This window comes from Lynx canadensis, chromosome D2, assembly GCF_007474595.2.
Source record: "Lynx canadensis isolate LIC74 chromosome D2, mLynCan4.pri.v2, whole genome shotgun sequence".
Taxonomy (NCBI): domain Eukaryota; kingdom Metazoa; phylum Chordata; class Mammalia; order Carnivora; family Felidae; genus Lynx; species Lynx canadensis.
Window position 1 is genome coordinate 70,030,766 of NC_044313.2, and position 121,858 is coordinate 70,152,623.

Genomic DNA, 121,858 nt, shown 5'->3' on the forward strand with positions numbered 1-121,858 from the left:
CTAAACAATTGTGCCTAGGTTTGGGATCCAGTTATATTAGCATGGCTGGTGAGAAACTACCATGTAGGCCAGAGCCCATCCTTCAATTTCACCATCTCCCAGGCCAGTCTGTTTTGCTGTAAGGATCAGATTAGATAACATACAGGAAAGGGTGCCATGAAAATGTAAAGTACTATTACAATTTTCGTGGCTGAAATTTGTAACCATAGAGAAATATTTGAAGCCAAATTGCTTTTATGGTAACAGGTATTAGTTTCCATGCACTATAAAGATACTCTGGGTATATAAAGAGCCCTGTAAATTGGAGTCAATTTGTTTCATCTGATATTTTATTCTAGACCTTCTGCTCGCAAAGGATGCAGTGAGAGAAGAACAGGCTTTCCAAGACCGTGTTTCCTGATCTTCAGAGAAGAGTCTCAGCCTTAGAGGGTGAGGCAGTCATTATTTGGTACTCAGAAAGTTAAAATAGAAGGTCGTTAGGCATCGATCAAGGATGTCTGAAGGAGAAAGTGGCTGGGTTTTAAGATTCCTCTATAGAATCTGTCTTCTGGAAAAGAAACCAATTTTGTACCCTGGAGAGGATGTTTTATGTTGCTAGTGGTAATTGTTCCTCATCAACTTTGCCACAAAAAAGCTTTGGTGCACTGTGCATAGAGGGGGGGCGTGGCAGCTTTTTTCTAGTTAAATGCAAACTACTTTAGACCATATGGTTCCTGGGCTGTAGATTTTGATTAAATTTCCTGAATCCTCCTATACCGTAAAAAATAAGCCAACGAAAACGTAAAAGAAAAATATCATAAGCTTTCATTTAAAAATTTCAGAGATTCTTATGCCTGAGAATACGACATCTATTTTTAGTTGGTAAAGCCTTAAATACCATTCCAATTCATACTTGTAATTTGAAGGACAAAGCAGATTGATTGTTTTACTTGTAACTTGCTGTGTTCATTGGAGTGAATTATTTAACTTATTTGTACTTTTTTGGGAGGAGAGGCAACATTATCCTGCCTCTTGAGTGTTTCTGGGACGCTTTAGCATAAAAAGTATCTGAAGCACAAATAAAAACTCATGGCAGAGTGTTTTTCTCTGCCTTGATGACAGTGCATTGTGGAGTTTAAATTACTAATGTGCTGTTCCAATGTGTCCAAATGCTTCCCTTTTAAAAGAAACAGGGCCATAGAAAACGGAGTGCTTAGTATGACAGTAGAGGGATTTATGTTCATAACCAGGAATTAAATATGGGGCCATCTTTCTGAGATTCATAAGCAGTTTAAAATAGAGATGGAGATGACCAAAGGAAAGAGAAGCAAGTAGAAATAATTAAACACTGAAGACCAAAGTAAGTAAAGGATGTTAAGAGAACATTCACACTGCCAAAAAACAACAAGAATACATTTTAAAGGTCTTCTTAGTTTTATTCAGTGATTCATGAATTGGGCAGCACCTATCTAGCAGATAGAAAGGAGCTCTTTGGAGCTATACAAAAATGAAAGCCTTTTATAGGCAGAAAAGAGCAGGAACAAGGAAGTCATACTAGACAAAAAAATGGGTTGGTTATTACCTGAAAGTGACTTTCCTCAGGGGATGACAAGGGTCTTACTAGGCAGACTACCTAACAAGTGTTGATCAGGCAATTCCAGATTCACTGGTTTCAGATTCCATTTCTAGGAGAGCTGAAACTGTAATTAAATCTCAGTTTGTTGATGTGGGGCTTAGCATAAATGACTCTATTTTGAGCCTGTTGTCTTTAACAGTACATGTACACACACTCTCTCTCTCTCTCTCTCTCTCTCTCTCTCTCATGCTAAAGAACAAAAAGAACATAACCTATTTGAACCCAAGACTTAAAAGGAGAACATTTCCATGTGGATTTGTTGATACCTTCTGCAGAAAAAAATGGTTTCCCCCAGAACTATGCTTTTCAGGGAAGGTTATAGGGATGGATAATATTTTTTTTTATATAATTTGCTATCAAGTGAGCTAACCTACAGCATATACAGTGTGCTGTTGGTTCCAGGAGTACATTCCCATGATTCATCGCTTACATACAACCCCCAGTGCTCATCCCAACAAGTGCCCTCCTCAATGCCCATCACCCATTTTCTCTTCTCCCCCACCCCCCAATCAACCCTCAGTTTGTTCTCTGTATTTAAGAGTCTCTTATGGTTTGCTTCCCTCTCCATTTGAAACTATTTTTTCCTCTTCCCTTCCCCCATGGTCTTCTGTTAAGTTTCTCAAATTCCACGTATGAGTGAAAACATATGACATCTGTCTTTCTCTGACTGACTTATTTCACTCAGCATAATATAGGGATGGATAATCTTGAACACACAGCCAGTTGGTTGGTCCTCAAAGGTGGATACTTAGTAGGATCCAGGCAATGGTGGAAAAAACACAACATAGGGAACAAGACAGACATGATCCCATCCTTGAGGAGCTTCTTGTCTAGAGGAGACAGATACATAAACAAAATGGCAGATGATGATAGTGCTACAGAGGAATAATATAGGGTACTTCCAGGAACATATGAGAGGCACACCTAACCTGGAGGGTAGGGGTAGCCTAGACAGGCAGAGAGAATTGCATATCTAATGCATGTTCAACAGTGCTGAGTGAGAACAGATAACTTGGCTTGTCTGCATGTTCCTAAGCTCCCCTCTACGAACCACCAGTTCAGAGGGAAGTTGACAGCTGTGGCTTAAAGGAAGATGCTTGAACTTGAAGTCAGACCAGTTCTAGGTCCATCATCACAAGTTGCAAGACCTTGAGTTTCCTCACTTCAGTTTCCTTGCTTGTAATTGGAAATAATAAAATATTTCCATGATTCTAAGTGATTATAAGATGCACATTAATTTAATAAGAAATTTTGAAGGTAAAGGTAATGAGAGAGAGAAATATCTGTCAATTGTAGGATACTTCCTGATTTTAGCAGCATCAAAATGTAAAAATATGTACATCATAGGGGCACCTGAGGGGCTCAGTCAGTTAAGCATCCAACTTTGGCTCAGGTTATGATCTCATGGTTCATGACTTTGAGCCTGCATTGGGCTCTCTGCTGTCAGTACAGAGCCTGCTTCAGATCCTCTGTCTCCCTCTCTCTCTGCCTCTCCCACCCACTCTCAAAAATAAATCAACATTGAAAAAAAATTTTTTAAGTTGACACTAAAAAAAAGATATGTACATCATAAAGTTTAGGAAATGTGGTGACCTATACTTCCCAAGGTTGTTTGTGAAGACTAAATGAGATTATATGTGAGAATATACTTTCACATTGTGCTATGGACTGAGTGTGTATCCCCTCAAAATTCATATATTGAAATCCTAACCCCCAATGTGATGGTATCAGAAGGCAGGACCTTTGGGAGGTAGTTTGGTGGTGAGGGTGGAGCCCTCATGAGTGGGATTAGTACCCCTATAAGAGATGTGAGGGGTGCCTGGGTGGCTTAGTCGGTTAAGCATCTGACTTCGGCTCTGGTCATGATATCACAATCTGTGAGTTCGAGCCCATGTCAGGCGCTGTGCCGATAGCTCGGAGCCTGGAGCCTGCTTCGGATTCTGTGTCTCCCTCTCTCTCTCGGCCCCTCCCCCACTCGCACTCTGTCTCTCTGAAAAATAAAAACATAAAAACAAGAAGTGATAGCTTGCTCTCCCCACTTACATGTAAGGACGCAAAGAGAGAAGGTCGCAGTCTACACATGAGCATGGGAGCTATCACCAGATACCAAATCTGCCCGTGTCTTGATCTTGGACCTCCCAGCCCTACTTGCCTCACCCTCTACATGGCCCGAACTTTTTTTTAAGTTTATTAATTTATTTAGAGAGAGACAGAGATAGCACAAATAGCTAAGAGACAGAGAGAGAGAGGGAGAGAGAGAGAATCCCAAGCAGGCTCCAAGCTGCCAGCTATGGAGCCCGACGTGGGGCTTGAACTCGTGAACCATGAGATCATGACTTGAGCTGAAAACAAGAGTTGGTTGTCCAACCAATAGAGCCACCCAGGTGCTCCAGTGGCCCAGCCTTTGATAATATACTAGTGACTTGAAAAACTGGATAGGGCATTCAATCCTGGGATCAAATTTCTTCATGAGTCATTTTTATGAAATGGGGCATATTGTTATTAATAACTAATATACAGAGCCTTTTAGAACCAAAAGGAAATTTAAAGTTCAATGAATCCTATCCTTAAATTTTATAATCGAAGTAGACCGAGGATCAGAGATACTAAAGACTTTTCTACACACCTATGCACATGGCACCGTTGGGACTGAAAGAGGCCTTTTGATAGATAATTGTTGACAATTATTAGTAATTATGGTTCTATAGAGTGAAGTATTGGAACTGGTTGTATCACACGAGCTCATCTGAAGCAGCTATAGAATACCAATCTCCCAAGTGAGCAATGCCTTAGCAACACGCAGTAGAAGGCTAGGCTGATTTAGGTCATGGAATTGAGACGGTGGGGCCTGTGGTGTACACTCACAGGCGTATATTCCTGATGTATTACATGAGCTTCCTTCCCAAGAGAAACAAATTCATGCTCAACCTGAGTGACAGAGTTATTGAAATGGTGGGTCCTCTGTAGGGTAAGATTTGCATGCCCCTCCAGCAGTCATCCTCACACCACCCCCAACCAGTTTACCTGGGTCTGAAAATAACAAAGTAGATTAGGTCTCAGGGTTATGACTGCTTGGTGGGGGAGGAGGGGCTGCTCACAAAAGAACCGTAAGAGGTTATTACTCTCTTTGTAGTCACCAGGAAGCAGGGCTGGGCTGGGCTGGACTGGACTGAGCAATGACAATGCTAAAATCACCAGAAATGCATCTTCAAGTGCGTTCAGTCACCGATCTACCTATGCTCATGCCAACCATCCACGACCTGATACTGTAGCAACTTCCTTGAAGGCTTATCAAAGCGTTGCAGGCAGGATCCAGCTCATTGTGGCTTTATCTACAGAAGGCAGATGAGGACAGACTTGTCACCATCTGCCGCCTGGGGAGACTGATACCTGGTTAAATAATCGTTCTAAGCTCCCTGTCGCTGAAGGGAAGTCAAGTCCGGTCTCTTACTTCTGGGGTGCTCTATCTGGCACTAGGTTGGACTGCTCTTCAACCTTAAGACAACCTGGAAGCAGGCTGCTCAATAGGGGACAGAACAGAACTCAAAAGGCCTAGGATTTCAAAGCAGAAGGAGGCTATGCACTTTGCATTTAGGATTACTTCATTTAGCTCGAATACATAATTTGACCCATCTGACAGAGGTGGGATCCGAGACTAGGGAAGCTTAAGCAAGCTGCTCAAGATAGGACGACTGATCAGTTAGTTAAAGGGCCAACAATCCCAAAGTTCCGGGCGGGGCCACAAGGAGTACTGCGGAGAGTGTATCGCCACCCCGCTGCCCCAGCGGTGTACCCGCGAGTAATCCCTGTCCCTAAGGCAGCAAGCCGCAGGGCTGCAGCCTTTTCCTGCTGTGACCCGTCAGCCAGCTCAGCCCCCTCACCCGGTGACCCGCAGGCGCTGAGCCTCCACGCCTTGCTCTGTGGCGCCTATCTTGTCTTTGTTTGGAGTCCCGGAAAATCTGAGACCGGGGGCGGCGTGACTTCACTATTCATATCGCTTTTAAACAAACGATTTCCCAATGTGTGTCTGTTTCAAGGCTGCTGACACTTCCGTAGGCAGAGCCTGCCGCGCGGCGAGCCCTACCTTCTGCCTATCCCCACCCACCAAGCCCTCGGCCTCCCCCCACCGCGCTTCCCTCGGCAGCTGAGAGAGAACAGCGGAGCAGTCGAAACAGCCAGGGCCGCGGGTGGGAGGCTGTTCGCGTAGCTCGTGGCTGGCGTGGAGATCTCCCCATTCATAAAACTACCATCCCTGCTCGCTGAATTCCCGCCGGCCCCGCACCGCCCCACGCGCAGCAGGGTAGGGCTGGGCCCCGGGTGCTCGGTTCCGAGGGCCACGGGGCCTAACGCGGCTCGTTTTCGCGCTTCGCCATGAAGTCCCAATTTACAAATCCCATCTCGTGTCCTCGCTCAGTCTGTATGGACGACTGACATCGACCGCGGATGAGCGCTCTCGGTTGAAAGCAAGAGAGAAAATGGCTTGGGGTTCAATGCATAAATAGCACCTCACTCACCCTTTGACTTCAGGCTATCCGACATTTTGTGACTTGCATTTTTTGCTCTATCCTAGATTTAGGAAGCGCCTGTCAAACTATGCTACCTATTCATTTGTAAACAACTGGCTTTTTAGGTCCCTTTCTACCCTTTTACGGTGGTGGGTGGGAGCGCGGTAGTGGGCAAGAGAGATGATGGCAGGGGCGGGGCGGGGCGGGGCAGGGCGTTGTACTAATTTAAGATGCAATCTCCATCCAAATAATAGATTGTTATTAACAATGATCCTCTCCGCGAAACCCTTAAAATTGCCCCCTGACTCCCCTAGCAGCAAAAGGCGAGCCCTTATTCGCTGAGCTGACGCCTCCTCGGCTCCCCCCGCCCCCCACTACTCCTGCTCTGGAAATTACAACTCCTCAGCGCGCCGCGCGGGGAGGAGGAGGCGGCGGCGGCGGCGGCGGCGGCGGCAGGAAGGCGGGGAGGGGATTCCCGAGCCAGCCGGGCGCTCGCCCTCCGCCCGCCGGCTGCAGCGTCGCGCGGCCAAGGTCAGAGGCTCCGCCGCCGCAGCAGCAGCAGCAAACCAGATCAGCGGGTCAATCCTTGCCGCGGAGGGGAAAAGCCCCAGGGCGCATTTGGTTCGCACCAGCAGCCACCAGGGAGGGAGGCGAGAGAAGGTCTCCGAGCCTGCTGGGCCCCACCGAGACAGTCGCGGGCGCAGCGACCGGGCACGGCAGGTGGCCGCCTCTCAGTCTGCGCTCCTGGAGCTGGGGCGGCACTTTGAGCTCTGGGCGCTGTCCGTCGCCTCGTGGTGCTGAACCCAGCCCCACGGCCAAGGGGCCTGCTCACCCGCCTTCTCGCCTACTGATCGCTCCGATTGGGGCAGGACAGGGGCAAAAGGGAGCCCTTGGGCAGCTGCCCACTGGAGCCGAGGGGTTGAAACAGGAGAGCTAGGAAACGGCAGCCTGGCCGCTGCTCCTGATGTGCATAGGAGACGCGCGCTGCAGCCGGCGGCGGCGCTAGTGCTGATTCATCACCTAGAGCTCCTCACAGGCCATCGCGAGGGCAGCGGACTGACTCTGGACTCTGGCCGCAGGTTGAAGCCGCTGGCGCAGGAGCCCCGCGGGCAGGAGGTGAGGACCCTTTCCCTTCTCTTGCCCCCAGTCGTCCTAGGGCGGTGGCGCCAGGACACAGAGAGGGGCGTGCCCCCAGGCTGTGAAGTGGTCATGCCTGTGTAATGCCCTCGCCTGCAGTCTCTCCGGTGCTGACCACGCTTGGTCCCCTCCTCAGCCTGTCTCTGGAGCTTGGGCCGTTCCATCTCCCACCCTGAGCACCTCGGTCTGTTCGCGCCGCGATGGAGGAGGAGCTGAAGTGCCCCGTGTGCGGCTCCCTGTTTCGGGAGCCCATCATCTTGCCCTGTTCCCACAACGTCTGCCTTCCTTGCGCTCGTACCATTGCCGTGCAGACCCCGGACGGTGAGCCGCACCTGCCCCAGCCGCTCCTGCACTCCCGGGGCTCGGGGCTACCCGCCGGCGCCGCCGCGGCACCCCCTCTGGACCACGACGCGGCGGCTGGCCCGGCCTGCAGCGGCGGAGGCGGGAGCGCAGCTGGCGGCCTGGGCGGCGGTGCGGGCGGTGGCGGGGACCACGCGGACAAGCTGAGCTTGTACAGCGAGACAGACAGCGGTTATGGTTCCTACACGCCGAGCCTCAAGTCCCCCAACGGGGTTCGCGTGCTGCCCATGGTGCCCGCGCCGCCAGGCTCCTCGGCCGCCGCGGCCCGGGGTGCCGCCTGCTCTTCGCTGTCCTCGTCCTCTTCAAGCTCCATCACGTGCCCGCAGTGCCACCGCAGCGCTTCCCTGGACCACCGAGGCCTCCGCGGCTTCCAGCGTAACCGGCTGCTCGAGGCCATCGTGCAGCGGTACCAGCAGGGCCGCGGGGCCGCGCAGGGGGCGTCCGCAGCCTCTGCAGTGGCCATCTGCCAGTTGTGCGACCGCACCCCGCCGGAGCCGGCTGCCACGCTATGCGAGCAGTGCGACGTCCTCTACTGCGCTGCTTGCCAGCTCAAATGCCATCCATCCCGGGGACCCTTCGCTAAGCATCGCCTGGTGCAGCCGCCGCCGCCACCCGCGCCGGGGGAGGCAGCCTCAGCATCCCCGGGCGCGGCCCAGGGCGCCCCCAGCGGAGGTGGCGGCTGCAAGAGTCCGGGGGGTGCGGGGGCTGGAGCGGCGGGGGGCAGCGCCGCCCGCAAGTTCCCTACGTGCCCCGAACACGAAATGGAGAACTACAGCATGTACTGCGTGAGCTGCAGAACCCCGGTGTGCTATCTGTGCCTGGAGGAGGGCCGTCATGGCAAGCACGAGGTGAAGCCGCTGGGAGCCATGTGGAAACAGCACAAGGTGAGTGCAGGGCGCGCTAGCGTGGGATCACGGGTGCAAAGAGGGTGGGAGGAGAAAGGCTCCTGGTCTCTTCCCTGGAGAGTTGGCAGAGGCAGGGATTACTTTGTTCACTCCCTCATTCCCTCATCAGTCATTTGACAAACACTTAAATGAATCCAAGTACTCTGAATTGGGTGTCAGAATGGGAAAGTCAGGGAAAGAGGACTTATTCGGTGCCCTTCCCCTGAGACTGTATGATTCTACACAAAGGGCACCCATAATGCAGAAACAGGGCTTTTTTCATTCCCAAAGTTGACTAATAAATTACCCTGACGGCCCCTTCGGTTTTATGGCATCCAGGGCCCTCTTCCTCCATGGAAAAAGATTTTTTAAGTACAGATGTTCCCACCTGCTTGCAGGAAATTGCAAGGCAGGGAGGATTCTTTCCGAGCCCTCAGTGAAGGGACACGCTATTTCCTACAGAGCAGAACTCCCCTCTGCTACCAGAACAGAAATTTGCCTACTGTTTCAAGGAGTCTCTAGCACTTTCTACCCCCAGAGTGCCTCTCAGCCAAGAGGGAAGATATAATTGCTCATGGGCTTTATTTGAGAATTTGGCGGTGCGCCCTCTTAAGAAAGGAGCATCATTTCCCCCCAGAGACTTTCTCTTCCTGGGACTCTGTCACTCATGCTGGTGGGAGTGTGGTGGCCCTGCAGAGCAAGCCACCCTTCCCTCTGCAAGCTGCTGCAAACCTTCTTCCCCTGCGACTGGCCTGGGGGTGCCACCTCCCAAGTGAAAATGGAACAGCCTCTAAGTGCCAGTTCACGGTTGCCAGTGTGTCTTCCTGTCTGACACTGGGCAAGAGAATCCTCAAAATCAGGTCATGCCCTTGTTCAGGCCCCCAGGCAAGAGTGGGTTCAACTCTTCTAATGAACATTGACCTTAATTTCCTATCCAAAGGCCAAGCCAAGCAGCTGGACTCAGGGGCACCGAAGGTCAGTGATTCTGGTCTGGCAGAGTTAGAGTCCCTGCTGGATGACCCCAACTACACCTGCACATTTGGACACTTGTCATTCAATATCCTCTTTCCAGTAAATTCTCACTCCACAAAGAGGCAGGAGGTCTTAAGTTCCCAACAGAATTATGTATTCTGCTTGAGGAGGAAAGACACAGGAAATTAATCAATTTGCCATGGTTACCTTGTATCATCCAACTGGAAATGGACAGAAAAGGTAGCATACATGAGAGAAGGGACTAACTATTCCTATTATAGATTTATTATAGTCACAATAAGTAACTATTAACTATATAATTTCATCTGCTGCAATGAGTGTGCTATTATTGTTATTTAACATTTTCAAATCAGAAAATTAGAAAAGGAATGGGGAAAACTTTAGAAATCCCCCTTGGAGATGGAAATTTGCAGAAGAGGCATCATGTCACAAATAAAACTTTTGCAAAGAGGGTGTGATCAGTTACCAAGACAAGAAGTATAGGTTCACATTTCAGATGTCACAAGCTGTTAAATTTTCACAGTCTTGAAGGCTAGAAATAATTCTAGGTATTGCCACCCAAATCTTTAGACTTAGTGAAGAGTGGAAACCAACATGAATTGAGATTTTTTTTAAATTAATCTTTTAAAAATTTTTTTAAATTTATTTATTTTAAAAATCTTTTTTAAAAATTTATTTATTTTGACAGGGAGAAAGAGGGTGTGAGTGGGGGAGGGGCAGAGAGAGAGAGAGAGAGAGAGAGAGAGAGAGAGAGAATCCCAAGCAGGCTCTACACTATCCGTGTAGAGCCTGGCATGGGCTCAAACCCACAGACCGTGAGATCATGACCTGAATTGAAATCAAGAGTCAGATGCTTAACCGATCGAGCCACCCAGGCTCCCCCAGATGAATGTGCAGTCTTAAAAGAGATTAAGACTCTTGCCAGGAAAAGTGAGTTAGATAATGAGCTATGGTTTCCAGAACCTCTTAGTTCTTGCAGAAAAAATCATTAGTCATCCTTCCCTTGATGTCCACAGCACTTTTATAACATTTCTAACCTCAACCAACAATGCACAGTTATGAGAAAATACGGAAAGCACACGTGAAATTGGCTCAACGGACTGGGAAAGTTATCTATGGAAAACACAACTATGCAGAATCTGGTGTGTCAGATTCACAGCTTCACAAATCTAGAAGGAATGGTGGGAGATACTTTTGTGAAACCCCATTTCCAAGAATGAATAGAAGTTCTCCTGTTCTCTTTCAGCAGGTACTGGTTTTCTAAAGAAAGGAAAATTATTGAGTGCTTGTGATGAGCAGCTCACTGAAGGGCATGGGATCAAAGGAAAAGATAAATGAGGAAGCACAGGTGGAACCTTTGGTCTTGCTTTGTGGTCAGGCATGTAGACCTCCACTGTGAGAGTGGCTTTTTTTTTTAAGTTTATTTATTTATTTGGTGGGGGGGGGTGCAGAGAGAGAGGGAGAGAGAGAGAGACTCTCAGCAGGCTCCACACTGTCAACACAGAGCCCATCGCAGGGCTGGATCCCACATCCGTCCTCAAGATCACGAACTGAGCTGATATCAAGAGTTGGGCGCTCAACCGACTGAGCCCCCCCAGGTGCCCTGGTAGCTACCTTTGAAAGAGAAACTGGAACACTCAATTTCACAGTCCCACTGGGGCAGTTTAAGTTCTTCAGTAAAACTTAAAGTCTCTGTTGTTGTTATCATCCAAAAATCCCAGCCGCCATGACAAAGGCTTGCTGCCCTACCAGAACTAGACATGGGACGGAAACATTTCCCTAACACTCCTGTGACTGCAGAAGCCTTCATTTAAGCCCTGCTCTAATTCCTCCCAAGCATGACCAGAACTTGCCATCTAATTAGTGACTCTTTAGCAAAGAGAAATGTAAGTGACACTGAAATCTATTTTAAAACGAGATTGATTATCACCTTTTGAAAACAGTGTAAAAACTTTAGGTGTTGGCTCAACACATTTTTATGTATTGAAGTATACTTGACATACAATATTCTATTAGCTTCACACGTACAAGTTAGTGATTGGACATTTATATACATTGCGAAAACTGACCACCATAATAGGTCTAATCTCCACCTGTCCCCGTAGAAACTTAATACAATGTTATTGACTGTATTCCCCATGCTGTACATTGCATCCCCATGACTTGGTTTTTGTATAACTGAAAGTTTGTGTGTCTTGATCTTCTTCACCCATTCACACCACCCCCCTTTTGAACCCCTTTCCCTCTGGCCACCACCACTCTATTCTCTGTATCTATCAGTGTGGGTGTTGTTTTGTCTATTTGTTTGTCTTTTTTTTTTTTAGATTCCACTTATAAGTGAAATCATGTGGTATTTCTCTTTCTCTGACTTATTTCACTTAGCACAATAACCTCAAGGTCCATCCATGTTGTCACAGGTGGCAAGATATTGTTCTTTTTTATGGCTCAGTAATAAGAGAGAGAGAGAGAGAGAGAGAGAGAGACCGCCTCTTCTTTATCCATTTATCTATTGATGAATGTTTAGGTTGTTTCCATATCTTGGCTATTGTAGCACTTTTTAGATGATTCTTCCAGAAAAGTGTTCATCCTTTGGAAGACACGTTAATGTAAAGAAACAATGTGTGGGGAAAGATAGGACAAAGGAAGGGAAGCTTTCTAGGAGAGCTTTTGTCTTTCTGCGTATTGAATATGGAATTCTAATTTTCCTGAAGCCAGGGGAAAAGGATTGTTGAAAGCTGTGTCTCTTCCCTAGACAGACACGTCATGGACTATCAACAAGTCCATCTGTAACTCCTACTGGGTGCCAATGGTCAACGCTAAATTATCATCGGTAGAAGTTGATTCCTGAACTGAGGTATAAAATGCTAGATGAACCCTTCTTTAGAAGTCTTTGAAGATCCCGGGAAAATAAGAGAGTACTAAAACAAAATCTCGTTGAGACCCCAGGATTACTGTTCCTAATGAGTCAGCACTTCACAAGAGCAAAGGAAGGGATGACGAGGCCTAGAAATCTCAGGGAAAACAAGACTTCAGGCTACTCTCATGTCTTGAGGTTCTGCCAGAGGGCACTTGACTTCTCAGCACCCTGTTCCTACCTGATTTTATTTTTATAAAAGGGATAAGGAAAGGCTTTTAGCCTTTAAAGTCCGAGTGTAAAGGCTTCCTCCATTAAAAGAAATAACACATAAATAACAAAGGCAGAACATGTCATTGTAGCTGAACTATGATCATTAGTACACTTATTTGAATATTGGCAGAATTTTATAACACAAGTGACCAATGCTCATTGTTAAGACTTAGAATTACAAATCTAGAATTGTAAGAAAAGAAATAGCCCTAAATCCCAATTTGGAGAGAAAAAAAATTTCTAATGTTTTAGGTTTTCCTTGTAGAATTCTATCATATATTTATTTTGTGTCCTTTTTTCATTAATCATACAATATAAATATCTTTTCTGTCAATTAATGTACATCATTTTTGATACAGCACGCCATTGCTGCATAAAGATTTAGTATTTTACTTGAGCCACACCTTAGTGCTGGACTTTAGGTTGTTTTCAGTCTATGCCTATACTCTTAATTATTTAAATCTATGCCTATACTCTTAATTATTTCCTTACGTTACATTTCTAAACATGGAGTTACTATGTGAAAACATACCTGGCTTTAAGATATTTGATTAATGTGGGGCGCCTGGGTGGCTCAGTCCGTTGAGTGTCCGACTTCAGCTCAGGTCATGATTGCACAGCTTGTGAGTTCAAGCCCCACATCAGGCTCTGTGCTGACAGCTCAGAACCTGGAGCCTGCTTCGCATTCCGTCTCCCTCTCTCTCTGCCCCTCCCCCACTCATGCTCTGTCTCTCTCAAAAATAAACACTAAAAAAAATTTTTTTAAAGAAATCCTATATATAAAAAAAAGATATTTGGTTAATGTTACCAAATAAAAAATTTTTTTAAAGAAATCCTATATATAAAAAAAAGATATTTGGGGCGCCTGGGTGGCGCAGTCGGTTAAGCGTCCGACTTCAGCCAGGTCACGATCTCGCGGTCCGTGAGTTCGAGCCCCGCGTCAGGCTCTGGGCTGATGGCTCAGAGCCTGGAGCCTGTTTCCGATTCTGTGTCTCCCTCTCTCTCTGCCCCTCCCCCGTTCATGCTCTGTCTCTCTCTGTCCCAAAAATAAATAAACGTTAAAAAAAAAAAAAATTTAAAAAAAAATAAAAAAAAATAAAAAAAAATAAAAAAAAAAAGATATTTGATTAATGTTACCAAATAAAAAAAAAAATTTTAAAGAAATCCTATATATAAAAAAAAGATATTTGATTAATGTTACCAAATAAAAAAATTTTTTTAAAGACATCCTATATATAAAAAAAAGATATTTGATTAATGTTACCAAATTACCTTTCATAAAGGTTATACTCATTTTATCCCAAGAGAAAAAATTATGTAAATAATAAAAAAGTCATGTAGAGAGGGACCATGGTGGGGCAGGAAAAAGGTGGATTATTTTGTGTCTAGTAATTACTACTTGCTATTTTCATCACATTATTGATAGAATTATTTTTAAAAAGAAGATTACAAATACAGTAAAATCTTGGATTGCGAGTAACTTGTTCTGCGAGTGTTCCGCAAGATGAGCAAACATTTTTAATAAATTTTAACTTGATAAGAAAGCAACATCTTGCAATACGAGTTGTACGTGATGCTGAATGTCACATGATCACAACTGAGCCAACGGCTCTTGAAATTCACATTGATATATGAGTGATTTGGATTACAAGCAGATTTCCGGAACAAATTATGCTTGCAAACCAAGGTTTTACCATATGTAGAATTTTAAAATTTTTTTAAGGTTTATTCATTTTTCAGAGACAGACAGAGCGTGAGTGGGGGAGGGGCAGAGAGAGAGGGAGACACAGAATCCGAAACAGGCTCCAGGCTCTGAGCTGTCAGCACAGAGCCCGACATGGGGCCGAACTCACAGACTGCGAGATCATGACCTGAGCTGAAGTCGGACACTCAACTGACTGAGCCACCCAGGTGCCCCCATATGTAGAATTTTAGATCCCTAACTACTAGTTGGGGATCTGCCTTCTCTCAAAACTTGGTTTGATCTGCATGGCTGTTGTCCAAATAGCCCTCTTGATCTTGAAGGCCTATGAAAAGACCAGGCCTTGAGGGCCCACCTAGGGCACTTTAGGGTGGGGTTGGGTGGGGAGAAAGAGTTCAGTAGAGAGAAGTGCTTGGCAAAATCCTTTGGGGAGGTCTGAGTTCTATTACTCTATAGCTGATTGCTGCACAAGAGCTGAGCTGCCTGTTCTAAGCCAACTGCTACTGAGTGAAAATGCATCAGTGTCATCAGAGCATGTGGCATGGAAACATGTGCAATCTGAGAGAAAGTCTGGATTAAAAAAAAAAAAAAAGAAGCATGCGCAAGCAGGGGAGGGGCAGAGAGAGAGGGGAGACACAGAATCTGAAGCAAGCTCCCGGTTCCCAGCTGTCAGCACAGAGCCCCTCCTGGGGCTCGAACTCACGAACCATGAGCCAAAGTCAGACACTTAACCAACTGAGGCACCCAGGCACCCCAGAAAGTCTGGATTTTCGAGAAGCTGAATCTTTCACCAACTCTAAAGTTCTGAGAAATGTACTGTAGGCTGGCTTCTGTTCCATGTGCCCCAGGCCAGCTAAGAACCAATGGCTAATCTGTTTAGACTTCTGGAAACATGAGTTCACTCTGATAACTAGAGACCACCATGTCTTCTCAAACCACCCTCCATGTTCACATCACCACTGTCTTCAAAGACACCTGGGCTATAGTCCTGCTCTTTTCTTGGATTTAATCCCAAGCAGGTTGGTGATTTCAGAACAATTACTCGAAAGAACCCTTATGTTAACAACCTTTGAAATATATGCTTTCCTCATCACTCCACACATTTGGAAAACAGAAGTGGGTTTCAGAGAAGAAGGCAAAAATCCATAAGCTTGAACTGCTTTCTTTGAAGGCTGTTTATAGAGATAGGAGTACTTAGAATTTAGGAAGACCTTAAAGAATGTGAAAGGACATTGCTAGCGATAAATAGATTTCATACTGTGTGCTATGGTAGTCATTCCATGGCTGAGGTGTTGTATTTTTAGCCTGCACTGGGAGGTATGGATGGATATTTATGGTGGGTGGATATTCATGGTGATGGGACTTTAGCTGTGGATGTCAACAACGTGGAATATTCCAGAGGGGAGCTTATCGCTTCCTCTCTGAGGCAGACTAGGGAGAGGGTTGACAAACTGTAGCCCACCATCTGTTTTTGTGAATAAACTTTTACTGGAACTGAGCCATGCTTGTTGGTTTACATATTGCCCATGGCTGCATTTGGCTACAGTTACTGTTGGGGAGAGTTGAGTGGCTCCAACAGAGACCTGTGGCTTGCAGAGCCGAAACTATTTACCATCTGGTCCTTTGTGGAAAAAAGCGTGCTGACCTCTAGACAAGGACCTGCGACCACAGTGTGGTCTGCTGAGCAGCAAGCAGCAATGGCAATACCCAGGAGCTTGTTGGAAATGCCACAGTCTTAATGAGTCCAGATTTGAATGTTAACAACATCCCGTGTTGATTTGTGTGTACTTCAAAGTTTGAAAAACCCTGATGGGAATGCTTTCTGGGCTTCAGGGCACTGGGCCCATCATTCTAACTGTGCAAGTCGTTTGAGAAGTGGGGTGCCCCCTCAAGCCTGAAGCTGATAGTCAGTAAGTGGACTCTAGGGAGTCTAAGCAGATTGAACCAGAGAGCCTTACTTAATTACTCTGGCACCAGACAGAATCTTTACGTTCAGCAAATTCTGGGTGCTGGGAGACATTTCAGTGTTCGAAGAACACCTGGCCCGGAGGGGCAGGAATCTCTGAGGGGTGGAGGCGTGTGCAAAGCTGAGCCTTCCTGGGCTCAAGCGTAGGTATCACAGGACAAGGGAACGCTGGACAAATGCTCTTTGCTGCTTCCCTGGGATTGAACAGAAATGGATTTACTGTTTGTATCTCTGGATTTCCTTTGGGTTGGTGACTTAGTTGTTCTGTAAAGAAGCAAAGAGAGTCTTTCTCCACTCTTTAGCCAGGTTTGAAGGGCCTGCCCAGGGAATGGTGGAGTTTGGAAGTATCAAAACCATGGAACCTAAGGGACAAGGGAAAATCCAGGCAGAGATGGGGGGGGCGGGTATGAATTCACCCTTCCCTGCTTGCAATTTCCTCTTGCAAAGCAAGAGCTGTGCAGGATTTTAAGTGTTTCATTCCTAGAATAGACTGTTTCCGGCAGACGTGGTGAATTCCAGCCTCCTCATTTTGCAGATGAGGAACTTGAGGCCCAGGGGCTTGCTATTGTTGCACAGCAAGTTGTGAAATGATTTCGTAAAAAGATGATCCTTTCAATCTCTTCACTGTACCTTTTGATTAACTACAAAATGTAACAGAATGCTGTGTATGTATCTGAACAAAAACAGATGTGTATGGCATCACTGAGAGAGTAATTGTGAATGGAAGAAATATTCTAAAAAGTAGGGACAGAGATTGGGCATGGCCTCTCTTTCATTCAACTGCAATGGGGCAGCATATGTGGAGGAGACAAAGCATCCTGTTTAGAATAAATAGGATGAAAGAATTTGAGGGCTGGAGGGAATATAACAGATCACATAGCACCGCCTCTCTATTTTCCAGGTGGCTGTAGAGGGGTTAAGTGGTTTGGAGGCGAGAGTAGGGAACGGTCCAGAAGGGACAGGAACGGTGAGGTGGGGCTAGTGAGCTCAAGAGTGTGGAAGAGGTCTAAGTGACAGAGATAGCAGAATGGAACACTGGCACCTGCCAGAAGACGGGGCCTTGGTCACATGTCGTTTGAAAAATCTGTTCAGACAGGACATTGTTTTTGTTTGTTTGTTTTAAGATATATATATATATATATATATATATATATATATATTTTATTTTTTAGAGAGTGAGTGCAAGTGGGGGAGGGTCAGAGGGGGAGAGAGAGAGAGAGACAGAGAGAGTGAGAGAGAGAAAGAGAGAATTTTAAGCAGGCTTCATGCTCAGTGCAGAGCCCAACTTGGGGCTTGATCCCACAACGCTGGGATCATGACCTGAGCTGAAATCAAGAGTCCGATGTTCGACCAACTGAGCCACCCAGGCACCCCAGACAATACATAGTTGTTGGTTTTTTTTATGTTTGTTGTTTATTTATTTATTTAGAGAGAGAGAAAGAATGAGAGAGGCAGAGAATCCCAAGAAGGCTCTGTGCTGACAGCACAGAGCCCAACAGGGGGCTCCATCCCATGAACAGTAAAATCATGACCTGACCTGAAACCAAGAGTCAGATGCTTAACCTACTGAGCCACCCAGGCACCCACAGACAGTACATAGTTTTTAAAAATGAGGTCAAGGCTGTGTTAAGAAATGTAAGCAAATGTTGTCCAATCTCTTAATTCTTATTAATTGTTGGATTCTAGGTGGTAGTAATAAAGGCTGGAAACCAATAAAATATGAATAATCAGAAATGAGAAGCCTCTTAAAATGAAAACTGTGGCTTATCATCATTCAATGAATTATGTGTTGCCATATGGTTGGCTTTGCCTATCAGCTGAGCGGTATACCCACATAACTAAAAGTGATCTCTAGTACTTAACTATGGATAACTAAAAGCTGGTGGATGCCTCTTGACCATTAAGTCCTTTTTCTGAGCTTATGCCTCTAATAAGTATTTATTCTTCAATTCAACTAATTACTTCTTCAGTCAACAAGTAGATTGTGAATGTCTAAATCATACCAGGCACCATTCTAAACACCAAGGCTACAGAAGGGTGTGCTCTCTTCTCACAAAAAGCATAAATGTAGTCCCAAGAAAAGGAAGATCAACAAGTGTACAAATAAATAAATTTCTAATATTAGATGATTTCTTAGTGGATATCAGAAATTATCTGATATCAGAAATTATCTGATATCCACTAAGATGGAAGTAAAATAATGTGATTAAAAAAAAAAAAACTTGGTGGACTTCTTTGGGGGGGAAGATGGAAAAAGCAAGACTTGAAAACCGGATGAGATGTGGCCAGCCCTGCCCAGTTCTGAAAGTAGCATATTTCATAGGGAAAACAAGAACCAAGAACCAGAGGTGGAAGGTGCCCAGTGTGTTTGTAGGACAGAAATGGGCCCCTGTGTTTGGAGTATAAGAAAGATGAATAAGTGGCAGAAGCAGAAAGATAGGCAGGGTCTGGAGGACACAGGACCTGGCAGCCACAGGAAACAGGTTGGATTTTATGGTAAATGAATGCAGTGGGAGACTGCCAGAGACCTTCAAGCTTGGAAGTGATGTTTTTTTTTAAATATCATTTTTTGACTGCTGTTTGCAAAATGCATAGTAGGGGGACAAGAATAGAGGCAGGAAGACAAATTGGAGGTGATTGCAGTAGTCTGGGCTACTTTAATTGGGAGAGAGGCAGCAGTGATGGAGAGAAGTTTATATATTCATGTCCCGCTTGGAATTCTCTGAGCTTCTTGGATTTGTGGTCTGATGTCTTTTATTATTTTGGGAAAATTCTCTTCTGTTGTCTCTTTAGATAATTTTTTTGCTCTGCTCTCTCTCTCTTGTCCTTTTTTTAAAAATTCTTTTTACCATTTATTCATTTTTGAGAGACAAACAGAGTACAAGCAGGGGAGGGGCAGAGAGAGAAGGAGAACACAGAATCCAAAGCAGGTTCCAAGCTCCGAACTGTCAGCACAGAGCCTGACGTGGTGCTTGAACTCATGAGCTGTGAGATCATGACCTGAGCCAAAGTCGAATACCCATCCGACTGAGCCACCCAGGAGCCCCTCTCTTGTCCTTTTGGAGTTCCAATAACATATATGTTAGATTGTTTGATATCATCCTACAGTTCTTGGATGCTCTGTTCTTTTTTCTTTAATCATTTTTCTTGTCTCTTTGTGTTATAGTTTCAATAATTTCTATTGACTATTCTTCAAACTCACTGATTCTTTCCTAGACCGTGTCCTGTCAACTGATTAGCTTATTTCCAGATTTCCTCTGCATTTTCTTAGTTGTCTTGTCCCTTCTCCAGCAGTAGGAAGCTTCAAATAGTCTGGACCCATGACTGTTTTCTGCGTATCCCCCAGAAACATAGGGTTTTTCTCTTTCCCTTTCTCCAGCCATAAGAGGTCTTCACCTTATTCAGAGCAATGAGGTAGAAGGACAGGAGTTGCTGTCTGTCCTCAGTGGCTTAGGATTTTGTTCTGGATGGAAGAAGGATCCCAGTGGAGCTTTGTACTTCCCTGTAGTGATTGTCACATTCCTCCTTCAACGCAACTTCTGGGGTGCAGAAGTTTCCCTTTTTTAATCTAATGATCACTTTAGATTATGTAACTAATCAGGTTCCCTTTTCTCTTCAGCTGTCAAAATGTCTAGAGCCAAATATTTGATACATACATAATAGATTTAATTATGTTACGGATTCCAAGCTTTATTTCTGGCTCCATTTATGTCCTCACCCTTCTTTTTCTCTCGTTTAAGTGATGCACTATTGAATTCTATAGCCCCTTGCAAACTGCCTTAAATACCTTTTGAAATAGATTAATAAAGAATAGGCAAACAGTGGCCTACTTGAGTCAAACCAAAAAGAATAAGAAACCTCATTAAGATAGTATCCTACTTCTGAGCAGTGCTCAGTCACTGCTAAAGAAATGCTGCTTGAAAACATTCAGTTCAGGGAACAGGGATCTTCCCAGTCACTGGGACATGTGGCTTCTCCCTTTCAGTCCTATGTAATAAAGAGACTCCAAAACGACTGCCTGCTCTAGACAATAGATCATTCACCCTATTTCACATTCTTCATGGGAACAACACCATATACCATTTGTTTGGAGGGTGTGATTACTACCTCTCAAATTGGCTTCCTTTCCAAGTGTTTGCAGCTTATCACTGATGAATGTGTGTCCTCCTTACAGTCCAATCTAGCAGGGGCCACACCTGTAGCTTTTAGGGAATACGAAGATGCACAAAGGGGCAAGCCAGGGCACATTAAAGTCAAGAAGATCCTGCTGGGAGTAGTAGTGTCAGGAACTGTGAGACGTTTGAAATTTTAGCCTATGTACAAGCTCTCGAATCCAGTTACTACAATTTCATGCATGAAGGCAGAAGACATGAGACTCGAGGCAGAGATGAAGAACAATTTATCACTCCCAGCAATAGCAGTAGTCAGAGTATCGATCAGTATATCTGTGCCAATTCCCTGAGCCGCGATTCACCCTGGGTTGTATGCAGAGGGCCAGATCCACCTGCACACATAGTAGGTTGCATCACAAGACAGGAAGCGTGAACTTAGAGAGCCCAAATCTTTTATAAAGGGCAGTTATCATGGGGCACTTTGCTCCAGAGAGAAATAGCTCTCTAGTTTCCAAGATTGTTGTCTCTACAAACATTCTTGGAAAGACTGTCCAGAAAAAAAGAGTAATCAGTACTTCATGGTCAGACTTGCAGAAATGTGTGAGACCCACAGAAAAATGTATTCCAACAGGATTAAAAAAAAAATTTAATAGTTCCTCGAGTGATTCCACCTCATGGGCTTCATGGGAAGTTACACAGGCCCCTCTGGTGCCCAAAGCTTCTTTTCAGTTCAGGTACGCAGGCCTCAGAGCCACCTGGGTAAAGCAGGAAGGATTCATGCTGTTATCTGTCACGTTTCTTGCTCCTTTAGGGTTTGTCAGGTGTCATGATGGTGGTGGTGAGGGAATCTGTGTAATGGAGCCCAAATAATGTTATGAGTTAACATTGCACAGTTAAGGTAGCTTTCGTTCCTGAGTCTATTCATGTTTCCTCTAGCATATGAATGACAACAAACATCATTTCATGGCTCTGTATTATCTAATCAAAACATTCCATTGGATAAGCATTTGTTGGGCACCTACTGTAATTCACAGGCTGTGCTGGGGACTGGGGATACGCATAAAACAGGCCACAGGAGAGCTCAGCGCCAACTGGAGAAGAAGGATCATTTGATAATGTTGTTCTATGTACAACCTTATGTGCATAGAATTAATATTAAACAGTAGAACAGATGGGGTGCCTGGGTGGCTCAGTGGGTTAAGCATCCAGCTCTTGATTTCAGCTCAGGTCATGCATGACCCCACGGTTGGTGAGATCTAGCCCCACATCGGGCTCTGCACTGACAGGGAGGAGCCTCCTTGGGATTCTCGGTCTCCCTCTCTCTGCCCCTCCCTCACCTGTGCTCTCTCGTGCTCTAAGTAAATAAATAATTTTTTTAAGTGGAACAAGTGCCATATTTTAAATGTGAATAAGCCAGTGAGGGAACAGAGAGGAAAAGGCAGTTAATTCTGCCTAGAGTTTCAAATGGGGAGGGGGAAAAGAGTAGTAAGGGGGAGACTGAAGACAAGATCTTTGAGCTAATGTTATGAATGATGAGTGTGAGTTTTATCAGTCAAGAAAGAAAGAAGGAACTTACACGTACAGCAATGTGTGAGGTGTTAAGAAGAATGTTTTATGGTAGAGTAAGCCAGGGCTTAACATATATCCACTTGAAGCAAAGGGACATTGAGAAATATGATGCCATTCCTGATTTAAAACAAACAAACAAACAAGGGATCCTCAGTTACCCATTTTTTTAGCACCTGAGACTTACTGAAAACATATTGGATCTGGAGTGGTAAAAGAATAATGAGGGTAATTGGATTCCAGCAGCTGCATTTAAGGGGACATCTAGCTTGAGAGGCTAAGAAAGGTTAAACATTAGCTTTATTTCAATTTCAATGGAGAACAGGAATAGCTTGGGCATAATCCTTTGGAAGATTCTTGTAATGTTTCATCATTTCCCCAGGTGTTATATTTACCCTGTTTGCCAGTAAAACCTGGTAACAAAAATCTGTGAACATTTCAACTTGTTTTGCTCGGTTAATGGGTTAGGGGAGGGAAGAGAGGAAACAAAAGGAGAAGAAGAAGGAGAAAGAGAAGAAGGAGGAGGAGAAGGAAGAGAAGAAGGAGGAGAAGAAGAAGGAGAATAAGAAGGAGGAGAAGGAGAAAGAGAAGAAGAAGAACAAGAAGAAGAAAAGAAGGAGGAGGAGAAGAAGAAGGAGAAGGAAAAGAAGAAGGAAGTGGAGGAGGAGAAGAAGAAGTGAGAGAGCTGGATGAGAAAAGAGATTCACAGGACAAAGGAGGCGATAAAAGGGACTGGACCCAAGGGCTGATTAATAGGGTGATTTTGGATTGGTCATTAGATAGACTCATCTCTCCACTGAGGCACAAAAGATAAAGAACAACTCCAGAGCACGAGTAACTTGTGCTGAAAGTGCATGGAACCAACCTAAGAATGAACGGGCTCAGAGTAGAGAGTCATACCAGCAGAGACGTTAGGGAGGGCTGTGAGAATTGGGGAGGTGCAGTTGAGTTTCAGAGAACTGGAAGAATTTGGAGGGGTGAAAAGGAAGGAGGTGTCCCAACAAAAAGGCAAATGGTATTTTCCGTAATTTGACCATGGAAAGAAAACTCTCAATTCTCATCAAACGTGATTCTCACAAAAACAATTCTATTATGGTTACCAGCGACGACAGTTGGCCTGATCCTAACGAAGCAGTTTGGGTTACTGGGCCATAAAAAGGTCCCCTCGCCTTTGCTCAGCAAATGTTTTTTTGTGCATTGGCAAAGTCAGGATTCTGGTCCCGTGGGGTCTGTGGGCCCGACATCCTATCCCAGGCTTGTTTGGTACCACCCACACATGATCTGAATTACTGTCTGCTCTCTGGCCAGTCTTCATGGTCATGGCTGTGCCCAATTTTACTTTTCTGCCAATAGGGTCCTCTCAGAGTCTTTATTACTCCGAGAAGTAGTTTATTACAGAGACGAGACTTTATTATAACAGGTAATATTCATTGTAATACTCCAGACAGCTTTAAAAATAAAATCCCATCTTGATTAGACTTTCCTTATTTATACATATCGATGGGGTCTTGCAGCTAACAGAGACTTACCAGGTGTCTGTCCTTATTTAACCAACTTTATACATCACATGCATAAATAACACTGTACTTTGAACATCTTGACAGCAAGAACTGTCTTATTTATCTTTGTATTCACAGTACCCAGCAGAGCGGCTGGCACCCAGTAGGCTATGAGAAACATTTATTTAATAAAGGGATAGTGACAATACCAAAATGTGTTTTAAGAGCAATGCCACAAATGACTATTCCAGTGGAATCCTTATGAATCCGTGGTGAATCACGAAACAGAGTGTGATTCAGCCAACGGTACGGAAAATGAGGGGAGGAGGGATTTTGCATTTTTCTGGTCCCCCTATTGAAAAGAGCCATCCACACTTGCTGGCATGGCACTCCTTTCTCTCGTTATATATGGAAGTGGTATCAGAAACAGTGAGCTGATCTCATGGCATGACAGAAGCTAGCTGGAAATGTTGCTGGATTTTTCCTAGATGTTAGCATTGCTACATCGCTTTTGTCATTAAGTTTTAAAATTTTAATTCCAGTGTAATTAATATACAGTGTAATATTAGCTCCATCACTTGCCAGGGAATGACCTTGTACTAAATGAGATAATGCACTTTAAGAAACTAAGGCAGTGCACACGCCGTAGTAGGTGTTCAATAAGGAAAGCCACTATCATCATCATTGTCGTGGTATTATTTTCAGGGTCAAGTGTGGTGTGAAAGGGCACTGGGTCCATCTTCCAGCGTCGGTCCTCTGGCGGGACCACTTCACACCATCGCGTAAAATGGATGTCTAGAGAGATCTATCCCAGAATCATCGGGACCGACCTTCTGGTCCTTCGCTGGCTGAAGTCATGGGAAGGATTTGAATTGAAATCAAAAGATCTAGGATCACTTCGGAGCTGTGTCTTTGGGTTAGTGTTTAATGGCTCTCCTGCCTCAGTTTCCCTCCACTTGAAAGACTGGTGTGGGATGAAATGAGATGGAGTAAAGGTCCCTATCATACCTTTGAGGCAATCATTCCTTGCGGTCCTCGACTTCTTTCCTGAAGGTACGAGGAACTTGTCCTGCCTTCCCTTTAACTCAGTACTTGTATTTATGATGTGGAGACTGAGGACGTGTGATATGATCCCATGCAGTGAATACATATGAAAGAATACATGGTTAGATAGATAGGTAAAAGGAGTATACATCATGGCCCCTTGTTAGGGCTGCTGAAACAAATTGTCACAAAGGGTGACTTAAAACCACCACAATTTATTCTCTCCCAGTACTGGAGGTCAGAAGTCAGAGATCAAGGTGCCAGCAGGGCCACGCCCCCTCTGAAAGCTCTAGGGAAGGATGGAACCCAGGCCTCTTTCCTACTTCAGTGTGTTTCCTTGGCTTGTGGCCATGAACTCCCAGTTTCACATGGCATTTTCCATGTGTGTGTGTGTGTGTGTGTGTGTGTGTGTGTCAGTATCCAAACTCCCCTCCCTCGCTTTTTAAGTTTATTTACTTATTTTGAAGTGGGGGGGGGGGCGCTGCAGAGAGAGAGGAGAGAGAGAATCCCAAACAGGCTCCACACTGTCAGCAAAGAGCCCTATATGGTGCTCGAACTCATGAACCCTTAAGATCATGACCTGAGCCAAAATCACAAGTTGGAAGCTTAACCGACTGAGCCACCCAGACCTCCCCAAACTTCCCCTTTTTATAAAGACATCAGTCACATCCGATAAGGGGTCACCCTACTCCACTGTGACTTCATTTTTTTTTTTTTTTACTTAACTAATTACATCTGCAATGACCCTCAGCCCAAATAAGTCATATTCTGAGATACTGGAGATTAGGACTTCAATATAGGAAGTTTTGTGGGACACAATTCAACCCATGGCACACAATAACATTCATAAATCAACCTGGATGGAGAAATGAAACAAAAAAAGAGCTGGCGATCGAGAGACAGAAGTTACAAATCCAAGCAGGTCAAACCAACTGTTTCCTAAAACCCTGTGACAATATTCAGCCACATTGACTGGCTTTGCTCCTGACGTTGCAGAGACCAGACTCACTAAGGGCCGTGGGGGTTTAGACTCCAATTGTGGGTCAGGGGCAATGAAGGTCCTGTGGTAGGGGAGGGACCAAGGGTGTTAGGTGGCAGTGCTGGACACCTGCAGGTGTCTGAAGACTCCGGGCAAAGAGTAGGAGAAGGGATGGAGGGGAAGGTGGCTTCATGGGAGCCTTTTCAGCCTTACCATTTTCCCATGAGTCCTCACGATAATCACCAGAAGTAACTATATTGAAAATATTAACCATCCAGGATTACAGCAAAGAAATATCATCGCTTAACACTGTATGTTAGCTACTCTGGAATTACAATACAGAAATAAAAGCAGCAATAATACATATGTATTATTGCTGCATCAAGACGTTGTTCTCACATTTAAATCCTGCATTAGAAGGTATTTGGGGGAAAGAACATGGGGCTGTTAGTTTTCGTTCTAAAATTGCTTAGTGGTGGAGATTTCAAATGAGATCTTAGTCACGTTATTTTTTTTAAACAGAAATAGCTTTATTGTTTTTTCTGACTGAAAAAGAATAACACTCATTGTTTAAAAAATCCAGAAAATACAAAGATGCGAAGAAAAATGTGAAAAATCACCTGTACCTTTACAACTTACAATGTGTGACACACACACACACATATATAATTATCTTTATAGTGGCTAGATAGATAGATACACACACACACACACACACACACACACACACGGTATATACCATGTATACACACACACTACTTATTTATATATATATAATTTTTTAAATATTTTTTAATGTTTATTTATTTTTGAGATGGAGACAGAGCACGAGTGGGGGAGGGGCAGAGAGAGAGGGAGACACAGAATCTGAAACAGGCTCCGGGCTCTGAGCTGTCAGCACAGAGCCCATGCGGGGCTCGAACCGACGAACCGTGAGATCATGACCTGAGCCAAAGTCGGACACTTAACCGACTGAGCCACCCAGGCACCCCTATATATATAATTTTTTAATGAGATTTTTTATATGTGTTTTTTGGTGTTATGTTCTTCTTTCTACTGAACAATCTATCACGGAGATTGTTCTATGTCAAAATAGAAATATATTTGCCATTTTAATGGATGCTGAGTATTCAGTTACCTGAATAAAGCGCCATTTATCTAATCATTATTCCTGAAAATTTAGATTGTGTATAATTTTTTACCACAAATTTTACAAATGTAGTGGCCATTCATATATATCTTTGCATGTTATTTTTTAGCCTGTTACTTCCTTTAAAATAAAGTCATATACAAATAGTGAAACACATTAGGGATGTATTTCTTATTTCTCCCTGAATATATGAAGCCACAATCTTGTCTTTAAGAAGCAATTGTCAGCACTTGTATTTAAGAAGCAATTCTTCCCACCGTCTCTGTCTTCCTTTCCCGTCCCCCTCGCTCAAATACTTGCCTTGCCCTAAGCTATTCTGACTCCTGTCAGATCCATTGCATTGAAGTCAACAGCATGGAAGGTAGAGGATGGAGGAAGAAGGCAATCGTAGAAGGAGGGGTGGATGACCCAAGGGAAGGAAGAAAAAAAAAGGCACAGGGTGTGATATGTTTTTCAATTTTAATTGTCACAAGTCAGAAGTAGGTGCTGTAATCCACAACATATAGATTCTATAGAAGAGCGAAGACTTGCCCAGGAGGCCATGGCTAGTAAAGGGACTGACTCCAGACATCATGTTGCTACATTAAAAAGAAATTTTTAAATGTTATTTATTTTTGAGGGGGGTGGCGATGCACAGAGAGAGTGAGACACAGAATCTGAAGCAGGCTCCAGGCTCTGAGCTGTCAGCACAGAGCCTGATTCAGGGCTGGAACTCATGAACCACAAGATCATGACCTGAGTTGAAGTCAGACACTAACAGACTGAGCCACCCAGGTGCCCCATCTGTATATATATATATTTTTAAGAACATCCCTTTTTTTAAAGTTTATTTATTTTGAGAGAGAGAGAAAGAGAGAGGGAGAAAGAGAGAGAATTAGCAGGGGAGGGGCAGAGTGGATCCAAAGCCATCTCCATGGTGCCAGCGGAGAGCCTGATGTGCGACTCGAACTCCCAAACTAGGAGATCATGACCAGAGCCAAAGTCGGGATGCTTAACCAACCAAGTCATCCAGGCATCCCATGTTACTACATTTTATTATTTCTTCAAAGCACCTTCTGCCCTCCTTGTGGGATGGTTGTACTTCCTGCCCCATCCATACAAGGAATGAGAGCAAGAAGTAAATGTTTGCTGTTGGAAGCGTCTGAGTTGTGTGCGGGAGTGTTTGTTACGATGGCTTAACTAGCTTCACACTGTCTGATACAACCACACTCTTTCCACTTCACTATCTTGCCTCTCCCTTCTGAGCCTTGCTCTGTTTCTTGGTCAAAATGTTTCTATCTTTTCGCGGTGCCTGGTTGCTCAGTCAGTTGAGCGTCCGACTCTGGATTTCGGTTCAGGTCATGATCCCAGGGTCATGGGATTGAGCCCCGCATCGGGCTCCTAACTGAGCGTGGATTCTCTCTCTGTCTCACCCTCTGCCCCTCCCCCACTGTCACACACACACTCGCTCTCTCTCTCTTTCTAAAATAAAGAAAAAAATTCTATCTTTTCATTTGATTTCATAATAATGAGGAACCACTTTTTAAATCTAGCACTGTCCTCTACCAGAACCGTGTTTAGATTTGTTTTCAGACCTGATTTTTTTTTTAATTTGGGCTTTTTCTCATGAACCGCTGAACGATGAAGGGGTAGATATTCCCTGTCACACATACGACTCCTGGAAGAGGGCATCCTGTCCGGAGGTGACTTTTTTATCACTTTGGTTTTCCTTGAACTTCTTTTCTCTGTCCTGAACCTTTTTCTGGATGGTTTCATTTTGCTTAAAATCCATGTATTCTACTATGGTAGAAACATAAATCTAATACTTCCTGAGCAAGTTTAAAAGTGACAGTTTGTGGGGCGCCTGGGTGGCGCAGTCGGTTAAGCGTCTGACTTCAGCCAGGTCACGATCTCGCGGTCCGTGAGTTCGAGCCCCGCGTCAGGCTCTGGGCTGATGGCTCAGAGCCTGGAGCCTGTTTCCAATTCTGTGTCTCCCTCTCTCTCTGCCCCTCCCCCGTTCATGCTCTGTCTCTCTCTGTCCCAAAAAAGAAAGAAATCAAAAGAACTAAATGAAAAAAAAAAGAAAAAATAAAAAAAATAAAAGTGACAGTTTGAGGGGCGCCTGGGTGGCGCAGTCGGTTAAGCGTCCGACTTCAGCCAGGTCACGATCTCGCGGTCCCTGAGTTCGAGCCCCGCGTCAGGCTCTGGGCTGATGGCTCGGAGCCTGGAGCCTGTTTCCGATTCTGTGTCTCCCTCTCTCCCTGCCCCTCCCCCGTTCATGCTCTGTCTCTCTCTGTCCCAAAAATAAATAAAAACGTTGAGAAAAAAAAAAGTGACAGTTTGAGGGGCGCCTGAGAGGCTCAGTCAGTTAAGCGTCCAACTCTTGGTTTCAGCTCAGGTCATGATATCACGGTTTGTGAGTTTAATCCCAACATCGGGCTCTGTGCTTGTCAGCACAGAGCCTGCTTGGCATTCTCTCTCTCTCCTTTCTCTCTCTCTGTCTCTGTTCCTCCCCCACTGATGCTCTCTCTCTCAAAATAAATAAATAAATAAACTTAAGAAAAAAAATTCAAAGCTAAAATAGAGCTCTAATCCTTGCTTCCAATCCGTGGTTCACGTTACGAAATTCCATGTCTTGTTGTCTAATAAAAAACATAATTCATTTTTTCAACAAATACTTTGTACCCTGGTAGTTCATACAGAGGTGGAGCAAACAGAATTTCCATCCTCTAGGACCACGCAGCTTAGCCGAAGAGAAAATAAACGCATGACAACAGTATAATATAATAAGGTGTAAGGTGACACGGGGGCCCAGAAAAGGGGCATCTCCATAGACTCCGGGAGAGTGAAGGAGGGAGGGGACAGGACAACCTGGAGGAGGGACACTTGAGCCGATTTTTGAATGACAACTGCGTGCGTCGGCAAAGCGGAGGACACATCAGGCAGGTGAACAGCAAGGCAAGGGTGCAAAGGTGTGGCACAGCCCGACATGTTGTGCTAAGGTGGTTTGTGTCTGGAAGGTGGCCGCAGCCGCTGCCCTTGCCTGTTAACCGCGACAGGAACTGGCAAGCCCGAGTCCCAGGGGGGACAGGCAATTTCCAATTATTCTGAGTCTGGTTCCTGCACATGGGTACCCTTGAGTCACTTGGCTCTAATGGACCCCCTTCTCGGAATAAGAAGCAACCGCGTGCCCATGGGTATATTTAATGATTAGAAGCTACTTCCTGGTGATATCAGCCAGGAGGCCTGCCTCTTCTTACTTTTGACCTCAGCATGAAGTCCCAGCCAGGAAGTTTGGTTGGGGGCTCTGATCTATCAATATTGGCAGCTTTAAGATTCCAGCAGACAGGCCGGACTGCCCCCCAACCCTTGCATGCCTGGGGGCAAGAGCTCATGGAGAACTCCTGAGCTGTCAGCATTTGGAGAGTCGGGAGTCTGAAGCTGAGTCGTGGGTAGGAAGGAAAAGAGGTCTCCCCGTCTCCCCATCTCCATAAGGATCAGATTCATCGAATCATGAATGATAACACAGCTATCTGTGTTTGTTTGGCCTCCTTGCCACTAAATTAGTTAGAGTTCTGTGTTGCAAACAAAAGAATTCAATTCTGGGCAACTCAAATCGAAGAGGATTTATTGGAAATGTCATCCTTTTTTGCTGAGCGCTCGCTGAGTCAGGGGGAGCTTTGAGGGCCGGGATTGAAGGCATAGCAGTGGTGAGCACATGCACAGCATTGCATGGGAGACGCGCTCTGTTCTCAGCTCCTCACACGTCTGAACGCACTTCATCACGCTAGAAGGTACCTACCGCCATTATCCCCCTTTCTGTGGTTGAGAAAAAGGGGGGCAGGGAGAGATGAAATGATTCACCCGAGGACACGGGAGTATGTGAGCCGGGATTCGAACCCAGCATTCCAGTTCCAAAGGCTTTTCCAAATGCTGAGAAGCAAGCCCAACAGGAATGGTCTAATAGCAGGAATCTGGTCAGGGAGCAATGGAAAAAAAGCTTGTTTTTCCAGGTCTGTTTGTCCCTTTGCTGAGTTTTGAATTCTAAGGAGCTGGTATACTAAGGGCCTAGATCAGGGCATGCGTTTGCCCCTTGTAGGGGTGAAGGCGATGATGTCAGGGCTGATTCCAGTCCCACCAGACTGTCCCCCGTGGGGGAAAAGGCAGTTTCTCAAAGCAGCATAAAGTACTATTATGAAGAACTGGATGGCCAACAGCAGGGAAACTATGGTCCTGGGCGCCTCGGTGGCTCAGTTGGTTAAGCATCTGACTTGATCTCCACTCAGGTCATGATCTCACAGTTCGTGGGCTCGAGCCCCGCATCCAGCTCTGTGCTGACAGTGTGAAGCCTGCTTGGGATTCTCTCTCTCCCTCTCTCTTTCTGCCCCCTCCCACTCAAAATAAATAAATAAAGTTTAAAAAGAAAAGAAAAGTATGGCCCTGCAATTGCCTGGAGAAGCCCTCTCTGGGGTCTCATTATGCTCAGAACCACCATCCGTGGAATGCCCCTGAACCCAGGGCTTTCTGTGAACGCTCTCACTAATACCCTGCCACAGCCCTATGGGGGCATGTATCATTACCCCATTTCACAGTTAAGGACACAAAGGCTCAGAGAGGGTAAGAAACTTGGTCACATAAAATTAGGGTTTGCATTCAGACCCGGACTCCAAAGCCCATTTCTAGGAGTCACTGGGTGAACACGGGGCAGGGCATCTGAACTCGTGGCTGGCAGGTGGTAGAGGGTCAGCTTATCGTGCTCTCAGGGCCTGAGTTAGTGTGAAGCTGAACTGGGACCTTGGAAGCACTTCAGTCATCGTCTCCCATCTACCAAAGCCTGAGTGGCTGACTTAGGGAAAATATCCATCTGCAGGAAATTCTGAGTCAAGCCAGCCAACGTGTAGCTACACGGCATCCATTCCTGGCCACACTCCACCGTTGTCTGGATTGGCATAGCCTTTATCTGAAACCTCTCTGCAAGAAAGGAGCCTCCCCTCCCCCCCAGACCTCCCTCCATTCCACCCATCTGCTTTGGAGGGATCTAAGGAAAGCAAAGGAAGGAAGTCAGAAAAGCGTCTGGCTCTACGTTTCTCATCTTAAATGGGGAAGAATCTAAAATTGCCCAAAGGAGTGGAGCTCAGGCACCCCCACCAGGGTAGGACCCCTGGAAGGGGCCATAAAGCTGGGATGAGCCAGACGGGGCAGGCCAGGAGGTGAGGCTACCTCAGGAATGGGGCACCAGAGCCCCTAGAAATAGAACAAAGTACAGTCCACAGCTGCTCCCCTGGACCTCACCCAAGGGAACTAAGACTTATCCCTGCTTTCTGTTGCCCCCAGAGTCCCTGGCACGAGATTCAGTCAATTCACTATTCACTAGCAAGCAATTCACAGACACTACTGAGTGCCTGTTCTGTGCAGGCACAGAACTTCTCACTCTGAAAGTCCCAAGCCAGTGAGTGACACCGGCAGGTAGGCAAGGAACTAGATCTCAAGACACACAGTGATAAGGACTATCACTGGGGAAAGCAAAAGGCCAAGGTAGAACAGTGGAGAAGGGGTCCCACAAACTCATGGACTCTTGGAAGGCTTCATGGAAGAGGAGAACTGTGAGTGAGACTTGGGCAAGCAGAGTCCATTATTAGTGGAAGTGACAGCTGGGATAAGGGCTCACAGCTGTGGGGGAGAAGCCAGGGTTGTGGATCTGCTGGAACGTAGGTGCCTGGGTTTCAAGTTAGCCCAGGGAGGGAGAAGGTGCTAATCCTTCCAGCCATATAACATGGCTTCCTCATCTATGGGAGGCCAACAGATGGTTGTTGACTGAGTAAACCAATGAGTAGATGAAAGTCTTGACGGCCTGGTGGAGAAGTTATGACTTTGTTCTGCATGAGCTGCAGAAGAGAAAACCTTGAACCCCAAGGGTCAGAGGGAGAGATGTTGTGGCAGAGACAGGATTTTTTATAGAAGGAGGAATCCATTTCAAGGTAGGACAGAACAGATCAGGATCAACCCCTGGCTTTATGGTTTAAGCAGGACTTCTGTGAATGTCCTGCTAAGACCCTTTTGCACTTTGCCAAGGCTGCCATAACAGAGTAGCACAAACTGGGGCACCTGGGTGGCTCAGTCAGTTGAGTATCCGACTTTGGCTCAGGTCATGATCTCATGGTCCATGAGTTTGAGCCCCACATGGGGCTCTCCCCTGTCAGCACAGAGCCTGCTTCAGATCCTCTGTCTCCCTCTCTCCCTCTGCCCCTCCCCTGCTTGAGCTGTCTCTCTCTCTCACTCTCTCTCTTTCTCTCTCAAAAAGTAAATAAACAGGGCACCTGGGTGGCTTAGTTGGTTAAGCGTCTGACTTCAGCTCATGTCATGATCTCACAGTTTGTGGGTTCGAGCCCCGCGTCGGGCTCTGTGCTGACAGCTCAGAACCTAGAGCCTGCTTCGGATTCTGTGTCTCCCTCTCTCTCTGCCCCTCCCCTGCTCACACTCTGTCTTTCTCCATCTCTCAAAAATAAATAAATGTAAAAAAAAAATTTTTTTAAGTAAATAAACAACAACAACAAAAAACACCAAAGTACCACAAACTGAGTGACTTGGGATGCCATAAATTTATTCTCTTGCAATTCTGGAGGCCAGAAGTCTGAAATCAAGGCAACACAAGGCCACTTGGTTCAAAGGCTCTAGGGGAAGATTGGTTCCAGGCCTCTCTCCCAGCTTCTGATAGTTCCTTGGCCTGTGGCTGCATAACCCAAGTCTTCACATGGTGTGTTCCCTCCACGAGTGTCTATCTCTGTGCCTGTATATAAGGATCCCCGGGTTAGGGCCCACCCTAACGACATCATTTGATCTTGAACACCTCTGTAAAGACCGTATCTCCAGATAAGCTCACATTCTGAGGTACTAGGGTTAGGACTCCAACATATCTCTTTGGGAAGACACAGTTAAACCCATAACACATCCCCTTGAAGCTGATCAAGGGTGAGGGCTTGAATTGAGAAGTATCTTGACTGCGGGAAACCGGCAGTCAGCCTCTCCCTGCTCCCTTCCAGATGGAAGCTGGGATAATGGAAAGATATTGCTCTGGCCATCTGGATTGCTTCTATCCCCTGTCAGAGGCCTGCCCGTCTTACTAACATAGTCCCATGGCATCTACGTCTGCCTGATCAGCAAGGTCATGTGTCTTACCAGGCACATGAATCTCGAACAGAAGATAAATCTACGAACGGAAAGCTCAGAGGCCTCCCGGGGGAATGATGAAGCTGGAAGGTCACCACTGTGTTAGTCGTTGGGGTCCTAGTTGCTGGGTCCTCCGGCTCTTACACAGCAGAAGAGAACATTTCAGAAGATGCAAGGAAAAGACGTCAGTGGGCTTGGACTCCCCAAGTGGGGAGTAGGATTCTACCCTGGGAGACTGAGGAGGCCACCTGCTTGGGTGGGGGTGGGTATGTCTTAACACTGCTCATGCATTTCCAGCCACAAATTTTAAAAACCAACACATTACTACTAGCAGAGGATGAAAAGGTGGGAGAAATACCCTGGGGCCCATGCAACCCCATTTCATCACCTCCTCCTCTGTGTGAGCATGCCAGATGCTCTGTGAATATCCAACTCCTTTTTCAATGTATCCCTTCTCTAGGGTCTCCCGAGGGGGTGTCACGCTGCAGAGGAGGTGTAGGAAAGGCAGGTCCAGAGGAAGCCAAGTGCCCCAGAAGCACAGGAGGAGGAGGGACTGCAAACTGTCTCTGAGCCGGGCTGTGTGCAGAGGGCTCCTGGTGGTACTTCCCTGTGGAGACTTGCTGGATGTGGGCACTTGATTAGGCTGAGGGACAGGACATCTAGTTTTAGTGACAGCAGAGAGAGCCATTGGGAATGCCCTTTACAGATGAAAAGCAAGTCCTCTTTTCTGTTTGCTCTTCTAGAGTTTAGCTGCCCATGTGCCCCTCCCCCACTTCTCTAGTCTGTCTCTCACACCCTCCTAGTGCGATGATAGTGTGATATTGTGATTTAAAAATAAAATATATATGTGGTCTTCATCCCAGTTCCTGGCACAGAGCTCCTAAAACCCTAGAAATTTCCTAAGTGATGAGAGCAATAAAGGTTTCTTTTACATTAATGAGGTGACTTTTGGGAAGCCCCTAGGTAACCTACAGTTGGCCATGGGACCAGAGGGTTAAGCTGTTCAGCCCCTCCCCACTCTGGCACCCTCTCCTCCACCCCCAACCCAACTTCCAGGGAGGGGAGAGGGGCTGGAGCTTGAATCAATTGCCAGTGTCCAATGACTTAATCCATCATGCCTCTGTAATGAAGCCTCCATCAAAATCCAAAAGGATAGGGTTCAGAGAGCTTCCTGGCTGGTGAATTCATGGACATTTGGGGAGAGTGATGGCTCAGAGAGGACATGGTCACTCTGCACTCTTTCCCCAGGCCTTACCCTATGCATCTCTTCAATCTGACTGATCGTGAGTTATATCCCATTTTAATAAACTAATAATCTAGTAAGTAAAGTGTTTCTCTGAGTTCTGTGAGTTGCTCTAGCAAATTAATCAAACCCCGAGGAGGAGGTCATGGGAACCTCCCATCTATAACCAGTCTGTCAAAAGCCCCACGTCGGGCTCTGTGTTCACAACTCCGGGACTGGAGCCTGGTTCAGATTCTGTGTCTCCCTCTCTTTCTGCCCCACCCCACTCACGCTCGCTCTCTCTCAAAAATAAACATTAAAAAAAAAAGTGTTCATGGAAAAGATAAATTCAGCTGCTAGGTGTAGCAGGCTAAATAATGGCCCCAAGAACATCCCCTTCCCAATCCTGAGACCTGTGAATATGTTACCTGATATGGCAAAAAGTACTTTGTAAGGAGTTTGAGATAAGAAGACGGTCCTGGATTACTCAGCTGGGTCCAATGTCATCGTAAGTGTCCCTGTAAGAGGAGGCAGGAGGCCAGAGTTGGTAGTTGAAGACATGAGGACAACAGCAAGAGGCTGGATGATGAAGGAAGAGCCAGATGGGGGTAGTGCCTCTAGACAGTGGTAGAGACAGGGAAACAGATTCTCCTTTAGCCTCCAGAAGGAATGAGCCATGATTTTACCTTGATTTTAGCCCCATAAGACTCACTTTGGACTTCTGGCCTCCAGAACTGTAAGAGAATAAAACCAGTGTTGGCGTGGGTCACTAAGTTTATTGTAATGTGTCATAGCAGCAACAGGCAACTAATACAGCCTAAGAACTCACAACCAGGGGAACTGAATGAGTCTGAGAAGTCAAGACAAGGCAGATCCTCTCAGAACATTCTCTTATTTCGCATCAATGCTGTGTGGGGGCAGTAAGGGAGGGTGGGGTCTTCGTAGATAACAGTTCTTCAGTGTTGACAGGGCCATGGCAGTAGCCTCCATCTAGAGGTTCTGGGGTTGGCAGGCTCATAGGGCAGAGCATTGGATTAGCATCTAGAGCCCCATTCAAACACCATGTCTCTTCCTTACTGGCTTAGTGGCCAGAAACACAGGGAGCCAGTGGGGACAGAGCTGTGATCCTCTAAACTGTTTTGCTTCAGGGGACCCCCCACAAACCTGGCCCACATCCACTGGAAAGAAGCTGTCTGGGTAACCCCTGGTTGCTTAGTTCTTCCGGCAAAGATATTTTGTGCTACTGGGGGGGGGGTCCCCTTAGCCTGTGACCCACAGTAAACCCAGAAGAAGTCTGCCATTCAGCATTGCTCCCCTCAGAGCAAATACTGGTCTGATCTGTCTCAAAGCAGACTTCTACTTAAGGGCCCTGTCCATGTTGCCCCTTAGCATCAGTCCTTCACACCCCGTGGATCAAAGTCTCTATGACTTGGCCCCTTGGGGGTGGGGGCTGAGTCCTGGGAGCCGACTGGGAAGGAAGGGTCTTCTGGGTTAGAGGATTCTGGGAGGCCTGGCTGCCACTGCCTCATTGCGGGGAGGGTATTCTCATTCCCATCTCAGCACCCTGCGTGGGTCTATCCACTTCTCCCTCCTGGGAACTCCATGTACCCACCTGTCCCTGTGAGCTGTCTCCAAGGACTGGAGTGCTAGGCTTTCCAGTCTCCAGCTCTGTCACTGCATCTGCTTCAATAGTAACGGCAATCAAATCCCACCACTGGCTTTCCGAGCCTCACTTTAGGCTGACAACTAGGACAGTTTTATTCATTTAGTTACTGGGCTCTTGAAGCGTGTGGCTAGCAGGTTGGAGAAGACTGGAAAACAAAGCTGTTGTCTGCCAGCTAGAAAGGAGGGTGCTGCTATGAGACAGGGCTTTTCCAGCTGTTGGCAGTTTGCTCAGGTCTTCAAGCAGGAGCCAGGATTGGAAGGACATCAGAAGTCCCACCTAGTATGACTACATTTGGGTGGATCTGTGGTGGCAATTAACTAGAAAGAGTTAACACCCAGAAGTCATGAAAATCATCTCAATCACTAGGGTAGGGTCAGATTGCCAATGCCCAGTACCATATGGGGCTCTGTGCCCTGGAAATGGTGGGTTCAGAGTGGCCACATGGCCATTTTAATTATGCCCAGCAGGTGGGAGAATTGAGTCTTGAATAGCTCAAGGGAGCTAGTCAGACAAAATCCAGACAGAACAAAATCAATTCACTGACACAGATATTTATGCAGCACATTCTAGGTGTAAGGCATCGTGCTGCCCACACAACATGCACAGGGCAAGCTTGCCAGGCACCAGGGGCTGGGACTGGCCAACAGGACAGGAAAGTTAATGCACTTCTCCTGGGCCACCTGTCTCAAAGACAGTGAGATATGTCCTAGAAGCCAGCCCTATTTGAGGAATTCAAAGGGAACACTCCATTTGCTGAAGGTCACAAAACTTCAGGAGGAGGTAGCATTTGGGAAGGGTCTTTATGGATGGATGGATGGATGGAAGGATGGATGGATGGATGGAAAGATGGATGGGATGTTAACAGGCAACCACAGGCAAAGCAGAAGTGAGAGAGCTTGTGAGGCAGAGGGAACTGCAGGAGCCCAAGCAAGGAGGAGGGGAGCCCAGGGGTTGCTGAGTCCAGTCTGACCGAAGGGTGGAAACCACATGGGCAGCCCTGGGAGGTAACGCCAGAGAGGGTGACAATGTCCAGAGCCTTGGACATTGAGCTAAGGACTGGACCGTGACTCAGTGGGGAGTGGAGGCCATTGGTGAGAGGGGAAATGACATGGTCAGAGCTGTTTGAGAGACAACAGTCACAAGGTAATTTGGATATGCAGGATTCAGTTTCCTGGCATGACCTTTAAGTGGTGAGCTTCATCATGTAACCACACATTTCCCCCATCAGGGCATACGGGCAGCGTTGAACTCAAAGCCCTACCTCACTCCCCAGTTGATGGGGGCTAACAGTTCTACTGGGAGCCTTGCCTTTTCTCATTTGGTAGTGGGTCTCTAGTGCTAAAAGGAAGGATTCAGCAGCTCATGGGAAAAATGTTCTCCAAACATTAGTAGCTGGTGTTAAATGAACACAAATAGACACTGTAATAACATGGGTCTCATTCCTCCACCCCCTTCAAGCCTATGGACAATATTTTCCTTGAGAGGGGTGCCTAGGGGGTTCTAGACCTTTTACATTCAAACAGGAATGGCTTTTAGTAAGCTGTATGACCTTGGGCAACTTCACGAAAGAAACATTTCATGAGTGTTTACTGTGTGTAAGGCATACTACCCGTATAATTTGTGCCATCTACCATCAAGGTAATATGCTAATGCATTTGTGCACTCCTTGACAGTCACCTTTTACTAGGGGCTCAGTTTTCTCATGTATGAAATGAGAGGTTGGACTGAGCCATGTCTAGACCCCTGGTGTCTAGCCAAGGATGTTCGAGAACAAGGACCGAGTTTAAACAGAGGCAGCTTAGGACCTTCTTTCTGCACAGAGCCCATGACAAATGGATGAGAATGATCTCTGAGGCCATTTGCAATGAAAATATAATAGATTCCAGTCAGGTAACTTAGATAAATTCACGCCCTGGTCTCTTTCAGCCCCTCTAACAAAATACCACAGACCGAGGTAATCAACAACAGATTCATTTTTTTACTGTCCTGGAGACTGCAAGTCCAAGATCAAGGTGCTGACTGAGTCACTTCCTGTTAAGACCTCTCTTCCTGCCTTACCAATGGCCAGCCACCCCATCACTGTATCCTCACATGGTTTTTGCATAATGGTAAGACGTCTTTGGAGGGAGGGGTTATTACTATCATCCCCGTCTTGTAGAGGACACCACAGAACAAAGAGATGGCGTATGGAAGGAAGAAATAAAAATGATACACAGCCGGTGACACAGCCAGGATTTGAACCACACTAGCCCAGAGTTCTCATGCCCCATGCGTTATAATGCTCTGCACCGCCATCCAGAATATGGAAGACGAAGGCAGAGGACTGCCCTGTGTACCTAGAAGCTGCTCTTGGTGAAGACAGTTTGCTGGGCCAGGCAGGCAGCTGGTTTGACCCAGATGGTAAATACTTATATTTTCAACTGCCTGTCTCCATTCAGAGACTTTACAGGAACATAATTCCAACCTTAAAAGAATAGGGAGACATAATGGGTACCTGGGTGGCTCAGTTGGTTAAGCGTCTGACTTCGGCTCAGGTCATGATCTCATGGTTGGTGAGTTCCAGCCCCGCATTGGGCTCTCTGCTCTTGGTGCCAAGCCTGCTTTGGACCCTCTGTCTCCCTCTCTCTGCCCCTCCCCCGCTTGCTGTCTCTCATCCTCTCTGTCTCTCTCTCAAAAATAAATAAACATTAAAAAAAAAGAATAGGGAGCAAAAGAATAAAATGCAACTTTTTTGATTCAGGTTAAAATCCATTCAGTCATGAATCACTGTATTGTACACCTGAAACTAATATAACACTGTATGTTAACCATCCTGGAATCAAAGATTTTTTAAAAATCCATTCAGTCATGAAAAAAATTTCACCTTCTGCCTGGATATTCCCTTTCTTTCCAAGAGTTTGGTATAGTCACCATCCAAAGAGACAACACGATCCATTCTTATTTCTCAGACCAGAAAGAGACAATTCTCGGGGCACCTAGATGGCTCAGTCAGTTAAGCATCTGACTCTCCGTTTTGGCTCAGATCATGATCTCATGGTTATGTGAGTTCGAGCCCCCAAGTCGGGCTGACAGTGACAGTGTGGAGCCTCCTTGGGATTCTCTCTCTCCCTCTCTCTCTACCCCTCCCCTGCTCACACTGTCTCTGTCTCTCTCAAAATAAATAAGTAAAACTTTAAAAAATGTTCTTTATAAAATAAATAAATAAAAGAAAAGGACAATTGTCCGTGTCCTCTGCTAGCACTCCAAATAGTCCCTGTAGAAAAGAAAAAGCACGTGTCTTAAGGAAAACTGAAGCGGGGCGCCTGGGTGGCTCAGTCGGTTGGGCGTCCGGCTTCGGCTCGGGCCATGATCTCGCAGTTGATGGGTTCGAGCCCCGCGTCAGGCTCTGTGCTGACAGCTCAGAGCCTGGAGCCTGCTTTGGATTCTGTGTCTCCCTCTCTCTCTGCCCCTCCCCTGCTCATGTTCTGCCTCTCTCTGTCTCAAAAATAGAATCAAACATTTAAAAAATTTAAAAAAAAGAAAAACTGAAGCAAAACACAATATGCTGTAAACCCCTAACACATAGCCAACATATAAACCATTTGTCCCTCGAGAAGTGATTTCCACCTTTGCCCCCAGAACCTTTGCTCCTTTTCCACTAGAATGCCCAGGTCCAGCTTCTACAATGCTGTCCCCCCGGCAAGTAGAGGTGACTTGTGGCCATTTCACGCACAGAGCAACGGGGGTCAAGAAAAGTACAAGTTTGTGCTTGTGGGACTTCCATTAATGCCCCCCGGCATTCACACTGCCATCAGGGGCTCTTCCGTGGGGAAATAGCAGACCAGGGTACAGGAGCCCCCACGTGGATGAGCACGCTGCTGGGCCCTGGGATGGTCTGTGCTTGGACAGCCTCTCTGGGGGTGCATTGAGAGAAGGAGCTGGAAAGATCAGGCAGCTGGTGGGTCTGGAAGCAGTGTCTACCAAGCTGTGAGATTATTCCCCTTTGAGCTGGGTATTTGCCTAAGGTCACTTGTGTCCTTCAAAATCACTCTGTTCTTGGGCTCCTTGCCACGCTCCTTGGTCTACTTGCCAAGCAGGAAGCAGGTGGACAGGCCCTGCGGTGGGCTGGGCTGCTGGGAGGCCGGTGCTGGCCGGATGGAGTGGGGACAGAGCCATGTTGGCTCCCAGTACCAGGAAGAGGGTGAAGGACCCTCACTAATGCCGCCTCTCAGAACTTCTTGCTGGCAAAGGGTGTGCGCAGCAGTGATAGGTCTCCTGGAATCTGTCCCATGTTAGCATGTACCTCCAGTGAAGCGATCAATCTGTTTTTTTTTTTTTTTTTTTTTATCCAGCCAGTGAGGCTTTTCTGAGCCCCTGCTTTGTGCCGGCATCACTGGCTAGAAATGCAAAGACAAAAGACAAAGTCCCCAGCATCAAGGACTATATAGGTTCATGGGAGATGCCTCCCCCCCACTTGGGGAAGGAACTTTGCAGCCACTGTGGGCCCCATGCTTTGGGAGAGTGTAATAGGGAGGAAGGTGCCACACTTTTCTGGACACTGATAAACTTGCATTTAAAATCCCTATTGTATGGGAATACAAGCTGGTGCAGCCACTCTGGAAAACAGTATGGAGGTTCCTCAAAAAACTAAAAATAGAACTACCCTACGACCCAGCAATTGCACTACTAGGCATTTATCCACGGGATACAGATGTGCTGTTTCGAAGGGACACATGCACCCCCATGTTTCTAGCAGCACTATCAACAATAGCCAAAGTATGGAAAGAGCCCAAATGTCCATCGATGGATGAATGGATAAAGAAGATGTGGTATATATATACAATGGAGTATTACTCGGCAATCAAAAAGAATGAAATCTTGCCATTTGCAACTACATGGATGGAACTGGAGGGTATTGTGCTAGGTGAAATTAGGCAGTCAGAGAAAGACAAAAATCATACGATTTCACTGATAAGAGGACTTTAAGACACAGAACAGATGAACACAAGGGAAGGGACACAAAAATAATATAAAAACGGGGGGGGGACAAAACAGAAGAGACTCATAAATATGGAGAACAAACAGAGGGTTACTGGAGGGGTTGTGGGAGGGGGGATGGGCTAAACGGGTGAGGGGAATTAAGGATTCTACTCCTGAAATCATTATTGCCCTCTATGCTAACTAATTTGGATGTAAATTTTAAAAAATTAAATTAAAAAAAAATAAATATAGCTTGAAAAAATAAATAAATAAAATCCCGATTGTTGAAGATCCTCTTGGGGCCCATGAATGATCCTGACATCTCAGTCTCTTTGTGGGTGCAGCTTTCTGGGGATGGGCTGAGTTATCCTGGGACCTGTAACCTTCCAAGGCTGTCCACACCAGCAGCCACTGGCCACATGTGAAGCATTAACTAAATACAATTTAAAATGCACCTCCTCGGGGCGCCTGGGTGGCGCAGTCGGTTAAGCGTCCGACTTCAGCCAGGTCACGATCTCGCGGTCCGGGAGTTCGAGCCCCGCGTCGGGCTCTGGGCTGATGGCTCAGAGCCTGGAGCCTGTTTCCGATTCTGTGTCTCCCTCTCTCTCTGCCCCTCCCCGTTCATGCTCTGTCTCTCTCTGTCCCAAAAATAAATAAAAAACTCTGAAAAAAAATTTTTTTTTAAATAAATAAATAAAATGCACCTCCTCAGTTACATTGGCTACTTTTCAGTGCTCAGCAGCCACACGTGGCTGGTGGCTGCCGAATCAGAGCAGACACGGAACCCTTCTGTCATTCCCGTAAGTTCCATTGGCTAGTCTTCGTGCATGGATACTTATAATAGAAAGTGGTACCCCCTGTGTGAGCTGTGGGGGGCGGAGCCTAAACCACCTGGGGTGGGGGTAGGGATGGGGAGGCCAGTGGAGAAAGGGGCAGGACAGAGCCCAGACCTCACCCTGACCTCATCTTGAGTGTGGATGCTTCCTGGGTCTGAGGCTCCCTCCTTCTCTCTCCTCATTTTTCCCTGAGTGGTCTTTTCCACTCCATGGCTTCATTTACCATGTTCCCCAGAGATGTTCAACCAGGCTGTGTTGGTACAGTTCAGTGGATCTCAAACTACATCAGATCCCCTGAGAGGGCTTCATAAAAGCCAGACTCCTGGGCCTTCACTCCCAGTTTCTGATCAGTAGGGCCGAGGGTGGGGCCAGAGAAGTCGCGTTTCAAAGTCCCAGGTGACAGGTGACCCCGATGCTGCCGGTCTAGGAACCACACTTTGAGAATCATTGGTACGGTCTAAAGAATCACCTTCACTGGGGCACATGGGTGGCTCGGTTAAGTGTCCAACTCTGGGCGCAGGTCATGATCTCATGGGTCATGGGATCGAGCCCTGCATTGGGCTCTGTGCTGACAGTGTGGAGCCTGCTGGGGATTCCCTCTCTCCCTCTCTCTCTGCCCCTCCCCTGCTTGCATGCATGTGCGCTCTCTCTCTCTCAAAAGAAATAAACTTAAAAAAAAAAAAAAAAAGAATCTCATTCACGGATTCACCCATTCCACAAATATTCATGTAGTGCTACCACGTGCCCAGTGCTAGAGGTGAACAAACCAGGCAAGGTCCCTGCTCTAGGGAGCTTACGTGCGGGCGAGGGGAGACCGTCAGTAAACAAACCTGTGTCAGGTGGTGATGAATGTTATAAAGAACAGAGCAGAGCGAGGGGAGAGGGCTATTTCATAGGGTCACCAGGAAAGGCCTCGCTGACCAGGTGACATTGGAACAAAGACCTGAAGCTAGAGGGGGAGGGCGGGCCGGATATGACCCTGGCCTTTCTGGCCCCGTCTTCAGTTTTTTAATTAGCAAAATGTGACTCATGGTCAACATGGCCACAATCAAGGTCATCAGTCTCCAGCAGCTAGGTTCGAAGACCAGTTCGATTGCACGTGTATGCGTTTTGTTAAAAAGGCCATAGATTCCATCTGGGCTGGCGGTTCCACCTCTGGGTGCCAGCAACTGGTGTCCCCTCCGAGCCCCCTCTGTCCACACTGCCCTCTGCAAGGGGAGGACTCTGGAGGGCTAAGGGGACCGCCACAGGAGGCTGCGTCCCACTTCCAGAGGATGCCTTAGGGCTCCCAGTCCATACGGCTCCAGCACGCGGGGTCCGTTCTAGCCCCTCACATACCCCCAAGCCTTTCGGGTGCGGCGCAAACTCAGGGCCGTTCACGCCGGATTTGTCTTTTCACCGCTCGGTATCTTTTTAGGCCCAACTGTCACAGGCCTTAAATGGAGTTTCCGATAAGGCGAAAGAAGCAAAGGAGTTTCTGGTTCAGCTGAAGAACATCCTGCAGCAGGTCCAGGTGAGCAGAGCTGCAGCACGGGGAGGGCGGGCGTGTCGCAAGGGAGGGTCCTGTGGCGAGCGTCTTGCGGGGGACGAACACAGGAGGCTTAACTGTCCTGCTGCACAGCCTCGGACGTTGCAGACGTCACCCGCTCAAGCCGCTGACGGTCATGTGGCACCTGATACTGGAAAGGGATCCCACACGCACCCAGTTACGGAGAATCGTAGAACGAGAGCTGGAAAGGGGCCAGCACTCCGTGCGGCCACGGAGGCCTATGTAATATCTGTGCGCGGCGCTTCTGTACCCAGGGAATCGATACATCATTTACCGCATAAATGTGTTTACTGTGCCACATACTGAGCCCAACACAGATCAGTAAGTCTCTGGCTTCAGGAGCTGTCCGCAGGGGAGAGGACACACGCGCGTGTGCTCTATACGAATGTGCATGCGTGGAGGGCCCATTCATACAGACCGGACCAAAGGCGCCGACTTCTTAATCTTGGAGCAGCCCCCCCACGAATGACTCCATTGTAATGTCATCACCTCTCCAGAGGCCTTGTCTCCAAACACGGTCACATTCTGAGTTCCTGGGTGTGAGAGCTTCACCAGAGGCCGTAGCACAAGGTCTGGATCCCTGCTGATCTCTGAGACCTAGAAGGATTCTTTTTTAAGACTGACCGAGATCCTGCAGTCTTCCGTTGTTTTCCTGCTTTCCGATTATAAAAAGCAAAAGCATGTATTATAGAAATTTTGGAAAGTAGAGAGTGAGAGAGCCACGGAAAGGTTCACCAATATCTCCCCCCCTGGGGTGACCACCTCACCATTCTGCCATGTTCTTCTGCAATGTAGACACGCGTGTGCACGCACACACAGGACGGAATTATGCTGTGTGCAACTTGTAGCCCCCCTTTTGTTTTCTTCCCAGTCTCTCATGAGCATTTTCCAAGACGTTAAAAACTCTCAACGGACGAGGTTTGAACGACTACCGGATATTTCACCATACTGGTGTGCCAGGATTCATGGTACCCTCTCCTGATTCGTATTTACGTTGTTTCCAACGTAGTAATGTTACAGATGACTCTGGGGAAAGCTTCTCTGAAATACGTCTTCGCGGCTAGCACTGGCCGGGTTTCAGCATGTCTTCTGTCTAAAGCTCTCTGCTCCCCCCAGGAAAACGGACTGGACTACGAAGCCTGCCTGGTTGCTCAGTGTGATGCGCTGGTCGATGCTTTAACTCGGCAGAAAGCCAAGCTGCTCACCAAGGTCACCAAAGAGAGAGAGCACAAGCTGAAGGTACGTCCCCGGGTGACGACACCCTCGTTTCCCATCGTGGCCTCCACACCGCGAGTGGACTGGAGCACACAGTAGGTACTGGGTCAATATTAGGTGGGTGAGAGAATGAATGAATGAATGAATGAGGCAAGGAAGGGGTAAGCCAGCTGCCCCGGACGTGCTCACACTCACGTGACTTTCCCCAAAGCCAGCCATCACCCACACTGTCCCTGCAAAGCCACAGTCAGGTGCGCTGAATCCTGCTGTTCTCAGGTCAGGGGTACCCTTCTCCTATCTTCTCTGAAGTCCTGTTTTCCATCTAAGGGACTCCGCCTGTTCTCAGCTTGCAGAGCAGTAGTGACCAGTGACCGTAGTGAGGCCGCCCTCTGTTCGGGTCGCCAGCTCTGTCACCTTCTTCAGGCCCTCTCTAACATCTCACACATTCAATAAGCAGCAATAATAATGCAATGTTGTTATGGCATTATTAAATATTAAATATTTATTGCGTTGTTAAATATCCACCACGGGAAGGGGATGGTGTCCCCTCACGGGACGCTGGGCTCCTGCTCCGGGCAGGTGCCATGAACGCTCTGCGTTGACAGAGGACTGCTTCATTGCCTTGACGGCTCAACCGATTTCATAGACATTTCCCAACTGAAGCAGGAAATATTACTTTCAAGGAAAGGAGGAATGCGTGTTGGGGATAGCCCATGGTTTCCAAGCGAAGAGGCCAAGCCCATGGAGTTATCCACGACCACCAACGATGAAAAGTAAGACAGGAGGTGGTCACTGATCACGTGGACAGTTTCAGACCGTGCACTTTCTCTAGTGCCCAGGGTTCAGGCAGAGAGTTTGTTCTGTTGGGCGGTGGGTCCGTTTATTCCCCAAGGAAGAGGGTGCGTGGAGCTCAGGAGCAGAACAGCCAGAGTCTCGAGAGGGTGCAAGGTGCGCAGACCAGCGCTGCAGCGTCTAGGGCTTTCTCTGTGCTAATTCTCCAACTTCCACTGCAGCCTGGCTGCCCCTCCTCTGATGAGATGGTTACTAGGGGTTCTTTGCATCACAGATGGTTTGGGACCAGATCAATCACTGCACACTGAAGCTGCGTCAGTCAACCGGGCTGATGGAGTACTGCCTAGAGGTGATCAAGGAGAACGACCCCTCTGGCTTCCTACAGGTGAGCCTGCGCACTGGGAGGACCCAGGGAGGCTTGGCTTCCTGCCTCCAAATCCACCACCGCTTCCCAAGCTATCCGGAGTTTTAGGACGGTCCCTACCAGTGGCTTGGAATTGAATAGATTCTCCCTTGCTCAGAGATTCCCCAAGACCCAGGCTCTCGTCTCGTCTGACTCTCACTAGCTGTGACCCTGATTCTGTGCCCTCGTTAAAAGAGGAGGTCAAACGTCATAATACCTAGGGCCAACGTGTCGTGCATTTATGCTTTGACTTCCAGAGACCCCAACTCAACATTTTCTCCACAAATGGGAAAGGACAGTCTTTGCCAAACAAGCTGGAGGCTTGGAGGAAGTGAGTTAGCAGAATCCACACGGCCCATTACCTCAATGTGCGGAGTGCCACAGGCCTGGACAGATGGCCGCTGCCTGCAGAGCCCATGCAGGCTTGCCAGGGCATCCCTCCAACAGCCAGGCTGACTCAGGGCCACGAGCATCTCTAGAGGACAGGGCAGTGACAGGGGCTCAGCCCTCCATCTATGGGGAAATGATGGCCCCCTTCACTAGTCCCCACGAAGGGTTCACAGGATGGCTTGACAGGGACATGTAAGTGTCTGAATGAGCAGGACTTTCCAGCGGAAGACAGCAGAGCTGGGAGTGCAATGGAGGGACAGTTTGGAGCAACTTGGGGGGAGGGGGAGGGGGAGGACACACTGTGGGGAGCAAGCTTCAAAATTCCGGGGATACAGGAAGCGCTCTCTTCAGACCCTGGGAGGAACTGCTAGCATGTTTCACTTTGCAAAGTACTGGATCTCACAAAAGCAGTATAAGGAAGAATGCTTTTGCGTATTTGCTTCACAAAACGGTTTGGCCTGATATCTTCACATTTTTTAATGTGTATTTATTTTGAGAGAGAGAGAAAGAGAGAGAGGTCAGGGGAGGGGTAGGGAGACAGGAAGAGAGAGAGAATCCCAAGCGGGCTCTGCACTGTCACGCCAGCCTCGATCCTACCAACCATGAGATCATGACCTGAGCTGAAATCAAGGGTCACTCAATCGACTGAGCCACCCGAGCGCCCCACCTGATACCTTTAGATAGCAGGTTCTTCTTTATATTTAAATTACTGCCCTTTTAGAATACGATTTAAACAATACAGTTCACTTTTATTTGCACGGTGGCATGCCGGCAGGGATCATATACTCCCTGCCCTGGCTGGTCTGAGAGCATACGGCTGACACAGCCCCTTCCTGTCCCCAAGCCACAGACACCAAGCCCCTCCTCCTAACCCATCACTTGCTGCATGATTTTCCCTTTGCACATCGAAACCCTAAACTCTGTGCTCCCCTTTAAGATCTCGGATGCTCTGATCAAGCGCGTGCAGGTGTCTCAGGAGCAGTGGGTCAAAGGCGCCCTGGAGCCAAAAGTGTCTGCGGAGTTTGACCTGACCTTGGACAGCGAGCCGCTGCTGCAAGCCATCCACCAGCTGGACTTCATCCAGATGAAATGTAGGGGTGAGCCGTGGTTGGCCCAGTTCTGTCCGTGCCTCTTTTGGAAGGGGCATCCACTCTGAGGGGGGCAACTTAGTGTCACCAGAAGACGGGTGACACACAGAGTGAGGCAGAGCGGGAGGGGAAGGCCGCCCGAGTCACAGGCCGGGGCCCAAGTCCCAGTTCAGCCTGGGTCACCCTGGGTAGCTGGAGGACCTAGGGCGGGTGGCATCCCAGTCTGAGTCCAAGTTCTCTCCTTTGTAAAAGAGGGTTCTTTGTTTATTCAGACACTTAGTGAGTGTCCACCCTGTGCCAGGCACTGTTCTAGGTGCAGGACACCGCTTTGAACAAGTCAACACACTCGCTCACAAGACTCAGCTGATATTCCAGAAAAGGAAACAGACAGTACACAGATACATCGTCTCATGGCCAAAAGAGGCTTTTGGGGAAAGCGGGATGTTTTGAGGGGAGAGAGATGCAATATAGGGAAAGAACATTCCAGGTGGCAGAGGAGTGGCAAATGCAAAGGCCCTGAGGCAGGAATCCATTTTCTGGGTTCCAAGAAGAAGAGCAAGAAGGTCAGAGGTGAGAGCAGAATGAACAAGGTGGAGGAGGCTGGGAGGTGAGCTCAGAGAGCCACGAGGGACACAGGCTAAGGGTCAAATAAAGTTGCGTGGCTTGCACCAGGTTACAAAGTAGCAAACGATGGCCCGAACCAGTCCTGATCCAAAGGCCGCCTCTCCAGAGGCATCGAGGCCACATTCAGGAGAGGCAAGGAAGCTGTTTGGTTTTTTTAAACCAGAATATCGAAGGATGGAGTGCTACACCTGCAGAATCTGTGAGCGCAGGAAATCCTTACCCGCCAAACGTGTGGCCATTTTTACGCCAAAGATGAAACAGGAGTCTTGCACGTCTGCGTGCTCCCTCCCACACTCGGTTTGCACCTTGGGCCAGGTTTGGAAAGGCTGCCTGCCCTGGGTGTGAATGAGACGTGGTGCTGAGGAGCAGGAGGAGCCTGGCAGAGTGTGCAGGGGTGCGGCAGAAGACAGGGGGGCTCGGGAAAGCTGAGGTGCCAAAGGTAGAGGCCTGGAGCCGCTCTGGACGCTGCTCCGGGAGGGATTCACAGAGGGCGTGGGAGAGCCTAGGGCTAGAGGGGGACCCCTACCTGTTTGTAAACCGAGGCCCCGGGGGAGTCAGCTACGCTCAGCCAGCCCTGAGACCAAGTCTGTAAGTAAGACAGGGCTGCACCCAGCTAAACCATGGGGGGAAATCTGGGAGACACCCCTAATAACGGGAGCCAAATGGAAATCTGGAAGTTTTACAAATCTGATGTTGCAGTTTTCCCTTTAAAAACTGTCAGTGTGGACTGTATTTATTTCTAAAATCTCCGGAGCCGGAACAAGGCTAGAATATAAAAACTTTCTCCGGATCTTGCTGTGACAGAACTTACCATGATAACATTTGATTCAAATCCCTGATTCCGAGGGTTGACCACTGGATACTCTGATTGCCTCTCCTTCCCGGCTCTGGTTCCCTGGGCCTCTAACGTGCTTCCAGCCAAAGGTTTAAATGCGTCCTTGAATTCACCCCACCAGCACCTTCCCAGCCTAGTGTCAGCTGCACGCTGGCCCCACAGTGGCTCCGAGGCACTTGGAACCCGGCTCTGTTGGCAACCCTCACGGGCTCCTTGTGGGTCTGAGACTCAAAACTAGGGATTCTCAGTGGGTAGGTGGGGCTCCTCCTTGGGGCTCCAGATGCAGAGTCGTGGAGGCACGGGCCATGCCTCTCCCACCTCCCACCCCAGATTCCAGGACAGGCTGGAAGTGCACGGTCACCTGAGATCGCACTGCCCCCCTCTGCCAGCCTTGAGACTGAGATCCCGGGGCTGAGGTGTGCCTGCGAGAGGCTGGGAGGGACCGCAGGGTGGCGCCACCATTCCTCCTGGGGGCCGGGGGGGGGGGGCCCTGCGATGGGGGAGGAGAGTCCACACAGGTGTCTGGCATGCTGCCGGGGTCCGTGAGCTGAACCCGCCGTTCCTGTTCCTGTCACAGTGCCGCCCGGCCCCCTGCTGCAGCTGGAGAAGTGTTGCACCCACAACAATAGTGTCACACTGGCCTGGAGGATGCCGCCCTTCACCCACAGCCCCGTGGACGGCTACATCCTGGAGCTGGATGACGGCGACGGGGGCCAGTTCCGGGTGAGACCCTGATGCTGGACTGGGGGGTCCTAATGCGGAGGCCTCTGGACTGCCCTCGGCTCCATTGCTGCCCCTAGGGGGCGTTGGCCCAAACACAGAGGGCTGGTGGGTCTGGAACCTTGGGAAATGGGGCTTCTCTGTCGGGGGCTACGTCTGGACAGCTGGGGCAGGCAGAGGTGACAGCCACAGAGAAAGTTTAGGACAGCCTTTCTGCAGAGACTGACACAGGTCTGAGGCAGAGGAAGAGCTCGGAAAAGGTATCCCCTGCCCTGATCTACTTCCTGCTTCACCCCACCAGTGCAGTCCCGGCTATTCCTCAGCACCTTCCCAGATATCCCCGCTCACACAGGCTCCCCCCCCCCGCCCCCCTCCCCCGCCACTCCCTCAAGGCTCTATCCCTCCTTGTCCCGCCTGGGTCACTGACTGTTCTACCTGGCGAGATGCTCTGTGGGTGAGGACAGCCACTTGGTAAATGGCCGTTGGGTTGAGATGAACTTCTACCTTCGTGTTTCCAGGGATGAAATGTCATGGGGACAAGAGAGGCTCTTAGTGAGCCAGAAAATGGTGTTCTACTCCCCCATCCGATAGAGACCCCCCAAGCCAGGCCCCCTAAAGAACTCTTCCCGGGGCGCCTGGGTGGCGCAGTCGGTTAAGTATCCGACTTCAGCCAGGTCACGATCTCGCGGTCCGTGAGTTCGAGCCCCGCGTCAGGCTCTGGGCTGATGGCTCAGAGCCTGGAGCCTGTTTCCCATTCTGTGTCTCCCTCTCTCTCTGCCCCTCCCCCATTCATGCTCTGTTTCTCTCTGTCCCAAAAATAAATAAACGTTGAAAAAAAAAATTAAAAAAAAAAAAAGAACTCTTCCCTGAGTTTTCACACAGCAAAGTTCAGGTCACTGTCAAGTTGCTTTGTTGACCAGGGTCTTCTTAGAGCTCCTCCTTTTCCATTCCCGAGGAGACTGCATAAAGATGTTCTGGAACAAAGCACTGCAACCACGACAGTTCCGACATCCCTTCTCCTGGGGGGCTGCCCCATTGAACAAATCTTGCTGAAGATCAATATTCCTTTCGTTTCTCTCAAAGGGATTTATGCATAGGTCATTTCATTTTCTGTTTGAGACCTACCCTACAAGAACGTAAGCGTTGGGGAAATAATAGCAGCCTTCCCTTGGGAATTACTGGGCCCCGTGTGAATATATGGGCAATTTAGGGGACAGCAGAGTTGAGGAATGGCAGATCATTCACTGGGTGCAGAACCTCAGTCGTTGTGGCTGTGCAGAGAAGCTAAGGTTGGAAAGAACTCCTGGACTGGAAACCAGGAGAAGAGCCCCCGTTTCTGAAGCGGGAAGGGAAGACTGTTTCCGGATGTTAAAAGAAGCAGCCACAGGGCTCACATACTGATGGCCCCTTCCCTCCTAGACATAGCCACCAGCAAAAGCTGGATACAAGGGCTGGAATTTATGAGGAACCACCTGTTAAAGTGGGAAGAGTGTCGGCTTTCAGTGCAGGCAGGCCTGGATTTGAACCCTGGCTTCCAAATGGGTTCATCTGGATCTTGGGCAGGTTTCCAACCTTCTCCGAGTCTCCTTCTGTATGAAATACAACAACAACAACAACAAACCAATAACAACATCCAAGCGTTGTGTGAGGATTAAAATGCCCTACACAATGCCTCGCACCCAGCTGTTATTATTAATGACTTGGCATAACAAATGAAGAGTGAACCCCCTAGACAACGAGAGAGGAAAGATGTTTTAGACCAAGTAGAAATGGTGACACAGGACGGGGTGCAGGGCTGTGCATTTGAGGGAGTTAATAGGACAAAGGTAAGTTTGAAGTGAGTGGGGAACAAAGTCAATCCCTACTAACGGATCTTTGGGGTCCCCTGCAGAAATGTCTCACCTCTCAGGAGGCCATGAGAAAAGCCGTTCAGGGGGCAGGGGGGCCAACGAGGGGAAGATGGCAACCTCAGGGGTGGCGGAAGTTGGGGAGGGGGGCGGAATGCCCCTCTCGATCCAGAAGCGATCCCGGCCCAAACCCACCTGAACCCACCTGTGCTTGGTCACGCCCTTCCTCTGTCCACTTTTTCCCATCATGGGTGATGACCCTTCTTCTTCTTTTTTTTTATTTATTTTGAAAGAGAGAGAGAGAGAGAAAGCACAGGTCGGGGAGGGGCAGAGAGAGAGGGAGAGAGAATCCAAGCAGGCGCCTCACTGTCAGCGCAGGCTCCAACGTGGGGCTCGAACCCACAACCTGTGAAATCATGACCTGAGCCGAAGTCGGACGCTTAACCGATGGAGCCACGCGGGCGCCCCTGTGATGACCCTTCTTTTAAAAGTATTGCTTATTTTGTTTATTTAGCTGCTTTAGCTCATGTTCGCTAGCTTAAATTCCCACCGACAACCAAGAAGGAGGTGGGGGTTTCTGCACCTCCACCCCTCCTGGAGGAGTGGGTGTCCCTGGGATCCAGGGTCCTATCTGATCGGCTGGCCTCAGCAGAGGTAGGACATTCTCGGGCAGCTGCCTAGCTGGCTACACACCTGCCATCCCTCCCCGCCTCCCTAAGACCCCGTCACACCTCACATTCTCACGGGCAGAGGGCCTGGCCAGCCAGGAGTAGAGTTTGTGCCCAACTTGGACACGGTCTATGACCCTGCCTCCAGTCCTCCAAATGTCCCTTGTTCAAGAACTCTGCTGAGGCGCTAGCACTTTGAATGTCAACGTGTTGCCAAGAGAAACTTTCCAAATAACGGAGGCACCTCCTGAGCAGTCTTGGCTGTCTTTTAGGAAGTGTATGTGGGCAAGGAGACCCTGTGCACCATCGATGGTCTTCACTTCAACAGTACCTACAATGCCAGGGTCAAGGCTTTCAACTCCTCCGGCGTCGGGCCTTATAGTAAAACTGTAGTCCTGCAGACATCTGACGGTGAGCACTGGGGTGCTGGGGGAGGACCAGATTCAGGCACGGGCGGATGAGCTTCTAAAGGAGGATGGCAGGGGGTGAGGGGTGGGGGGAGACTATCAGCTGTGCAGGGCAGGGGAGTGAAGGGATGGAGGAAATTCGGCAGCAGCAAAATGTATGCGTCTCCTCCCAGCCCTGTCCCTGCCCTTCTCACCACGGCCCCTTGCCTACTTCTCCCTACTCATGAGCCACAAAAAAAAAAAAAAAAAAAAAAAAGGCCATTTCTTCACCCCATTTGCTGGCGTGGGAAAGGAGACAAGGATGTGAGAGGCTCAGGGAGACCCAGGGACTGAGACTGCATAGGACAGACCTGGAGAAAAGGCCACTTAGTCCCTGGGTTTGACCTTCCCCCCAGTGGGAAACTATCCCTCGAACACCTGGCACGAGAGCCCAGATCTGATGGCTCACATACCCAGCTGCGTCCTTTCAGGTTTCAGGCAAGAGGAGCACATCAGCATCAGTGGGATGTTGGTCATCTGTGTCCTTAGCAGGAAGAGATGATGTAAATAAAGAACATGTCCCAACAAGAGCCTGCCCTGCTAACCCGGGCATCCCAGGATGGTGTCAATCCTGTTTATCGTCATCATGCATCCCAGCACATCCTGCGGTCGCCCTGAGGAAGATGTGACACGCCTGGTTTGTCTCCCCAGGACCCAGGGGAGAGAGGGCAGGGGCAGATGCTGTTGTCAAGGGCACGGCTGGGGACGCTTTTCTGAAGATCACCAGCTTTCTGCCCTTAGGTGCCCTCCGCCCTGCAGAACAGTAGTTCTTGCCCTGAGCACTGTGGTCACGATTCTAGAGTCAGGACCTCACGTCCCGCAGCCTGAGGATATCGGAGAACAGAAGGAGGAATGCGAAACAGGAGGATGGAGCGTGGCGACTTTGGTTATATCACTTCACCGCTCCGGGTCTCGGATCCCACACCCACAAAGTGGGGCAGGGATTAACTCCTTCCTCTTTAACTTACAACGGTGTAGGAAGCGTAACAGAAGGGTGTCGGAAACCAAGACTCCATAGAATGCATTTAGATTTGGGGCTCCAGGGCTCGAATGTCTGCGTTCCTTGGCAAGGCTGGGTTCGTGGGACCGAGAGCTTGGATGAACAGAGATCGGGGAGTGTGTGTGTGTGTGTTCGCGTGTGTGCGCGTGTGTCCCTGTGTGTGCCTGGGAATCACACAGGGAAGAGCGTGTGTGATGCTGGATGCCAACTTGCTGATAGATGTGGGTGAGTGAGTCTGTCTCCGAGCCCAGGTCGGAGACTGCTAGCGAGTCCCATCCCTGACTCTTGCTTCCTTCCTTTCCAGTGGCCTGGTTCACCTTTGACCCCAACTCTGGGCACCGGGACATCATCTTATCCAATGACAACCAGACGGCCACCTGCAGCAGCTATGACGACCGGGTGGTGCTGGGCACAGCCGCGTTCTCCAAGGGCGTGCACTACTGGGAGCTGCACGTGGACCGGTACGACAACCACCCAGACCCCGCCTTCGGGGTGGCCAGGGCCAGCGTGGTCAAGGACATGATGCTGGGCAAGGACGACAAGGCCTGGGCCATGTACGTGGACAACAACCGCAGCTGGTTCATGCACTGCAACTCCCACACCAACAGGTGCGTTGCCAGTGGCGGGGGGCGGGGGGCAGTTGGGGAATGAGACTCCTGTGGGGGACAGCATCCCTTCTGCTAGGCATCAGGAATGTGGGGGAGGCCTTTCAGCCAGTTGGGTGTCCCATTTCCAGGGAGAAGTGAGTGTGTGCCCAAGGGTCAGCATGCAACAGAGACTAGAGTGGCCCCAGGGCATGTGACTTTACAGGTCACCCGGCCAGCCACACGACCAGGCTCTGCCAGGTTCCTCGGCTGCCACTCCCTTCCCACTTCTGCTCCGTTTCCCTTTAGACACTGTCAGCCAGGGGCACAGCCGGTGTCCTTGCGGCTGTGACCATGTCTCTACAGACGTAGCAGGTGCCATTGCCCTGGCAGTGACACTGCCCCCCCACCGCCCAGCCTTGTGTGGGCTTTGACCCAAGACAGTGCCCCCGAAAGGGCAGGCCTGGGCGTGGCAGGCACTGTTGGGGTGCTCACTGCCGGGGACTCTGCCATGGCTGCCTTACTCTGAGGCCGGCCCAGGGAGTGGTGTTACCAGGGCAGACACAGGAAGATGGGCCCTTTGGGGTCGCCCTGGGAAGATGTCCCTGATACCTGGGCTCCTTCAGGGACTTGTGGGCACCTTGATCTCTCTCCTCAGAGAAGGCAGTGGGCCCCCCCCCCCCCATCATAGCTCAGTGCTTACTCTCCTCACCCAGGGATTCCGTGTTCACACCCGGCCTGTGTGTCCAGGGTGGGGGTGGGGGATGGAAAACCTTTTAAGGCCAGCACTGGCCAAGGAGCCCAGAAATAAAGAATGGTAGTCACCTGGAGCTGCCCTCTCCCCACGCGATCTCCTTCCTGGCCTGCTCAGGGCCATCTCCCCAGGAGGAGCCAACCTCACGGGGCCCAGCTCTAGGCCATGTCAGTGAGCCTGGAGGCTCTCAGTGTTCTGGCCCCAGGAGTCCTGATCTGGGGCAGGGACTTGCCTGAGGGTCCCCAGGGAAGCAGACTGCACCTCTCCCACCTGCCATTTCTCTGGCAGTGACCTCTAGCTCTGGAGGCCTGCGGGAGGGTAGCACCTCGTCCCTCTGTCCCCTCTGCCTGGGCCCTGCAGGCTGACTGGGTGTTGCAGGCTGCCAGGTGCTGCGGGCTGACCCGGCACTGGATCTACCCCCGGCCGCTGTTCCCAAACCACAGAAGAGTGGAGTCCAGACCTACCAGCTCCATCTCTACCTGCTTAAACCAAATGGTGCCCAGATACACCGCTGATGGGGGTAATAACGGAGCGTTATTGAGCTTACTTGGTGCCTGAGGCTGTAGGAAGCACCTGACTTCCATGATCTCCCTTAGTCCTCCGAAAAGTACTATTGTGATTGGCATTTTACCCATTAGACCAAGGGCTTAGGTGAAACAAGCGTCCCAAGTCACAGGGCTACTTAGTGGCGCTGTCAGGACTCGGCTCAGAGTCCCCCCGGGTAGGGGGCTGCGGTGGGGAGCCCATGAACCTGGGGCAGCCAGCGCTTGGGTGGGAATCACGTGTTTGCGCCTCACGCCGGTCTCTACCGCCACCCGGCGGTCAGTGTCCGAATAGCACCAGGAGCCCGGTCGTTGCTCCCTTTCCCCACCTGCAGGATCCTGTCCTGGGGTCCTGACACCGCTCCCCACCCCCACCCCACGCCTCCCGCCCTGGGGAAATTTGACCTCCTGGGAAGTGCCTTTCCCGTCAGCGCACCGAGTTTTCCCCACGACTTTCCTGTGCTCTCTGCCAGGCCATCAGCCCCCAGCTAATCAGCACCTGCCCCATCAGGAAAGGCTAAAAATGGTTTTCTCATCAGAGCCGAGCAGCTGGGGTGGAGGATGAGAGCTCAGCCCTCAGCCCTCAGCTAAGGGAAGGGAGTCTGATGGACCCTCTTCTTCCACGGACAGGAGGCGGATCAGCCAGGGAGCCTGGGGAGAGCATCTGAAGAGATGCTTCTCGCGGGCCGATATGAATTCCCACCACTGCCGAATGTGGGATCACAGACATTTATCAAGAGCTCCACAATTTAGTCTCAAGGCCCCACCGCTGGCGCTCATGGGATGGCAACTCGGGACTGGGGACTTGATTCCAGATTCAGCATCTGTCCCCTGCCACGCATGGCTGTTCAAGAGTCCCTGGGATGTTTCGGAGAGCAGCTGAAGTCGAGTGGGCCTCGAGATCTCCCGAAGGGCTGGCGCTCTGCCTCTTTGTGGATCTCAACGTTCTCGCTGGTTAAAACTATAAAGGGTGCCAAGCTAGTTCTTTCCCTTGGAGGGCAAAGGAGCCTTCCCTACCCAGGCTCCAAGCTCCGGGTGTTTTCAGGTGGGACCCGCTCATCCACACCCTAACTCCCTGGGTGCCCAGGTCTCAGGGACTGCCAGGAAACCAGGGACTGAACAAGCCGATCCCTCCGGGGTAAGGAAACTTACACGAAGGGTAAGGTCTTCCTGTGTGGCCCTTAACTGGAGAGTGCGTTTCAAGGCAAGTCTCACAGCCCAGAAGAACAGCTCCCTGCACCTCCATGAGGGCTGTGTGTTTTAAGTGAGGATATTCCTAGCATCTTCTGAACCACCACCTACATCCCAGGCTAGATGTGGTGGTGATGGGGCTTCCTGGGGCTTCTCTTCCCAGGACGGAAGGCGGTGTGTGCAAGGGGGCCACTGTCGGCGTGCTCCTGGACCTGAATAAGCACACGCTGACCTTCTTCATCAACGGGCAGCAGCAGGGCCCCACAGCCTTCAGCCATGTGGATGGGGTGTTCATGCCAGCCCTCAGCCTCAACCGCAACGTGCAGGTACCACTTACCCTTCCGGGCGGGAGCTGTTCCTCTCGGGGTGCTGGGGCCTCCGAAGTGCACTTGGACGATGTGGGCTATAAAGAAGCTGACTGCTGCCCGCCCAGGCAGAGAGCCACCTACCAGCTCCCCTTGGGCATTCCCCGGGGACGGTCCTCTGTGGCATGATCAGTTCGTACTTGTTCGCTTGAGATAAGTGGAGGCGCTAAGCTGCCAGCTTGTGGAGCCACAGTGGGAGGGAGGGGGGAAAAGGGAATGGAGGGGGAGGCAGGTGGGGGTTCCATTTTCTGGGACGGGTGCGATGGAGGCATTCGTTAAGCCATCAGGAGGAAGTCAGTGCCCCCTGCCCAGCTTGAGCCGATGGCCAGGTATGCGCTGGGGCCTTTCAGGTATGGCTTTCCCCAGAGAGGAGAAGCACAGGGGGGCTGGGAGAGACCAGTCCTAGGGGCTTTGAGTCTCCTTCTGCCCCCTCTCACCCCTCCCTGCCCCCTCTGGCTCCCACCTGAAGCAGGCAGGAATGTTGTGCTTTTAGATCTCAGGGCTGGAGCCAGTCCTGGGGGGCTGGTGAGGGCTCAGGAGGCCCCAAGTGGACAGAGACAAAATGGGAGCTCAGTGAGGGGGCGAGGGTGGGAGAGAAATGTGAGGGCACTACCCTTAGCTTCTAGCAGAGCCCTCATCCCTCTGGGAGTCCTGGCTGTGAATACTGACAGGCCTACATCAATCACTGATTGATTGATTTGTACCTGCACTCACTCACGAAAGGGCTTTGAGGCAGCCTGAAATATAACAGATGTAAGAAAGGAACGAAGGCCATGGGAAGAACGCAGAAACAAATATACAACCATGAGAACCGTTCACCTGCTGCAATGGAGCATCAGCCTTGCCGGGGCTCCTGGGACAAGGTGGGAAACCCAGGCCCAGACCGGCTCCTCAGGATGAACTCGGGGACATTACGTGAGTGAGACTGGGCGACAATAAACAGCATACCCCGCAGTACAGAGAGGCCCTCAGGCTGCTGTCTGTGGCGACCCCAGCGAACAGGGGGCCTCGCACGAGGCCGCTGGGCTGTCTGAGCACTCAGGATTCTCGTAGTGGCCTCCCCCATCCTCACTGACTGGGTCATCTTTTCCAGGTCACCCTGCACACAGGATTGGAAGTACCAACAAACCTGGGGCGGCCAAAGCTATCGGGCAACTAGCCTCCCGGCCCCAGCTGTTCACCGGCGTCTGGGAAAAGCCCCACCATCCCTCGCTGAGGTCGAAGGACCCGCGAGGGCAGGACGATCGCCTTGAGGGGTGCAGCCCAGCAGCCGCTCAGTATCTTAGCGACGTGTTTTCTTTGGAGGGTGAGAATAGGTCTGCAGGCCACGCTTGTTGAGGCAGCTGGTTAATAAGCGGCCACTGGTCGGTGGTGAAGCTGCGTGTGTGTTTCTCTCATTCCTCCTGGACATTTCGAATGCTCACAGAGAAGGAACTTTCTCGAGGGAGGGAGAAGGCATCCGGGGTTTATGATTATGTTTCCTGCCATCTGTTTTCAAAGCTTGTCTTTTATGCTGGTGGGGGGGGGCAAGAGGAGGGCCGACTTTGAGACTGGCATCCTGAGAGCAGAGGCAGGAAGGCACTTCCGGAATCCCACTCCCCAAGTGTTGATTGACCCTTTGCTGGGACACCTCTCTGTCCCGAGGCTGCAGGTTCTCATCTCCTCCAGGAAAGGTTCTCCTTTTTGCTTTTTTAGTCCTGGAGTCTCCACAACATTATGCCCTTGCAGACCTAATCCAAGGTTGATAGAAAGGGGCATTAATCTTGACCTTCACCATTCCCACTGACCTTCACCATTCCCACTGAACTATTGAGAACCTTTAAAATGGTTTCTTTTGGTCCTTCATTAATCAACTCTCTCTCTCTCTCTCTCTCTCTCTCTCTCTCTCTCACACACACACACACACACACACACACACTAGCCTGTGAAAATGCATTCACTCAGTTCTTAGTCCTTAAACACAAAAGAAAACAATGGAATTGGAGTGACCACATGAAGCGTGTCTGCTGGCTGGCAGCTGTTTTCTGGAACTGCAAGCTTGTCTGAGTTGCTCTCTTCCAGGCTTTGGTCCTCCCAGGGGGACCCTGGGGAAGCCTCTTAGAGTCTGCCTACCTTTTCTTCCAGACCCACCCTACTGTCATCATGAAAGTAGGAGATGGCCCCCCATGGCAGTGGTGCCTCTGCCTTGGGATGGGCAGGTCCTCTAATGAAGGCAGGAAATAGCAATATCAGCATGTCCCTTACACCCCAGACTCCCGGGGTGAGCCTGGCTGTGCCAGAGTCCCAGGCCGAGCCCCCTAGCAGGGCTCCCTCATGGGCCCAGGAGGTCCCCATAGAGTCATTTGCATCTCTCAGAAACAGAGCTCGCTTTCGGGGGTCTGAGCCCGGAGCCCGCCGCGGTCCTGTCCCCAGAGCACCTTCCTGTCCCCTCCTGCTCTTCCTCTTTGTCACCTGCCACCTCCATTTCCATCTGGTGGCGAAACTTTCTCCTTTTTAAAAAGAATATATTTTATCAAGCATTTTATTTTTGAGGTTGAGGAGTACCTTGTCCATTTGCTGGATTGGATTTTTATAAAACTTATCCCATAAACCGGCAGCAACTGTGTTTACTCGGTTCTACCTGCTTGTGTAGACACTGCCCTTGTTTTCTGAGCGGCCAAGGCCAATGCTGTGTAGATCCTGCCCCCCTAGCAGCAGATCCTACAATCCTACCTCAGAGCCCACGCACCCTCGGACCTCGAGGCTGCCTTGTCCCCGCCGTGTGGGCAGACGTGGCCGGCTAGGCCACCTGCCCGGCGTCTTCAGGAGCTGCTTGGTGCTGTTTCGGCCTCCGAGCTCGGGTCCTGGCAACCACCTGCGTGTGGAGCTGAGGTCTTGCCTCTTGGTTCTCCGCCAGCGGCGTGGTTTCTCAGGCACCCGGAGGTCTTCCTCGTCCTGTCCCGGACCCCTGCCAGAGCCCCGAGGGGGATGCAGGCTCCTGCCTGTCCTCCTGCCTGCACCTGCCTCTCCATTTCACTCCTTAGCCATAGCTTCGGGTGGACTCAGCTTGGAAGCTGGGGAAGCTTCCTGAAGATTGGAGGACACAGAGGAGCCATGGCCTTGCTGGGGCTGATGAAGCATGGCCTGCAGGTCCAGATGCATCGGCTTTGGGAAAAGACTGGCCAGCGTGCCGGGAGTGACACCAGGAGTGAGTGTGGCTGGGGAAGGTGGCAGTGGCTTCCTGCGGCGGGGGCTGGATGAGAGGCTGGGGAGCTTCCAGAATCCCCGAAGCTGGGCTCCCCAGGCGGCCCTGGCTCTGCCTGTCTGGAAAGGAGCTGCTGGAGTTCAGCTGGACTTGGTGACACCCTCGGGACAGCCAGCACCGGGGTCAGAGGGAAATGTGGAACAGGGAGAAGCAGCAGTCCCACAATGGCGGGGGTGGGGGGGGTCTCTTTAGGAAGAAAAAGGTAATTTTTCAGAGGGAAGCCACCAGAACTTGCCGCCTCCCTGCAGGGGTCAGCAGCTCCAGGAGGCCCCGTGAGTGTCCCCAGCAGGCACCTTTCCGGCTTTGCTCCTCCAGGAACCCAGCAGCACCGTGTCAGGCTGTCCTGAAGCCACCTCTCCTGTCCTCAGCACAAAACACCTTTCAGGGACAAGAACGAACCTAGGAGAGAAGGCAGGTCTGGGCCACACTTGTTTTCGAGGGATCGGCCAAACAAAGAAGGAATCATCAACGGCTGTGGCCTGACTTACGTCACCCTCCCAGGAAGCCCCTGGGATTCGGAGCAGAGGCTACAGGTCGTGAATTTCTCATTGGCCATCGAATTCCCTGTCCCCTTACAATGTGGTGGCATTTTTGTACTGAGAATTGTATCAAAATGATGCTTCTGTTGGGCTGGCTGAGGAATCACTTGGTGTTTGTCTATCAAGCAGTTTCAGTGAGAAGAGAATTCAAAGTAACTTAAATGTCAGGTCCCAATGCATTGTAAATAATGCCTCCTTGACGTAGTTCCGCGGTTCGTGCTCTGCTCGTGAGCAAGTTTGCTCAAAGCATATGCCTTTCCTTTTAGAATGAATCCCTTTTAAGCGTCCACTAGCGACTCACCGCAAAGCACCCTAGCTCCTAATTCAAAGCAAAAGCTAAAACATTGCACACAGCCCTCTCTGCCCCGTCGGGGAAAATAATGATTCTAATCAAAGTGGACATCAGTAATCCTGACCCACAAAGTAACTGGCATAAAAACTATGTATACAGTTTTATATATAGCTCTGGGCTGAATCTTCAGCCCTCCGTGAACTCTGTGGTTGTGACAGTGCCCTCGGGCGCCTCGTGGCCCACGGAGAGTGAGGAGGGTCATGCTCTCCAGAGTGAGCCTGGGCAGAACCGGAGTTCACCAGGGACGCTGGGAACGGGTTCGTGCTTCCTGCTCTTGGTGCCCGGGAAAGCCCAGCCTCGCGGTGCCCGTGCCCTCTGCCTACAGATTCTCAGGAAAGGATCACAACGCAGGTTCTACGTGTCCTTCTTCCGGGGACATTTGCATTTTAGCCTTAATTCTGGTTGCAAGTGAAAGGCTCGGTCCCCTGTGAAGGCATGTTTCAGCACAGACGAGCAGACAGTTGTCCTGTGGCCACCCACACGCGGTGAGATGGGGAGGATAGGGAGGGTAGGTAACACTCCGAGGTGGTGAGGGGGGGGACTCAGCACGGGAGTGCCGGAAAACACTCTCACAAGGCCCATGGCTGATGCCAGGGTTCCTCAACCTCAGCACCCCCCGGGGTGGGGAGGGGGTGGGGTTCTCTTATTGTTGTGGGCTGGCCATGGCCTCCCCACACTAGATGCCGGTAGCACCCCCCCAAGTGAGGGGTGACGACCCAAAGCGTCTACAGACATTGCCAGATGTCCCCTAGGGGACACCCTGGGTTAAGAACCACTAGCGGTTTGTCATGTGTCCATGCGTCAATATGCAGGGTGATGCTGGGGTATCCACTTCAGCATTACCCGGAAAGCCTGTATCACAATGTATGGACCTTCCTACCCAAGACCAGGATTGTCCTTCCATAGGCCTGCAGTGCTCTGCCAGCCGGGGCAGGTAGGGGGAAATGGAGGTGAGCCACCAACAGAGGCCACGCTGTCAGGTCTCACTTTGTATTTACTGAAGATGCCCCCCCCCGCCCCCCCCCCCACTCCTAGAAGACACCCCCCATTCCTAGAAGGCAAAACTTGTTACCAAATGTTTCCTTGGCCGCTTTTGCCTGGAGGCAACAGGAACTTAATGGATTTGTGGCCTATTATCTGGTTTTAAAAATCTAATCAGATCTCATTAGAAGATATTTAGGGTCTCTGCTGATTCTGGGAAATCTCTACTTTTGTTTTGCAAGTAAGCCAGTAAGCTGTTTTCAAGGATCACTTTCCTTGGCAGGTTCCTCCTTAAAGAGAAAGAGATCCTGGTGGCTTTCGCTTTAAATGGACTGTACAATAGGTAAGAGTAGGTGTGGGGTAGGATGTGTGGCTCAGGCACCGCATTCAGCCCTCAGACACTCGTGTCTTTGAACCTGGCTTTGATATTGGTTCACACGTCTTAAATCTTTCTGTGCCTCGGTATCCCCACCGAGGGAACGCTTTTGAAAGAAAAGAATATAGTCTCTCATCTATTGAGTCTAGGCTAATGGTCCCCTTCAAAGAATCAAGCCTGTGTGGTGACCTTCCAGAATGTTCTCCGACCACAAGACAGTGTCTTCCATCCCAGCCTCTTGTGACCAGGAGCATGTATGTATTAACACTGCTGCCTGGCCTTGAGGAGGGAAAATTGACATTTGAAATAGGCTTCACATGACCATGCAAAGCAACACCCCAGACGTTCCCATTCCCAGCAAGGCCTGTTTTAACGGTACTTTGGTGCAACGTGCTGTAAGCGGGCCACACGTCAGCATTGTCATTGTTAGTCCCAAAGGCATCTGTGTGCAGAAGCCCCCATAAAACGTAGAAAGAGGTTGACCTGCCTCTCTGTCTCCTCGGTCACCTTAAGTTCTAACATCTGAGGCGTCCCCCAACCCATCCTGTGTCTCGGCAGGGGAGCGGCTTTGACAACCAATGTCTAAGAGTAAGGCAGGAGGCACCTGACCCCGCGGCTGGGAGTCTGCATGGCCCTGGGACTCCACTTGCACTACCTGTTGGGGAGGGGGGTGGGGGGTGGTTCCCGGCTTTCTCGGTGAACGACGTTGGCTTCAGGCAGGAGTTGGGAGACCCCACAGGGGAGTCTTGTCTGGAGGGCACAGGCTGCCCAACCTAGTCCTGGGGAAGACCCCCGCAAGGTGGGCACCACTCACCAGGCCAGGCCCTCAGGCAGCCTCTGAGGAGACTCCAAACACAGACTTCAGATCCAGAAAAGCGGCCTCCAGTGGCTGTGGAAGCAGGAACACGGCGAGTGCCTGCAGACCTTTCCAGCTCGTCCCACGCCCGGTGGCTGGGCGTCCCCAGCCTGACTTCCTCGGCACCAAGAGGAAGCGCGGAGTGAGCCAAGCAGAAGACGTTAAATGCATGATGTAGACGTGCTGCTTTCCCACTAACTTTGTCGTATTCAGCATGAGTGATTTGTTTAACGTTGGCAAAGGAATTTAAAAAGTAACAAGCTCTGTGTCCTTGTTTTGGCTGTCCACAGTTCTTGCATTTCCCTGCCTTCCTCTACCCCCGCCCCCCCCCCCACCACCATCGCATCCACTTTCTGTCACAGTTGTCCGTATACGGTGGCAGCTCTCGGTCCCGTTGGTGTTCGTGTTCCACTGGAAACACGGGGGGAGGGGGGAGGGGGGGGAAAGCAACTTTTTTCTAATTTTTGTATCGGTATCCACGAGCGTTTGTATTTTTTGAATTGCAAACACTGTGTTTTCTGGTCTTTGGGGGGTTGGTTAACTTTGTGTATTGCCTTCTGGAAAACCTGAGTTTTATCACAGTCTTGAGCAGATTTGAAATAAATTCTTTGGACACTGCCAACAACCGAAAGGCAGGGCCCGTTCTGGATTACTGCCCAGAAGCACAGCGCGCCTCTTGCCACGCGGGCCCTGGGTGGCGGCGGGCGGCTGGGACAGGGGAGGCGGAAGGGAGGCCACCCCGTCTCTCCCCCACAGGGCCTGCGCCTGTGAGACGCCATAAGGCTGTGCTGCGTGTGCCCACGAGATCTTGAAGCGGTTGCATGGCTCTGAGCAAGGTGCATCTCAGACAAGAGGGGCTTTATGAATTCATTCTCGCAAGAGGGGACAGGGCTAGACATTGGTAACAGCACATGGTTAAGGTACATTCGTGAATAAAACATTGGTCAGGGGTTACAAGAAACTGAGATTTGGGGGAGACCTCCTAATAACCTATGAGCATCAGGGAGACTGACCGGCCCCTTCAACCACACCGTCTGAGCCCAAGTGTGTCCGACCTGAAACCTCTTAGCCTTCCTCAAACTGCGGTCCTCACTAACACCCATCTCAACACACCTCCCCCAGCAGCCCCTTCGGCCCGGCCTCACTGCCCGGTTAGCTGCTGGATCCCTGAATGGCTTGCCTGGGGAGGGGCGGTTGCAGACTCCAAGATGAGGCAGCAGGGCATTTATGAGCAAGGGCTCTGCAGATCAACCCCCTTGGGAGCGAAGGAAGCAGGGCCGGCCAAGGGAGACATCGGGTTGGGATGCAGACCCAGCAAAGGCCTCTGCCGCTCTGGGTTGGGAGAGGGGCACTGGGTTCAATACTCCCGTCTCGATCCAGCACGGACGTGGGCCACCCCGGGAAGGAGGTGAGGTGATCCCTGAAGAGGGCCAACGGCTGAAGGTTGTGCCTTCAGTGCTCAGAACAATAAGTTCTTCTACCCGAAAGAGGATCTGAGGGAGACATCCGGGCATCGACCCCCCCGCGCCACAGGTCTATACGGCTCCTTCAGAATTCCAGTGAGGGAAGCTTAGCCGAGGAAGGCCAGGGACGCTGGAGCTGGTCTTGGAGCTGCAAGGGACACTCGTGGTCAGCCTCCTCTCCTATTCATTCTAGACTCCCTTCACTCTCACCTAGTGCCTCTGCTAATCGTGGTTGGGACCCTCATCCCTGGGGGTCTGAGCCTCAGGTCACCAGGCCCTTCGCACCCAGGGTTGCTGCATTTGTCTACTTACCATCAAAATCAGGTCAAAGGACTATGAAGAGATGCCTGAGTCCCACCTGAGTGCAGAATTTTCCCTGCCCCACTGGGTGACGGCAGCCTCGTCTCCTCTCGATGGTCAAGGGTAGGTCACCCCTGCGAGGTGGTGGCTCTTCTTGCCTGGACAACTTTGGTTCAGCGGGACACGTGCTGTGTTGTTTCTTCCTTTGGGAAGCAGGGTCTCCAGGTGTCCGGGGCCGAGAGTTGTAGGGACGGGAACCTCCAGGTCCCTAAGTGGGTCACTGAGAATAACGGTAGGCAGGGCGTCATGTGGAACAATGGCTGAGCCACCAGACGTGTCGGGGACTGAAAGACACCCCTGCAAAGGGGAAATGGCAGTGTGATGACAGTAAGGAAACACGTACCCACAGTATGGAAGCCGTCTGTTCCCTCTGTGGCTGTTGGCAGAATCTTAGTCATAACCGTCTTTCTTTGGATGACTGGTTTTCATGGTGGCTTCTCTCTGCTGCTATCTTGCTAGAGGAAACTTCCATCGATGGGGAAATAAAAAGTGTGATCGTAAGCCTGCTCTCTAGCCCTTAAAGTACAGGTTTTTCTTAGTCCCTAAATATCTGAGGATTCCTGGAGCGCCCAGTGGTAACAAGACCACTCTTTAAGTATTTATTCAGTAAATTAAAAGGTGAAAGCAAAGCGAGGTGAGTAATTTAAACTCAGAACTTGCATGCTTCTCCCGAGTGGACTAGTTTGCAGTTCTGGTCCAGAGTCTGGCTAAGCGTTCAGCTGTCTGAGCTTCGAGGCCAGTGGAGGCGGGGGTGGGGTGGGGCGGCCTCGGACCCTGGGCTGCCCGTAGAGAAGGGGAACCAAACTGTCCCGGTCGCTGCTCTGATAGGTCACCTCTAGGTCTTCAGATATTTCCTGGTGCTTTGTCAGGCTTGGGATCCTCTACACCTTTAAAAAAAAATCACTCTCTGGGGGCCTGGGTGGCCCAGCTGGTTGGGCGTCTGACTTTGGCTCAGGTTCACGGTTCACGAATTCGAGCCCCACATCAGGCTTTGTGCTGACAGCTCTCCCAAAAACAAACATTAAAAAAAAATTTTTTTTTAAAAACCTCACTCTTAAAAACTGCCAAAGTAGGTATTCTGCCAAGTACTGCCTTTCAAAATAAACTTGGAAAACAGAATGCTGATTCCACTCTTGCTTCAACTCAGGCCTTTTGTGGAGCTCCTCACTTGGCAATGGCCTTGGAGTCCACCTTGGAGCCACAGAAAAATGTCAGCCATTTTTACCCCTTTGTTTTGACCAAAATGTTACCGTGTGATAAGATTTTTTGTCATAAAGAAAAACAATGCCAAAAGTGATTACTATCATTGAAGACTTTTTGTTTTAATGGGTCACAAGCTTTGAGAAGTTCCAGACGCTTTCAGTAAGTGCAATATAATTTAAAAAATATGTTTAGCCATCCACGGTGATTATTCTGGAGAGGACATTAGCTTACATGTAGGTGTGGCTAAAATCCTCTGCTGTGTTACCTGTCACAGTCACATATACCACAAAAGCTGTGTTCTATTTACATAACTTCTTACAGAGATTTCACGCACGGGGTAGGCTAAAAATCAAAACTGCTTTTCCCACAAAAACAACTGACAAATTATCACACGTGGTTCTTTCATGACAAAGTAACATGACACCATTTTTAGAAAATTAAAAAAGGCAACTTAAAGCTAATTATCAGCATTTACAAATCAGTAAATCATGAAGTTTATGAAAAATCATTACATGCAGAGGTACAAAACACCAGTCAGAGCCAATCTAGCATAAATCTCGCTGGACAGGATTAAACGTCCTTTTCAACAGGCTGGCTATAATTATACTCACAGTGCGATTGGCCCTTCCCACCGTACGCTTATCACCATAAAACACACACACCTCACCGGTAAAAATTTTATTATTTCTACTTGACGTTTTCCCCTAAAACAGAAAAGCAGCCTCTAAAATATGAAATAAATTAAGAATAATCTAGAAGTCTCATAGGGGTCCAGTTCCAGTACAGAGTTCCTCTATGTCACGAAGTACTTCACTTAGCCACTCGGGAGGAATTTATTTTCTTGATGTCAACCTGGCTCAGAATCAGTGTCCCATTTTTGAATTTTCCAACCTGTCCAGTCCGTCCACTTGACAAAATACTGGGAGCTGATTTCTTCTTTTTGGCTCTCCTGCAGTTAAAAATCAGGGAAGGGTACTGAAGTTAAGCTTACGAGGAAGGGCTATCGCACCGCCAGCCAGGTGGCCGGGGCCCCGCCCCTACAAACTCCGGGTGTCCCCCTGTGCGTCCCCCCCACTGCCCCGCCCCAACTGCGGGCCTTCACGTGGCCCCAGACACATGCCGCCTCCTTCCTGCCTCAGGGCCTTTGCATTGGTTTCTTCTATGTGGAATGTTCTCTACAGATCTTTCCAGGCTGCCCCCTCCTCTTCACTCAGTTCTCAACTCAGATGTCACCCCCCTAGAATGACATCCCGGCCCATCCCCGGTGATTTTCTCCCCCGATGCTTTAGCGCCACCTCTTCATAGAACCTGCCGGGGCCTGACATCCCCTCGCTAACCTGTTCATATGTTTTGGTGTGTTTCCCTCACTACAGTGTAAGCTCCTCAAAGACAAGGAAACTGCCAGTGTGACGATGCCTATATTCCCGACACCCAAGACACCCATATGCCTGGCACGCAGGGGACCCTCAACAGACAGACATGTATGGTCAGAACAAACGACCGCTTGACGGCACGTGCAAGCTCACTAGGAGTCCAAGGAAAAGGCCAAGACAAAAGAAGTCGATTTTGAACCAGTAATTCAAGGAGGGAGAAAAGGCATTTTTGAACAAAAGCTAAGAAACAAAAGTAGAGCAACAACATCAATGTCCCGTTACTCAGACCGTGGCGCCCTGCCTACGTGGTAGGTCAAGGAACTGGCAGTAGAGACCCAGGCCGTGCTGTCTTATCAGCAGGCTCTTGGGGGGGGACACAAGTCTTTTGTTGGAAACGTCAATCTCAGCTTCTCCACCAGTCACTTGAGGTGTCTGGTCTTTGGAAATGGGAGACTGGAGAAAATTCCCAGTTTGGTTCTGAGGTAGCTATTCGATCTTGGGCCATGTCCTACACCTGGTCTTCCCTTCACGGGACTTGCTGAGAATCCACGAGGGACAGTGAAGCACTCTAACGGGCTAGAAACACCGCGTAAACTCCAGGTGCTATCTTCACAACTGATCCAGTATGCTTATCCAGATCATTCCACCCCAGTAGCTGATGATGTGTCACTCACCTGTCTTCCTGCCCTTTCCTCTTCTTTTTCTTGAAAATATCTGTGTCCTGGGCCTGATTTCAGAATTTAAGATAATATATGTGTCAATAACGGATAATGGAGATTCAAAAAAAAGACGAGGTTTGTGGTCAAAAGCCAGTAAGCTATCATTTAATATTTTTTTTCAAGTAGGTGTATGAACACAAACTTAGTTTCTTCCTAAAACTCTTTCAGAGTGTGAAAGGTCATTCCAGAAAAGACTGACAGTAGAAACATCGAATCTTCCGTTTTAGATGAAAGGGAGCGAGTGTAACCTCTGTTCCTCTGAGGTTTTTCATGGGTCCTCGTGTTCTACACAATGTAAAATGCAATACAGGAGGAAGAGCAAGGCAGCTTATGTTATCCGAGTGGGAGTTTGCTATTTCAGAGCAAACCTTTCATGTAAATATGCCAGGTTACCTGGCTGGTATTACGGAATAAGGCGGACCTGAACAAGTGGAGAAAATGGTCCTCTAACTCCAGATTTTACTGTTGTCTACACTGCTTTCCAAGCAGCCGGTCCAGCATTCCACTGTGGCCAAATGCAGCCACCTTTCTGTTCTAGCTTAGGAACGAAAAGGCTATTACTCCTACCATTCTCTTTTCTTCTTCTTTTGCTGCCTTTTTTTCTTTGATTTGCTCCTGCAAGACCTTGTAATTCACATAACTATTTTTGGGAGGCTGAAATGAAAGGAAAAAAAAAAAAAGATATCATTTTTTATTTTGCAAAGACCTCCCAGTGACCCACGCCCTGACTTGCCCCGGGCTCTTCCCCCGCTTTTGTATCCTGTCTGATGCTGGAAGACGGAAGCAGCCCCCCACCTGAGCACCCAGCATTATGGCACGTTCCCGTTCCAGGACTCTTTCCTTTCCTTTTCCGTAACCCGTGATCCCGAACCGGTGCACTTCCAAGCGAGCCTGTGGGCACAAAGCAGAATCAGACCCAGGTGCGTTCCAAAGACTCCAGACAGGAGATACATCCCAGGGAGTAACACACGTCAGACACAACGCGCTGTCGCAAGAACTCTGTGGAGGGTGGTTTGCGCAGCCTTGTGGAGGTCTCCATTCTCCCACGTTTAATTTTGGACAGGTGAAGCAAAGACTTCTCTCCACACAAATTAGCAACAGAATTCGGATTAAACGCAGAGATGCTCTCTGAGTTTCCACTTAAAGGTACCCCTCCAAACACACTCACAAGGAGAAACTATTCCTCATGGAGGTTTCAAATACAGATCTGGGTTTGCTCATTTGTTTAAAGACACTGCAGAGGAAGAGGAAAAAGTCACCAGTGCCCACTCTTAGCAGCTCAATCCCTTCCTCCTCTCTTTTTCATGCATTTTTAAAAACCAAGTTTTGACTACAAAATACACACGCCTGGCTTTTCATACTTACCACTGCATTATTGGCATTGTGGTCACAAGTCCTCGGGTTTTAACTGACAGCCTAATAATCACCAAGAGAAGGTAGTGTGATTTGCTTAGCCATTTACTCAACCACTGGACATGTAAGCATATTCGTGTGTGTGTGTGTGTGTGTGTGTGTTATAAAGCTGAAAAGATTAACAATTTCAAAACACATACCTTCTCTAAGTTAAATTCTTGTCTATCCACATCATTCCCAAGGATATTAGTTTTGGTCTGAAAAGAAAGAGAATTCTTATTAAGATCATCTGTTACTGTATCATTAGAGTATTTGTCACCAACAGAGTAGTCATGTTTTTTTGTTTTTCAGCTTATTTATTTTGAGAGAGCGTGCACATATGCGTGTGCATGAGCGGGGGAGAGGCAGAGAGAGAGGGAGAGAGAGAATCCCAAGCAGGCTCCGATGCAGGGCCTGAACCCTCGAACCAGTAGATCATGATGTGAGCAGAGATCAACAGCCAGACGCTGAACCTACTGAGCCACCCAGGCACCCCCAGGGTAGCCATGTTTTAAAAAGCCCACAAACTGGCCCAGATGTCTACATACCGAACAATAACACAAGCATGTTGCACAAAAGCCTAATTACCAGTTAATGGAAGAAAAAAAAAAACCTTTTGAGGTCTCAAAGCTTAAGAAAGGATGAGAAATTTCTTTTAAATTTTTTTTAACATTTATTCTTGAGAGTGAGCGAGACAGAGCACGAGAGAGGGAGAAGCAGAGAGAGAGGGAGACACAGAATCCAAAGCAGGCTCAAGGCTCTGAGCTGTCAGCACAGAGCCCGACGTAGGGCTCGAACTCACAAACCATGAGGCCATGACCTGAGCCGAAGTCGGATGCTTAACCAACTGAGCCAACCAGGTACTCCAGGGTGAGAAATTTTTTTTAAATACAAAAATAAAAAAAAAAAAAAAAACGATGAGAGAGACTAATGTCTGTCTCTCATAAACCACATGTACAAGATTCTGTTTGGTGCGGGGTTTAAAAAAGGGTGGGTGTTTGAGGGATTCTGGAGAGTAATATTATATTTGAATAATTCTTTCTCTTCTTTCTTCTTCCCATCCAGCCATTAGAATGATGGCTAACAAAACTCTCTTGACTTGAGTATTTCTTTCAGGAACATCAGATTTCTAGAATGGCTTATACTTCCCAACAGAAAATGATGATACTGCAAAAGCCTGCAAAGCATGTGACTCTTTACATTGATGCATCTACTAGCTACGGTTACTGACCCACAGAATTGACCAGAAGCTTGAGATTTGAAGGAAATACACTGTCACATCTGGTTAACAAGAGCGGTCGCTACTCAACTCCAGCCACCAGATCTGGACCAACGGGAAGCAGGCTCTAAAAAAGAAAAGGCACCCTTCTCCCTCACAGGACAGTGGTGAAGAGGGATGGATGGCAGGCTGCTCTGCTCCCAGGATGGGACCTCCCGCTGCTCCTGCTCAGCAGGTGGGGGTGGGGGGAGGGTCGGGGCTGGGTTGGCTCAGTGCCCTACCCCACACCATGCTGGGAAGTGCCAGAAACACTGCAATCTACAGGTCTCCTGGACTCTCCTTCTGCAAAGGGGAGCTGTATTTCAGCTCAGCCTGTCCCCCTGACCCCTGCTGTGTTTGGGCTGTGTGGGTCAGTCAGTGACTGTTTCCCCAGGGGACAGCCTTCGTCTCCACGAGGCCATGTACTGACCTCACAGAGGGGTTCTTACGATGAAAGTGGATGAAGCGTGCAATGGTAGATGTTAGCGACGTTCAATACACAGGAAGACGTGGCCAATGCTGCGAAGTCACAAGACTCCTGGGGGGCACCACAACACTGCTCACCCGCTGTCACGCCGCACACGGACTCTTGCAGGCCCATGTGCTGATGGTGACAGACAGAACAGGGCACCACCAAGGATGCTCTAAGCATGCGGCCTCGTTCTGTGCTCTCAGTCCCAATAAATGCACCTTCCGCGTTAGTTTATCAAGATTCCTTTTACTACACTTACGATTTTCTTCGATCGTGTATTGCACAGACTCAAGTGCCTTAATTAAGACCACGGGCACGTGGAGGACGCCAGGCACCTCCATTCATTTATCCCAGAAAGTCTTACTTCCTGTTCCATGACTGGAAAAAGTCTACGTCTACCTTGAAGGTAAAAACTCTTCTCCACTGGTACGCGCGTCTAATCTACTCAACATGATGAACACTAATACCATTTTTGGAAAACAAATGGCTTAAGTCTTAATGACTTCAGGATCATCCGGATCCTCAAATACAAATTATATGTTAAAAAGAAACACCGTAGGGGTGCCCTGGTGGCTCGGTCAGTTGAGTGTCCAACTGCTGTCTCGGGTCATGATCCCAGGGTTGTGGGATCAAGCCCCATGTCGGGCTCTGCGCTGAGCATGCAGCCGGCTTGGGATTTTGCCTTCATCTGTCCCTCCCCGCACCCCACCCCCGTCATGCTGCCCCTCTAACCCACGTGTGCTCGAAGATAAAATTTAGGAAGAAAAAAGGAAACCTGTACGCTGGTCACAGATCTCCAAAATCCCATGAAACATTTACCTCCATTTCTAAGTATTGAAGTAGTTCTTTCTCTTTCTTCTTCTATCCCAACCATCCAATCAAGTAATGGCTAAACTCTTTCACGTTGAAAATTTCTTTCAGGAACATCAGATTTCCAGCAATACTGGAGATGTCACAGATGCCCCTGACTATTACTAAAAGATCAGCAAGAGGAAGGAAGCACTGTAATAAAATTCCTAGCCACCTGTGCTACAGTCACCGCAGGGCTGAAACCCCTGGGTCTGGGGGAGAAATTGGCCCCCAAAGGACAGGGGCATGGCTTCTGATGTCCCTGCTTCCCCCAACGCCAGCCCACAGATTACCCAGTCCTTGCATGCAGGCGTCTGTTCATCTTGGCTGTGGGGACACCTGGGCCGAGGGGCTGTGGAGACCTGAGTGGCAGGCCTGGCCTCACACAGATCATCTTGCTGTTCCCAAGCCCTGTATCAACATGTCACTAGAAACTCCTCAGCTTTGTAGCCGTCGATGTATTTGAGAAAAGGTCTGGATTCTAGATCCTTGTTTATTTATCTTTTCATTTTTATTAAAAAAAATTTTTTTTAATGTTTATTTTTGAGAGAGAAAGAGCACGAGCGGGGGACGGGCACAGAGAGAGAGGGAGACCGAGAATCCAAAGCGGGCTCCGCGTCGACAGCACAGAGCCTGATACGGGGCTTGAACCCACGAACCGTGAGATCACGACCCGAGCAGAAGTCGGACACTTAATTGACTGAGTCATCCAGGCACCCCTCTAGATCCTTGTTTACAATAAAAATAAACATTTGGAAAATAATTCTTAGCTAATTATTTTGTGATGCTGAATCCATAGGCATGACCCCTCCCCCCCACCATTACCTAACTTTTATTCACAGCTTTAAAGCCACTTCAGTACATTATTCATAACGTATTGCCTGGTAGAAAAACAATCGGTGGTTTTTCCTGTTTTCTTGCCCCTCAGACCCACTGCAGTAGAAGGCACAGCACCTGCAGACAATACCGGGTCCTCTTCTGCTTCTAGGCTTTGCTGCCTACCTGAAGCTAGACGGGGCCACGTGACCTTCTGTGGCCAAAGAAGTGTGAGCAGAAAGGAAGTGTGCCCCTTGCACATGGAGCCTCTCTCTACCAGTCATCTGTTGACTCCCCTTCTTCACCAAAGCAACTAAGAACCTTCCAGATGGTGGAGCCCCTATTAGCCTCGGCCCCTAGCTGAGGACAGTGTAGGGCAGAGCAGTCTGTCCTTAGGAGATATAAAGATAATTAATTTTTGCCTTCGAACCACTAAGATGGAGGGACTATGTTATTAAACCACAGCCTAATCTAACTTGACCGGCAAAGCCTTACTGTCCCACACACAGGAAAGAGAAATGTCTGCAGATTTTGAGAACTTGCGTGTTAGGCTACGAAGAAAGAAAGCTGTGGAAAGAAGAAACCGTTTGGGAGAAATGCACGGGGATGATGGATAAAGGCCCGCAGCCCCCTAGGCTCAGTGAACTCATCCACGGGTTGACTCGCTGACCACAAGTACTTTCTCCTGCACTGGTTAGATTCTTTTATTCTATCAGCTACACTGTCCAACCTTTGTCCAATTAGAGAGTAGCTGGGGAAATAAACAGTCTCGTTTTAAAAAGCAAGCAGTTCTGGGGCACCTGGATGGCTTAGTCAGTTAGGCGTCCAACTCTCCGTCTCGGCTCATGTCTTGATCTCATGGTCGTGAGTTCAAGCCCTGCACTGGGCTCTGTGCTGGGCATGGAGCCTCCTTAAAAATATAAATAAAAAATATAAATACAAAGTATGTATCTACATAACTGTATTTATAAAAATATAATAACATATATGTAATTTAAATGCAAGCAGTTCCAAGAGCATCAGGAAATGTACTCTGATCTTCTTGAGGAGAAGTTTCTTCAACTACATTACTCTTACACCTATCTGACACTGGATCTCGCAAAGAACAGGGGTGTGGAACAAAGTAAGAACCTGGGGAAATAACTTGGGGACAGGTCTTTCTATCTAGTGAAGATGCTGGGAAGCAGTGCACTTGTGTTACTCAAAGGACAAAGAGCCTAACCTGACCTGTATTCTCTCTTTCTGGCGTAGTGGTGAGGCACACAGCTCTCACACAGCCAGAAACCCCGGGGTCCGAACCTGAGCTCTGGTATTTACTTCACATCCATAATCCTTTGTGTGGAATCCTTAGAAAATTAAGAAGTTTTCACATTTTAGAAAGGTAATACCGTGACTATACTGAATATCATACGTCATTTCCAGTGGGGGCCGAGACAGCAACCCATAATCCATTAAGCACGTTCACATTTCTGCAGCAGGATCTATGAATATTCATGCCAAATGCAACAAACAGAAATAATTCCTAAGCCTCAACTGAGTTCAGTTCAGGTTTTGCTGCCAAATAAATCTATCTGCATCAAACTTCGAAACAAAACATTAACTGTGACTTCCAAAGCTCCGGGGTTCTGGGATTGCAGGTATGGGGCGGCTGACTATTTAAACTCAGGCATGCACCCTCACCTCTCCAGGCATCAATTTCCTCTGTAACATGAAGACAGAGCGCATGAATTGTGAGGATTCCACGAGATAACGAATTAGGGAACAGGATCATCACTCGTGGAATGCAGTACGCACCAGTGCATCTTGGTTATTAGGAGTGACTGGCTACCTGCTCAGGAACAGTCTACATGCACCTGGGTCCAGGCCCCAGGAGCCAAGAGCCCCTTCTGATCTAGAGTCCACCGTCCTATTATTTCTATTGTCTTTCTTACCCCTTCTTTTCTATGGAGGCCACAAAGGAGGCTAAGGTTCAGGGCAGGGGCCGATGTTAAGGGTGGAAAAAACACTGGTGAGACATCCCTGTGAGCCAAACAACACTTGCATCATTTCCAGCCACACCCGATGCTTTCATTTCTCAAGACCCTTCCTCGTAGGCAGCCTTGCACCCGTTCAAGAATGGTTCACGCATATTCCGTCAGGCCACCCATCCTGACCCAGCACCACTGCGGTCAACTCCTGATTCAGCTCCTGCAGGCCTCTGCTACCGCTTCCCTGTAATCTAGTTACCACACAGAGGCCTGAGTGATGTTTAAAAGGTTAAGTCAGATCACCTCATGCCCTTAAAACTCTCTGCTGGCTTTCCACATACTTTAAACTGAACTCCAAAGGTCTTACCATCGCTTACGAGACCCGGCAGGGGCTGGCCTTGGCCTGTTCCTCCACCGCAGCTCATACTATTCTCCTCTCTGTCCTCCTCCGCTAGGCTTCCAGCTTCCAGAACACATTAGGCCTTCTCATGCATCCGGACGCTGGCAATGCTGTGTACTCTCCACCCGCGTTAGTCTCCCGGCTCCTTTCTCTGACAAACCTCAGCAGAGCTTTGTCACCTTCTCCTGAGACTTCCACCGACTCTACCGAAAGGAGGTTCTGCCTGCTACTCTCAAGGCCCTATTTCTTTTCCTTCAGAAGGTTTATAACTTTTTAATTACATTATTAATTTACCTGGAGTTTGGCTGACCCCACCAGTAGAGAGTATACTCCAGGAGGGCAGAGGACTCTCTCTCATTCACCATTGGATCTTCTGGGTCTGACAAATAGTTGGCACCCAAATTATTTGTGGAATAAGTAAGTACACAGGTGATCTTTTACCTACTGTTTCCTGATAGACTACTTCTATAGTCACTCCACTGTAAAAAGGATAGGATTAGGAAGTTCATCTGTAGGTTAGACACCTGGGATGGGTAAAATGTTACATAAATGGTGGCCAAGTTCCCAGATGAACCCATTAAAGGGGGTGATGTCAGCGGGGAGGGTTTCCCCCCACAGCCGACAAGCAATCCTCCCACACCAGCTATAATCCAACTCTATCTGGAGACAGCACCACACTGCACAGCTTAAGGGCTCAGTCCTATAAGACTGTCCCTCGCTTCATATGCTGCAAGCCCAGGTTGTTACCTGTACTTAGGACTGGCTACCCACAGGTTACAAGTCCCCACGACTCCTTCCTTGGGTTGGACGAATTTGCTAGAGCAGCTCACAGAACTCAGGAAACCTGTCTAACTGACTAGATTGCTGATTTATTACAGAAGGATACAAGTCAGGAACAGCCAGATGGGGGAGACGCACAGGGTACAGCAGGTGGGACAGGACAAGGCACTCCCATGTCCTCTCTGAGCGTGTCACTCGCTAAGCACCTACAAGTGTTCACCAACCCATAAGCTTTCCAAACTCTTTTGCGTTTATAGAGGCTTCACTACCTAAGTATGATGGACTAAATCGCTGGCCATTGGCAATAACTTCAACCTCCAGCCCTTTACCTCTCCTCAGAGGTCAGAGAGACAAGATTGAAAGTTCCAAACCTCTTGTCACGGGGTGGGTTCACCTGGCAGTCTGTCCCATCTTTACAGCCTTTCCAACTCACTCATTACAAAAGATACCTTTACTGCTCTTATCACCTAGGAAAGTCCAAGGGTTATAAGGGTTTTGTGCCTGAAACAGGGGAAAAAGAAAACATAGATACATACAGATACAGATACAGGTACAGATACAGATATAGATATATACATACACACACACACACACACACTAAGTGTATATATATATATATATATATATATATATATATATATATTTTTTTTTTTTTTATTATAAATCACCATACCACACCATGAAAAACTGTTTCAATATACAATGCAGTTTAATCACAGTATTTATGGCACAAGCCTAAGTTCTAGGGAAAGACGGTCACTTCCTGGGTTCAGGCAGGGCCAGCTGGGTTATCTAACTGGTTAGTACCTCTCAAATATTCTCCAAAGACGACCAGCTGACTCCATGCAGGCTATCATTATTACACTTCTTTGCTGATTCCATGTCTGTTTGAACTGTCCTACAATGACCTGTAAGCTTGCAGAGAGCAGGGGCCACAACTATCTTTTACTATGTTGTACAAACTCTTAGCATGGCATCACATATCCCAATTACTCCCAGCTGACTGACTGTTCCTTACCTGGCATTCCCTAGATCCAGGATATGCCATTAATAAGCAGTGTTGTATTCGTTTGTATTTATTTACATGTTGCAATGCCAACAGGCTGAAGTCTTTTTACAGGCATATGTGTTTTTATTGTGTTCATATCCCGTCTCCTTAGCCAGACACATTCACATTTTCAAAAGAATCAATTTTAGGGGCTCTTGGGTGGCTCAGCTGGTTAAGCGTCCGACTCCAGCTCAGGTCATGATCTCGCGGTTCTTGAGTTTGAGCCCCGCATCGCTCAGAGCCAGGAGCTTGTGCAGATTTTGTGTCTCCCTCTCGCTCTCTGCCCCTCCCCCACTTGCACGCTCACACGCTCTCTCTTTCTCTCTCTCAAAATTAAACATAAAAAAAATTCTAAGGATCAATTTTAAAAAGGAGGAAAGGGCAGAACGGCCAAGGGCAACTGAGAAGTTTCATTAGGGTCAGGAAGTCCAAAATGTCCAATGAGCTGAGGTTCCTGAGAAAAGCCAACTACAATGAAAAAGGGATCAATTGGAATTGGAAGAAAATGCATCTAACAGCCTGCTGCAGATGATCTATTATTAAGAGACAGAGAAATGCATTCATTCAACGCTAACCTTTTTGTCCTCTCCACTAGAAAACTTTCCATTCTAGAGAGAACATAAGCAGGTGAAGGAGGAAACAAAAGACCGAGGACCTGAGGAAATGAGGGAGGGTACTCAGATGCTTTGCTAAACTCCCCAAATGCAGAATTATATATAATGCAAAGCACTGTTTCCCAACCTTTCTCACTGCACGGCACACACAGAAAATACTAACGTTTGTATGGCACACTGGGGGACACTATGCTAATATTGATCTCTTGTGAGTTTCCCTGGCTGATCAGCTTGGGAGTTCCTGCTGGCTGAAGGACCAAGGGAATCCGTTTCCTAGTCCACCTCTAACAGTGCCCAGTGCCCCAGCATTTGGAGTATGAGTTGGGAACTGACCGGGAAACCTAAAATAAAGGTAGATTATTACAAAAAGCACTATTAATCTTTGAGGAAGAGATCCTGATGAGGATCACTTCACTTGACATGAAGTGCTACCTGAATTCTAGGGAAGATTATACAGATGGTTTTTAAATCGTAAAAAAGATGTGGTAAGCACTGGACACCGACCAGCACATGCACACACGTGTTCACTGAGAACCATGCAAGCCTGACTGTCTGCAGTGGGTTGAGTTGTGGTCTCCAAAGAGACATGTTCTAAACCCCCAGAATCAATGAATGGATCTTATTGGGGGAAAAGGGTCTTTGTAGTGTAATTAAGGATCTCATGACAAGACCCATTCTAGATTTCGGGTGGGCCCTAAATCCAATGACAGCTGTCCTTTGAAGTGACAGAGGGAGATTTAAGACTCAGACATATAGAGAAGAAGGCCATGTGTAGACACAGGCAGAGGTTAGGGTGACGCAGCCACAGGCCAACGAACACTTAGAGCCGCCAGCAGCTGAAAGAAGCAAGGAAGGATTCTCTTTCAGAGCGGAAGGTGCCTAGCCAGCCAACACCTTGATTCTGGCCTTCTGGTCTCTAGAACTGTGAGAGAATGAATTTCTGCCCAGCAGCCCTAGAAACTAATACAATCCCCTTTTCCGTTTACGACAGACAGAAGTTTATAGGACATGAAGAATGCAACAGAAAGAGTCCCTGGAGTTCTGCAATGAATTTGACCAAACCATAATGATATCCTTGTGGGCAAAGCTGGATAAGCAACCATACCTCTCTCCTGGACTGAATTTTGAGTGAGACTTCCAAACTCAGTCTGAGATTACCGCTCAGTGAAATCAAACTGCTTTCCGTGAGAAGGGGAGTTCCTTGAGAGGGAGCAGTTTCGTCTATTTTGTTCAATGCTGGAACCCAGTGCCTACAATAGCAGCCAGAAATAGTGGCTGAATGACTCCGTTTTCTCAGAGCACAGTTAAGCAGAAGCCCCAGGTGCATGAAAGAGTCAACTCGGCAGGCTTGCGTTGGAATATTGTCTGATAAGAGTGTTTTTACATCCCCGAGCCCCTGAGTCAAGGCTGCCCGGATAGTTTACACTAGCCGTGGGATTTATGGTGAACACGTCCTTTTTCCTGGGGGTCTAAGAGCTTCAATAACTAAGGTCAGTCTGGATGTCTACACAACCGACCCCCAATAAAAACCCTGGACACTCAGGCTGGAGTGAACTTCCCTGGTCGGCAACACTTCCGACCTGCTGTCACGAATCACTGCGGGTGGAAATTAAACGCATCCCACGCAACTCCACTGGGTAGGGACCTCTGGACACCTGCCCCCGGTTTCCTTCAGACTTGGCCACATGCACCTTTTCCCTTCGCTAGTTTTCCTCTGTATCCTTTTGCTGTAATAATTTGTGACCGTGATGATGACTATAGCCAAGTCCTGAGTCCTGTGAATGCTTTTAGCCAATCCTCAAGCCTGAGGGTTGTTCTGGGGACCTCTGACATGGTCTGTAAAAGTACTCATCTAGGTGCGCCTGGCTGGCTCAGTCGGAAAAGCATGCGACTCTTGATCTCGAGGTCAGGAGTTCGAGCTCCATGGAGGGGAGGAGAGGGTAGAGATTACTTAAATAAATAAAAAATTTTAACAAAGAAACAAAAAGATACTTCTCTACAACTGCAATATCAGGGTTTCCAACACATACATTGAAACTAACCAACTCATTACCTGTGTGTTCTCATCTTGATCCGGCTTCCCTTTCCTTTTTTTATTTCTGCTGTGAAATTCTATCACTTGTACTCGCTCCCTGCTGTTCCTCAGTGTTGAGGGAGATGCCGTAGCACTAGGGGCGTCTGGTCCTGAAGGAGAGCTGGTGGGGGTCACAGCAGGAACACCCTGCAGCTCTTCCCTGAGTTCCTTGAAGAAGCTGGAGACTCTCTTCCTTCGGCCTTTCACGGGAGAACCAGGTACAGGAGCTGGGTCTGCTGCCAAGGTCACTGGAGTCCCTACATCTCTCCTCTTGTTTTCTCCCTTCTTTCTGATCCTTTTCTGTTCTGCCTCATCTTCTGTCTCCCCTGTTTGTTCAAACACAGAGTGGAAAGATAAATATTTTTGGTTCTATCGAATGAGATGAAGGCACTTATACATACGCCACAGCTATCAACACCCAGAAATACAAAGAAAAAAAAAAAGATTTCTTTTCCTTCAGATAGGGATGTATTTGCACAATTCATAGAATCCCAAAATGCGTGGGGCGCCTGGGTGGTTCAGTTGGTTAGGCGTCTGCCTTTGGCGCAGGTCATGATCTCGCAGTTCGTGGTGAGTGTGGGCCCCACATCCAGAGCCTGCTTCAGACCCCCTGCCCCTCTCTCTCTCTGTCTCAAAAATCAATAAACATTAAAAAAGAAAAGAAAAGAATCCAAAATGCAACATCTTTTCCTAGGTAACTGACTGTATCCATGCCTTTGACCCTTGCAGCATAATAAGTTCTCACCTTGTTCCGTAATAAAAGTGACATCAAGGCAATAATCCCAGGAACTGGTAATCCCAACTGGCTCACGTTTTGTGCTGAAAATGTCTGCCACTGCAGCTGGTGTTTTGTTTTATTTGGTTTTTTAACACTTTCTAGGGGTATAGGTAAGTATCACAGTCTTCCTATCGTCCAGAGTAGAAGTCCATACAAATACAGGGACTGTACATACGAGGGAGTCTGAGGATTGGAACCCAGGCTCTGCAAATTACTAGCTAGGTGAGCTTTGGGAACCATTTTAACCTCTAGTGCTGGTTTCTCCATTTGTAATAATGGGATTAAGGACAGGATCAAGTTTACTGGGTTGTGAAAATTAAATGAGTAAATACATGAAAAATATGGAGTGCATGGGAAATTCTCTATACTTTTAGCTATTGTGTTTACTGTTTAAATAAACTGATCATTTTGAGCAATGGCTCCAAACTAAAATAGCTTTTGAAACATCACCTTACAAATTTAAGAAATGCTTGCTCCTTAAGGGCGTTAACGCCTAACAATCATCTCTGTTGCATGAACAAGGGATGTCGCCTTCCCTGGAGAAAGTTCTTCAGTGTGTGGAACTGTCTTCCTACTAAAGTGCCTGGTGGTTGCCAATCCCAATGACCTTTTTGTATTTCCTTTTCCCCAGTCAAGATAAAAGGAGACCACAGGCTGGCCAACTTAATGAAGAAAAGCCTGCAGCAAAAAAGCTTCCCGTGAAAACGTTCTCTGAAGTCCGTGGGGGAGGAACACACTGAAGGATGGGGCACCAACGTCACAAGGTGGTACCAGGGCACCAGGATCACCGAGTTTGGGGGAGAATGTGGGGTGGGCAGTGGGCTTCCCAGAGGGCCGAGAAATGTGAAAGGGTGGGCTATTCCGAGAACCCTTTAAACCTGACAGCCTTGGTGCTCATGACGAGTAACTAAGTGGTGCCCACACTCAGGGGCGACGTGGGAGGCTGTATTCGTAAAGAGTAACAACAGACGCTGAAGGTGGGGGCGGGGGGGGGGAGAAAGGGGGAACTCGGACGCAGGTGTGTGCTGAACCCATCCTGGGAACCAGGTCAGCAAAGGGAGGGGTGCTCCACGTGCAAGAACCTTTAGCCTTGAACGCCGAAGGCGACCCAGTTCGGATGGCACAGCAGACACCTCGGCTGCAAGTCCGCTCTCCACGTGGGCTCCAAGGCCCCTCACTCACCGAAGTCGTAGAGGTTCCGGAGCAGGGCATCCAGAAGTGTCTGAGAACCCGGAGGCGCGGGGGCCTCCGATCCCCGCTCCTGGGCCATCGCGGGGTCTGCCACCGCCGTGCGGCCCAGAGCCCGCCCGGACGCCCACACTTCCGAGTTCTGACGCGCTGCGCGCGCGCGCGTGCGTCGCAGGTCCCGGCGCGGCTTCCGTCCTGGTTAAGATGGCGGCGCCCGGGGTCCTGAAGAGCGGCCGCAGAGGGTGCCGCCGCCCTAGGCGAGGTCGGGCCGCCCTGCGCGGAAGAACCGCCCCCAGCAGCATCACTACGACCGCTTAGCAAAGAATTTCAGGCCCCGCCCGGACGGCAGCCGCATCATGGATTCTTCCAGCTCATCTAACTCTAGCTTCTCCGTCGGCTCCGCCAGTCCCGGCGCAGTCGTGCTCCTCTACTCGGTAGGCGCCCCGGGGAACGAGGCCCGGGGCGGGGCCGCAAGAGAGGACCCCACCCTCCCGGTCCCGGCCTCCTACGGGCCAGGACCCCTGGCCCAAAAGAGTGGGTGCCGGGGTCGCCGAGTAGGGGTGAGGTGGTTGACTTGGTTTCCAAGGCAACGGTGTATCGCTGTGTGTGTGAATGTGTGTAAGCTTTTAGAAGTTTCTATGGGCGACGGTTCCTCTGGTTCCTTTCCACTCGTTCCTTCTCTTTGCCTCCACCAGGCGGGGGGCCTTCAGAGAGCCCTGACGCAGGAATGAGGCGTGAGAAAGGGATCTCTCTGCCTCCAGCGAGGGGCTGCCTGTAGGTGGAACCGGAGAAACCTGCGATTCTGACCTGGCCTGATATGTCAGCGTGTGGCTCCCCACCCCGCCCATTTGCTGCCGTGATGTTCCTGGGAGAAAAGTATTTGGCTCGTATGGGGACACAGAGTTTGTGATAAGACTTAAAAGTTTTTCAAATAGAAAGATTGGGAACTTCTGGAAAATTTTACTGCGTTTTTTGTCTTCCATCCGTACCTTTTGCGGAAGGAACCTAATGCCGCCCGGTCTCTCCCAGCTTGCCTTCTAACCCCCAACCCTCTCTCCCTCTCCCGATTTTAACTGATCTTTTTTGCCAACAGAATGTCGGTCGCTCACCATTTATATGAAGAAATTATGAGGTGAACGCTTTGTAGTTCTCAGGATTGCACAATTCTGGGGCAGCTGATTTTTTTTTTTTAACCACGAAATTAATTTTTACGTACTTTACAAGGCAATGAAAGAATGCATTTTAAAAAGCATGTTACTATGTCATGGAGGTTAGTGCCAATTTCTGTCTTAAATATAATGTTATTGTGTGTAGGAAGGTCGTAACAGGGAAAAGACAAAACAATGAAATAAACCAAAAACTCAGTTTCAAAAGAGAAGGTAGATACAGGGCTACCTTCAAATTGGGACACCAGCATTCTTTGGAACATGGGGAAACTTCTCCCTCCATGTGGAGAGCTCTGGGCTTATAATTGCTGTCAACTGCCCACTTCTGTGAGAGTTATTACTTTAACCTCCCTAGTTGTTGACCTCACCCCACAGCTCTGTGGGGGAACTATTTTGACCTCATTTTCTGACTCTGCTGTTCCAGACCAGGCATACAGGGAACCGGGTTGCTGTGTAGATCCTGACTCACCATAGGTAGCTTTTTCAGCCCTAAACTGGCTTGTGAATTGACTGCAATTTTGCACATGCATATAAAGGAAAGAGTTGGGTTTTTTTTTTACTTCCCCATTTACTGCTCGTTCTTTAATGATAACACTTTGGTCGGCTTTTTCACATGAAAAATTAAGGCAATTGTACGTGAGCTTTTTCTACCTCTGAAGCTGGACAGAAGCCCTCACTATTCTTGTAACTGCATAGGCTTTACTCTTAGGATAACCTGAACTTTTTCTTACTATTTCAGGCTGTCCTTATTTCCTCAGCCACACTGTTCTTGTGCAATACTCTAATGTGAGAGTAGTACTTAGAGATATGTAAGATACTCCTGATTGCAACAAACATTACAGCACTGGTTACTTACAGCATCCTAGTCATTATTTTCAACACCCAGAATATGGACGTTAAAGACCCAGCCTTTGCCTCCGTGGACTTGAAGTTATGAAAATAAACAATTGCAATTACAATTAAGTGAGGTAAGGGCAAAGGTCAAGTCATCCACAGCACGTTGTGGCAGGAATGAGAAGGAGCACCTGACCTGTTTGGGGACTCAGAGGAGACTTTTAAGAGAAGGCGACATGTGAGCTGAGTTTTTGAGGTGTGAATGGGAGATGAAGGAGAGGAAGTCACCCATGGTAGGCACCCATGTAAGAAAGCCACTCCCTTGCATGTTTGGGAGAACCTAGTAGTTAGGTAAGGGTAGAATAAAGGAGACGTGGGAAACAAAACTAAGGAAGCGGGCAGAAGATAGTTCCTAGAGGGATTTTATATATCATATTTATGCACCCTTAAGAATAAAAGCTTTCTAAGGGAACCTTTAAGGATGATCGGATTTGTATTTTTGGAAGTCTAAGGAGACTGGGTTTCTGGAGTGGTTATTTGTGTGGATAAGCTTCACTTAAGTAGAGACAGTAGGAGAATCTGATAGGAGAAGGAATCTGGCGCCCTAAGCCTGGGGAGCAACCGAACATGATTGCCGTCATCCAGAGAAGTCATAAAAGCCTGAGGCAATGGCAGTGAGCCTAGGGAGAAGGGTAAATTGGTTAGTTTGAGTTGGTTAGGATAGTTGAATGCGGTGGCTGAAGAAAAGGAGGTTTCTGTGATTTGGCAACTGGGCGGACGCTGCCGATAGGAAATCTGGGGAGAGGAACAGGTTGTGTCAGTTTCAGATGTGTTCAGTTCCAGATGCGAGTGGTAGAATGAATGATTTTTAAGTCGTGGATTACTACGTTATGGACCCCATACCTCACAGGTGTTTGGGAGACATCCAGACAGAGTTAGAAACATGGTACCGGAGGAAAAGAGGCAGGTCTAGCCTAAAGATACGGATTTGTCAGACATCAGCAAGCAAATTGTAGCTGAAGCCATAGGTCTGCTTGAAACCGTGCTTTATGAGAGCACGGAATGAAAAGAAGCCTGGGGATAGATACTTCCTGGTGTACCTAGAACCCAAACTATGGCTTCCTGCTAAAGTCTGAAGGAAAAATCTGGACTCCTTACAATGTCCTGCAAGACTACACCATTGCTACCTCTCTGATTCTACTAATGTTGCTCACTGGGCTTTAGCTACACTGGCCTTTGTTTCTCTGACAGTAAGCAGGCTCTCCCCTCAAGCGTGCTTACAGTTCCCTCTGTGTGGCATGCTGTTTTTCCCAGAAATTTGCATCGCTTCTCCTGTCCCATTTGAGGTCCCAGTTCAAATATCACCTCCCAGAGAGGCCTCAACCCAAGCATTCAATCTAAAGTAGCTCTCCAGTCCTTCCTTGTTAGTTACTATATTTTATTTTCTTTATATTCCCTTTTCCAATGTTGTGTTAATATTAGTCTTGTACTGACTCTCAAAGCTGTGTGTTAATGTCTCATGACGTTTGTAGAGCCCATTGTTGACATACAACCGTTATGAAAAATTAAAGATTGACTTTTGTAAATTTACAGTTAAATAAATTCTGTTAAAAACGAAAGTAATAAATACCCCAAGCCCAGCACTTCCTAATTATTTTACTAAATTTTACTGTTACCCACACTTTTGAGGTTATTTATGTCCATCAGACTGTAAGGTAGAGATGCTATGTAAGAGTGGCTACTGCACATCCCTCCCCAGCTCTCCGCCCACGGAAGTCATGTTGGTAGCTTGAAATCTGCCAGGGCTCTCCCATGGTTAAACATTCACCAGCGTGCCACTGGGAGTATGCCTAAGTGAACTTATTTGTTGCCTGTCTTTCTGTAAGGCAGCGTAAGCTCCTTTCCTACATGTTCTTTGTCTGCCTTGTTCATATTTTATCCTCAGCCTGTAGAACAGCACCTGGTATGTTGTGGGCTCTCCCTAACTATCTGTTGAATGAATGGATCCTCCAGAGCAGTTGAAAGGGAGGTACAAGGAGAAGCTTGTTTAGCTACAAATAAGAAGGGGCTGCTGTAAAAATTAAGATAGAAAAACAATGGGGGGAACTAACTGAAATCTTACTTGGGCTCCTCTTTGTATCGTGCCCCTAGGTGAGTAGCTGTGCAAATACATTTATCTTATGGTAGTAAATACTTCTCCATCATGTATAGGGAAGGCCAACAAATGAGTAGTTAACACTCAACCCTAGCTGCATGTAGGAATCACTTGGAGTACTTTTAAAAATAATTCTGATGCCCCGGTACCATTCACAGACTAAATTAATCAAGAATCTCTAGGGGGTCCTGGGCATCAGTATATTTTTTAAGTGCCCAGGTTATTTTCATGTGCAGCCTGGGTTAAAAAATCACTGGATTAGCCATTGGGTCAGGACCAGATTGGGAGCACTTTGAGCTTTAGCCTGTGAATATTGGGGAGCCAGCAGCAGCAGGGCTCAGGAAGTGTCTTCATTCAGTAATTTATTTTTTCATTCTACAATGAATTCCTACTAGGAACTGGGAATACAAAAACATATAAGACACACTACCTACGCAGACAAGAAGTTTACAGTCTTGCGGGGGAGATACCAATCTGGGTTTAATGAAGTATTTTAGATGCTGTCATGAAAGGCTCAGTTAAGAGTCAAAGGAGAAGATGGTCAGTTCAGTCTAGGTTGAGGGGGGAGAGTCAGGAAATGGTACACAGAGGTAAACAGAGGCTGAGGTTGATGGCTAAGTGTTTTCAGGTGAACAGCGCAGAAGGGTCTCCCTCCCTCCTCCATCTCTCTCCCTGTCTCTATATATGTACACTTATTTATAATTGTTTTGTATATTCATATGTAATATAAAAATGTTTATAAACATAAATGCCTTACGTGTGTGTGTGTGTGTGTGTGTGTGTGTGTGTGTGTGTACAGAGAGAGAGAGAGAGAAGATCTTTGTCTCCCTAGCTGATTCCAATCCTTTTCTCTTCCCACTCCCAGGACCACTAAGTGGGAAGTCTCTAAATCCCCTTTCATCCCTAAAATTATATAATCTATAATAACAGTTTGTTACATTGTACCAAGTCTGAGTCTATACATAAACTGTATATTCTTTTACTGATGAGAAATGGGAGATATGAGAAGGTTCTTGAACCTTACAAGCAAGAGTATGATATGTTACAAGGACAGAGTTTTACAGTAGAATCCCAGCATTAGATTTTTCCCTCATCTATTCTTTATACTTTATATATGTGGGCATAACAATGTTCGTGTTTGCGTATTTCATGTTTTACATGCTACCCTTTTGATGTTGAAACTCCTCTTAAGTGCTCTTTTGTTTGTATTCTCATTATGCCTAGTCATGTTCTCAGTTTAACATTCTATATTTTTTTCTGTTACTTCAACATGTAGTCATTCAGTTGTGCTCTATTCCAAACACACCTGGATGTTGGGAAATACAAAGAGGACATGTGTTTTGTCTTCAGGATACTTGCATTTTGGGGTGACGACATGCAAACGATTGCAGTATTATGGGTACATTCCATCATAGGTGGAGGTACTGGGTAAAGATGTTCTGATGGGGAAGGCAGAGTAAGTCCCTCTGAGCAACTCAAGGAGAGTTTTCTCACAAGAGTGATGCCTGAGCAAGGATGACAGAGGAACAAAAAGGCCTTCCAGACACAGATATGAGCATGTGCAAAGGCCCAGAAGCATGTCAACAATGAACTGTGTTGGGGAAATGCAAATCATTTGCTATTGAGTAGACCTTAGCATGGTGGCCAATGAGTCTGGAGAGGGGGGGACAGACGAGCTCACAGGGGTGCTTGTATGACATCAGAAATGGTTTAGGTCTTACTCTAAAGGAGGTGGCGAGTCACTTAAGTATTTTAAGCAGGGAACAACTGGGTCAGAATTGTGTTTTGAAAAGAGCACATGGCAACATGGAGGGTAGAGTCAAAGGGTCAAGGAGACCAGTGAGGAGGCTGCTGTGATAAAGCGCACAGGCTGGACCTGTGGTTGAGGAGTAGATGTGCTATGTTCTTAAAGCCCACCTTAACAGGATCAGATGGATTGCACACAAGGGTGAGGGAGGAGGGGTCTAGAATAATGCAAAGGGATGTAGATGGCATGGTGGTTGTTGAGATTTCTGGTGTAAAACTCCAGAAAATAAGCAGGTTGTAGGATTGTGCAGAGGAGAAATGAGTTCAGTTTTAGAAAGGCCAAATGTCGAGGCGCCTGGGTGGCTCAATCAGTTAAGCATCCGACTGGGGCTCAGGTCATGATCTTACAGTTCAGGGGTTCGAACCCCGTGTCAGACTCTGTGCTGACGGCTCAGAGCCTGGAGCCTGCTTTGGATTCTAAGTCTCCCTCTCTCTCTGCCCCTCCCCTGCTCATGATCTGTCTCTCTCTCTGTCTCTTAAAAATAAATAAACCTTAGGAGGGCCAAATGTGAAGTGTTTGCAACTAAATGTGTACATCAGGAGCTCCCATGGGAGAAGAGAACCAAGCAGGAGGTTCGATCACATGTACAATTATTATCTAAAGCCAGATGAGCAGTACAGTGGGTTGAGACAGGACAGTTGGATATGTTAACATTAAGGGAAATGGGAGGAAAGAAGAAACATTTTCATTTTGGTTGAAATTTTCCCCCAAGGTTGAGAAATCACTGGATTAGAGAAATGAGGTGGATCTTCTGCTGTGACAAGAGTCATGAATTAAAAACCAAAGTAAAGGGTGGCTCAGTCGGTTGAGCAACCGACTTTGACTCAGGTCATGATCTCAAGGTTTGTGAGCTCAAGCCCCGCGTCGGACTCTGTGCTGACAGCTCGGAGCCTGGAGCCTGCCTCAGATCCTGTGTCTCCCTCTCTCTCTGCCCCTCCCCCACTCATGCTCTGTCTCTCTCTCTCTCTCTCTCTCTCCCTCTCAAAAATGAATAAATGTTAAAAAAAAAAAAAAAGGAAAATTTCAGGACGGTTGGAGGTGGGGAAAGGAGGGAGCCCTTAAGAATGGTGTCAAGCCATAGGGAGGTCTAGGAAGATGAAGACTAGAAGGAGGTCAGGGTTTAATGATTAAATTAGAAATAATAATGTGTGTTGTATTTTTTAATAGCAACGAATAGAAAATAATTAAAAGTTCCATTAGTAAAAATAATATGGTGGAAGAAACTGAAAGGACAAGGAAGTTTATACAGGAAGTGAAAAACTCAAGTGACAAATCAAAATGTATGTGTGTCAGGTGGGAATGTATGTATATGCCCAGAAAAAAAGCATTCACTAGAATGGTCCCTGGGTCATTGGACAACAGGTGATTTAAATTTTCTTCTTTGAGCTTTACTGTAACTTCCAGATTTATTTATTTATTTATTTATTTTTGGCTTTAAAACATTTTATTAAGGGCACCTGCGCGGCTCAGTCAGTTGAGTGTCTCTTGATTTTGGCTCAGGTCATGATCCCAGGGTCATGGGATCAAGCACTGCATCAGGCTCTTTGCTGAGCATGGAGCCTGCTTGGGATACATGCTCGCTCACTCTCTCGCTCGCTCTCTCTCTCCCTCTCCCCCTCTCCCCCTTCTGCCCCTCCCCCGCTTGTACACGTGTGCTCACATACACATGCTCTCTCAAAACTAATTAAAAAAATTTTTAATTCCCTGGTCAAAACAATTCTTAAAAAAAAATAATAATAATACATTTTACTAGAATCTGAATTGCTATTTAAGTGCCCCAGAATCTCTAAGCATTTTTTTCTCCCCAGTAAGTTGACCACTGCTCACACAGGTTAATGCAGGAAAGATAAATAGAAGTTCCTAGGATCTGCCCAACCCCGGATAGAGGACACCCTTTGTGTCAGCAACACGCATGGTAGCCAGGGAGAAGGCAGGTGGCTCTTTGCGTCTCATCACAGCCTGTAGACGGAAGTGGCAGGAGCCATGATCTGGGCATCCCTGCTGCCCCAACAGCACTTCTCCAAGAGGGTAAAGTTCAAACTTCAGCCCTTCAGTCACCAGAGGAAAAAAGTATTTGAAGAAGTTGGAGGACATATGGGGTGCCTTAAGTGGATTGGCACCCATGTAGTTTGATTTGACATAATTTTGAATCTCTATTGTATGCTTTGATTTAATTGTGAATCCTAAGGAGAAGAGGCAGGCAAAACATATTTATCAATGTGATTGATAAAATTGACCAGATAAAATTGATTATAAAATTGGTCAGATTATTCTAGAGCTTAATCTCTCATCTTTACTATCTTTGTTGACTTTTCCAAAAGGGTACTGGCTTTACAAAGATAGCAAACAGACATAATAAAATATTGTGATAATTCAGTATCAATTTATTGACCCCTGTCATTATATTTCCTTTATTTTAGAATAGGAGAACCTTTTATCAGTGCACTCTGCTCTTGTTCATGTGTCCTTGAATAAAAATGTTGGCAAAGATGAAACCTTACCAGTGTAGTCCCTAATCTGCCCTAATTTATTTTACAGTATGTGCGTTACTTTCTTTCATTTTCCTTACCCACAGAAGGAGCTCAAAAAATGGGATGAATTTGAAGATATTTTAGAGGAGAGGAGGCATGTCAGTGACTTGAAGTTTGCAATGAAATGCTACACACCTCTTGTCTATAAGGGGATTACTCCTTGCAAGCCAAGTGATATTAAATACAGTGTTCTCAATTCTGAAGAGGTTCATTATGTCATTAAACAGGTAAGTGATTCCCTCTTCAACCACAGCCAACAAGGAACAACATAGGTTGGAACTGTGCGGGTCCACTTAGAGTGGATTTTTTTTTTTTTTAATAAATACAGTACAGTACTGTAAATGTATTTTCCTTATGATTTTTTTCTTATGATTTTGTTAAAAATATATTCTCTAGCTTATTGTGAGAATATAGTATATAATTCATATAACATGGAAAATACGTGTAAATCAACTGTTCATGTTATCAGTAAAGCTTCCAGTCAATAGTAGGCTATTAGTTAAGATTTTGGGGAGTCAAAAGTTACGCATGGATTTTCAACCGCATGGGGGGTTGGCACCCAGCCCCCACATTGTCCAAGGGTCAACTGTAGTCTGATAGGGAATGACAACAGTTGTATAATCCATTGAATTGACAATGAAATCTGATATGCTGACAGGAGCCCAGTATACAGGGGCACTAATTACTTATAAGGCAAATAATTTGTGTAGGGAGTTGGGAAAGCGATTTTTTTTTTTTTTGGTCCATAGACTGATGAATGGATAAAGAAGATGTGGTGTGTGTGTGTGTGTGTGTGTGTGTGTGTGTACACACACACACATACACACACACACACACACACACACACACAATGGAATACTACTCGGTGATGAAAAAGAATGAAATCTTGCCATTTGCAACAACGTGGATGGAACTAGAGGGTATTGTGCTAAGTGAAGTAAGTCACTTAGAGAAAGACAAATATCATGATTTCACATATCTGTGGAATTTGAGAAACTCAACAGATGAGCATAGGGGAAGGGAAGGAAAAGTAAGATAAAAACGGAGGCAAACCGTATGAGACTCATAAATACAGAGAACAAACTGAGCGTTGCTGGAGGGGAGGTGGGTGGGGGGATGGGTTAAATGGGTGATGGGCATTAAGGAGGGTACTTTTCAGGATGAGCACTGGGTGTCCTATGTAAGAGATGAATCACTGGGTTCTACTCCTGAAGGCAAGACTACACTGTATGTTAACTCACTTGAATTTAAATTAAAAAAAAAAAAAGAAGAAAATCGATTTTTTTTTTTTAATGATGCCTACCTAAAAGATGATTAGGGGTTGTCCAGGTGAAGTGGGTGAAGAAATGTTCCTAGCAGAGCAGATAACGTTTTCCCCATGGTTTTCAAATTTCACTGCACATTAAAGTTGCTGGAGAAGCTTTCAGGAATTCCTGCGCATAGATCTCACCCCCATATGAATTGAATCAGAACGTCAGAGGAAGGGAACCAGACGTTCTAGTAGTAGTTTTTAGAGAAGCCCAGTCAACTCCAAAGTATAGCAAAGTTTGGGAACCACTGGCTTATTTTAAAGACTAGAGAGCATGCGTACTCACAGTACTAGAAGCAGGTCCGACCAGACCGAAGAGGGCACAGAAGGAGTAGTGGTAAGAATTGGGACTGGAGAGGGAAGCAGCAGCCACATGGTGAAGGGTTTTATAAACCATCCAGAGGAATTCGATTTTATCCTACATACAGTGCAAAGTCATTGAAAGGTTTCAGGTTGGACTGTGGCCTGATTGGTTTATGTTTTAGAAGCACCGTTCTGCTCCAGACGGAGAGGGGAAGTCTGGTTATGATGCTTTTGCAATACTCCCTTTGTGGGATCACACTTGCCTAGACCAGTAAGTGGTCGTAGAAACGAGTTGGACAGATTTAAGAAATTTAAGAGGTGGAGTAGACCTTATTGAATGAAGGGAAGGGCAAGAAAGACTTGGAAATGAGAGCACCATTCATTGCGATAGAGAGCCCAGGAGAAGGAATGGACTGGGGAGAAACACTAAGTTCTGTCTTGGACGTGTGATTTGAAGGCAGCAGGATAGAGGCATTCAGTGGGCAGGACTACAGCTTCCTGGCGGCCGGCCCTCCCTGTTCTGTTGCCCAAGTGCTCTTGTGCCTTGAGGTGAACGTGGAGAGATCTTTGCTTCATTGACTTTTAAGCGGAATTTAGTCAGATGTATGGCCTCAGAAAAGCTCTTTATCTCTGCTGTTTTCTTCTGATTTGGATGTATGACCTGTGCTCCTAATCCTTTTGTTTTCATCTCTCTGTCATGATCTGTCTTGAAGAAACAATTAGTCTTCTCTGATTGGTCCTATTCCATCAGCGGCATGAAGTTTACTCGTCAATTAGAAGCCAAAGACAGTGGTTCTCAATACCGGCTCTTTGATAGAACTTTTACAGAAAGTTAACTGTTATTATCCACCAGTATATACACTCCATGAAGGCAAAAATTTTATCTCCCTTAATGACTTTTTTTTTTTTTTTGCTGTATTCCTAGTGCCTAGCACATAGTACACATTTAGTAAATATTTCTTGAATGAATGAATAAAAAAATATGCTTTGGTCCTGTCCACAGAGATTCTGATTTAATGACTCTGGAATAGGACCCAGGCATCTCTTTCTTCTTCTTCTTCTTTTTCATCTTCTTTTTAAAAGCTTCCCAAGTAGGAGTGCCTAGGTGGCTCAATTGGTTAAGCATCCAACTTCAGCTCAGGTCATAATCTCACGGCTTATGAGTTCCAGCCCCGTGTCAGGCTCTGTGCTGACAGCTCAGAGCCTGGAGCTTGCTTCAGATTCTGTCTCTACATCTCTCTGCCCCTCCCCCACTCATGGTCGGTCTCTTTGTCAATAAACAAACATTTAAAAAGTTAATAAAAGCTCCCCAAGTAATTCTAGTGCATAGCCAGATCAAGCGTGACTGACCCAAGCCAGTGTTTCTCAAACTTGGCTGTGCTACTGAGAAAAAAATCCCATAATGTAGGTAGATTGGAATTGTTATAACTCAAGATTATGTAACCCAACTGGGCCCTCTGTAATTCTTGTTACTCAGGAATTCTTTGTTTCCCCAGTGAAGTCTCTTCCATTCTCCAAAATGACAGTGTCAGTGTCCGTCCCATTCTTTCTGAGCCTCCCATCTCCCCCCCTTACCCTCAACATGAGATTTTTCTTCTTGCTTCACAAAAAAATGTAAACCATTATATGACCACTCTCAACTTCCTGTGATCAAGCTACTAATTGACCTGCATCTGATACCCATAATTCTCCTCTTCCTTCCTGTTCAGAGGGGACAGGGAGCCCTTTCTCCTGTTGGGAGTTCAGTCCCTCCCCTACTCCTTTGCTCTGAACTTCACTTGCTCCCTCCTTCTCCGGGACTTTGCTCAATTGTCCTCCCAAATGTCTTTAACTTTTTACTGTTCTTTACTGCTTTACATCCTCACTGAACATGCTTAATTGTCTTCCAGCTTAAATCAGCCTTTGAGCACATTTGTTCCCCCTTATGACTCAGCACTTCCTTTCCCTGTTGTGTTCTACTCTTAGAAGCAGCTGGCTGTTTTCTGTACTTTCTCACCCTTTGTGTATACGCAGCTCCAGCTCACTGGAATCTGGTTTCCAACCCGCTGTAATTAATCTCTCCAGGATTGCAAATAATGACTTCCTTCCTTATGGCTAAAATCAACCTTGTTGAAATCCTTCGCAGTCTTTAGCACACTCTCCCTCTTTTTTTTTTTTTTTTTAGAAGTTTTTAGGTTCTCTCTACACCCAGCATGGGACCCAAACTCACAGCCCCGAGATCAAGAATCCCGTGATCCGGGGCGCCTGGGAGGCTCAGTCAGTTAGGCGTTCAACTCTTGATTTCGGCTCAGGTCATGATCTCATGGTTCGTGAGATGGAGCCCCACATCAGGCTGTGCACTGACAGTGCGGAACCTGCTTGGGATTCTTTCCCCCCTCTCTCGCTGCTCCACTCACACTGGCTCACTCACTCTCTCAAAAATAAATAAACTAAAAAAAAAAACCACATGCACCACTAACTGAGTCAGCCAGGCATCCCCCCTCCCACCAAATCTTCTTGATTTCCTCTGTTGATGTGCTTCTTTTCCTTCGCTTGTGTCTTTAAATGCTGCTGTTCCTCAACTTCTTGTTCTAACTCACTCTCTGAGCAGTTTTACTTATTGCCAGAATTATAAGTATCTTCCTTATACTTACGTTGTTATGTTAGTAATATGTTATAAACAACAGTATGTAATAAATAATAATTACTATCTGTTGCTTCAGTCCAGATCTCTTTTGAGACACATATTTTGATGTCTATTGGAATACCTACTTGGAAAATCCAAAAACCTCTCAAATTCAGGATGTCTGAATCGAACTCTCTTACCCTCCCACCCCTACCGCTGTACCACGCACACCCTCCTCCCCCTGTTTTCTGTACTCCAAGAACAACCCTGCCATGTGCCTGCTGCTCAAACCGCAAATCTGGATGCCGTCTTCGGCTTCCTGCTTTCCCTTCATCCTAGTCAGTCACTAGGAGCGGCTCCTGTGCTCCCCTTGATAGCTCTTGTCTGTTTCTTTCCATCTCTGCTGCCGCTTCTCCAACTCAGGCTGTCTTTGGCTCACAGGAATGCAAGAGCTGCCATCAAAGTGCTTTTAGCCGAGGAAAGATGAGATTACTGCTGCATCTAAGGGACCACTCAGGTTTGTGGTGCGGAGAGCAGACTGAAGAGGAACAGCACCCGGACAAGGACTTACAGAGCTATTGCTCATCTTTTAATCTCATCTGAGGTTTCCAGGAAGAGGGTGCTGGAAGGACAGACATACCTGTTGAGCAAATGAGAAGCCCAGGTGCACAGAATAAGGGATCGGGTCATTCTCTGCTTCCGTGCTTTCGTCCAGCTTTGGAGAAGGCATTCCTTCTGAATCGACCAGCCTGCTCCCCTGAATGCCTCATGTGTGTAATTCTTTCAGAACCCCGGGGGTCATGTCCTTCCTACTCTTCAGCCTTCTCTACCGGCCCAGCTGGCATAAGCACTTCCTGGCTGGGGGAGGGCCCTCTCGGCCACGTCTCTCTTTCCCTTCTCGGCTCAGCTCCTCAAAGGTATAGTCTGTCCTTCCCCATTCACGCCCCACTTTTAACAGGCCATGCACCTCATCCGGTAAAGGTCACTGTGGATCTCCAAGGGACCCGATCCCAGGGGCCGTTTTAGTCTTCGCTGTATCTTAACTGTGTCAGTTTTTGTTGGGCAGTCTCCTGCAGGACCTCTCTTGACGTTTATGGTGCAACCCGGTGTAGTTCTCTGAATATCTCCCTTCTTAATCTCTTTACAGGTTCTTCCATCCACCAGGCAAGTGTTTCTCAAGGTCAAACCCTCAGCCTCCTTTATCCCTGCAGCCTCCCTGATCCATTTTGTCCATTGTCTTCATTTCCATTTTCACCTGTAGTCTGGTGATGTCCAGACAGGATCTCTAGCCTTGGCTAGATTATCAGGGTTCAGACTTTTATCTCTGACTGTCCTGTTCCCTGAAGGTCATCTAATTTGTATGTCTCACAAACCTCTCAGAATCAGTATCCCCGCCTTCTCAACCCCTGCACCACACTGCCTTCTACCCTTGGTCTGTCTCCCCCATCTCAGGACCGCCCCACCATCCATTCTGTTGCCCATAAGAACTGAGCATCTCTCTGCCCTTCGCCTTCTCTTCAGCACCTTTTATTACCTTTGTTTGGGCCTTTTCTGTCTCTGGCCTCAACTATTTTGATAGTTCTTCAAATGGACTCCCTTTCCTAGGCTTGTTTCCTGAAATCCATCCTTACCACTAATCCACTGATTCCTCTGTTTCCCTGAAAAAGATAAAATATGGAGCTAGGTAGAGGATAATTATCCATTTGTGAAGGTACCAAATGCCACTGAACTGTTTATTTTGAAATGGCTAATTTTATGCTATATTAATTTCACCTCATTGTTTTTTTTAAAAAAAAACATGTAATTTAGGAAGCTGGGACTCCAGCATTCTACCCTCTGATCTTCTGGACCTCATCCTAAAGCAGAACATTCTCCTCTGCAAAGGATAATTATTATTTATCACATAGACTCCACACTTGTTTCCAACATGCTTGTTTAGGGGGAAGTAAAAAGAGTCAGATTAGGATTCCTTAAGGACAGAAACGGACTTGTTCATCTCCAGGCCTAGCACACGCCCATATTTGTTCTCTTTACAAGAAGATGTGGTGTGCCATATGAATAAAGAGAGTTCCATTGTGAGGTCATTGATTTCACTAGTTACCCTTTGATACTTGGGAGAGTTTTGTCCCAGTGACCTCTATATCTGAATAGTTTAAACGGTTATCATGATGTAATCTGGCATTTTTACCTTGTATATTACCCTGTAATAGCATTGAGCAGCAGATGGAGTGCTGCAACATTCTAGGGAAAGAAATGGCTAAATATGTATTCTAGGACACTAATACACGGGCAACAACTTATTTTAGAGAATTTGGTTGTAAGCTTATTAACAAATCAAATGAAAGGTGAGAGGTTTTCTTTAGTCTAAAATACTATCCTTGAAAGACGATTCTCTTTGAATTTCTAGTCTGTGAGGTTATCTAAATAGGATCATTTATCTACTGTGGTTATATTGGAAAATAAATTATGTCAATTTAAATGAAGAAGAGAGCGTAGCATTTTTGAGCTATATAGTATTGGTCCATTTGGAACCAGTCATACTGGCTTGAGGGAATACAGTTCTGGCTTCTTTCCTTCAGAAACGTCTCCCTGCTTTTCCTTTTCCTTCTAGCTTTCCAAGGAATCCCTTCAATCCGTCGATGTCCTCCGAGAGGAAGTTTGTGAGATCTTGGATGAAATGAGCCACAAACTGCGTCTGGGAGCCATCCGTTTTTTTGCCTTTGCGCTGAGCAAAATATTTAAACAAATTTTCTCAAAAGTGTGTGTAAATGAAGAAGGTATTCAGAAAGTGAGTATTGCTGGTTAAAAAACAACCTCTTCTTCTACCCCTCATGATACAATCAACGCAGAGACATCTCACTCTGCACCAAATGAGCAGGCCCTTGGCATCGGGCATCCAGGCTGGCCGGAAGAGGCTCTGCCTCTCTGGAGGGTGATGTTTGTCACTTTCAGATCTTCAGACTTGAGATTAAGTTACTTAGGTAATAGTTACAGGCTAACCTAATGTCAGATGTCCATAAAGTTACAGAAGTAATGCCGAGAATTTCTGTACGCGGTTCACCTGGATTCCCCTCCAACATTTCCTTCATCCTTTTCCTCAGTTCTCCGGTGTGTTTTTCCCATAAGCGGTTAGGATACTCCCATCTGGCGCAATTATCAAAATAAGCAAACTGACATTGAACGCTAGAATACAGACCTCATTCGTAGTCCACCAGTCGTCCCGGTTATGTCTTGTACAGCAAAAGAAAATCCTCTATCACGCGTCACATTCAGCTTCCTTATCTCTGTAGACCCTTTTAAGTTAGAACAATAACTCGGCCTTTGTTTGTGTTTCATATTAGTTTTGGAAACAAAACCCAAAAAACAAAACCAGACCCGTTGTTTTATAGCTTGCCTTGATTTGGATTCGAGTGATGTTTTCTCAGTGGGAAAACATTGTGACCTTCTCAGTGCAGCAGGTCAGGAACACGGTGATGTGCACTTTCAGCATTTGGTTAAGGTGGTATTTCCCTTTGTAATGAGTAAGTATCTTGTGGAGAGATGCTTCAAGAGGGGTCCGCCTTACTTCCTCCATTAGTTTTTACATTGACTGATGATTTTTGCCTGAACCAGTTATTACTCTAATGATTGCCAAATGGTGATTTTTCTAATTCCATCACTGTTGTTAACAGCCTGCTTCCCTCTGAAAGGAAGAGCTTTTCCTATTTTTATTCATTTATGTTTTTTAATATCATTTTTCCTCTTACCAAGAAGCTCTCACCTTCATTGACCTGCCTGTACATGTCTTTTAAGGTTTTGTTTTATTCAGTCATTTACTTTCAAGTATTCTTTTTTTCCTCCTCTATTTTCTAGATTGCTGACTTACTCTCTGGATCTCTGTCAAAGAATGTTTGATAAAGCCACCCAGAGAGGGGCCCTGGGTGGCTCAGTTGGTTGAGTACCCACTTCGGTTCAGGTCATGATCTCACAGTTGGTGGGTTCGAGCCCTGTGTCAGGAAGTCTCTGTGCTGACAGCTCGGAGCCTGGAGCCTGCTTTGGATTCTGTGTCTCCCTCAGTTTTTGCCCCTCCCCTGCTCGTGGTCTGTCTCTCTCTGTCTCTCAAAAATAAATAAACCTTAAAAAAAAAAAAGCCATCCAGAGAATCTTGACTGGTGTTGACTGGCCATGTCTTCTTTTTTTTTTTTTTTTTTTTTTTTTTTTTAATTTTTTAACATGTATTTATTTTTGAGAGACAGAGAGAGACAGAACGTGAGCAGGAGAGGGGCAGAGAGAGAGGGAGACACAGAATCTGAAGCAGCCTCGAGGCTGAGCTGTCAGCACAGAGCCCGATGTGGGGCTCGAACTCACAAACCATGAGATCGTGACCTGAGCCAAAGTCAGATGCTTAACCGACTGAGCCACCCAGGCGCCCCTGGCCATGTCTTCTTAACTGATCACACATTACCTTGCCTTGGCGAATTATAGTTAGATTAAAAAAGAAAAGAAAAGAAAAGCAGATAACACACTGATACGGTGAATGTATTTGAGGTATCTTGACAGCCTACAAAATATATCTGGAGGCTCAAATTCCTTCTAACTGCAGGGCTCCCATTCTTCCTGCAGCCAGTCCAGTGTATAGAGAAATACCGTACCTCTCATTTATCCTGCTAATTCAGGTTTGTTTTCACTAATCTACCCGAGAGAAGCTTTGTTCCCTCTTATACACACAGTCTAGCACAGTGGGTAACAGCTGACCTTTTTTTTTTTTTTTTAAGTTTATTTTTTGAGAGAGAGCGCACCCATGTGAGTGGGGTAGGAGCAGAGAGGGGGGCGGAGGGAGAATCCCAAGCAGGCTCTACGCTGTCAGCACGGAGCCCAACGCAGGGCTCATTCTCCCCAAAGGAGAGCTCATGACCTGAGCTGAAATCAAGCGTCAGACACTCAACCAGCCGAGCCTCCCAGGTGCCCTGACAGCAAGCTGACTTTTTAATTCAGACTGATTTCAGTTGCATCCCCAGCCTGGCCATCGATCAGATGCACGACCACGTCGCAAATGAGGAACCTAATGCTTAGGCCTTCTTTACAAATATGTGGAATTAAACAATGCGTGTAAAATGCTTCATATGTGAAATGCTTAATGTGGTGCCCCGCTGATATGTTAGTGTTTATCACTATTATTATTATTTTCTATGCAATTTACATTTTTAATGTTCTTGCATCATGTGTGCTTATTTCTGTAAAACTCTGAAATGTAGTAGGGGATTCTGTATGTAGCAGGGGAGCCAGAAAGACCTTGTTATCCTTAGTGTTCCCTCTGTACGTATACACATTCTTCCTGTTCTGATGTGGCATGTGCTTTTAATAATATGAAAACCGAAATGATTCAAAAGGGAACATTTGTTTTAAAGCTACAGCGAGCTATCCAGGAGCACCCGGTTGTTCTGCTGCCCAGTCATCGAAGTTACATTGACTTTCTGATGTTGTCTTTTCTCTTATACAACTATGATTTACCTGTACCAGTCATAGCGGCAGGAATGGGTACGTATTGTTTCCCCCGTTTTTTATTTTAATTACAAAAGTAAAAAATACTCACCAAAGCGATTTTAATAGTTACTGACGTGTTTGAAGATGATGGTGAAAATACCCTGTCCCTTCTTCCGTTTCAATTTTACATATTTTTATATGAGTGTTTTTACTTCTGTAGGACTGATGCCCAAAAGCAGGATTGCTAAAGCAAATAATTGTTTATCACCTCCCTTTTGAGGTAGCCAGGAAAGTTGGGATTCAAGAATACACCTTGGTTAATAAATGCAGCAAACAGTAAGGTAAAAACAGCCAGGGACTTAAGTACTTTAAAAGCATTTTCATCTGTACAGACATGTGAGGGAGTTATTTGAAAAGTAAGGAAAATGGAAAGAAGGAGGGTTTTTAAACTGATGATAGAACTCTTCCTCTCATCCGGGACTTGGTGGATTTATTCTGTGCCACTCAGAGAAGGCTGGGTAAAAAAAGAAAGGTGGATAACAAAAAGAAAAAGAAAGTCGCTCTGGACAGCTGTCCAGCATGGACCACATGTGCTGGTCTGTCGTCCAGGTCGTCAGCAGTGCTAACTGAAGACCTCGGCATGATGACATCATTGAGCTGGCCACTTGCCCACTGAGGCCACAGTCTCTGGTGGGTCTGACCGTAAACGCCAAGGCGTCCGGTGGCCCTCGAGGTAGCCTGCCAGCTGGCCTGCCCACACGGCCCCTCCTCTCCCATCAGACTGTTAGAGGTCCTTAACGGATGTTCATGTCGGAAGTGTAATTATTTTTTTTTTAATTTTTTTTTAATGTTTATTTTTCGAGAGAGAGAGAGAAAGAGAGAGACAGAGTTCAAGAGGGGAAGGGCCAGAGAAAGAAGGAGACACAGAATCCAAAGCAGGCTCCAGGCTCTGAGCTGTCAGCAGAGCCCGATGCGGGACTCGAACTCAGGAACCGCGAGATCATGACCTGAGCCAAAGTCAGTTGCTTAACCGACTGAGCCACCCAGGCACCCTGGGAAGTGTAATTATTAATATCACAGGGGTGTTTTCCACACACGAAATCTTTCTTCATAGAATGTGAGTTGAGGTATTTATGGAAAGTTCCAAGACCTGCAAAAAAAGATGATCCCCTTCTGTATTTATTTCCTAGACTTCCTCGGAATGAAAATGGTCAGTGAGCTGCTGCGGATGTCGGGTGCCTTTTTCATGCGACGCACTTTTGGTGGCAATAAACTTTACTGGGCCGTGTTCTCTGAATACGTGAAAACCATGCTACGGGTAAATGCAGATAATTCCCGAGTACTTTCAAGCTGTATTTCCTTTTCACTCGAGCTTGCTGGAGGAGCTTAAATTCTTCCTTCCCGAACGCTCAGCCACTCGTCCCGCTGCAGGAACGCACATGACCTCCGCAGCCTGTGTGACCTGCGGCCCTCTCGCCCATGCTTTGCCCCTGCGCCCTGCGCATGCACAGTGTTGGTTCCAAAGGCTGGACGTGGGGGGTCGGGAGCCTGGGGGAAGGAATCAAAAGAAGGGCACCTGTTGGGATGAGCATTGGGTGGTTGTATGGAGGCAATCTGACAATAAATTATATTTAATAATTATGTTTAATAATTATATTTTAAAATTATATTTAATATATATTACATATATATAATATATAAATAAATGGTTTGGGTATGGGGGAAAAAGCATTTCTCACTCTGAGACTAGGCAATGGGTTTTGTGTTTTGTTTTGTTTGTTTCTGTTTTCTCTTTAAAGAATGGTTATGCTCCTGTTGAATTTTTCCTCGAAGGGACAAGAAGTCGCTCTGCCAAGACACTGACTCCAAAATTTGGTAGGTCCTTTAGAGATTGAAGGAAGAATACAAATCCAGAAGATGTGGTGTGGTCACAGCTACTGGATACAGCTTGGCACTTTTTTTTTTTTTTTTTTTTTTTTGGCAAGATATTCTTTCTTTTTTAAGCCTAACTGTTTAAGTTGTAACTGTTTCTATTTATGGGCTTAGTATCTATTGTGCACTTCAGGGTCTTCCTGTTTGTGTCCCCTTGTTTACTCCACTTTTCAATACATCTGGAAAACCCTTTCTCCCTGTTTACAGGTCTTCTGAGTATTGTGATGGAACCATTTTTTAAAAGAGAAGTTTTTGATACGTACCTTGTTCCAATTAGCATCAGTTACGACAAGATATTGGAAGAAAGTCTTTATGCGTATGAGCTTCTGGGGGTGCCTAAGCCAAAGGAGTCCACAACTGTGCGTAAATTTAGGACAACCAAACTTTCATTTGAATTTGATTTTACTTGAATTCAGAGAAAATGCTCATTTATACACCAACTCCTTTCTGAACTTACTCCTGTTTATCCCCCTTTCCCCTGTCGTGACGCCACTAGGGATTGTTGAAAGCCAGGAAGATTCTCTCTGAAAATTTTGGAAATATCCACGTGTACTTCGGAGACCCTGTGTCACTTCGATCTCTGGCAGCTGGAAGGATGAGTCGGAGCCCGTATAACTTGATTCCAAGGTGCAAGACCTGTGTTTTCATAACCGACATGGAGATTAGGATGAAAATCTGGAAGGGTAGTTGTGACGTATCAGAGGAGCAGAAAGCTTCAATTAAAGAATTACGTTTGCAGGATACGTGTGTCAAATAGGCAAGGTCAGTGCTCATTCTCAGGGGAGCCAGTGCCCTACCGCCTACGCTACACCACAGCGTGCAGTGCGCTGCCCGTACTGCGTGTGTGGGAATCGTTGAGCACTATTGGTAGGTCGGCCAAAGTGTGGTTAATCCTAGAAAGGATTATGTGGTCAGAATGAATGGCGGTGAGTCCCAGTCCTCAAGAAGGTTACAGTTTTGGGGCGCCCGTGTGGCTCAGTTGGTAGAGCACGCTACTCTGGATTTTGGCTCAGATCGTGGTCCCTGGGCCGTGGGATCAAGCCCCACCGTCGGGCTCTGCGCTGAGTGTGGAGCCTGCTTGGCATTCTCTCTCTGTCCTTCCTCCTTCCCCTCTGCCCCTCTCCCTCACTCTCGCATGCTCTCTCTCTCTCTCTCTCTCTCTCTCTCTCTCAAGTAATTTTTTAAAAACAGGTTATTGTTTTATGGGCACAGAAATGTATTAGGTTCTTTCAGGTTGCAGGTGCAGATACACCTTTGGATTTTCTTAATTTAGAGAAATACACATGGGGAAGTAAGGGAGACAGAAACCACCTGCTCAGACAGGCTTCACACGACCACACCATCATTCATCATTCATCCGTAGCGCCAGTGGTTCTGCGGCAGCTGGAGTGCCTCACTGGCGGCCTCGCCGGCGATCAAGCAGATGGTAGCTTTATGCTGCCATAGGCTCCACGCTATAGATCTCGGATACGTAGGACGGGGTGCCCTCACTGGCTCCAGCTTTCCCATTAAGCCACCTTACGGTGTGGACACTCTCAGGTCCTGTGCCTGTCCCTGCTTCAGCCTGTTCTGTATCGGTTCCTGATACCGGATGCCAAGTTTGGTGATCCATGCCTGAAGAATCTGTCAGGCGAGGATCGTGAGCTGCTCAGCAGAGCAGCGTAGCAGTCAGGCAAGCTGTGTAGCCCATCCAGGGCAGGCACGAGCGGTTACCACGTAAGCTGGTGTGTTCTGTGAGAGAGGTGTTCAAAGGGCAGCGAGCGAATTCTGAGAGGGCAGAGTAGTTCAGGCCACTGGGGGAGGCATCAGGTTTCAGAGGAAGTGATACATCCTAGTTATAAAACAACAGAAGTTGTTTTGCCTGGAACCAGGAAGAATAGGACTGTGTCCCCCTGAGTGTATTTTATCACCTCTCAAGAGCATACCGTAGAGACAGAGGGACAGATGACACCACAGTGAAAGTATATTCTTGCACTGTGACCTGAGAGAATTCGGTTGGCAGAAAGAATGAGAAGCCTTCTAAAGGGTCTGCCTTCTCCCGTTCCCCTCCCTCACCATTCACATCAGTGTGGGTAGCAAAACTGTAATTTGTTGTTCCCTGTTCTTCTTTATAGGTATATCCCTCAGAAACAGTCACAGGACATGCATGCCTTTGTCACTGAAGTTGCCTATAAAATGCAGCTTCTGCAAATTCAAAACCTGGTTCTGAGCCCGTGGGCCCTCATGGCTGCTGTTCTGCTTCAGAACCAGCCTTCCGTGGACTTTGACGCTCTGGTGGAGAAGACTTTATGGCTGAAAAGCTTAACCCAGGCCTTCGGGGGGCTTCTCACCTGGCCCGGTACGTATGTGAGATGTATGTGAGGAGCGTGCTTGCTTTTTGTTTCTTAATTTGGAAAAGCTGTCACCTAGACATGAAACACCTACACAGGACACCGAGCAAAGCTTTGCTCAGAGAGAAAGAAAACTTTTTTTTGAAGTTTATTTATTTATTTTGAGAGCGAGAGAGAGCAAGCAGGGGAGGGGCAGAGAGGGGGAGAGAGAGAGAATCTCAAGCCGGCTCCACAGGCTCAGCACAGAGCCCTATGAGGGACTTGGACTCACAAACTTTGAGATCATGACCTGAGCCGAATCAAGAGTCGATGCTTAACTGACTGAGCCACCCAGGTGCCCCAGACAGAAAGAAAACGTCATTTGTTTTTATCACTGGGGGACACTGAATACAGTATGTTGATTATTTGAGAACAATTGCTTACGTGTCACTTCTTCCTATGAGACTCTGGGTATGTCAATTAAAATGCTGCCTCCTTGGCACCTAGCAGGGTGGAGAGTGGATGAATCTTCTTTCCTCCGCATATTCCTCCCTCCGTACCCACTTCTTGTTGTTTTTATTTTTTCAAAGTTTTTTGTTTTTTGTTTTTTACTAAAATACAGTTAGCATCACGTGTTTTGTTTCAGGTGTGCAGCCTTGATTGGACAGTTCTACGCATTACTCACTGCTCACCGTCATCGGTGTAATACACCCACCTCGTTTTAAACCACATTAGATTTGCAGCCCATTCGCTTCACCCCATCAAAAGGACCAAAGGGCCAGTCTCGTGGACCTTTATACGATTCTCGGAAAATGACAACTTTGTAAAGCCCTCATTGGCGTTATAAATACTTCGCCGGGAGTTTGGGACGTGTGTGCCAAGTGTTAGCTTTAGCTGTTTCCAATCTCTTTGAGTCAAAATTGCAGAGACCACAGTTGGAAATGTAATCCGTTCATAGCTCCCCACTGGTCACTCATTAAACCTCTTGAGTGCCTGGTGGGTGCTGGGAACTACCCAGAGGCCGGAGAGAACAAGGCGCAACCCCTGTGTGGGACGTCCTCCTGGCGTGTGGAAGGCAGGGGTGGGGCATCTAGTGAAGCGGGGCCAGCGAAACACACACAAAGAACTTCGGATGGACCGCAGAGCGTTGCTGAGACCCCTGTGTAGGGAAGGGCCACGCTCGGGGAAGGTTTCATAGAAATGACTTTTGAACCGATCTTGATGGAAAAGCAGGAGCCATTCTGGAAGACGAGCAGGCAAGGGATTGCTAACGTAGGGATTGGGAAACGTGAAATGGTGCAATAGCACCGCATCACGGTGATGCTGGCCTGCAGGTGGGTGGGTGAGCTTACAGTGTTGGCTCTGGGAGACGGATGATGGAAGGTAAAGATGTGGACACAGGCTGGATTAGCTGGGCCTGCTGCCTGGGGGATCTGGACTGGAAGCTGTAGTTTATGGGACTCAATCGCAGATTTTTTTTTAAGTTTATTTATTTTTTTATGTTTATTTATTTTGGAGAGAGAGAGCGTGGGAAAGGGGCAGAGAGAGAGGGAGACAGAGGATCGGAAGCAAGCTCTGTGCTGACAGCAGAGAGCCGAATGCGGGGCTCAAGCTCACGAACCGTGAGATATCACCTGAGCCGAAATCGGACACTTAACTGACTAAGCTACCTGGTCGCCCCTTAATTTATTTTTGAGAGAGAGAGAGAGAGAGAGAGAGAGAGAGAGAATCCCAAGCAGACTCCATGCTGTCAGCACAGAGCGCGATGTAGGTCTTGAACCCACGAACCGTGAGATCACGACCTGAGCTGAAATCAAGAGCTGGGCACTTAACCAACTGAGCCACCCAGGCACCCCACAGTCGAGGATTTTAAGCAGGGAAACATGACTGCAAACAACTGTAGAAAACAACCAGTGTCCGTTTTCAAGCTGGGCCACATGAATGGGAAGGGAAGGAGCCTGAACGAGGCAATGGCAGAGCTGAGGTGGGGCTATGAGGTGTTTAGGCAGAACTGCCAGCAGAAGTGGCCATCGCCTTGAATAGTGGTCACCAGTAGGGAAACAAAGATGAGTCAGACACATGCTCCCATGGGCGGCAAAGGACACGTCGAGTGTGATTCAGGTAGAAAATCATGAGAAAAGCGTAGGTAAAGTGCTGACTCCTACTTGGCCCAGGAGCATGTGAAAACCTAGGCACCTGTCTTTCCAAGCGTTTTTGTTTTCTCAAGATGGAAGAAGTAGGCCAGTCTGTAGCTAAGAGTATCTATTCAGCAACTAAAATAATTTAAGTTATTATAGAGTGAGAGTCTGTTGGTATCTAAGTAACAGTAATAGAGTGATTAAATATGATTTCTGATTCAGAATGTGGTATATCCGTTCAGTTCCTTTTTTCTTCCTTACTCCACTTACCACATATTCCTAAGCATTCTCCTATCAAGAGGTCTTCATGATACATGTATCATTATGCCATGTCATATTATATCATGTATATAACATTACCATATGTCATTACCTTGAGCAAGCGGAGACAAGACATATGCATCTAGAGCAATGTGATCGAGTCCAGAAGGAAACCCCACACCCCTCAGTTGTCTCTTCCGCAAAGCATTAGCAGACTTTGCCCAGCTTGACCAGTGTGCCTGGCTACATACCCGGCAACCAGCTCTTTGGCTCAGGGAAACAGTAAAATGATTTCCCTTGCCAAGAATGTTGGTTAAATATCACCATCTCTTCCTTACGCTTCTGTAATACTAACTTCTTGGCCTTCTCTAGGCCAGCATAGTGTCAGGTGGTAAGTTACCAGCATCTGTTAGGGGCTCAGTTCTTTAGTTCTCTCCGATGTGAAAAAACCAGAAAACCTCCTCAGCGTCCACCTGCGCCCAGGGAAGCCTGGTGCTAGGGGAGTGCCTCTGGGATTACCCTTTGTTCACCAGCAAAGTTGCAAAGCAATATTCTTGCCATCTTGGAATTAATTGGTCTAAGCAAGGGGTGTGTGTGTGTGTGTGTGTGTGTGTGTGTGTGTGTGTGTGAAGTATGTTTTCATCATGAGCCTTCTTATCTTAGTATTTTGTGAATTCACATGCATGTGATTTTCTTATCCTGTAACTTGCTATTACAAAACTCTGGATACCCTTGGTTCCTGAGGAAGTGTTGGTTTTTAGACTGGGAATTGGTATGCATTTCAGAGTGGCTGACAATTTAGGGGTAGATAAGAAAGTGCATTAAATGTCCTCAGAGTTTATACTGCTTTTAGAAAATACCCTTGGGGCGCCTGGGTGGCCCAGTCGGTTAAGCGTCCGACTTCGGCTCAGGTCACGATCTCACTGTGGGTTCGGGCCCCACGTCGGGCTCTGTGCTGACTGCTCAGAGCCTGGATCCTGTTTCGGATTCTGTGTCTCCCTCTCTCTGACCCTCCCCCGTTCATGCTCTGTCTCTCTCTGTCTCAAAAATAAGTAAATGTTAAAAAAAAAAAATTTTTTTTTTAAAAAGAAAATACCCTTCACAGGGGCACCTGGCTGGCTCAGTGGGAACAGCATGTGACACTTGATCTCAGGATTGTGAGTTTGAGCCCCACGTTGGGCATAGAGATTACTTAAAAAAGAAAGAAAAAAATAGGTATCTTTCACGTAGGGTATCATTACTTCAGTTGGTAGAGCCTAAAACCAGAACCTGGCTCTTGAAAGTAAATCTGTCAGGTCCCTAGCGTTGATGCATACACTAGCCTAAGACTCCCATCAGGGAACCCATCCCATTCCTTTGCTGCCTGAACGCATTGTCTTTGTGTGTAGATAATGAAGCTGCTGAAGAAGTTATCCAGTCCAACCTTCTTCTGCATTCCAACATCGCCAGCCTTGTCAAAGACCAGGTGGTTCTGAACGTGGACTCCGGAGACTCAGAAGTGGTCCATGGGCTTCTCTTCCAGCATATCACTCTCCTCATGTGCTCAGCTTACAGGAACCAGTTGCTCAACACTTTTGTCCGCCCTTCCTTAGTAGCCATGGCACTGCACATGACACCCGGGTTGCGGAAAGGTAACTTTCGGGAATGTGGTCTTGAACTTTAGAAGAGACCTGGCCGTTCAGCTCCGTATATAGGGAGCAGCATTTGAAGCCTTATCACGCTCAGCCACATGTGTGCGTCCCAGACACCATCAAAGAAGGGGCCCTGTGTACTCAGAAGAAGCTAGGCTTGTTCCCTAAATACATGGCCATCCACTTAACATTTGGGAGTTGAAAGGGGCCTAAGAAATCATCTAACCTGAACCTCTCCATTTATAAGTAAGGGAAGTGAGGCCTGGAAAGGTACCTAATCACCTAAGGAAGGTTCTGGGACTAGAGCACGGCTGTCCTTGTCCCGGTCAGCATGGGCACAACAATCCAGCAGCGCAGGAGTGCTTACTAGATACCCAGTAGCGTCCCAGTGGCGATGAGGAGTGTAAACAATGAACAAAACCGTTTTTGTCCACCGGAACCTGTAGTCGAGGTCAGGGGTTTTCTACCCAGGCTATGCTGGAATTACTAAGGGCGAGCCTCGTTCTGATTCAGTGGGTCTGGAGTGTGGCCCACACATTGCTGTGCTTGTTTTTGTTTTTCAAAGCTCCAAAGATAGAATTATCGGTGCCAACCATAGACCTTTAGCATTGGAATGAACCTCACAGGTCCTGTGTCCATGCCCTCATTTTGTGGATGGGGAAATGGCCCTGGAGAGAAGTCAGACAATTTAGTTCAAGACCCAGGAAACTCAAATCTTGATCTGAGGTTTCTTACATTGAAATTCATTCACAACCAAGGATCACATGCATGGTCTTCTAGAGTGTTGGGGACACCCTGAAATTGGAGGCAACATTTCCTGTCCATGCGTCTGTATATTCTTCTAATGAGAAGTTCATAGCATATGTCAGAAAAATGAAGAAGGCTCTGTGGTTGATGGGCGAGGTAGACCTACGTGTCTGAAGAATCCGTGTTTTCTGCTGTGTGCTGGTGTCTTCTAGTGCTAAAGATACAGTAAAGACAGCAGGAAATATGAATAGAGAAGGGACTGAAGTAAGTCATTGCTTCCCTTCTCTACTAAGGAACCACGGGCAGGGGAAAGTGAAGGACCCTAGTGTCCAAGAAATGTGGCATCTTGTTCGTCACCAAACTGACTGGTTTGAGGCCTAGTTGTGATTAAGATTCAATATTGAAACTGCTAAACTATAGTTTGTTCTGTACGTAAAATTTGGATTGGTTATAGCTTCCTTTGGGGGCCCTAATTCTTGTCCCTGCCTTTGAATAACATGCCTTTGAAGCAGTGCATTTTGGAAAGTCAAGGACTTCTTGGTACTCCCTTCAAAAGCAATGTTGTAATTTGATGTAATTAATTTATTTCCAGAGGATGTCTACAGTTGCTTTCGCTTCCTGGTCAGTGTTTTTTCAGATGAGTTCATCTTCCTTCCAGGAAACACAGTCAAGGTAAATCCTTACAGCCGAAGAGCCCAAGTGTGTTCGCAGTGTGAGTTCTGGAAATGGTAGGCTTGCATCCACGAGTGTGACCTCCCTTTCTCCAAGGCTTCATTTGGCAGAATTAAAGAGACACTTGGACACTCACAGCTCAGCAAGCTCTGTTTTGGTTCTTGGTCAAGTTTAATCAGTAATGTAGGGCTTATTCGGTGAGAAGAGAGTCTTTCTTTCAACCTTCAGTGCAGCCACTGTAAATAAATCAACACCGTTTTGTTAAAAATTTACCAACCAGCAGGGGCACCTGGGTGGTTTGGTTCATTAAGCGTCCAACTCTTGGTGTAGGCTCAGGTGATGATCTTGCGGTTTCTTGAGTTTGAACCCCGTGTTGGGCTCCGTGCTGGCAAGCATGGAGCCTGCTTGGAATTCTATGTCTCCTTTCTCTCTGCCCCTCCCCCACTCGCTCTGTCTGGCTCTCTCTCTCTCAAAATAAATAAATAAACTTAAAACAAAATTTACCGACTGCCACACGTTTTCCCGTTAACAACTTGTTGGAATGTGTCGGGCCTCTTGCTTTGAGATTGGCGAGCAGTAGTGTTACCCAGTGGTATAGACAGCTCATGAGGAATCGGGCTCCCAGATTCCCGGTAGTTTGCTGGCCCGCTGGTTTGCCGCGGCGGGCGGTGTACCAGGATGGCAAGTAGTTAGGTTTCTGTACGCTGTGCCAGGGAGCACAAGTTTTCCTCAGTTGAAAATGAGGGCAGCAGATTTTGAGCATAAGCATAACCCCACATATTTTGAGGACCTGCTGTATGTCCTTCCTGTTGGAATGTAAGGAGTGTGGCCATGCAGAGTGAGAAAATCCATCCCCCGGGTCGTGATTTCTAAGGCTTATGAATCTTCTGTGTGTTTGCTGTTTGAGGTTCCGCATTTTGCGTGTTAGCACACACGCTTCTCTGGCTGCTAACAACCAGAACCTTCCGGAAGGGTTGTGGAATTAACTGGTGTTCTCTCAGTGTCCCCGTTAACCTAAATTAGTGGATGCACTCTGTCTTCTCCTCTTCCTTCCCAGGACTTTGAAGAAGGCTGTTACCTGCTCTGTAAAAGTGAGACAATACAAGTGACAACAAGGGACATCCTAGTTACCCCGAAAGGAAATCCTGTCTTAGAATTTTTAATAGGCCTCTTTAAACCTTTTGTGGAATCTTATCAGGTATGTAACTCTTAGGAAGTTCTGCTTCATCCTCCCGTATCCGGTATAACTAAGATCCCCCCAGCCTGTACTTCCTTCTGGTCCCAAGGGCAAGTGTCTCCCCCAGGTGATTGGTGGAACAGTAGGGAGATTGATCAATAGGGTGAAAGATTCACCTCTCAGGTGATTCACGCTCTCAGACCCCAGAGGGTAGCAGCTTTATGACGCCACATAACTGCACTTACACCCAAGCACTGTCATGCTGTATCTTAACAGCTGTTTTCGTAGCACGTAGCAAGGTGTTTGATACATCATAGGCGCGCAGTAAATGCAAGACTTGAATGATACAGAAAGTCATTTCTATCAGAATTTCTATACAGAAAGTATTTCTATCACTAGAGGCTGATGTTGGAAGGGAAAGGAAAGGTTGGGGTGCAAGCATCAGAAAGAGTGTGTCAGAGCTCTAGGAGTGCTTTGAGAGGGGGGAGGGTCTATATGCCCGGCAGGAACTGTGCCAGGATTCAAAGGGAGAAGGGGAGTTTGCAGTGGAAGCTCTCAAGGGACTGTACATATTTGCAAGAAGAGGGCTCTGTTTCTGAGTTCTGTGCACCGGTTAGAGGCACCGGGGACTGACCTCCTGGCAGAGCGGCGCTCTGGCCTATGAAATAGTTCTTGTACAAAGTCTGGCACTTAGTAAATAAATGATAAATGCTCCTTCTATCTCAAAGCACCTTTCAGTGCTAGAAGCCATCAGCATTGGGGGCCTATTAGGTGTTTTTAGAGAAAAAACAGTTGCAAAACTTTCGGTCCTCTCTTCCTAAGCAGTGTAAGATCTGTTAAGCTGATGGTGATTCACTTAATTTGCAACCCATCAAAGTGAGAAATTGTATTTTAATAAATGTCAATACTATTTCAAACTCTTTTTTCTAACTATAAGCAGTGATACGAGCTCAAGAGGGACCCAAGAATTCTGTGGCTTTTCTGTGCCCAAACCTTGGAGGGCATTTATTCTGCTCTTACATAAAGTATCTTTCTGTGACGAGGGGCACTATCACGTTACTGGCTGTCCTATTGTATTTGGCTGCGTTTTTCTCTTTCTGTTAAAACCAGATAATTTGCAAATACCTCTTGCACGAAGAAGAAGACTACTTCACTGAGAAACAGTACTTGGATGGAGTTAGAAAATTCACCAGTGAGCTTCTTGATCAAGGTCAGTCACACCCCTGTGGGTGGTGATTTCCTGTGGTTGAAAACAAGAAGTGGTCCACTCACTTCTTTCTCTGTCCCAGGTGCCTCGCAGTGTTACGACGTATTGTCTTCCGATGTACAGAAAAATGCCTTAGCAGCTTTTGTGAGGCTAGGTGTGGTAGAGAAGAAGAAAGTGTAAGTACTGCGTGGGACCTCATGGGTGCTGAAGGGGCGGCGACGGCTAATGACAATTGAGCCCCGAATCCAGACAAAGTCGTAGAAATAGATGATCTGTAAACATTATACCGTACCTCCCTCACCCATCTGCTGATGGGTCACGTCAGTATGAGTTACTGTGGAAATTTTATGTGGATATGAACAAAAATGATACTAAAGCAAAAAAAGTGTTTTAGGCCAGCAGTTTGGCTTTGACCTAATATTGAAATTTATAGATTAATTATAAGAAAGATTTTGGGGGAGCACAGTAGAGTGTGTGTGCATGTATACACTTGTATATGCCCACGTGCAATACCTAAATACATACGTGTATGTGCAGATCGTTAGATGTTTCCTCTTCTGAGTGAATGAAGGTAAGAGCGGTCAAGCTTACGGACGGCTGGCTGGCTCAGTCGGTGGAACATTCAACTTTTGATCTCAGGGTCGTGGGTTCGAGCCCCACACTGGGTGTACAGATTACTACTAAAAAATAAAATAAACTTGAAAACAAAAGAAAAGTAGTCTTACTGTATAAATAATGAACATTGACTGTATAAATAATGAACATTCCCCCCACCCAAGTTTATGCGATAAGAGTTTTTTGCATTTTCTTCCCCTAGAAATAGTCACAGTGTATTTAATGTGAATGAACCTGCCACGACAAAATTAGAAGAAATGCTTGGTAAGTACAGTTTAGTGACATATGTGGTTTCACATTGTATTTATCACCATACAGTAAAACAAGAAAATATACTGTGGCACCAGAGACTTCATCAAAATGAACAACAGTAGAGTTTTAATATAAAGAGAACTATTTATATTACCTAGGTTTTTCCAAAGGGAAGTGAGGACAAAGTGCAGAGAACACACAGCAAGCATAAAATGGGCAGTCTCCTCACAACATAACAACTATCAGCTTCTAGGGACGCCTGGCTGGCTCAGTAGGTGGAGCGTGCAATTCTTGATCTCAGAGTTTGAGTTTGAGCCCCACACCAGGTGTAGAGATTACTTGAAAACAAAACCTTTAAAAGAAATTATGTGGGGCAGCTGAGTGGCTCGGTTAATTGTCCGACTCTTGATCTCAGCTCAGATCTTAATCTCAGGGCTCATGAGTTCAAGCCCCACATGGAGCCTACTTAAAATTTTTTTCATTAAATTAAAAAATTATCGGCCTCAGGGACACCTGGGTGACTCGGTTGAGCGTCCAACTTCAGCTCAGGTCATTATCTCCTGGTTCGTGAGTTCAAGCCCCGCATTGGGCTCGCTGCTGTGAACATAGAGCCCACTTTGGATCATCTGCCTCCCTCTCTATGTCCCTCCCCTGCTCATGCTCTCTCTCTCTAAAATAAATACACATTAAAAAAAAAATTATCAGCTTCTAGCATAATTAATCAGGGTCTGAGATCTGGACCCTTCACATCCAGTCTTATCGGACATGGAGAAAATACCTCTCATCTGAGTCCTTGGATTCATTTTCTCTCTGTCTACTCTTGGATCTCTTCTTTCCCCGGTGAAGGGTTGGGGTCAGTGTTCACAGCATATAGACTTTCTGAACTCAGAATTGGGGCCGACAGCACCTCCTTGGGAGAATAATCCAGCCTTACTCTTCTCCAGATGCCATTGGCTTATCAACAAATAATCCAGTCCAGAAAGGCAGGGTCATTTGTTTATGGTATGCAAAGAGAGTTGAGAGTATGGATATAAGCAAAGAGATCTAAAGGTCAGAGGAGATAGCAAACATTTCTCATAGGAATGATGGGATAGTTTTAGAAGGGGAGAGTGTTAGCATCTGAAAAAAAAAATACTTGTCTGCTGATTATATTGAATAAGCACTACATCGTTGAGTGGATATTCTCACAAGTAGCAGTTTTGTACCCCTACATGAAATTCAGTACATTTGTCAAACCTACATGAAAGAGCTTTAGGCAGATGTCCGCCAGGATGAAGGGAAAACCCGGACGGGGCGTGTGGCTGACCGAGAAGGGTTGAAGAGAAAGGGTAGACGGACAAAGGAATGGTTGACATAAATAGCGAAGGTGGGAATGCTAGTTTCTTGCTGAAGAAAATATGAATGATGAAATCCCAGTCTTCTGTCATATTATGTCTGCAATCTCAGAACATGCAACCTTTGAGTTTGGTAAGAGGTGCGTATAACCAAAACAAACCCTAAATAAAACCCTCATTCAGTGAGGATGACAGAATGGATTTCTTAATCATGGATGGCAAATGTAACGTGGGTGTGGATGTACTAGAACGTAGGAGGCTGGAAGTTCAGAAAGCAGACTGGGTTCTAATCCTGGCTCTGGGCCTGGCCAGTGGGGCGGCGGTGGGAGTAGAGCAGGGGAGGGGCTGCTGCTTCCCCTGCGGACAGGCAGGTGTCTCTGTCGGGGCTTTGTCAGCCTGTGAAACCACACAGGTGTCAGGCTTAAACAGCTGTATGGGGATGGGCAAACTCAAGGTCATTTCATGAGCTGGTTTTTTTTTCCTTAGGTTGTAAGATACCCCTAGGAAAGCCGGCAACTGCAAAACTCTAATAATTGCCAAACAGTTATGCGAAATGTGGTCACATAATTGCTGTCATCTGAGGACTCTTATTCCAGCAAGCAGTGATGTGAAGGAAGAGAGTCATCTGCTCGTGCTTCACGAGACGTGAGAGCCACGGGCTCGGCAGAGAGGAAGAGGTAGCCGGTGTAAGCAATCAGTGTAACTCTCTCCACCGTGACGGTTCAAAAGGCATCTGTGTCCGACTCTGTGTGTGTTTTAAAATAAAACAGTCTTTTGGAAACATGTTTGGAAAAACAAAGCCCAGCTCCTATTTCACTAACTTGTTACACGTATTATACATTTACACCGACTTGTTGAATTGCAGTGTGACATCAGCACGAAAGGCGGTGGCTGTCGGAAGTGGCACACCTATATTTCCTGTGGCTTCCTTCACCTCACGTGGCGTCAAACAAGTACCAGTTTGACGGAGGTGTGTGATAAATCAGCCAGCTTACATGAAAGCTTGCCGCCCGGGGGCCTTAAGCAATAAAGCTGCATTGGAGAAAGTATGTGCAACAAAGAGACGTTATGTGATTGATCATAAATAGGCTTAAGAATCCAGGAGAAGAAGAGTTCGAAATAAGATGGGTGACACCAAAAACTGTGACAGCCAGCCACCACTGGGAGTGGCATTTAAGCTAAGAATTAAGATGAGTGCCAGCCCTCCAAGTGTGGGATTGGGGGGACAGAGCGGGGACAGAGGAGCAGAGTGTGCTGAGAGAAGGGTGATCACAGTGTTCTGGGGTTAGTTCTGGAGAACCCGAAAGGCCAACGTGGCTGAAACCACAGTCGTGGGCAGCGGAATTAAAAAGAAAGGCAGGTGTATTAGTCTGCTTAGGCTGCCATAACGAAATACCAGATTGGGTGGTTTAAACAGCAGAAATTCGTTTTCTGACAGTTCTGGAGGCTGAAAGTCCCAAGATCAAGGTGCCAACAAGGTAGGTTTCATTCCAAGGCCTCTCTTCTGGGCTTGTCGGAGGCCACCATGTTGCTATGAGCGCACACGGTGGTCCTGCCCTCGTTATTCTGTGTAGCCCCAATGACTTCCCAAAGGCTCCCTCTCCACAGTCACATTTGGGAGAGTTTGGGCTTCAGCATCAGAATTCAGGGCTCACAATTCAGTCCACAGCAGCAGGGTTAACACATGGGGACTGAGGGACTCTCATAAGACATTTGAACTGGAACGTAAGTGCCATGGAAAATGTTGGAAGGTTTCGGCATGTGGTGCCAGGACTTGCTGTGTCCAGATTCCTGGAATGTGCGTTTGTTTTGCAGAGGCCAGGCGGTTTCTGCTGCACGTGCAGATTGTGGAGAGCTGCTGTGCTGGTCCACACGTTGGTGGCAGAGGGGCCCTCTGTGTAGCTCTGCTTGTATGGAAAGCCAGAGATTTATGTGTGTTGACAACAAGAAGTCAATTAAACAGTGTTCCTGGCAAAGGATTTCATGGCATGCCAGCTAGACGGGGACACAAAGCTGACCATCCAGGGAGAGAGAGTGAGTTCAAAGCAGCTGGCAACCTGGGACCCTGGCCGATTCCTCCCGAGTAGATGTGCCTTCGAAAGAGTCCCCATACAGCCGATTTTGGTGGTTTGGTTTTCTCCATGACAGTCGTGCTATGCATATAAATGTTGAAAACTGAGTAAGACGACTTATTTACATTTAACACGTTTCAGGTCTGGGGGCAAAGCCTGGGGTTCTGGGCACAGGTGGCTACGGACTTGTCTCCTGGCCAGCTCTGACATCCGAGCCAGCAAGTAAGCAGATAAAGAGAGGGGCAGGAAGAGGGGCGGGGGTGGCCAAAACCAAATGAGGCTTTGCAGCAGAGGCTCTGCTCCCCTAAAACCCCCTGGGATCACCCAGGCAAACCTAAAGTTTTGGGGAATAGCGTGCTCCCTATGCTAACGTACTTTCAAAGCATGCTATCCTACCCCACGTGTGCTCCTTTACACACACGTGGTTTCAGACCACACTGCTGTGCCTACGCCCTTCCACTCCATCCCATCTATAAATCCTGAAGCTGCCACTGCTTTGAAGTGGGTAGAAAGGCCCCTAGCATGTGGCTTTCCAAGTCTGCTATCCCAACACAATGTTGCAGCTGAGAATGCAGGGTCTGGAACCCAACCGGGTTTGAAATCCAACGCTGCAATCTGCCAGCCCTGTGTTCTTGTAGGATTTCCTTACACTCAAAGCCTCAGCTTCCTTATCCATCAACCAGGGATGATGATCCCTCTTGGGCTGTGAGAAACGGGAATGCTGGGGGGCTCAGTCAGTGGAGCATGGGACTCTTGATCTCGGGGTCATGAGTTCAAGCCCCACGTTGGGTGCAGAGCTTACTTCAAAAAGCAAAAAGAAATTTCTGAAATTTCTAAGGAACTTCCCAAACTCAACCCCCAAAAAACAATCCAGTGAAGAAATGGACAAAAGACATGAATAGACACTTTTCCAAAGAAGACATCCAGATGGCTAACGGACACATGAAAAAATGCTCAACATCACTCATCATCCGGGAAATACAAATCAAAACCACAATGAGATACCACCTCACACCCGTCAGAATGCTAACATTAACAACTCAGGCAACAACAGATGTTGGCGAGGATGCAGAGAGAGAGGATCTCTTTTGCACTGCTGGTGGGAATGCAAACCGGTGCAGCCACTCTGGAAAACAGTATGGAAACAGTATTAAAAAACAGAACTACCCTGTGACCCAGCAATTGCAGTGCTAGGAATTTACCCAAAGGATACAGGAGTGCTGTTTCAAAGGGGCACATGCACCCTAATGTTTATAGTAGCGCTATCGACAATAGCCAAAGTATGGAAAGAGCCCAAATGTCCATTAACTGGTGAATAGATAAAGAAGATGTGGTATATATATATACAATGGAGTATTACTCGGCAACCAAAAAGAATGAAATCTTGCCATTTGCAACTACATGGATGGAACTGGAGAGTATTATGCTAAGTGAAATAAGTCGGAGAAAGACAAATATCATATGACTTCACTCCTATGTGGAATTTAGATACAAAATGGATGAACATAAGGAAAGGGAGGCAAAAATAATATAAAAACAGGGAGGGAGACAAAACATAAGAGACTCTTAGATATAGAGAACAAACAGGGTTGCTGGAGGGGTTGTGGGTGGGGAAATGGGCTAAATGGGTAAGGGGCACTAAGGAAGACACTGGTTGGGATGAGCACTGGGTGTTATAAGTAGGGGATGAATCACTGGAACTTCCTCCTGAAATCATTATTGCACTATATGCCAACTAACTTGGATGTAAATTTTAAAATTTTTTTAAAAAGAAATAGAAATGCCGGTAGCATATTTGAAACAGTCTTTGGCAATAAGTGTAATCTTATTACACTTCTACTTATCTTTATCTTATCTATCTACTTATTATCTTCTACTACTACTGACAGGGACAAACCCTAGTTGGCTTCTCAAAGAAGATGAGATTGGATGCTTTCAGGTGATTTCTGTGGCTGCAGATGCATGTGCCTCAGCCCAGCTGCTCAGCCCAACAGCATCATGCTGTGCGCTGCCCCAGTACCTCATCCACAGACACCTGTCATGTTCCAAGTTCAGCTGAGCGGTGCTGGAAATCACAACTTTTCCCTACATCTCTTCTTCCATTAATAGAATGGGAACATTCAATGTAGGGTAGAAAGTAGATTTTGATGTATTGTCTGACTTTGTTCATTCCTTTCCTTTCTTTCTGTCTTTTTTTCTAAATTACCAACTCTGACAGAAGCACAAATCTCCCATCGACAAATTCAAACATCTAGGCAGCTGAGTGGCTCAGTCGGTTGAGCATCGATTTGATTTCAGCTCAGGTCGTGATCTCATGGTCCGTAGGATCGAGCTCTGCTTCAGGCTCTGCACCGACAGCATGGAACCTGCTTGGGATTCTCTCTCTCTCCACATTTCCCCACCATGCACGCACATGTGCACTCTCTCATAATAATAAATAGGCTTAAAAAATAGATTCAAGCATCATTTTTTTCTAGAGCCATCTCTGGACCTGCTGCTGCACAGCTGTCAACCTCAGATTTCCCTTCACTGTTCTCTTGACAATTCCCTTCACTTTTCTGTGGTGGATTCCCCTCTTTGGGGTCACATTTATTCCCTTTTGTTTATCAATTCTAGTGAAGCCTATCTTCCAGCTGTAGGAGGGATTAATGTTGTAGACATCACCTTGTCTTTTTTCCATCCACAGTTGTCTGACAATTTAGCTGGGTATAGAAATTCTAGTTTAGAAATAATTTTCTACGAACATTTTGAAAGCGTATTTCTCCATTGTCTTCTAGTTTCTAAAGTTATTTTTCTCTGAAGTCAAAAGAACATTCTGATTCCTGAATACAAACTATTTGCCTTCTCAGGAAGTTTTTAGGATCTGTTTTTTATACTTTCTGAAATTTCAGGTGATGTGCTTTGTTGTGTTTTATGTTTTGTTTTTGTGGCTTAGACAAATTTATGATCTTACAGTTGCCAAGGTCAGAAATCTGAAAGGAGTCTTGCTAGGATAAAATCAAGGTGTCCCCTTGATCCAGAGGCTCTAGTAGGAGAATCAGTATCCTTGCCTCTCCCAGCTCCTAGAGGCTTCCTTCATTCCTTGGCTTGGGGCTTCTTCAAATCCAGCAATGTCAGGTGGAGGCCTCATTCTACATCCTCTTGTTTTTTCTCTTCCATATTCCTCTTCCACTTTTTTTTTAATTGAGATATAACTGACATTACAGTATATGAGTTTCAGGTGTACAAGGTAATGATTTGATATCTGTATATATTACAAAATGATCACAATTAAGTTCAGCTAATATCTGTCACCATACATAGTTCTAAAAGCTTTTTTTCTTGTGATGAGAACTTTCAAGATCAAATCTATCTACTTTCAAATATGCAATACAGTACTAACTAAAGTCACTATGCTGTGCATTACATCTTCCTGACTTGCTCATTTCATAACTGCAAATTTATACCTATAGACTGCTTTCACCTATTTCACGCATCTCCAAACCCCTTTCAGAGAACCACCAATCTCTTCTCTTTATCCATGAACTAACTGATTTTTGTTGTTGTTGTTTTTGGGAGGGGTGGTTTCTTCGATTCTACCTATAAGTGAAATCATACAGTATTTATATTTTTCTGTCTGCCTTATTTTATTTAGCATAATGCCCTCAACTTCTATCCATGTGGTTGCAAATGGCAAAGTTTTCTTCTTTTTCATGGCTGAATAATATTTCATGTGCATGAACCAAACCTTTTTATCCATTCATTCATGAATGGACACTTCGGTTGCTTCCATGTCTTGGCTGTTGTAAACAATGCTGCAGTGAAATGGGGGTGCAGGTATCTTTTCATTTCTTTTGGGTAAATTCCCATAAGTGGAATTACTGGGTAATATGGTAATTCTATTTTTAATATTTTGAGGAACCTCCATACTGTTTTCCACAGCGGCTGCACCAATTTACATCCCTACCAACGGTGCATGAAGATTCCCTTTTCTCCACATCCTCACCAACATTTATTTCTTGTCTTTTTGAAGACACCTAACCTTCTTAGCCATTCTAACAGGTGTGAGGTGATATCTCAGTGTGATTTTAATTTGCGTCTCCCTGAGGATGAGTGAGACTGAGCACCTTTTCGTGTACTTGTTGGCCATCTGGACGTCCTCTTTGGAAAAATATCTGTTCAGAGCCTCTGCCCATTTTTTAATTGGATTGTTTTTTTGGCTACGGAGTTGTATGAGTTCTTTACATATTTTGGATACTAACTCCTTATCAGATGTGTGATTTGCAAATCTTTTCTCCTGTTCAGTAGGTTGCCTTTTCATTTTGTTGATTTGTTGTCAATGTTTTTAAATTCTTTATCCTGGTCCCTCAGTGGACCTTTTTAATAGATGCGTGTTCTTCAGTGCTAGGGAATGTCCTTGTATTATTTCTTTTATAACTGTCTTCCTTCTGTTTCCTCTACTCTTTACAGCTAAAAGTCATATTATTTTATTTTAGGACCCTCTGGCTTCTAATTTGCTAACCCCCTGTCTTTGTTTGAGGGACACACTACCATCTTAATGAGATTTCCCCAGATGCCTAGCGACCTCTGCCTATCTATCCACATTGAGGAGTGAGACGGGACTGAGCTGATCGGCAGCCCTCGTTTCTCCAGAGAGGAATCGTTTGATCTCCTAGCATCCGGGAGCCTGGGGGTCTCCTCCAGCGTATACGCTTTCACAGCACCCGGCCCCGGTGTGCCCGGTGAATCTAAGACTAGGGTCACGTCGGTTTAACC

The 121,858-nt window shown here is 47.3% G+C and overlaps 3 protein-coding genes across 6 annotated transcripts; 2 read left to right on the forward strand and 1 right to left on the reverse strand.

Moving 5' to 3' along the window:
- The first annotated feature begins 7,457 nt into the window (after positions 1–7,457).
- On the forward strand, positions 7,458–59,333 carry TRIM67 (tripartite motif containing 67). Of its 3 annotated transcripts, XM_030334843.1 has the most exons (13): positions 7,458–7,597; positions 7,706–8,252; positions 8,285–8,289; positions 8,342–8,501; positions 43,886–43,981; positions 45,134–45,256; positions 46,299–46,409; positions 47,755–47,908; positions 49,912–50,087; positions 52,872–53,010; positions 54,350–54,653; positions 57,280–57,442; positions 58,575–59,333. In XM_030334843.1, exons 1-13 carry the CDS (start codon positions 7,458–7,460, stop codon positions 58,638–58,640), a joined length of 2,184 nt encoding a protein of 727 aa, XP_030190703.1. In that variant the 3' UTR covers positions 58,641–59,333. The 3 variants fall into 3 exon arrangements, with proteins under 3 accessions (XP_030190703.1, XP_030190702.1, XP_030190701.1); XM_030334842.1 differs by having other exon boundaries at positions 7,458–7,578; positions 7,699–8,210; positions 8,274–8,501; positions 47,755–47,914; positions 49,942–50,087; XM_030334841.1 differs by having other exon boundaries at positions 7,458–8,501; positions 47,755–47,914; positions 49,942–50,087.
- Positions 59,334–66,949: 7,616 nt separating this feature from the next.
- On the reverse strand, positions 66,950–82,721 carry CD2H1orf131 (chromosome D2 C1orf131 homolog). Its single transcript, XM_030334114.2, has 7 exons — positions 82,578–82,721; positions 80,597–80,943; positions 70,501–70,557; positions 69,743–69,838; positions 69,515–69,601; positions 68,903–68,955; positions 66,950–67,804 (listed from the first exon to the last, which is right to left on the reverse strand). Exons 1-7 carry the CDS (start codon positions 82,663–82,665, stop codon positions 67,666–67,668), a joined length of 867 nt encoding a protein of 288 aa, XP_030189974.1. The 5' UTR covers positions 82,666–82,721; the 3' UTR covers positions 66,950–67,665.
- A 55-nt stretch (positions 82,722–82,776) lies between these two features.
- Positions 82,777–115,830, forward strand: GNPAT (glyceronephosphate O-acyltransferase). Of its 2 annotated transcripts, none has more exons than XM_030334112.2 (16): positions 82,777–83,017; positions 91,121–91,303; positions 97,905–98,081; positions 100,681–100,810; positions 101,947–102,074; positions 102,556–102,631; positions 102,896–103,047; positions 103,185–103,315; positions 104,803–105,026; positions 108,785–109,027; positions 110,367–110,446; positions 111,504–111,644; positions 112,734–112,833; positions 112,913–113,006; positions 113,648–113,709; positions 115,518–115,826. In XM_030334112.2, the coding sequence occupies exons 1-16, from the start codon at positions 82,940–82,942 to the stop codon at positions 115,559–115,561; spliced, it is 2,043 nt and encodes a 680-aa protein (XP_030189972.1). In that variant the 5' UTR covers positions 82,777–82,939; the 3' UTR covers positions 115,562–115,826. The 2 variants fall into 2 exon arrangements, with proteins under 2 accessions (XP_030189972.1, XP_030189973.1); XM_030334113.1 differs by lacking the exon at positions 82,777–83,017 and adding an exon at positions 83,833–83,853 and having other exon boundaries at positions 115,518–115,830.
- The last annotated feature ends 6,028 nt before the right edge of the window (positions 115,831–121,858 follow it).

Bases quoted from the DNA above. Each gene is read 5' to 3' on its own strand.
- TRIM67 (XM_030334841.1), top strand. From the start codon at position 7,458: ATGGAGGAGGAGCTGAAGTGCCCCGTGTGCGGCTCCCTGTTTCGGGAG. The intron at 47,915-49,941 runs GTGAGCCGTGGT...TTCCTGTCACAG, and splicing joins CATCCAGATGAAATGTAGGG to TGCCGCCCGGCCCCCTGCTG. The intron at 57,443-58,574 runs GTACCACTTACC...CATCTTTTCCAG, and splicing joins GCCTCAACCGCAACGTGCAG to GTCACCCTGCACACAGGATT.
- CD2H1orf131 (XM_030334114.2), bottom strand. From the start codon at position 82,665: ATGGCCCAGGAGCGGGGATCGGAGGCCCCCGCGCCTCCGGGTTCTCAG. The intron at 80,944-82,577 runs GTGAGTGAGGGG...TTGAACAAACAG, and splicing joins CCGGAACCTCTACGACTTCG to GGGAGACAGAAGATGAGGCA. The intron at 70,558-80,596 runs GTAATGAGTTGG...CTTTCTTTTCAG, and splicing joins ATCAAGATGAGAACACACAG to ACCAAAACTAATATCCTTGG.
- GNPAT (XM_030334112.2), top strand. From the start codon at position 82,940: ATGGATTCTTCCAGCTCATCTAACTCTAGCTTCTCCGTCGGCTCCGCC. The intron at 83,018-91,120 runs GTAGGCGCCCCG...CCTTACCCACAG, and splicing joins CAGTCGTGCTCCTCTACTCG to AAGGAGCTCAAAAAATGGGA. The intron at 113,007-113,647 runs GTAAGTACTGCG...TTCTTCCCCTAG, and splicing joins GTGGTAGAGAAGAAGAAAGT to AAATAGTCACAGTGTATTTA.